At 49.6% G+C, this 120,618-nt stretch overlaps 9 protein-coding genes, 1 long non-coding RNA gene and 2 other non-coding genes across 24 annotated transcripts; 5 read left to right on the top strand and 7 right to left on the bottom strand.

Annotated features, from left to right (window-relative positions):
* Window positions 1-683: 683 nt before the first annotated feature.
* On the bottom strand, window positions 684-4,246 carry PRRT1 (proline rich transmembrane protein 1). The gene is made up of 4 exons (XM_012436737.3): window positions 4,104-4,246; window positions 2,660-3,198; window positions 1,839-2,024; window positions 684-1,726 (listed from the first exon to the last, which is right to left on the bottom strand). The coding sequence occupies exons 1-4, from the start codon at window positions 4,120-4,122 to the stop codon at window positions 1,550-1,552; spliced, it is 921 nt and encodes a 306-aa protein (XP_012292160.3). The 5' UTR covers window positions 4,123-4,246; the 3' UTR covers window positions 684-1,549.
* A 2,218-nt stretch (window positions 4,247-6,464) lies between these two features.
* On the top strand, window positions 6,465-16,326 carry PPT2 (palmitoyl-protein thioesterase 2). The gene is made up of 9 exons (XM_012436739.2): window positions 6,465-6,546; window positions 6,881-7,071; window positions 7,324-7,477; window positions 7,941-8,036; window positions 8,124-8,231; window positions 9,917-10,000; window positions 10,120-10,204; window positions 15,248-15,302; window positions 15,486-16,326. Exons 2-9 carry the CDS (start codon window positions 6,889-6,891, stop codon window positions 15,627-15,629), a joined length of 909 nt encoding a protein of 302 aa, XP_012292162.2. The 5' UTR covers window positions 6,465-6,546; window positions 6,881-6,888; the 3' UTR covers window positions 15,630-16,326.
* An 83-nt stretch (window positions 16,327-16,409) lies between these two features.
* EGFL8 (EGF like domain multiple 8) lies at window positions 16,410-20,052 on the top strand. 2 transcript variants are annotated; one of them, XM_012436740.2, is made up of 9 exons: window positions 16,410-17,291; window positions 17,870-17,998; window positions 18,225-18,347; window positions 18,428-18,537; window positions 18,631-18,726; window positions 18,833-19,003; window positions 19,096-19,175; window positions 19,249-19,402; window positions 19,660-20,052. In XM_012436740.2, the coding sequence occupies exons 2-9, from the start codon at window positions 17,898-17,900 to the stop codon at window positions 19,704-19,706; spliced, it is 882 nt and encodes a 293-aa protein (XP_012292163.2). In that variant the 5' UTR covers window positions 16,410-17,291; window positions 17,870-17,897; the 3' UTR covers window positions 19,707-20,052. The 2 variants fall into 2 exon arrangements, with proteins under 2 accessions (XP_012292163.2, XP_012292164.1); XM_012436741.2 differs by lacking the exon at window positions 18,225-18,347 and having other exon boundaries at window positions 16,410-17,998.
* Window positions 19,963-29,071, bottom strand: AGPAT1 (1-acylglycerol-3-phosphate O-acyltransferase 1). Of its 5 annotated transcripts, none has more exons than XM_012436745.2 (7): window positions 28,961-29,071; window positions 23,038-23,240; window positions 22,668-22,801; window positions 22,170-22,345; window positions 21,910-22,005; window positions 21,711-21,783; window positions 19,963-21,196 (listed from the first exon to the last, which is right to left on the bottom strand). In XM_012436745.2, the coding sequence occupies exons 2-7, from the start codon at window positions 23,229-23,231 to the stop codon at window positions 21,012-21,014; spliced, it is 858 nt and encodes a 285-aa protein (XP_012292168.1). In that variant the 5' UTR covers window positions 23,232-23,240; window positions 28,961-29,071; the 3' UTR covers window positions 19,963-21,011. The 5 variants fall into 5 exon arrangements, with proteins under 5 accessions (XP_012292168.1, XP_012292166.1, XP_012292169.1 ...); XM_012436743.3 differs by lacking the exon at window positions 28,961-29,071 and adding an exon at window positions 28,286-28,848; XM_012436746.3 differs by lacking the exon at window positions 28,961-29,071 and adding an exon at window positions 28,282-28,829.
* Window positions 29,072-30,127: 1,056 nt separating this feature from the next.
* RNF5 (ring finger protein 5) lies at window positions 30,128-32,546 on the top strand. Of its 3 annotated transcripts, none has more exons than XM_012436749.3 (6): window positions 30,128-30,375; window positions 31,306-31,324; window positions 31,416-31,528; window positions 31,642-31,696; window positions 31,774-31,891; window positions 31,994-32,546. In XM_012436749.3, exons 1-6 carry the CDS (start codon window positions 30,236-30,238, stop codon window positions 32,089-32,091), a joined length of 543 nt encoding a protein of 180 aa, XP_012292172.2. In that variant the 5' UTR covers window positions 30,128-30,235; the 3' UTR covers window positions 32,092-32,546. The 3 variants fall into 3 exon arrangements, with proteins under 3 accessions (XP_012292172.2, XP_012292173.1, XP_064217279.1); XM_064361209.1 differs by lacking the exon at window positions 30,128-30,375 and adding an exon at window positions 30,446-31,204; XM_012436750.3 differs by lacking the exon at window positions 31,306-31,324 and having other exon boundaries at window positions 30,296-30,375.
* A 199-nt stretch (window positions 32,547-32,745) lies between these two features.
* Window positions 32,746-35,960, bottom strand: AGER (advanced glycosylation end-product specific receptor). Of its 3 annotated transcripts, none has more exons than XM_012436754.3 (11): window positions 35,894-35,960; window positions 35,603-35,709; window positions 35,279-35,471; window positions 35,048-35,112; window positions 34,838-34,925; window positions 34,565-34,747; window positions 34,292-34,422; window positions 33,971-34,112; window positions 33,356-33,382; window positions 33,101-33,227; window positions 32,746-32,989 (listed from the first exon to the last, which is right to left on the bottom strand). In XM_012436754.3, the coding sequence occupies exons 1-11, from the start codon at window positions 35,943-35,945 to the stop codon at window positions 32,893-32,895; spliced, it is 1,212 nt and encodes a 403-aa protein (XP_012292177.2). In that variant the 5' UTR covers window positions 35,946-35,960; the 3' UTR covers window positions 32,746-32,892. The 3 variants fall into 3 exon arrangements, with proteins under 3 accessions (XP_012292177.2, XP_012292176.2, XP_064217282.1); XM_012436753.3 differs by having other exon boundaries at window positions 32,751-32,989; window positions 34,988-35,112; XM_064361212.1 differs by lacking the exon at window positions 33,971-34,112 and having other exon boundaries at window positions 32,751-32,989; window positions 34,263-34,422; window positions 35,279-35,429.
* A 490-nt stretch (window positions 35,961-36,450) lies between these two features.
* PBX2 (PBX homeobox 2) lies at window positions 36,451-42,425 on the bottom strand. Its single transcript, XM_012436748.3, has 9 exons — window positions 41,434-42,425; window positions 40,470-40,543; window positions 40,003-40,250; window positions 39,712-39,902; window positions 39,394-39,529; window positions 38,995-39,148; window positions 38,532-38,620; window positions 38,324-38,410; window positions 36,451-38,194 (listed from the first exon to the last, which is right to left on the bottom strand). The coding sequence occupies exons 1-9, from the start codon at window positions 41,652-41,654 to the stop codon at window positions 38,102-38,104; spliced, it is 1,293 nt and encodes a 430-aa protein (XP_012292171.2). The 5' UTR covers window positions 41,655-42,425; the 3' UTR covers window positions 36,451-38,101.
* On the top strand, window positions 40,599-52,744 carry LOC110567482 (uncharacterized). 2 transcript variants are annotated; one of them, XR_010336748.1, is made up of 5 exons: window positions 40,599-40,764; window positions 41,297-41,400; window positions 50,571-50,729; window positions 51,047-51,347; window positions 52,425-52,744. It is a non-coding gene; the product is annotated as an uncharacterized LOC110567482 (long non-coding RNA). The 2 variants fall into 2 exon arrangements; XR_010336747.1 differs by lacking the exons at window positions 40,599-40,764; window positions 41,297-41,400 and having other exon boundaries at window positions 48,621-50,729.
* On the bottom strand, window positions 42,506-44,671 carry GPSM3 (G protein signaling modulator 3). 3 transcript variants are annotated; one of them, XM_021667098.2, is made up of 5 exons: window positions 44,630-44,671; window positions 44,212-44,256; window positions 43,896-43,998; window positions 43,458-43,657; window positions 42,506-43,247 (listed from the first exon to the last, which is right to left on the bottom strand). In XM_021667098.2, the coding sequence occupies exons 2-5, from the start codon at window positions 44,251-44,253 to the stop codon at window positions 43,110-43,112; spliced, it is 483 nt and encodes a 160-aa protein (XP_021522773.2). In that variant the 5' UTR covers window positions 44,254-44,256; window positions 44,630-44,671; the 3' UTR covers window positions 42,506-43,109. The 3 variants fall into 3 exon arrangements, with proteins under 3 accessions (XP_021522773.2, XP_021522772.2, XP_064217280.1); XM_021667097.2 differs by having other exon boundaries at window positions 44,212-44,270; window positions 44,630-44,664; XM_064361210.1 differs by having other exon boundaries at window positions 44,212-44,339; window positions 44,630-44,647.
* On the bottom strand, window positions 46,575-75,583 carry NOTCH4 (notch receptor 4). The gene is made up of 31 exons (XM_064361211.1): window positions 75,396-75,583; window positions 74,751-74,993; window positions 73,899-73,980; window positions 73,404-73,699; window positions 71,804-72,151; window positions 71,581-71,703; window positions 71,230-71,466; window positions 70,954-71,109; window positions 70,417-70,611; window positions 68,807-68,920; window positions 67,965-68,078; window positions 67,757-67,879; window positions 66,300-66,459; window positions 65,234-65,379; window positions 64,840-64,992; window positions 64,257-64,374; window positions 63,947-64,034; window positions 63,597-63,750; window positions 61,951-62,135; window positions 56,443-56,695; window positions 56,078-56,190; window positions 54,078-54,601; window positions 53,125-53,508; window positions 52,838-53,013; window positions 51,088-51,307; window positions 50,813-50,894; window positions 50,585-50,723; window positions 49,780-50,075; window positions 49,412-49,559; window positions 48,812-48,909; window positions 46,575-48,632 (listed from the first exon to the last, which is right to left on the bottom strand). The coding sequence occupies exons 2-31, from the start codon at window positions 74,815-74,817 to the stop codon at window positions 47,919-47,921; spliced, it is 6,006 nt and encodes a 2,001-aa protein (XP_064217281.1). The 5' UTR covers window positions 74,818-74,993; window positions 75,396-75,583; the 3' UTR covers window positions 46,575-47,918.
* On the top strand, window positions 57,503-57,643 carry LOC135268435 (U4 spliceosomal RNA). Its single transcript, XR_010336764.1, has one exon. It is a non-coding gene; the product is annotated as a U4 spliceosomal RNA (small nuclear RNA).
* A 31,431-nt stretch (window positions 75,584-107,014) lies between the features above and the next one.
* LOC135268442 (U4 spliceosomal RNA) lies at window positions 107,015-107,154 on the bottom strand. Its single transcript, XR_010336770.1, has one exon. It is a non-coding gene; the product is annotated as a U4 spliceosomal RNA (small nuclear RNA).
* Between the last annotated feature and the right edge of the window lie 13,464 nt (window positions 107,155-120,618).

The following is a 120,618-nucleotide window of genomic DNA, read 5'->3' as shown; positions in this document are numbered from 1 at the left end:
CATGAGGTCAGGGGTCACACCTGCTGTCTGGATGGATGTCTCACCAGTATCCAGTATGGAGTCTGCCTGTTGCATAAATGCATAAATTTAGGACAGGACCACCAAAGACCCAAGCCCACTGCTGGTGCCATCCGCTAATCACCACTCCCCTCTCAAAAGAGGCCTCTTGGTTGACCTCTTTTGGATAGGAGAGGGCAGCTAGTTCCAGGGAGACTTGAGAGGCCATTGACCTCCTCCCTGGGCTCCCAATCTGCTCTTTTTGCCTTTCCTATACCCCGTACAGTCCAGCTTGTGGGGCTCTAATCCAAGTTGTCTGCCACCCTCCAGCCCAGTCAGGAACAGCTATGGGCAGCTGGCATCTTTTTCTGCATCACTCTATCCTTGACCAGCTTCTTCACCATGGTCTGCCCTCTTCTGTCCTCTTGCCTTCCTGGAGTTCTGGGGATAGCAGGGAATGGAAAAGGGGTACTGGGGAAATAAAGCCTCACTGAGAAAATAAAGCCTCACTGAGAATGGACCCCCAAGGTCTTCTCTGGTGGATTCCCAGGGAGCTTCCCTCCGTCTCCCATATTCGCGTGTCTCTCTGGCGATCTGGGAATCTGTCTCCCTCACGTTAGTCTCTGTCGGATTTTCTTTTTTCTTTTCTTTTTTTTTTTTGCGAGGCCGTAGTCTTTGGAATTGCGGGCGATAAATCAACTAAGTCTCTTTAATACCGTCTTTCAGAAGTTCACACACACGCACACACAGATCAGAACAAGGCGGGGGCCGCCGAGGGGAGCGGGGAGCGGGGACTTGGGAGGTCCATAGCCTGGATTCCTTTCTGCCCAGCTGCCCAGGGGCTGGGAGAGGTGGAAGGGAGTATTTACAGAGCTTTTACAGGCATGTTTCTTATCCCAGGGAGAAGGGTCCTACACCAGGAACTTCCCAAATGTCCTTCCAAAAACAAAAGGAGAGGTTCCGGGATTAGCAAGAAAATAGGCTGAAATCTGCGTGGAGGAGGGACGAAAATGTACTTGCAAAAAACGGGAGGTGGGGGCGTGGCTACCCCAGGGCTCGGTCCTTTGGCCGGAGGAAAGGGAGGAGTCTGTCCGTCTGTAGGCGAGGCCTGGAGCCACAAACCCAATCACTGGACTGAATCACCCCGCGGAGAAAAAAGAAGGCGGAGCCTGCCGACCTGGAGGCGGGGTTTTGTCAGAGCTGGGGAGGAGCTTATAGAGGAGGCGGGGTTTTAGGGACCAAACCGAGATTGCTCGGCTGAGGGCGCTACGTTTTGAGGGTGAGGGAGCCTGGAGCGACTGAGGGTCCGGCGTTTGGCCGGGATCCCGTAAAGCGGCGTCCCTTGGGGTGTGGGTTTTGGAGGGGTTCCTGAGGAACTGGATTCGGAGCTTGCTCCCAAGGCGAGACGTTCCGTGGAGGCGGAGTTTACGATGTATTGAAGTCTGATGGCCCCAGAAGCGGGTGTGCAGGGTGCCCACTGGGTCCGCGGCATGACTGCAGAATGAGCCTGGGGGGTCGAGGGGCGCAGAGTGGGGCCGGACCGGGGGCGTTTTTAGGGATCCCAGTAGTTCTCGTGGTGCTGCGCGGCGATGATGATGACTACGGTGAGGATGGTACAGAGCACCATGGCCGCGATGCCCACGGCCAGGGAGATGAAGGAGAAGTTCCGGGCCTCGCGTGAAGCGATCTCGGCCGACACCATGTCTCCGCGGGCCAAGGCCGTGCGCACCTACGGAGGAGAAGTGGGGAAAGGAGGTCAGAGAGCTGCAGCCTTTCTCTACGATGGTCCCCGCACTCCTAGAACTGCCCATTCCCCAAACCGAGTATGCTCCTGCCCCTACCTGCACTGCCTTGAAGATGGCAATGATGCCCGTAGGCCAGAAGCAGCAGATGGTGGTCAGCACCGCGATGGGCATGTAGTCGTGTGGCGGGCGCCTCGGCTCCAGTAGGGCCAGCCCTGGGCCCTGGGGCGGCGGGGGGAGAGTGGAGGTCACTCCTGTACCCCCCGGGGTCCCGCCTGCATATGGCTGTGGAAGGAAAGTTGGGGGGAAGGGGCATCACTCCGACCCTCTCTCAGCCTACCAGCATTGGGCGGCCGGCAGAGTGGCTTTAAAAGCACAATTCTTAACTATGGTTTCTCAAAATAAACCACCCAGTATCCTTCCAGGACACCCATAAATTCCACCTAGGCCCCTCTTCTCCCTTCCTTGCTTCATTAAACACCATTCTTGTGTTCTCTACATTCTCTCCCACAAGGTATGGCCCCACAGGGGCTGCCCTGGCCTCACTTCAGACCTTGTTTCTTCCTTCCAGACACCTACCAGGCCTCCCCTACCACTTACTCTCAGGCTTTTTCCATCTTCCCCTGGGTTCCCAGCTTCCATTTTTTCCCCTCCAGACGGTTTCTTACTTTCAGACCTCTGAACCTCTAGGCTCCGCTCCCTCTCCCAGGCCCTGACTTTGGGCACCAATAGACTCCTACTCCAGGGTCTCTCCCTAGTCCCTCACGTCTCAGACTCTCTTCTTTCTAGGGCTTGTCCCGGGAACACTACCTGTTCCCTGCCCTTGTTCCTCTATCCTACCAGCCCCCAGCGTATCCCCAATTTCAAGTCCTGTATCGCATCCCCCTCTTCTCCCATGCCCCTGTCTGCCCGGCACTCACCGTGCCCACCGGGTAGACCGGCACGTAAGCAGTGCAGGGCTGCAGCTGCAGGGGGTATCCGGGCGCTACGTAGCCCCCCAGCGGCAGCGTGCCCACAGTCCCCGCGTGCGTGGGCACCACGAAGCCGGGGGCCTGGGCAGTCTGGGCGGGCGCCGGTGGGGGCGGGGCGGCGGCGGCGGGCGGCGGCGGGGGAAGTGGGCCCTCGAAGCGAGTCTCCTGCAGGTAAGGGTCGGGTGGCATGCGGGGCAAGGTAGCGCAGCCGGGTGGGGGTGCCCCGGCAGCAGAGCCGGGAGGGGCGTGGTGGGGGGGCCTCGGCAGTGTGGCGGAGGCGGAGGGACCGCGCTGAGCGGTGGCCGCGGAAGAGGCCAGGCCCCCTGCCCCTAAGCGCGGGAGGGTGGCGGTGCCAGACTGATGGTAATGGTGGTGGTGGTGATGGTGTGAGGAAGGGGCTGCCTGTGGCGGTGGGGCTGGGGGTTCGGCTGGAGGCTGAGGGGCATTGTAGGGCGGTGGAGAAGTGTGAGGGACTGAGTCTGGGAGTCCTGGAGGAGGTGAGTGGAGGAAAGGATAAGGGGAAAGATAACACAGACAGTGAGTGATGAGGAGGGGTAAGGGGAAACACAGCGAGTCATGGATGGAAAAGATAATAGGAGAGACACATAGAAAGAGACGAGTGAGAAACCATCTCTAATTTGAGGGGCAAGACAGGGGCTATATCTAGGCCATCTGCCCCCCTCCTTCTTCCTTCCAATCTAGTTTTGAGGTCACAACTCTCGTCTGCTTCTTTTCTGTCTTTTTCATCGCCACGCACCCAGCTCTCACCTGCAGACCCCAATCCCCTCTCCTTTGCTATAGCCTCCTTTGGGCTGGCCTATCCGAGCTAGTCCTGTATGTGCATATGTGTAGACATGCAACCCTGTGTTATCTATGTTCGATTCAACAGTTGTATAAACACATGTGGGATGACATGTGCTCCACTCTGCTGTTTCTTCAGTGGGGGGAGGAGTGCCCCAGCCTCTATGAGAATCTCAGGACCTCTTTGAGGGCAGATTAAGAAGAGCCCTCTGGATTTTACTCCCTTGACAACCCATATCTGGTTTTGTCTCCATGTTTCCCTACAGGATGTCTCCATGCCAGCCAGGGATTGTCCATCTGTCACTCCCAATGATGCTATTCTTGCAGAACCTGGCTGTACTTCCTTCATCCTCTCAACCTACCCCCCTCTGCCCCTGCTGTTGGCAAGGGGCAGAGGCTTCGACTGGAAGGAGGAAAGGAAGAAAAAGGGGGAGACAGAAAGAGGAGGGGAATTAGCGGAGTGTTGAGAGCTGGAGAGAAGGGGAATGAAATAGAACCACCGCTAGGGAGGGGTGAAGAAGGGGGTTGGGGCAAGGGGGAGGGAGAGTCAGAAGACAGTGGAGGGGGTGGGAGGTTTTGTTATTGTTTTTACCTGACTTTTCGGATGACATGCCTGCGGTCTCACTGGGACAGGGTCCCTGCAGCTGGAGTGGGGGGTCCTCGGCCGGTGTTGGAGTCTGGGTGCTGGATGGCGCAGCCGGCAGCAGCGCAGAGATGGAGAGATGAAGGCAGCGGCGGGGGGCGGAGGGAGAACAGGGAGGGGGGGAGCTTAAAGGGACCGTGGCAAGGGAGGGGGAGCAGTTCAGCCGTCCCCCACTAGGTCTCTCTTTCTGCTCTTGAACCACCTCTCCCCTCCTCTCACCCCAGCATTCAAGCCCCCAGTTTAGGCTCCTTTGGAGTTGTCATGGAAACACGGAGGCTAGACCAGGCTAGGCGGGTGAGACTAAGGGAAGGAAGGACGGAGAGAGAACTCTCTGGAGTCTCCCCCTCCAAGACTCACTGTAGTGATTATGTTGTGGGAGGAAGTGAACACGTTCTCAGTGGAGTTAATAACCCAGGTACCTCCAGAGGCAGCTCCTCCCCCGACTTAGCTCCCTGCAATGTGCCAGAGTCTTCCCTGAAAGGTGCCAGGGTCTTCTCCCAAATCCTTGGCCCGTTTTCTCCTCTTTAGAAGAGATAAATACTTGTGTGTGAGACAGAATTGTGCAGAGTTCAGAACTGCGATGGTCTGAAAAGTTCCCAGGGTACGATGGACCTGCCAACTTGACAGTAAAGAGGGAGGCGCAGGTCTGTAATTCGGGGGAAGCTGGGCCTGGGGGGGGTGGGAAGGGAGAGAGTTTGTGTGGTGTGCATACATTCCTTCTTTGTTCAGGACTGAGGAGCTGAAGCTCTTTTGGAGAGGGTGGGGGGGGGGTTATGACTTAATTGCTCATTTCTAGCAGCTCCTGTTGGAAATGTGTGCTTGTTCCCCCACTCTCTCTTTGCTTGCTGAGGCTGCTTAGAGTCTCTGAGCCGGTCAATGTTTGGATCCATTCCCTAAACCCCTCTACTCCCACCCACCACCTCTCACCAAGAGGCATCTCCACCTCCTGAGTCGACCTGCAGCACAGCGTTATTAGTCTTTTTATTTGCTTATTGTATCTTGGGAGCGCGTGGGTGGGTGCAGGGAGCGAGGATAGGCAGTCTAAGGAGAGTTACACCAGTTGGGTTTTTTTTTTTTTTTAACAAAAACACAGCCAGAGAATCATTATGCTCCTTACGTCCCCCAGCCCCCGCTTAAGGCCGTTGCTTTCCCGGCTGGGTCCCTTTTTGTCCATATCCTAGTGGAGACTACAGAGCAGTACAGAGGCTCTCGCTGAAACCAGTTCCAGGCTCCAGAGAGTCAGATCAAGGCTTCACACCAGTCGTTATGGTCACTTAGGCGTTCGCGTGAACCCCCAACCCCTTACCGCCACCCCGTCGTCACACTACACCATTCCGAGCGCAAAGTGGTTTGACTGAGACGAATTTAGACCAAGCAATGACCTTCTAAACAGAGAGAGGGGCTCAGACACGCTGAGAAAGCGTTCTCTCAAGAGAAACGTCTTTAAATGCTAAGTAAAAGCCCTGAGGCACTAGGGTGTGGGGTAGGGGGTCACCGGCGGAGAGGTGGGGCGCCTGGGGGTCTCGGTAGGGAGCCACCCACAGAGAGCTCAGAAAGCCAGATTGTGGGGGTCGCTCAGGTTGAAAGACTGGTCGAAATTACGCGGGCGTGAGTCAGCGCTTACCTTTGGGCCCTCCGCCCCTTCGGGGTGGGTCGCTTATGGGGAGGGGAGTAGAGTAGGGCAGGAGAAACTGGGCCAGGCTGCACTTAACTCAAGGGGCCTCGAGGACTCTCCGCGTCTCTGGAGACAAGGGCACTACATGCACTTCAGAATGAAGAGTTGTAAGATGCTGACCTGGGGAGGGCTGGAGGAGGATGGGGGTGCGTGTTGAGGGGTAAGCCCGCGCTGGCATCAGCCCTCCAGGTCACCGTGCCACTCACCCAGCACAAGGCAAAATGTGGAGGGCTATCTTTCCCTGGTCCACCCTCCGACTGCCCCTTGGGGAAAGAAAACTTCGTGTTCTGCTGCGGAGCCGGACGCCTGTATTGGGAAGTGGGGAGAATCGAGGCGGGGAAGTCGGAACTTTGGGTCGCTGGGGCCAACGAAGCCTGGAGAGGCCTTCTTTCCATTCCCAGAATATGTTTGCTGCTTTTTCCTCTCCCCACTGGCCTAAATGGATCGCTCCGCCTATTTACTCCCCGGCACCTAGGGCGCAATGGAATATTCCATTGCCCCTCCGGTCCCGGCTCTGAGTTGCGGGGGACGCTCGCGCGGTTGCCAGAGAAAGCCCCGGACGTGACGGATTTGCGCGACCCCAAGCAGCCCGCCCTTCCCCCCTCCCATCCGTCATTCTCCTGCGCTCCCTTTCCTCCCCCTTCCCCCTCCCCCGTGGGTTCCAGATTTGGGAGAAGCAAGCAGCGGGCGGGAGCGAGTCCTACGGACTCAGGCCAGGTGGGAGTTTGCACTCTCCAGGGGGTCTGGGCTGCTGCTCCGGGGTATTACAGAACTCCGCGTTGTTCATGGCTGGGGAGGTGCATTAGGCTGGGCCTAGGGAAGAGGTTCCCCGAGCGATGAGTTCGGGGCGGGACTTCGGGTGCGCGTTAGTGCGTCAACGTGGTAGGGGGGTGTGTTTGTAGGGAGAGGGCTCGAGTAAGTTAAAAGTAGGCTATTTTGTGACAAGGACCTGGTGTGGGAGCGAGAGGAGGCGGCTTGATTGCCGTGCGTTTGTTCCGAGGGAGGAGGGTGTTGCCATCTCCCTCACAGGCCCTTATCGCCCCTTTCTCAGGCAGGAGCATGCTGGGGCTCTGGGGGCAGCGGCTCCCCGCGGCGTGGGTCCTGCTCCTGTTGCCTTGCCTGCCGCTGCTGTTGCCTGCAGCCCCCGCGCCCCACCGCGCGTCCTACAAGCCGGTCATCGTGGTGCATGGGCTCTTCGACAGCTCGTACAGCTTCCGCCACCTGCTGGAATACATCAATGAGGTCTGGCACGGGACACCGGGTGCCGGGCGTTAGAGGCTCTACTGTGGCAGGGGGAGGGAAAGCGGGAAACTGAAAGCCACCCCTCTGGGCCTGCCCAGTTCCTCAGGGAGCTGATGCTGGCATGGGGGGAGAGTTGGGGGACGGGATCCCTGGTTGTAGCAGGGCACAATAGGCCTGTGGACGTGGGCCAGGGGGTGGCGTGTGGGAGCTTCTTAGCCTATCCCCGGTGGCTGCATTGCCCCCTTCCCACAGACACACCCCGGGACTGTGGTGACAGTGCTCGATCTCTTCGATGGGAGAGAGAGCTTGCGACCCCTGTGGGAACAGGTGCAAGGGTTCCGAGAGGCTGTGGTCCCCATCATGGCAAAGGCCCCTCAAGGGGTGCATCTCATCTGCTACTCGCAGGGTAGGCGACTCCCCTGCCCCTAACTCCTAAGCCCTCTGAGGCTTGATCCTTATCTGAGGGACACCTCCTAGTGTCCCTTTTTCTGAACCACATTGCTCCAGGTGCAGCCCTGGCACCTGAGCCCTTCCTTTCTGACTTCCCTCAGCATCTGGGTCTCATCTCTGTCTTGAATGGGAGGGAGGCTCCCTACATTGCTGCTCCTATTATCCATGGTTCTTGGACATAAGGGCTAATGGGGCAGGTAAAAACACCCTAGAATTAGAGGCAGGAGGCCTAGCATCTAATTTGGGCTTGGTCACTTATATGATGTGTGACCTTTTGGCACAGGGTGTGCCTGCCTTCTGGAAGCCTCAGTTTCCTTTATGTACAGTGTGTTGGGGGGCAGTGTGTGTTTGTGGGGGTAGAGGGTGCTGCTGGCTTTGCTGTCCTTAAGTCCCTGCCAAATGTGGTGTTCTGCCTACAGGGGGCCTTGTGTGCCGGGCTCTGCTTTCTGTCATGGATGATCACAATGTGGATTCTTTCATCTCCCTCTCCTCTCCACAGATGGGACAGTATGGAGGTGAGTGGGCACTGGACCTCACAGAATACCCTGAGTTTTGGGGGCACAGAGGTTTATGGTCACTTAGCACTGCCATTCTCTTGCCAGACACGGACTACCTGAAGTGGCTGTTCCCCACCTCCATGCGATCTAACCTCTATCGGATCTGCTATAGCCCCTGGGGCCAGGAATTCTCTATCTGCAACTACTGGCATGGTGAGTGGGGATGCTGACCTGGGGCTTCCATGGAGAGGGCACTGTGGAGGGTCTGGTCAGTTGCTTCCACCTCTGCTACAACTGATAGCAGTAATGACAAGAAAAATAACTTACATTTATCGAGCATTTACTATTTGAACAGGCACTGTTGAGATTTTTTTTTTTTTTTTGAGAGAGAGTCTCGCTCTATTTCCCAGTCTGGAGTGCAGTGGCACAATCTCAGCTCACTGCAACCTCCACCTCCCAGGTTTAAGCGATACTCCTGCCTCAGCCCCCCTAGTAGCTGGGATTACAGGTACATGCTACCATGCCTGGCTAATTTTTGTATTTTTAGTAGAGACGGAGTTTCACCATGTTGGCCAGGCTAGTCTCGAACTCCTGACCTCAGGTGATCCACCCGCCTTGGCCCCCCAAAGTGCTGGGATTACAGGTGTGAGCCACCGCACCTGGCCCAGAATGTTTTAAGTGTGTCACCTTATTGCCTCAGCAGGTATAGTCTGATGCAGGAGTCAGCAAACCTTTTCTATAAAGGGCCAGAGAGTAAATATCTCTGGCTTTATAGGACACATAGTCTGTTTAACAACTACTCAATTCTGCTGTTATAGTGTGAAAGCAGCCATGTACTATATGTGAATGAATGTATCTGTGTTCCAATAAAACTTTAATTACAAAAACAAGTAGCAGGCTGGATTTGGCCCATTGGTCACAGTTTGCCAACCTCTAGACCAGACCATGGGGCCAGAATACTTGGGTTTGAATCTTGACCCTACTGGATGATTTTGGGCAAGTTACTTAACCGTTCTGTCAATGCAGTTTTCCTTATCTGTAAAATAATAAGATAGAATACTTCACCAGGTGGTTTGAAGGATTAAATAAATTAATGAATGCAATGTACTTTGAACAGTACCTGGCTCATAGTAAGTGCTAGGTAAAAGTACTTGCTATTGCCAGATATGGTGGCTTACCTGTAATTCCAGCACTTTGGGAGGCGGGCGGATCACTTGAGGTCAGGAGTGTGAGACCAGCCTGGCCAACATGGTGAAACCTTGTCTCTACTAAAAAATACAAAAAAATTAGCTGGATGTGGGCACATGCCTGTAATATGAGCTACTCGGGAGGCTGAGGCAGAAGAATTGCTTGAAACCGGGAGGCGGAGGTTGCAATGAGCCGAGATTGTGCCACTGCGCTTCAGCCTGGGCAACAGAGTGAGATTCCATCTCAGAAAAAAAGTACTTGTGATCATGTTTACAATTATTATCACTACTATTATTATTTTTTTGAGATGGAGTCTCACTGTGTTGCCCAGGATGGAATGCAGTGGCACAATCTCGACTCACTGCAACCTCCACCTTCTGGGTTCAAGTGATTCTTGTGCCTCAGCCTCCCCAGTAGCTGGGATTACAGGCATGCACCACAACGCCTGGCTAACTTTTCTATTTTTAGTAGAGACAGGGTTTCACCATGTTGACCAGGCTGGTCTCGAACTCCTGACCCCAAGTGATCCACTTGCCTTGGCCTCCCAAAGTGCTGGGACTACAGGCGTGAGCCACTGCACCTGGCCCATATTATCACTACTGTTTTACTGTTACCCATCTTGACTATTGCTGCAGTCTCCTTATTGGGCTTCTCACCACCTGTCTTGCCTCCCTTTTCTGCTTCCTTTTTTACCTGCTGCTTGTACCCAGATCCCCACCATGATGACTTATACCTCAATGCTAGCAGCTTCCTGGCCCTGATCAATGGGGAAAGAGACCATCCCAATGCCACAGGTGAGAATCCAGGCTCCTACCTGTGTCCCCTTTTCTGCTTCTTTGACTCCCTGTGTCTCCCTCTCCAACCAGGCCTGACCCCTGTGGCTGACTCAGCCTCTCTTATTTCCATCCTACAGAATGGCGAAAGAACTTTCTTCGTGTGGGCCACCTGGTGCTGATTGGGGGCCCTGATGATGGTGTTATTACTCCCTGGCAGTCCAGGTAATAAGGGATTGTGTGGCCTAAAGATTGGCTAAAGACATCCCCTAACCCTGATAGGTCTTTATCTCATGCCTAAAACTGGCCTGCTCCTTCCACTGTTCAGTTAGTGCTCCTCCCCGCATTCATCCTGTCACCCAAGACAAAACCTGGGGGTCATATCCCAACCCCTTGCATCAAGCCAGTCACTAAGTCCTGCTGACTCTCCTCCTCTCTATGCCTATCACCCCTCTCCCCAACTTTGTAAAAACTTTTAATTTTGAAATTCTTATGGATTCATAGGAAGTTTCAAAGACAATATAGAGAGGCCCTTCACCCAGCTTCCCCCAGTGGTTGCATCCTACATAATTATAGCACAGTATCAAAATCAGGAAATTCACATTGTTACAATGTGTGTGGTTCTATGCCATTTTATTACATTTCCTACCACCTCTTTACTATTGTAACAGCCTCCAGCTTTGTCTCCTCCATCCTATTCCTGAGAAAAAAATCCATGGCTCCATAGCACTATGTGCTTGCCTCTGTTATAGGTCACCATGAGTGATCTGTAATGTCACCTGAGCTACTTGAGTCACTCAACAAATACTTATTGAACATTATGGGTGCAGGCTTGTTCTGTGCCCTGAGGATGCAGTGGAAAATAAAAGAGAAGTCCCTAATGTTTATGTAGCTTATATTCTAGTTAGAGAGACAGCTAATACATGTAAATATATATATATATATATATATATATATATCACAAAGGATTAGAAGATGACCAGGGTCTGGTTTCAATAGTAGGTGAAAAAGTCCCCTGGAAGAGTTACCATTCAATTAGAGACTGAAAGAAGTGAAGGAGAGAGTTGTGCTCTGGGGGGGAAGAATCCCCAGAGAGAAGGCGTGGCACCTGCAAAGGCCCTGAGGCTTATGTGAAGAATAAGGCCAGTGTGGCTAGTGCACAATGAGCTGGGAGCTTGGCTCACTGCAACCTCTGCCTCCTGGGTTCAAGCCATTCTCCTGCCTCAGCATTCTGAGTAGCTGGGACTATAGGCATCTGTTACCATGCTCAGCTAATTTTTATATTTTTAGTAGAGATGGGGTTTCACCAGGTTGGTCAGGCTGGTCTCGAACTCCTGACCTCAGGTGATCCACCTACCTTAGCCTCCCAAAGTGCTGGGATTACAGGTCTGAGCCACCGAGCCTGGCCACCAAGTCACTGTTTTTTATATATTAGCTCATTTAATCCTCACAACACCCTCTGGGATAATTACTGTTATCTTCACTTGACATATAAGGAAACTTAGGTGTGAAGACATTAAATAACATGTCTACATTCATAGAGATAGTGGTGAGGTCATATTCTACCTGATGATGGTAAGCTAAAAAAAAAAAGAAAAAAAGAAATGAAAAAAAAAAAAAAGACGGTGGCTCAAGCCTGTAATCCCAGCACTTTGGGAGGCCGAGGCGGGTGGATCACGAGGTCAAGAGACTGAGACCATCCTGGTCAACATGGTGAAACCCCGTCTCTACTAATACAAAAAATTAGCTGGGCATGGTGGCGCGTGCCTGTAATCCCAGCTACTCAGGAGGCTGAGGCAGGAGAATTGCCTGAACCCAGGAGGCGGAGGTTGCGGTGAGCTGAGATCGTGCCATTGCACTCCGGCCTGGGTAACGAGCGAAACTCCGTCTCAAAAAAAAAAAAGAAAAAAAAAAAAAAAAAAAAAAAAAAAAAAAGAGATAGTGGTGAGGTCAGGCTATCTGGCTTTTAACCACAATGTTTTACTTCTTCTCTTGAAGGAAGTATTCTTTCTTTTTGTTTTTGTTTGTTTTTTGAGACTCACTCTGTCTCCCAGGCTGGAGTGCAGTGGTGTGATCTCGGCTCACTGCAACTTCCACTTCCCAGGTTCAAGCAATCCTCCTGCCTCAACCTCCTGAGTAGCTGGGATTACAGGCACCTGCCACCATGCCCAGCTAATTTTCATATTTTAATAGAGATAGGATTTCACCATACTGGTCAGGCTGGTCTCCTGACCTCAGGTGATCCACCCGCTTTGGCCTCCCAAAGTGCTGGGATTGCAGGCATGAGCGCATGGCCAGGAAGTATTCTTACATAGGACAGTGAGGATAAGCAGCATCTTAAACACACAGTGGGGAGTGTGGCAGAGCGGGGGTTCAAATTCAGGTCTGTGTGCCCCTACTGCTTCTCTACACCTTCTGAAATCCATCCATCAACATGGCCTCCAACCCCACTCTCCAGTGCACCCAGCTGCACCTCACCTCTGTGTCTTTGCTCTTGCTGTTCCCTTTGCCTGGGATAGCTTTCCTTGGTCCAGGTTCATTGCTGGGAAGCTTTTGTTGATGCTCTAATACTAGGATGGTGGCCTTTCTTTTTTGCTCCCATAATCCACTGGATTTAACAATATTAGCATTTATTCAGCTGGAATAAGCACTGAATAAATATGCTTATTCCAGGGTCCACTGAGTGCCCATGCCAATTAAATATTTTTTAATTAAAAGATTTTAACTCCACCTGGCTGAGCGCAGTGGCTAACGCCTATAATCCCAGCACTTTGGGAGGCTGAGGCAGGTGGATCACCTGAGGTCAGGAGTTTGAGACCAGCTGGCTAACATGGAGAAACCTGTCTCTACTAAAAATACAAAAATGAGCTGGGTCTGGTTGCGCTCGCCTGTAGTTCCAGCTACTCGGGAGGCTGAGGCAGGAGAATCGCTTGAACCTGGGAGGCAGAGGTTGCAGTGAGCCAAGATCGCACTACTGCACTCTAGCCTGGCGACAGAGCGAGACTCCATGTCAAAAAAAAAAAAGTTACCAAAATAGCAAAAAGCATTAATCTTTACTCCTCACCTAGATTTCCCAAATGTTAACATTTTGTCATGTTTACATTAATATCTTTTTTCTCTAAATATGTAAATATGTATACATTTATATATGTTAATATATTTAAACATAAACATAGATTCAAATTTTCCTGAATAGGTGCTCACAGATACAGTATTCTTATTCAAATTTTCCCAGTGTCCTTACAGAAAAAAATATCCAGGCTGGGTGCTTTTCCAATGTCCTTTTAAAATATCCAGGCCAGGCCTGGTGGCTCACATCTGTAATCCCAGCACTTTGGAAGGCCGAGGTGGGTGGATCACGAGGTCAGGAGTTCAAGACCAGCCTAGCCAATATGGTGAAACCCTGTCTCTACTAATAATACAAAAAATTAGCCAGCCTGGGCAACAGAGCAAGACTCCATCTCAAAAAAAAAAAAAAAAAAAGATCCAGTGGAAGATCCAAATCAGGATCCCAGGTTGCATTTAGTTGTCATATCTCTTTAGCATTTTTTTTTTTTTTGAGATGGAGTTTTGATCTTGTTGCCCAGGTTGGAGTGCAATGGCACACAGTGTCGGCTCACTGTAACCTCCACCTACCTTGTTCAAGGGATTCTCCTGCCTCAGCCTACCAAGTAGCTGGGATTATAGGAGCCTGCCACCATGCCCAGCCCTCCCAAAGTGCTGGGATTACAGGCATGAGCCACCGTGCCAGGCCTTTTTTTTTAAGACGAAGTCTCACTTGCCCAGGCTGGAGTGCAGTGGTGTGATCTCAGCTTACTGCAACCTCTGCCTCCCAAGTTCAAGTGTGCCTCAGCCTCCCAAGTAGCTGGGATTATAGGAACTCACCACCACACCTGGCTAATTTTTGTATTTTTAGTAGAGATGGGGTTTCACCGTGTTGGCCAAGCTGGTCTCGAACTCTTGACCTCAGGTGATCTGCCCCCCTTGGCCTCCCAAAGTGCTGGGATTACAGGCGTGTGCCACTGCTCCAGGCCTCTTAAGTATCTTTGTTTTTGACAGGGAGCTCGCTCTGTCACCAGGCTGGAGTGCAGTGGCGTGATCTCAGCTCACTGCAACCTCTGCTTCCCGGGTTCAAGTGATTCTCCTACCTCAGCTTCCAGAGTAGCACGCGCCACCACAACCAGCTAATTTTTGTAGTTTTAGTAGAGATGGGGTTTTCCCATATTGGCCAGGTTGGTCTCGATCTCTTGACCTTGTGATCCGCCCGCCTCGGCCTCCCAAAGTGGTGAGATTACAGGCATGGGCCACCTCACCTGGCCTTAGTATCTTTTAATCTGGAATAGTTTTTCAGTCTTTGTCCATGACATTGATATTCTTGAAACACATAGACCAGCTGTTTTGTAGAATTTCCCTCAGTTTGGGTTTGTTGGTTATTTTCTCATGCTTAGGTAATACTTTTTTTGTTTTGAGATGGAGTCTCACTCTTTCCCAGGCGGGAGTGCAGTGGCACGATCCTGACTCATTGCAACCTCTACCTTCCGGGTTCAAGCAATTCTTCTGCCTCAGCCTTCGCCCCAGCCTTCGGAGTAGCTGGGATTATAGGCGCCTGTGACCACGCCTGGATAATTTCGTATTTTTAGTAGAGATGGGGTTTCGCCATGTTGGCCAGGCTGGTCTCGAACTCCTGACCTCAGGTGATCTGTTGGCCTCGGCCTCCCAAAGTGCTGGAATTACAGGTGTGAGCCACCTCGCCCAGCCGGTAATACATTTTGATGGGGTTTCTACAGAAGTGAGGCCATATCTTCAGTGTATCACCTTATGAGGTACATTATATCCAGTTAGAGATTTTTGAGTGTCCTCCCTGCTGCCTGTCTCCGCAATAGGCCTTCCATTCCTTTAGGACGTCAGCCCACCTTGATTTTCTTTCCTTTGTTTTCTGAGACAGAGCCCTGCTCTGTTGCCCAAGCTGGAGTGCAGTGGCACAATCTCGGCTTACTGCAACCTCTGCCTCCAGGGTTCAGGTGATTCTCTTGCCCCAGCTTCTTGGGTAGCTGGGATTACAGGCACCTGCCACCATGCCCAGCCAATTTTTGTATTTTTAGTAGAGATGGGGTTTCACCATGTTGGCCAGGCTGGTCTTGAACTCCTGCCCTCAGGTGATCCACCCATGTCAGCCTCCCAAAGTGCTGGGATTACAGGCATGAACCATTGTGCCCAGCCAGATTTTCTCCAGCTCTCCTGATAACCTTCCCCCAAATCTCTTTGTAGCTTCTTTGGTTTCTATGATGCAAATGAGACGGTCTTGGAGATGGAGGAGCAACTGGTGAGCCCCCCTGGGATTACTTCCCCTTCCATCCACTGTCCCATCTCATTCTGGAGTCCTCTCTGGACTCCTGAGCTGAAGGGTTTACCCTGTGGGGAGGAGGTTTACATGCCAGCAGTAACTCACTTTGTCTCTCCTTGTGTCTTTCTTCCATGCTTCCACGCCCCTTGGACCACCTTGAAGGTTTATCTGCGAGATTCTTTTGGGTTGAAGACTCTATTGGCCCGGGGGGCCATAGTGAGGTGTCCAATGGCCGGGATCTCCCACACAGCCTGGCACTCCAATCGTACCCTTTATGAGACCTGCATTGAACCTTGGCTCTCCTGAGGATATATTCAGGGGTCCCCAGGAAATCCCTAGTCCAGAGACCAAATGGTGGCCTTGGAAAGCAGATGTCAGGCTCTGGTGTGCCTGTGACCACCTCATTGCTCCACACTACCCCCACCACCCTGGACTCCCAGAACCCCTCTCCTCTGCTCCTCCGTGAATGACAAGTTCTGGCCTCCCCTACCTCATGTCCTCTCATTTTGGGGGTTGCTCCATGCTCTCCCTTTCTCTCAAGGCCGAAGTTGGGAAGTGAGAAACCATGTTTTTAACTTGTGGCTGCTTTTGCTGCTGCTGCTTCTCTGTATCTGGCTGTATGGGAGGAGAACCCATCCCCTGCCTACCACAGGGGTCTCTTTCCAGGCCACTCAGGACATTTTTAGCTTCTATTCTTCCCATATTCCCTTTTTTCTCTGAAGTCCTCTATCATCAGCCCTCCCAACCCCTAAGAGGGACTACCCATGAGAGTGGGGTTCTGAGGCTCCCCTATGGGGACAGTTCCGTTCCTGAAGTGTCAGTGTTGGGGAATATCTGTGGCCTGTGAGGCCCATCTCAGGTTTGGGGATCCCCCAGTCCCTATGATCAGTGTTGGAGTAGCTCCTGGGAGCCTAGTTTCTTTGAGGCCCCAGGCCCTCTTTTAACTTCCCTTGAATGGGTGTTAACCCTGTATTTATAGAAATAAAGTTCCATTTCCTCCGTGTGACTTGGCTCATTTCCAGGTGGAGGGGACCTGGCTCCCTAAGGAGGGTGTGGATGGAGAGCTGAGGCCTGGGTGCCCAGATTCCTGGTCTAGGGTGGGGACCCCCTTGGTGTTTCCGCTCTCTCTCAATGCCCATTCTTTGTGGGTTCCTGATCCTCTGTGGGTTCTTTCCTGCTGAAGACAATTCTCTTCCTCTCCCAGTCCCCAAGACTGGGGGCTAAGCTCAGGGCTCCAGTGGTTTGGGCCTCAGCCTCATGGGTGGAATGCGCCTGCCACCCCCAGGCTAGACGAGGGGGCTGAGGGTCAGGGTGGGCATTTGTTGTGCCCCTTTTGAGCTTTGTGGGCCAGAGCTGGGTATAGGGCTGGACAATGAGCCTTCTCTTCTTGAAAGAAGAAATTTTGGCTGAGACAATAGGGCCCTGTCTGCTCTGGCATGGGGGATGGTGGCTGACTCAATTCTGTTCCCCCTAAGCCCTAACAAATGTCATCAAGAGAGGGGGACAGTTTCCCCCTTGGTGCCCTGGGCTGCCCTCCTGCCCCTTTGTGACGACTTGCCCTTCTGTCTTTCCTCAGCTGATCTTGCTTCTCCCATGACCTGACCTGCTTTGTTCCTTGCAGCTGTTTCTCTCCCTGCCCCCTAACTCTCCCCTAGTCTGTGTAGTGTTAAAGGGGGTACTGGTGGTGTTACAGAGCTTGTATCTTCTGATTTGGGGAGTCCAGAAGTGGGCCTCACAGGGTTGGAAAGACACTTCTAGGGGGCTCTTTGTTGGGGTGGAGATGAGGGTAGAGGGACTTGACCCTACTAAGCCGACCCGGCTGGAGCTGAGGAGGAGGCTTGTGGAAGGGGGCAGGAATGGGAGGACTCTGGCCCAGCCCCTCCTCTCCTTCTTAGCCGCCTACCCACCAGTCTGAGCTGCTTCTGCTGAGGCTGCTCTGCCTGAAGCCTCCTAGGAGAAAGAAGCCAGGTGGGAATGGAGAGAGAGGAAGGGCAGGTGGGGAGAGAATTTCAATTGGGAAAGAGTGGGGTTTACTCAGAGACTTAGTGGGGCACGAGTTGAGGGGTGTTTTGTTGGACCAAGGGATGTGCATTTAGGGTGTATGTGATGGTGTGTGAGGGGAGTAGCAGTGTGTGTAAGGTGTGGTTTCCAGGTGCTTGGTTTGTGTGTATGGTGTGAGGGTGTATATCTAGCGTTTTGAAGGTATGAAGTTATAAGAGAGCATGTTAAAGACAGGAGTGCCATAAGGGGAGGGTTGACTGTTCCTCCAGATTGTGCAGAGGGGATTAGAAGTAAATAGGTTAGAGGGGAGGTGGAGGGGGTGTGCTGGGGTGTGAGTTTTATGATGCTGAATGATCATGATATGCTAAGGATAGGATAGTGTTGGGTGTACACACAGGTGTAGTAGGCAATCCTGGTGGCTAGTATGTAAAAGTGAATGTCCTGACTCCCTTAGAGGGCACCAGCAGAGTGCCCTTGGAGGGGCTAGTGCTGGAGAAATTAATAGGAGAGGGGATGGGCATCCATTAACCTTTTCTTTTCTGCAGCTCAAAGGGTCCAGAGTCAAAGAGAATCATGGGGTCCAGGGCTGAGCTGTGCACTCTATTAGGCGGACTCTCATTCCTCCTGCTACTGATGTCAGGCAACGGGGCCAAGGGTGGATCACTCAGAGAGAGGTGACAACAGTAGGGGTGGGGCCTGGGGTGACCTCTTCTCTTGAGCCTTGTGTTGGGGGTGGGACTTCACAGGCAAAACACAACTGAAAGTTTAGAAGTGGGGTGAGAGGCTGCCATCTGGAGGGGGAGTGGGGCCTCAGTAGCCCCTTGAGGGAAGTGGGACTCCTGGCTCCCCAGGGCCTGGCCTACTCAGTCTCTCCCACCTCATCCTCTGGCATGGACGCAGTCCGGGAGTCTGCTCCAAGCAGACAGTGGTGGTCCCGTTCCACTACAACGAGTCCTACAGCCAACCAGTGTACAAACCCTACCTGACCTTGTGTGCTGGAAGGCGCATCTGCAGCACTTACAGGTGAGGGATGGGGAGATGGGACCCCAAGAACCGCGACCAGGACCCGTCCTCAGGGTCCTGAGCCGGGCGCTGTGTTCCAGGACCACCTACCGTGTTACGTGGCGGGAGGTGAGGCGGGAGGTGCAGCAGACCCATACAGTGTGCTGCCAGGGCTGGAAGAAGCGGCACCCGGGGGCGCTCACCTGTGAAGGTGAGTCTGGGTCTTCCAGGCCCTGCGGGAGGCGCGCTCCACGGAGCTGGGGACTATCGGTTCGAGTCTGAACCCCACTTCCTCTGTCCGCAGCCATCTGCGCCAAGCCTTGCCTGAACGGAGGTGTCTGCGTTCGGCCCGACCGGTGCGAGTGCGCCCCCGGCTGGGGAGGGAAGCACTGTCATGTGGGTGAGTTGGCTCAGCCTTGCCCCAGCGAGGGCTTCCTGACCTCCCCACCTACCCAGGCGCTTGCCCCCGCCCCCTCTCTCAGCCCCTTCCTCTTTTCGGTAACTAGACGTGGATGAATGTAGGACCAGCGTCACCCTCTGCTCGCACCGTTGTCTTAACACGGCCGGCAGCTTCACCTGCAGCTGCCCCGACGACCTAGTGCTAGGCCTGGACGGGCGCACCTGCAAGGAGGGGTCCCCAGAGCCCCCAACCAGTGCCAGCATACTCAGCGTGGCCGGTGAGCGGGCAGGAGTACGGGCCACCGCGGCGACCCGGGACAGGCATCCGGGCTTGGGCAGCAGTCACGCTCTTGGTCTCCTTTGTCCCTAGTTCGGGAGGCGGAAAACGACGAGCTCGCTCTGAAGCGGGAGATTCGTGAGCTGCGAGGGCGCCTGGAGCAGCTGGAGCAGGTGAGCCAAGCCTGCGGGGTGGGGCGAGGCCAGACCTCACTTTCAATACCCTGAGGCAACTCTTCCTTTGTAGTGGGCCGGTCAGGCTGGGGCCTGGGTCCGAGCGGTGCTGCCCGTGCCGCCTGAAGAGCTGCAGCCAGAACAGGTGGCTGAGCTATGGGGCCGGGGTGACCGGATCGAATCTCTCAGCGACCAGGTGCTGCTGCTGGAGGAGAGGCTGGGTGCCTGTGAGTCCTCATGCTCCTTCCCGCCTTGACCTATATTCCCCAACTTTCCCCAAGACCCCTCCCATTCAAGCATGCCCTCTTTTCTCCACGCCCCTCTCCAACATTCACTATCATACCTTCCCAGGATCTCTCTACTTCCCCATCCTTTTCTTCTGAAATCCTGTCTCCAGCCCAATAGTTCCACTTACTGTTTGGTGAGTGGCAATGCAGTCCACTCCAGGCTGACCACAGCCAGTGTCTGTCATGTCATTAACCAGGCTCCTGTGAGGACAACAGCCTGGGCCCTGGCCTCAATCATCGATAAGGAGCCTCTACAGCGCCCCTGCCCCCTAATTTATACAGAAACTAGACTCACAAATCCTCTGGGCTTGGCCGACTATAAGCTGCAGATAAGGCTATCAGCCACCAAAGAGCAATGAGCAATGGAAACTTCAGAGAGCTGAAGGAAGGCGGAGGCCGGTGTTCTTGGCCCACCCCTGAGTCTTCTGGCTGGGGGCAGATTGCCTGGGCAAGAACTGCTTCTTCAATTCCTTAACAAATGTAACCATCAAGCACCCAGATCTCTCTCTCTCTCTTTATTTTCAGTTTTTTGCTGTTATCCAGATAATAAAAACCATCCACGCAAAACTGGGTCCCACCCTCTCCTTTTGCTCCCAGCCTACCTCCCCAGTTGTGGGAACAGGTCTGGAGTGAGAGGCAGGGAGTGGTTAATGCCACCGGGAAGAAATAAAAACTGGCTCAGAGAGGGGGAAGCCTCAACAGAAAAAGAAATAAATTAAAAGCCCTCCTATCCCCTCCAGCCAGGGTTCAGTTCCTTTCCCCAACTCCCTAGGGAGCAGAAGTGAGTGCAGCACCTGATGTCTGCCTCTTCCCCTTGTGAGGGTGAGATGGTGCAGCAGGGCTGCAGGGGGTTGGGTGGGGACAGGACCACTGAAGAATGGTACCATGGGGATAGAGAAAAGCAGAAATGTGGAGACCAAACTGGTATCCTGGAGTGTGCACGACCCTGGCATCTGGGCAAGGGCAAGCATGAGACCTCTGAATTAGAAGAGTCCAGCCCCGACTGACAGGAGGCTCCACTGGGAGGGAAGGTGAAGGTGCTGAGGAAAGCTCCCAGGTTGAGCCTGGGAGGAGTGTTCCAGGTATCAGCTTCTAGTCACAGGGCGAGAAGTCCTCCTCACAAACAGATGTGTCCATTGAATCCATGGACTTAGGAGTAGGTGAGAATTGTTCCACAGAATGGATGAGTCCACTGGCCAATGTGAGGTGGAAAGAAAGAGAAGACCACAAAGGAAGAGACTCCACTGGGGATGGAATGTTTCCCACCCTTGTGTAGGCTGAGCCACTGGAGATGAGGGGGAGGCAACTGTGCCACAGAGAAGATGGCAGGAGGTGGGGGTCAGAGTGGAGACTGCACCGAGGCAAGAGTCCATGTGGGGCCAAGAGGGGGCAGGAGTAGCACTGTATCCACAATCGCTTCAGAAGTTGAAGATTCCAAAGAGGAGAATAAGTGGGGAGAGGGGAGACAAGGAAGAGGGCTTGGCCTTGCTTCAGGGCCCACTGGGTAGGTAGGCATGGGTAAGAAGATGGGGACAGATGGGAGGAGAGCTCAGAGCCGGGGTTCACCCACCCCCCCAGGCTTCTTCAGATAGTCACCACCACCCCGGCCATCAGTGGAGATTTCCCGGAAAACAGTGAGCATGGAGTGCCGGACTCTGTCAGCCAGAGCTGGGACGTCATCTGGTGTCAGCCCTTCTGTGGGCACTGGGGGCAGCACCCGCACCTGACATCGTCCTGGGGCAAGGGGAGCACCATCATGGCCTGTCCACCCAGGTCTTTGCCCACAGGTGGGGCCCAGCTTCTGAGCAATACTCTCTTCCTCAACCTTTCAGTTCTCTTCCCCCACCCCTGGACAACCATCCCTGGGACTGTCGGCTGCCACCAGTTTTCTGAGGTTCTTCTGTACAAAGCCTTCTCCAATCCCCAGTCTAGACATCTCCTCAGCACCCTTCCAGCCCTTCATCTGGGCTTGGCATTTACTGCTGAATGAGTGTTATTCATTACAGCTTTGTGCACACAGGCCTTACCTTTCCTGCTAGATTAGTAACAGCCTCTCTTGGGACCAAGCGCTACCTATCTGGCAGGGTATGGTTGTGCTTGGTAAAGACTTATTGACTGATGTGGGGTCAGGCTAGGTGACTGTGTGGACATCTCATGGCTCTGACACTGAATGATCCCCCTGCCTCACAGAGATGTCCTCCCAGCCTCTCCAGACACACCCTATCCCAGACCTGTTCAAAGCCCTCACCCGAGGTGAAGCGGCGCTCCTTCTTGCAGTAGAAGTCTTGGTAGGAGGACATGACTATGGGGACAATGGGAACCTGGGGAAGGGGTAAAGCAGATCAGTTCACAGCTCTCTTCTGAGACTCCTACAATAAGCCCCTTCCCAGAGATGAGGGAATGGTGGGGGTGGGCGGCTGAGTAGCAGAAGGGACAGCAGTAATCACCTGGGCCTGCACTGCAAGATGGAAGGCGCCACGTTTGAAGGGCAGCATGGAGCCGTTGTGGTTTCTTGTTCCCTCAGGAAATACCCAGACCCTGACCTGGGGGAGAAAGAGGGTCAAGGAAGACAAATACATATGGAGGAGTCAGAGTAGGTGTGATGTTATAATGGGACCCCTGAGGCCCATTGGCCCTGCATATCAGTTTATTTACAACTCTTCTACTCTCTATCCCTCCAATCCCCCATTTCCCCAGGATGACTCACGTCCTGGGTGAGCAGGGTCTGGGCGACCTCAGACATGACACTGATGGCATCCCCCGTGCGCTTCCGGTCGATGAAGATGACTCCTGCCAACCAGCAGGCCAGCCCAGCAGAGCCAGCCCACAGTAGCTCACGCTTGGCAATGGGCACACAGCGGCCTGGCAGTACTTCCATCATCCCTTGGGCAGGGCGGGGGTGGGTGAGGATCAGGGTGTCACAGAAGGCAACCCACCTCACCCAGATCATCACCCACTCTGGTAGGGACTGGAGATGAAGGAGACTAGGCAGGGCGAGCCCCAAGTGAAGGAAAGGGTGACCAAAGGTATATGTACCCTGCTTATGAGAGCAGTTCTATCCCAGGGAATGAAGGCCTGAGAGGGAGGCAAGGGGGCAATGTCCCAGCGGAAGGGGAATTGAGGATCTCTAGGAGAGGAGATTCTAGGGAAGGTTCCAGCAGGGGAGGTATGGCTGGGGGAGGTGTGCCCTGTGGTGGGATCTCACCAAGCAGGTCGAGAGAGCTCTGGTGGTTGGAGACAACAACATAGGGCTGCGAGGGAGGGAAGTGGTGAGCCCCTCGCACCTCCACTCGGATCCCGTACAGGTATTTGATGTGGAGCAGCATTAGACGCAAGATCCTGTGGGGTCATGGCAAGGGGTCCCAGTGGGATCCATTGATGTCCATCTGCATGCCTCAGCTCCCCCCACCCTACTGTCTTTCTGACCATCTTTGCAGTCCTCTCCCCATTCTGACCACCTTTGCAGTCCTCTGGTCTCTTAGTCTCTTCCACACACACCGCGCCCCCTTCCCCCACTCCACTACTCACTTCGTACCCTTAGGTTCCCTCATCGCCCAGCACCCCTTGCCTCTCACTTCATGTTCTCGACGTTGCGTCCTCGCACAGCACACACAGGGATGGCGAGCACAGCCAGGAAGAGGATCCAGCCATTGTAGAAGGCCATCTTGAAGAAGTACTTGGCACTGGGGCTGCAGAACCACAGAGTGGGCAGCAGGAAGAGCAACAGCAGGAAGAGCAGCAGCATCCATACCCCTGGCCACAACTCCATTCTGGCCACCTGCAGGGGATGGGGCAGGGGACAATCAGCCTGGTTTCTGGAGGAGAGTGGGATAGGCAAGGCACATTAGCAGGGTTGGGGGTTGGTGCTATGAGGACAAGGGCCAGAGACACAGCCTGGGGCAGAGTTCCACTGAAACCTTCCCAGTAAGCTCTCTAGGATGACGGTGGTATACAGGGAGCTCAGGAATGTTCTCCCACCCCTCTTCCCAAAAGCTCCTTATGTATTCAGACAAGAGGCCCAAGACATGGACATCTACAACTCACAGGTATCTGATAATAAATGACAATAAGAATGATAGCTCAGCTGGGCGCAGTGGCTCACACCTATAATCCCAGCACTTTGGGAGGTCGAGGCAGGCGGATCACCTGAGGTCAAGAGTTTGAGAACAGCCTGGCCAACATGGTAAAACCCTGTTTCTACTAAAAATACAAAAAATTAGCCGGGTGTGATGGCATGCGCCTGTAATCCCGGCTACTAGGGAAGCTGAGGCAGGAGAATTGCTTGAACCTGGGAGGCAGAGGTTGCAGTGAGCCAACATCATGCCATTATACTCCAGCTTGGGCAACAAGAGAGAAACTCCACCTCAAAGAAAAAAAAAAAAAAAAAAAGAATGATAGCTAATGCTTGTAGCTGGTAAGGTCTTATAATGGTCTATACTTGTGCTGCCGAAGAAGGTAGCCACCACCTACACGTGGCTACTGAGCACTTGAAATGCAGCTAGTCTGAACTGAGATGTGCTAGGAATGTAAAACGCACATCAGATTTCAAAGACAGAATAAAAAACCAAATGTAAGATATCCCATTATTAATCTTTTATACTGACTACATTTTTATAATGTTTTAGATGTATCAGATTCCAGAAAATATATTATTAAAATTAATTTCAATCTTTTTGCCTTTTAAAAATGTGGCGACCAGAAAAAAAATTACACATGTGGCTTGCATTATATTTCTGTAGAACAGCACTGGTCTATACATTAAGTTAAACTCTTAAAATGATCCATACAATAGTCTTGAAAGTATTATTACTTACATTTTATAGTTAATAGGCCCAGAGAGGCTAAATAACTTACTTGAGGTCATACAGCTCCTAAACAGCAGTTTCTAGGTTAAATCTAAGCTGCCTGTGTTCCTAATTACTTGGTTACGCTGACACCGGTAGGTACTGCACGTATATATACCAACACAGCACACAGCAGATATGGCGATAGTGACAAAGCACCCACAGCCATATACCCAGAGGCCAAATGGCAAGATTAAAGGTTTGTGTCACTAATGCCAACACACAGTCATACAAGGATTAACATGTTCACACACAGACACAAATTTATAATTACGCCCAGTGACAGATAAAGGAATGTAAATGTATAACTAGAAAAATCCCTCTCCACCCAGGCAGCTGCCCCATTCCTAGGTAAACTCATGGACATACCTGGAATAGCTACAAGACCAATCCTACCTCCAGACAGGAAAACAAATCCTACTACCCTTTCCCTTCCTTCTAGTGACACTTTGCGTGGGCAGGTACAGTGTGTACAGTCTCACCAAGTGAGGAGAGCAGGGAGTAAAGGGGACATAACAGCACCTGCCCTGGCAGAGGAAACGGCTCAAGAGGAAGAGGGGCAGGAACACAGAACCTGTGTTCTAGGTTCTTCCTCCTTCCTCCACTCTGCCCCACTGTTGGGGGCAGGGTAACAATTCACAAAAAGGGTGTTCAGGCAAATACCTGTCATTCCTACTGAGGCGACAGGCACTCTCTTCCCATGATGGGAAGGGCTGTGCTCAAAGGTAAGCCCATTGCCAAGTGAGAAGGTAACAGGCAATAGAGGAAACAGGAGACCCTGCCAGCTGGAATACTGTAGGCTTTCTGAGCTGCTCCATCCCACTGCCCTTACAAGTTCAGAACAGCATCATTTCTCCCCCGAATTATGTGCAGTAGGCTCCTAACTCCCTCCAATCCATCTTCCACGTAGCAGCCACAGAGATTTTTCTGTTAACACAGAAAAAAATCTTAACACAAAGTTTTTTCTGTTAACACAAAGTTTTCTGAAACACAGAACATTTCCCTGTCTTGCCTAAAGGCTCTTCTTGACAAGTTGACTTCTGCTTACATCTTCGACCACATCCTCACAAAACTTTTTCTTTTTGTTCCAGTCAAACTGATTCACTTCAGTTCCTCAGACACCATGATATTTAATGCTTCTGCACCTTGAACATGCTGTTCCCTTTGGCTAGAATGCCCACCTCTTCTCCTGCCTCCCACAGTTCAGTATCATCTTTTGGAGGTCTTCCTGAAACCCTGCAGGCCTGTGCTTTCATTACACTTTTATTTTGATCAGTGGGTCCTGAAGTGTAGAAATGCAAATTATTAGACTTCATCCCGGATCCACTGAATCAGAAATTATGGGCATTAGGCCCAGCAATCTATTTTTCTTTTTCTCACTCTGTCACTCAGGTTGGTCTTGAACTCCTGGCCTCAAGTGATCCTCCAGCCTCAGCCTTCTGAAGTGTTGGGATTACAGGTATGAACCATCATGGCTGGCTAGCAATCTGTATTTTAACAAGCCCTCGGTGAGTCTGATGTGCGCTTGAATTTAAGAACCACTGATCTTGACAACACACTATGTGCTGACATTTTTGTTTCCCTCCTTAGGCTGTAAGCAGCTTAAGGACAGGGGCTCTTTCCTATCTCCGATGCCAAGACAATAGGAGATAGAGTAGGTGGTCAGTAAACACTTGCTGAACAGATTTTAAGGCTGCATACACACCCACAGACCTACAATTAATGAGATGGCGGTTCTAATCACAAATCAGATAGTTAACCTCCTGAGTAGTACTGACTACTAAAAGTCACTGAGACAGTAACGAACACACTAAGCCTAATGGTAACCTAATGGTAACCGACTCTGAATAGATCATGCAATACATGGCCATAATGAAGGCAGAGTGACAATAATCAGGAAGAGGTCATCTCACAAGAGAAATGTACAGAATGGGATCAACATGCCACAGGGAAAGATGCTGCTCTCATCAAATGTGCCAACAGTGCAAAGAATGGAGGATAATGTCCATAAATAAATACCAATGATGGGGTTCACAGCGGGGTTAACCCTGTGACATGCAGGGAGCTCGTGGACACAGACTGTACACAACCACCGGAAAGACAATGTTTGTGTAGAGAGGCGCAGGCTAGGGAGGTCACTGAGGTAAGGAATGCAGGGATGGTTCTTTGCAGACCTGGAGACCCAGTTACCTTCTTCTTTAACACTTGATATTAAGTGACCTTCTTTGGAGAACAAAAGTTCAAGGATTTAGAAATGCAATGGAGGACCAAATTTAAAGAGCATATGGCTCACAAAAGATACTGATGATAAATTTATAGCACACATTCTATGGTCCTGTTACATCAGTGTATCATGCAAAGGGGCATGCAAATGTGTGATGTGAACCGTGACTGGGAAAACATAGCAAACAGGCCAATTCAATCAAACATGAGAGTGTGGGCTATTCAGCCAAGCCATGGGATCCTACACATGAAGACTAGTGCATGTGGTAGGATCATGGACATGTCAGCCAAAGCAAAATAAGGTCTATAACCTTCACATGCTGAAATAAACATGCAAAAACATAAAACATGCAAGTAACATGAAACCATAGATCAGGTGCGATACATGAAAACTCACACTCATGTGGTACTTGAACATGTCAAAACTGGATGTGAGACATGGACACAAGAATGGAGAATGGGCAATTCTGATAGAAAATAACACATAATTTCTACATAGCCTATGGATAGCATAGGGACAACCTAGTTGCACACAAGCCATTAAACATGTCAAAGGCACACAGACTCAATGTAGAAAACATGGCTCCCATAAGGCATTTATGTGTCGGTAAGGGTCTAGCAGTGTGGAAGGACACTGAGAAACAAGAGGTCCTGTGCCTACATGGAAACAGAGGCGCCTAGGGGTATTTTTAAGAGGCAAATTCTGCTGGCCTTCTCCCCTCATGACCCCTCAAGAGTCATGTGGGGTCAAAGGGCAAGAAAAGGAATTGAGGAAGGTGTGGAGAATTCCCACTCCAGGATTCCCTGTGCACACTCCCAGCCCCAAATTCACAAGGGCTTCCATTTCTCCTCCCTCCCGTGTCTCTTCCATCCTTCTTCCCTCTCAGGTCCCCTCTCCTTTCCCCAGCAACCCTCTTCCCAGGCGGCCCCTCTCCTTTCCCCAGCAATCCTCTCCCTTAGTCGGCCCTCCCAGACCCAATCTCTCCCCTTCCCCTCATCCTAGTCCCTTTCAGCACCCTCCTCCCTCCTCCTCCCATCCCTTTCCCGCCCACACCTCAGTGGGGTGGGGGGCCTGGGGGGCTGGCCCCCTCCCCAACCAGGCTGCGGCAGCGGTGGTGGCGGATGGCTGTGTCTCTGTCTCTGTCGGTGCCAAGGGGGCGACGGGATTTGGGGGTGTCCTAGCCCCGGCCGATGGAGGGGAGGTGGGAGTGGGAGGTTGGGCCCATAGCGGTAGGAATGGTGGGGGGTTGTCCCCCCAGCACCCTCCCTCCCTCCCTCCCTTTCTGCTGTCTCTCTGAAGGCTGGAGCTGCTGCTGCCGCTATTCCCCCCCAACCCCTCCCCAACGCCTCCTGATTTCCGGGGCCGGCCAGGAAGTGGAGGGCGGTGATGGGCAGCCCGTTTTGCCAATCGTTTCCCAGAAACTCAGGTCCCTCCTCCCCACCGCTACCACCAATATCCTCTTGCGAGCCCCGCCCCAGGACAGCTCAGCTGGGCTTTGCCTCTGTGCTCTTCTTTGGCTCCAGCTGCATCTTTTTTTCTCTAACCCCCTTTCAGCTCTGGATCCCTTGGTGCCGTATTCCTCCTTCGGCACATTCCTTCCTTTATTCTCCATCAGCTCTCTTTTTACTGCCACTTTTACTTGGTCTCTTTTTTTCTCAACTCCGGTTATCTGCTGCTTATTCCCCTCAACTATTCTCAAGGACCCCTTTTCCCGTCCCCCATTCAATTCTAAATATTTATCAAGCACCTACCTACCATTGCCAAGCATTAAGTTCACCTCTCTTTTTTTTCTCTCCAGGGCTCCATCTCACCTCACCTCACTCTCCAGTCTTCTGGTCTGGTTTCTTTGCCCTTTGTCCCCCGCTATCTCCCAGCAGTCCATCTCCCTCCTCCACCTACCCTCTCTGACCTTTAAAGAGATCTCTTTGGCCTTATCCCTTACCCTTTCCTTTCCATGCTCTTTTACCTCTGTACTTTTTCTTTCCTACTTCTTTCCTATCAGTCCTTTACTTGCCCAAGCTGAGACAGCCCCTTCTCACAACATACAATATGGGTACATCTTTTCTTCCAATGGAAATTGGGCTTTAGGGCTGCTTTCTAGAAAAAAAAAAATGAGGAAGAATGATGATTCCTCGGTAGCCATGTATCTAGTTTTTCACCCCCTCTTCTCTTCCTCCACTCCCATTATCCCTTTACTAGGATCATTCCTTCACTTCCCTCTTCATTTCCACCTTTCCCTCTCAATATCTTTCTTCCTAAACCTTGTTTCCACTTGCTCCAGTCCTTCTTTACGCAACTGCTAACTTCTCACCTTTCCTTACTCTTGAGTCACATGGGACCTTTTATCAAGGTCCCGCCTCTAGGCCACACTTTTACCCTTCGTAAGTTACATGCCCTCGGGAAGAGGACTGGTAGTGGGAGGGCTGTTACCTAGTTCTGCTCCTTAAGCCACAGAGAGGGTCAGTGATTATAGGAAAGGCCCAAACTCCCAGGGGTCCAGCCCTAGAAGAAGACTATTTCTGCTGGGCAAATTATAAGGAGGAAGGGGCAGGTTTAACCCCCGCGGGTGTCCCTAAAAGGGGCGGGCCTTGCCCCTTCTGCACCACTCACAAAGAGGGTGAGGCAAGAGCTTTTCTGCTCTGAAGGTTTAAAGCAGAGGTGAAGTCAATCCTGTTCTACTGTGTGTGCCACATTAAGAAACGGTTGGGGCTTTAGTTTAGTTTTGCTCTGTAAATCACCTAAAGTGGGGAGGGCTGAGTCGTCCAGCCGAATGAGTTGGGTTAACACCAGCGCCGCAGATCGATGTTTGCACTATCCAAACGTCGGGCTTATCCCAGTTCGGCTCCCTTCACTAAAAGGAAGGGGCAGACCCAAGCTCTGCTCTCTACGTCACCCAAGAAGGCTGAAGCCATTTTGAACCCTGCGACCCTAGCGTTTCCCTTTTTCCCTAGCTCTTCGCCGTCTTTCCCAATGCCGGCCAATCAGGGGCGAAGGAAAAGGTCCAATCAGCAGAAAGTCCACAGCTGAAGGACCCGGATGAAACGAGCCGAAGACTTTGAACTGCGAACTTCGCCAATTGTAGAGCAGTCACCATGGCGACAGATAGGGGTGAAGGGGTGGGACAAGAGAAGGTTCAACCTTCACAAGACTGGCCCACCCCCGTCTCGCCGCGTGCTGCGCCGGCGCGTTTTACTTAACCATCGTTTTCCGTCAAGTTCTAGCCAATGAGTTGCTTTGGAGCCATACGCTCCAAAGTCCAACAGGAATCCGGACATTCTCTAAAAGGGGAAGCGAAGGAAAGAAAGGGGCTGAGAGTGGGTGAGGTCTATAGGTAGTCCCAAGCAAATTGCTTCTGGCTTTAGTTATGACTGGCAACTACTCAGACGAATAAAGCCCTCCCTGGCCAGGCGACAAGGTGTAGCGAGTTATTACCAATCCCTTGGCACTGCACATTGACATCGACGGAATCAGCCAATAGCCATTGGACGAAGGCAGGACCGCACTAACCTTTTCCCGCCCCCTACCCTTTGGGCCAATCCTTTCTTTTGAATTCTTTGTGACTGGCAGGCACTCGTACCAATAGTGATTAGGGAACCTTGAAGCCTGCCCAACGATCGTGGGCAGGAGGTGGTTTCTGGTTTGTTGGGGCGTGTGTTTGTGTATTTGGGGGGACTGAAGGGTACGTGGGGCGAAACAAAACCGGCAATGGCAGCAGCGGAGGAGGAGGACGGGGGCCCCGAAGGGCCAAATCGCGAGCGGGGCGGGGCGGGCGCGACCTTCGAATGTAATATATGTTTGGAGACTGCCCGGGAAGCTGTGGTCAGTGTGTGTGGCCACCTGTACTGGTGAGAATCGACCGGGGGCGGCGGGGGGCGGGGGGGGGCGGAAGGCGATGGATATCACATATACTGGGGAGGCTAGGAGCGAGGAATCATACATTCATACAGATAATCGGAGGGCAGGTCCCATAGGTGACGCCCGACAGGAGACAGACATACGACTTTGCTGGTATGTTTTGGGTGGGAGGATAACGTCTGTACGGTCGAGATCTGTGGAAAGGAAGGTCTTAGGAATCAGGAGCCTGGGGCATGTGATGTGCTGAGAAGAGGAGGTGGAGCGGGGAGTGGCGGGACAGTGAGAGACCCGAGCCACCTTACCCCACAGAACTGAAGGTTCTTAGGTGTGCGGGTGGAAACAGATGAGACGCAAAAGTTAGGGGAGACACGTATCAATTGAGTTGGGGACAACCAGGGAATATGGATCACATTCAGATGAGATCTGGGAGGGGGCTGGTATGACAAACCTGGGGACAAGGGCCCTGTGGAGGGGCAGACTTGAGAGGTTAAAGGGTTATAAAGATAGGGACATTATTGAGCTTGAAAGTGAGGAAAAGGAGTAATGGGGGAATGTGCTAGTAAAGGAGTTTGGTTTGGAGTGATGGGGTTGGGGTTGAAAAAAGGAGACCTGGAAAGAAATGGCTGAAGGGATTAGAAATTAACTTGAAAGGCAGAAAAGAGAGGGCACAAAAATTTGTGTGTGTTTGTTGGGGAGAGGAGAAAAGAGAGAGTTTTGTTGAGGAGGGACAGAGCTTTAGGTGTTAGAAGATCAGACTAGCAGGAAGGCCAAGTTGGCTGGCATGGTAGAGGTTGCAGAAAATCTGAAAAGCAACAGCAGGTAATGCCTGGGAAGAGGGGTGAGATCGGATTATGCAAAGTCTGGGGTCTGTGTCTCTCTTTTCTGTAGCTAGTTTAACCTTTTTTTTTTCCCCCATCCAGTTGGCCATGTCTTCATCAGGTGGGTACTCAGGATATGAAGAGGGACATGGGGAGGTCTGAGGAGCTGGAAGACTCTCTTGGGTGCTGGAAACCACTTTTTTTCTCCCCAGTGGCTGGAGACACGGCCAGAGCGGCAAGAGTGTCCAGTGTGTAAAGCTGGGATCAGCAGAGAGAACGTTGTCCCGCTTTATGGGCGAGGGAGCCAGAAGCCCCAGGATCCCAGGTGAGAGACTGGAGGTGTTGCTTAGGGATGATTGAAGGTTTTTGCCCTTGGTAAATAGTGTGGAAGAGGAGAGGAGAAAATTCCCTGTTAACCTCCTCTCTCCTCTTCCTCAGATTAAAAACTCCACCCCGTCCCCAGGGCCAGAGACCAGCTCCAGAGAGCAGAGGGGTGAGTCCTCTTGTCCAGTTGTGTCTCTTTCTTGACAAATTTGCCTGCTTCCCCTCTGACTTTTTCCACCTCCCTAGGGATTCCAGCCATTTGGTGATACCGGGGGCTTCCACTTCTCATTTGGTGTTGGTGCTTTTCCCTTTGGCTTTTTCACCACTGTCTTCAATACCCATGAGCCTTTCCGCCGTGGTACAGGTAAGAGTCACACTCAGCTCCCATCAGGGAGCCCTGTCAGTTCCCTCAGGCCCCCTCCCAGCCTAGGAGCATATGCTTCCACAGCTTTCCTCTCTCCCACAGGTGTGGATCTGGGACAGGGTCACCCGGCCTCCAGCTGGCAGGATTCCCTCTTCCTGTTTCTCGCCATCTTCTTCTTTTTTTGGCTGCTCAGTATTTGAGCTATGACTCCTTCCTGCCCACCTCCAGCCAGAGGAGAATCAGTATTGGGGGTCCCTGCTGACCCTTCCTTACTCCTGGATCCCCTTGACCCCTCTATTTTTGTTGGCTAAGGCCAGCCCCGGCCATTCTGCAGGTCGGCTTAGGGACGTCTCGACATAGGATGGGAGAGTCTTCTGCTCAGAGGCTCACTCAGTAATATTGTAATTCTCTGCCCTGGGGGAGGAGGATGGACTGAGAGAATGTCTTTCTCCTCTTCTGAGTCTTTGCTTTACCTGATTTCTTGATCTGATCTTGAAAGGTGGGCAAGACTCCCTCTGACTCTCCCCGACTCCCCATCTTACTGATTTAATTTAATTTTTCACACCCCAGAGTCTAATATGGATTCTGACTCTTAAGTGCTTCCTCTTCCTCACTACCTCCTTTAATACAAATTCAATAAAAAAGGTGAAATGTATTGATGGGATCTCTTCCCAAGTTCGCCCTCCCTCCCTCCCTTCCTCCTTCCCTCCCTCAACAGAAGCATCTCCTCCCCAGTTTGAGTAGATGTTTGGTGTAGTACGGGGAAGTGTGGGGGTGAGTCCCTTTCCTTCAGGGCCCTCAAGGGTGTAGGGGTGAGGTTGTGTCTCACACACACATACACAGACACACAAGGGCAAGATGTGTCAGGTGTTTACTCATCATTGTGGGGGGCTCTGGTGGGGTTATACAGGAGAGATAATACAGGAGAGTTGGTCTGGGGCTAGAACGGTTCCAGGGAAAAAGAAAAGGGAGCTGATGGATGGGACCTGTCTGTGGGCCCCTCAAGGTCCCCCAGAACCACTCTCGCCTGCTTCAGGTTCCTCCGACTGATTCAGCTCTGCATGCTCCTCCTCTTCCTCCTGGTTTTCTGGGGCCTTCCTGAGGAGGAAGATTGGGGAGAATGCTGCACGTTGTCATTCCACCCCCCAACCCCCCTTCGCTTGATGCCTGGAAGCCCTAGGTCTGAGGGGTCTAGCTTTCTCCACTCACCTCTCCTCTCCTCGGCGTCTCCGCCTTTGCCACAAGATGACCCCAATGAGCAGGGCGGCTGTCGCCAGGCCTCCCAGGATCCCCAGGACCAGGGCTAGAGTTCCCAGCCCTGATCCTCCCACAGAGCCTGTAGAGAGATGGGGAAAATTGAGAGCACAGCCCCCACCACTCACCATTCCTGTCTTGTTGACCATCCCCTCAGTCACATGTGTTGGGGGCTATCTTCTGCTTCCTTGACTTGATCGAACCCCTCACCTGCAGTTGGCCCCTCCTCGCCTGGTTCTGGAAGACAAAGTTAGATCCAGTCAGAGAGAGGGTTATTTAGTGGGAGCCCCAGTGGAGTCTTTCTCTTTCATTTTTTGTTTATTTTTGAGACGGAGGTTTACTCTTGTCACCCAGGTTGTAGTGCAGTGGCACAATTTCAACTCACTGCAAACTCTGCCTCCTAGGTTCAAGTGGTTCTCTTGCCTCAGCCTCCTGAGTAGCTGGGATTACAGGCGTCCACCAACATGCCCAGCTAATTTTTGTAGTTTTGGTAGAGACGAGGTTTCATCATGTTGGCCAGGCTGGTCTTGAACTCCTGACCTCAGGTGATCTGCCCGCCTTGGCCTCCCGAAATGCTAGGATTACAGGTGTGAGCCACTACACCTGGCCAAGTCTTTCCCTTTCTTTAGTTCAGAGGAAAGAAGGGAGAGGCTTGGCTGCTCTCTTGGAAGAATCTGGGTGGGGCAGGGGAGGCCTGAGTGTGGGTACATGGAGGGAGAAGTGGGGTGGCTCTTGGGGATAAGGCCAGAATGGGGCAGGAAATTAGAACCTGTGCTGTCCCTCACCCTAGCCCCCGGGTCCCTAGAGCTTGGGGAGAGTTCTCACCGATGATGCTGATGCTGACAGCACGGCTTTCCTGGGGCCCGTGGCTGGGATGGGTGGCCACACAGCTGTAGGTTCCCTGGTCCTGAGGCCCTGTCTCGGGGAGGATCAGCACAGGGCTGGAGGGAAGGGACAAGGGCACACCCTGGTGGGGGAATGGGAGAGGAGACTATTTCAAAATGCTTGTCTTTTTGTCTCCACGTCTGCAGATACCCTCTCATCCTCCTCAGCTCCTAGCCTGCCTTTCCCTCGTTAGCCCTCTTCCCTCCCTGTTGCTGGTTGTGGTTCACCCTACCTCCCAGCCCGTCTCTCCAGGTCACTCACATCCTTCATCCATTGGATTTGAGGAGAGGTCTGGGCAGGGACATCACAGGTCAGGGTTACGGTCCCGCCAGGAGCTACTGCACCACCTTCTGGCTCCACCACCAATTGGATCTCCTCTGGAGGCACAGGCTCTGGGAGTTGGAAGGGTTATGAGGTGGAGAGTTATACCTGTGAGTGATCCCAGTGACCATGGGCTTGACTCCCTCTTTCCCTGAGGGCCAGACTTCCAGAATGTGCTCATGTGAGCTTGGAGCCCTCCCCACCTCTGCTCACCCCAGACACGGGACTGGATGGGGGCTGTGTGCAAGGCCCGGCGTCGGGGAAGGCCTGGGATGAAGCTACAGGAGAAGGTGAGATGGGCAGCTCCTCCCCGGGCTGGGGTCACCATTAGCTCTGACTGCAGTGTGAAGAGCCCTGTCTCAGAGTGTCTCCTGGTCTGTTCCTTCACAGATACTCCTATGGTGGGAAGATAAGACAAGTTATCCCAGGGTGGTTGTAGGAGCGAGAACAGGGAGAAGGCAGCTTGGGGGGCACCTTAGGACTCACCCTTCTCATTAGGCACCAGGGGTTTCCCATCCAAGTGCCAGCTAAGAGTCCCTGCAGGGTAGCTTCCCTCTGACACACATGTCCCCACCTGGGGAAAGAGTGGTGACCTCAGAGTCCTTTGAAAATGAGAGATGCCACACACCCACACACACGCCCACTCCCCTCCTGTTCACAGGACCGGTTTCTACTTCTTGTGCTTCCTTCCACTACCTTATTGGGAACACCAGCCGTAAGTTCAGAGGCAGGATCTATAATTTCTGGCTTCCCAGGAATCTCTGAAGGAGAAAAAATCCAATCAGAGGCTGTAACTGTGAAGGTTCTCAAACTGTGTATGTGGGAATGGGGCCAGCGGAAGTCAGAGGCCCTCGTGGGCCAAGGCTGGGGTTGAAGGCTTTTTCTTAGATAAGATGGGGGCCTTGGATAAGGCCCTGGAATCCTTACGGTAGACACGGACTCGGTAGTTGGACTTGGTCTCCTTTCCATTCCTGTTCATTGCCCGGCACCGGAAAATCCCCTCATCCTGAATCCCAACAGCTGGAAGGAAGAGGGAGCTGTTGGGAAGGACACGAGCCACACTATCCCAGGGGCCTCCCTGGGGAGACAGGACCTTCCAAGCTTCTGTTCGGCCTGTGTTCTGGAAGCAGAGAAGAGGGGCCTAAACAGTGCAAGGCCTTCAGGAAAGGACTGTGAGGCAGGGCGACGGGGATGCAAATCATTGCTGGTATCCCTGGAAGTTGGGAGGCTGCAGCAGGAGCCCAGGCTTACCAGTTTCCATTCCAGCTGCTGGGGTGGTTTCTTGGGGGCCCCCTTACACTTCAGCACCAGTGGCTCGCCAATCCGGGCTGTGATGTTTTGAGCACCTACTACTGCTCCTGGGAGACAGCACCATGGTAGAGGGGCAGGAAGGGAGATGAGGGCTAATGAAATTTGGACAGGGTGGGTGAGGGACCTTGAAAAGCAGTTCCTCAGGTTCTGGGAAAAGTTCTAGGGCAATTGGGGCATGGAGTTAAAGTGCTTTCTGCAGGGAGGGTCAGTGGGATTGGGGGAGTGGCTCACCCCACAGACTGAGGACCAGCACCCAGGCTCCAACTGCTGCTCCTGCTGCCATCCTGCTTCTTTCCAGGCTCCTGGCTCTGTCTGTCCCTCTGCCTGCTGTGGCCACCGCCCTAGGTGGGGCCTACACCCTCTCTCCAGCCCCCATCTTTCAGTCTTGTCACAGGGAATGCTAGGAATTCATGCCTTTGGGACAAGAGTCCTTCAGGTACTCAAGAAATAATTATCACCCCACCCCTGGGCACTACCAGCCTCTGGGCACAGCCACTTCCCTGGGGGATGGGAAGTGTACCCTCTAGGCTCTCATTCTCTCAGAGCCCCCCATCATATTTATTCCGTCAGTCCCTCAGGGCTGCCTGGTGACGCACTGAAGCTGCCTCTTGACTGGGCAAGGTTGCATCAATAGGGTTCAGGCCAGGCTGTTGTTTGCAACGGTGCAATGGGGCCTGCATAGTGAAGGCAAGGCTGGGGGATGGAGAGAAACCTGTCTGGAGCTTTGTGAAAGAAAATCATTTTTTTTCTGGGCTTTCTCATTTTTTTGAAAAAAATTCTCAACTAAACCCAGGGAAAAAAGAAATTTCTTTATTTAAAACTGCATTTTGTTTTTTTTCTGTGAAACTACACAAGTTTACAAGTGAGGAGAGAACTGCCCCCGGCCCATGCCTCCCGCCTCCCACCCATCACACTTCCAGCCTGTCCCCAGTCCTGCCCGGATCTTTAATGGGAGGGGTGCCCCACTCTTGACAGTCTTGTAAAATCCTGAGAATGTCTGAGGGGATCAGGTGGTAGGGTTCAGGGCTGAGGATGAGACAGTGTTGACTTTACTTTCCCCCACACCTGGCTTTCTGCAACCTCTTCCCTCTCCCTACCCCTTGATTTTGGTGTGACAAAAAGATACCTCATTTCTGGGGAAACTGAGGAAGATACATACACAATCACCCCAACCCATATTTAACATATTTGGCAATAACTCCCTTCCCATTCTTCCCCTTCCAATCTTCAAATAGTCGTTTTTTTAAAAATTAAAGACATGTCACTCACAGGGGAAGATTGCATCTTCAATTTCCTCAAAATTATTGAGTCCAGCCCTGCCCAAGGGTTGTGGGAAGAAGGGGGATGGGAGGCCAGCAGGCAAGTCCTTCGCTGCCTCCACACCAAATGTGGCAGAAACCTGCCTGTGTGAGTAAACGACACCTAAGTGATTTTAGGGGGCAAAGCTTGGTGCCCTGTAAAATTTACTTCCTGATGGACAGGGCTGGAGCCAGGGGGCCTCCTGACCAGTTCTGTTTGTCCCCCTTTCTCTTACCAGGACCCCTTTGGCTATCACCCCTAATATGGGAAAGCAAGATAGATAAAAAAAAAAAGACAAGAAATCAACATATTTATAAAAAAAAAAAACTACTTCCCCAAACTAAATTAAAAATTAAGAACCACCACCACCACCACCACCACCACCACCATCAACAACAAAAAACAACAGCAACAACAACAAAAAAACCAGATGGATCCCAGGGTTTCTTTTTCTTTCTTTAAAAAAAAAGTTCAACCCCAAAGCCCAGTCAACAATTCCCTAAAGTAGCAGAAACTCCCTCCGAGGTAGATATCTGAGTCAGACACTCTTGTCCACCGAGCGATTCTATTGGTTTAAGATGAGCTGCGTATGAGGTAAGTAAGCCGTCTGGAGGGGTGGGGGTGGGGATACACGGGGGCGTGGCCCATGTCCTCTGTCCAGAAGTCATGTCCCCATTTTTGGCATCTCTGGTTGGGCAGGGCTGGCGTCTCCACGGATTCCAGAGCATACAAGTGGGGTGGGGAAGGGAAAGTGGGGAAGCCCAGATAGAAACAGAATAGTTGCAAGTGGGAGTATGTGTGTGGCTGAGGTGTGGGGGAGGAAGAGAGAGAGGGAAAGAGGAGAAAAAGGGGTCTGAGAAATAGGTTTCTGGGTATGTGTGTGTTTCTGTGTAATAAAGGGGGAGAGGTAAAAGATGGAAAAAAGGGGGAGACAGACCCCACATTCCCCTTAGGGGTCCCATTCTTCCTGCCATGTAATTAGCACCCCCAGCACAGAGTCTAGTTAGGGAGGGGATGACCCCATTGGCCCTCCTCTGTCTTGTGCTTGTTCTGTATTTGGGGTTTGTCCTCTGGATGCCTGCGTCCTCTTCAAGAGTCGCCTTGTGAGAGCCCCCACCCCTGTGACCCTGAGGGGCAAGATCAGTTGGAAGTGTCAGAGTGAACACTCCCTGGTCCCTCTGTTGCAGATGTCACTGAAGAGGGGGTCACAGCCTCCTGCCAGCTGCCATTTGCCTGGAAGAAGGGAGAGACAGAGTATAGAAAACAGACAAGGCCTTGGGGAACCCTGTGTGGGCATACTACCAGGGAAAATGCCCCTGTCCTGCGAGAACTGGACAGAGAGGGGCTTCAGGATCCACTCACCCTCATTTCCCGAGGACTGTACATCTGGCCTCCCCCGAGGTTATCCCCATAGCCCCCGGGCCCCATCGAGTGTCGGAGTGATTCCACCTGCAGGGAGCAGAGAAAGGTATGACAGTGAAGAGACGCCTCAGAGGACAGAGGTCTTGTATCCAAAAGTAGGGAAATGGAACTGGGGAAAGCCCTATTCAAGAGGAGATGGGCGTCTGACCTGGGAAGCAGAATAGGAATCTCCGTTGAGCCCAGGCATCCCCAGAAACATGTCTCCAGATCCTGAGAGATTGAAAGAGCCGCCAGAGCCTTGGGGGAACAAAGAGGGAAGAGTGTAATAGAGCCGGTGATGGTAGAAAGGGGATGACCCACAACTCTCAGTTAGCAGAAAGCCCTCATACTAGCTCTGTGGGGACATGCTACTATACTCCAATTATCCACAAAGCAACATTCCAACACGCAGAAAGAGCAGGCTGTTCCTTGGCCTCCCTTGGCCACCCGTGGGAAGAAAAGTAGAACTAACTTCACAGAGTGGCCTCTGCCCCCTGACATCTCCAGCCTGTCTCAGCTTGGTCCCTCTCACCAGAAAGGCCCCCTTTCTGCTATCATCTTGCCTAGACAGGAAGTGGGAACAAACACAGGAAATGTGCACAACAGTCAGCCAGGGTAACAGTGGGATCCACCTGCAGAGGAAGGGGGTGTCGGGGAGCTGGTACGGCTGTGGCCCCCCTGAGTAACTGACACGGCGGTCTTGACAGCGTAGATGTTTGCTTCCTCTTGGAACTTTCCGATGTTTTTCTTATATCGAATCCTCTTGTTGCCAAACCAGTTGGAGACCTGTGGGGCAGAAAGGAGGGTCAGGTAGAAACCTTTGCCTCTGAAGTCCTTCACTCAGTAAGATGTGAGTGACAGCGTTTTTTTTTTCTTCCTGGTCTCACTATGTTGTTGCCCAGGCTGGTCTCCAACTCAAGTAATCCTCCCACTTCAGCCTCCCTACTAGCTGCGATTACAGAACACACCACTACACCTGGCTGAGATGAGTGCATTTTGCCTGAAAACTGCTCCCCAAGCCCCCATAATACCTGAGAGACAGTGATGCCACACTTCTTGGCAAGCTCCTCCTTGGCCTCCTCACTGGGATATGGGTTACTCAGGTGTGAGTAGAAATACTCATTTAGGACCTCAGTGGCCTGTTTGCTAAAGTTACGGCGCTTTCGTCTACAGAGGAGGGAGAAGAGCTGTGAGGAGGATGTTGGCGTCCTGGCAGTGCTGCTGCATGGCACGACCCCAGAGTCACCATTGTCATGGAGTACCATGTTGTGCAACATGGCAGCTCAGGGGCTTGGAGAGGAATGGGAAGGAGCCCAGTGTTGGGGGCCAGCCTGGGTCCCTGCGCTCACCTGGCATCCAGGAAACGGGAACGCAGGATCATGACGGCCTCGCAGGTGCTCTGCTTGAGCTGCATCTGGATGGCGCTGAACTTTCGATGGATGATGCTCACCATGCGTTCCATCTCTTTAGGGGCCACGGGCCTGGTGCGGCTCTGCTCCCTCAGCAGGTTCATGACATGGGTCGTGAACTCATTACATGCCTGTAGTGGGGGCCCGTGGGCTGGTGAGGAGGTGCCCCTTGGGCATGGGATTCCTCTGCAAGAGCCCTTCCCTCCACCCACCCTAGCCTGCTCTCCTCACCTGCTCATACTTCTCCAGCTCCGAGTGGTATATGTGACGGATCTGGGCAAGTTTGCTGCGATAGTCCGAGTGTTCGATGGAGTTGTCAGGGGACACGCCACCCCCAGAGGCTGCAGCGGCTGCAGCTGCTGCTGCTGAGCCACCCCCTTTCTCGGGCCCAGCCACACCCTCTGCCAGAAGCATGTTGTCCAAGCGCATCAGCTGTGGGTCCACTGGCTCCTCCTCCTGGGAGCTTCGAATGCTGAGGCCTAGCATGCAGGCAGTGGACTTAGGGACCCAGGGACCCCACACCCAGTGCTTAGTCCTCCTGGTGCCTCCTGGAGAGCCAAGTTCCCAGGCTTTGGCTCCTTCCCAGTCCCCCTGACTCCTCACTTTCCTCAGGGCCCCAAGTTGTCACACTCTAGCCCTATAGCGAACAGGGTTCTGTCCCCAGAGTTAAGCAATCGGGGGGGGGGGGAACCACATACCGGTTTTCTCCTTGATTTCACACAGGACGCTAAAGAGAGCAGGCTTCATTCGGTGGCAGTTTAGGGCGTGTTTCCTTGGGAGGAGTGGGAGTGAGGAAAGAGAAAAGTTGAGGAGCCAGAGAAACAGAGCAGGGGGCCTGAGAACAAGCAGGGAGGAGGGTCAATCTGTGGAGGAAGCGGATTGGGGGTGGAATGGCTTTGGGGAGGGGAGTTCATGGGAAAAGATCAGCTCCCAGAGCGGGGGAAGCTGCTTGGCTTCAGGGAGGCACAGGCAAAATGCAGCAGCAGGCAAAAGGTACCGCTGGTAGGCTGGGGGCTTTGGGAAACGGTTAGAAACGTATGCAGAGAAATGTGGGAGTGAATGGGGAAAGGAAGGTGACCTGGTAGTTTCAGAGGTAGAGAGACAGAGGCTGGGGTTGAGAAGAGTCAGAGTTTGAGGTGGCAGAGTGGGGCTGGGGCTGCCGGAACTGACTGGGGAGATCCTGTGTGTGAAGGGGTCCTGGGGCTGAGCAGGTGGGGGGCTTTGATGCACCTAGTGTCTGGCTGAGCCGTAGAGAGGAGCTTTAGGGGCCCTGGAGAGGGGTGTGGAGGTCTCTACATCTGGAGAGAATGAGGGGGCTGGGTGGAGAGTTAGAGGAGAAGATAACATAGCCCAAGAACAGTTTCTTAGTCTGGGAGCCAGAGGGGGCTCCGGAGATGGGGCTGTTCCAGGGGAGTGTGGGGGTCAGCAAAAGGTTAGGAGGGGGAGCGGGGCCACTTGGGGTTCTCTCTGTGAAGGTTTCAGGGCCTGGGGGTGAAGGGAGGTTTGAGAGGGATCACTTTTCTAGGGGCTCCCAGGAGTAAAGAGAGAAGAGAGCTGTTGGATCCTGAAGAAGGCCCTGGAGTTGGGGGGCTCCCAGAAGATTCCGAGCATGTGAATGGGGTTTGCTGGGTCCGTGTGGGGTCCCGGGGTGGGGGCACTCACTTGGCCTGGGCCTCGTCCAGGCTCTGGTCGGTGATGGTCATTATCTGCTGCAGAATGTCCCCGATGTCTTGCTTCCCTCGGCCTCCCGGGACCCCCCCGCTACCCCCACCGGGGTCTCCGCCACCGGGAGGCTCGCCAGGGCCCCCAGGCTCCCCACCCACCAATCCCAGGCCCCCCCGGCCCCCGCCTGGAGGGGGTGGCCCCAGTAGCCTCTCGTCCATAGCTGGGGGGGGGCCTTGAGGCCCCCTCCCTGCTCTGTCCCAACCCCCGCCTGGTTACTCCCCCCCAAACTCGCTGGGGCCGCTGCTCCCTCCGCCCCAACCCCCGCCCGTCTGCCCCCCGGCTCCCGGCTCCCCCGGGGGTTCACCCCGGCACTGAAGGGAGACCTGGGGTACCGGCTGGGCCCCCCACAGGAGACCCCGGCCCCCGGCGGCGGAGAAAATGGAGCCGGAGAGAGAGAGGAGGCCCAAGCGGGGGTGTGTGTGAGCGAGAGGGAGGAGGGAGGAGGGAGAAGGGGGGGGAGCGAGGGAGGGAGGCTGGGGGAGGGGAGCCGGGGAGGAAGAGGAGGGGAGAAGAGAGGAGGAACAGGGAGGAGCTGGGGGCGGAGAGAGAGACACAGAAACAGAGGAACTGAGATCAAGTGGAGGAGGGGAGAGGGAAGAGGGGACGAGGGGAGGAGACAGGCCATGTGAAAAATATGGGAAGGCTCCCTGGCTGGACTTCGCGGCCTGGGAGTGGGGGCGTGGTGGCGGCTAGGGTGGGGTCTGCCACCTGGGTTCTGAATCAGGGATCTAGGTGATGTGGACTCAGATCGCTGGAATGCCTGGGTTCACAGACAGCTCAGTTCAGATTTCTTGTTCTAACGATTCCCCTCCCTGTTCTACTTAATTAAAACCAGGAGAGGGGGGCTGGGGGAGATAATTAGGGAGGTCTCCAGCCGCTGCTTAATGAGCCAGTAATTAACCAGCCAGGGAGGGGAGCTGGCCTCTGGCCAGACTGGGGAGAGAGGCGGCCTCTGGCCTCACCTTTCTACCCTTCACCCCGCCCGGGCCCCCCAGACACCAGTCTTCAGTCCAGAGGGGAATTAAATTTATTCACGCAATCAAAACATTAGACAGACTCAGAGCAGCAGTGGGAGGGAGGGTGGGCAGGGCTAAAGGTCCATTCACAGCCTGTAAACCCCTCAGTCTCAGGGATGGGGGCTGCTGGTGGTGGGACTGGGAGAATAGTCTTAATAGGCTTCATCGCTCAGGTGCCCATTTACCTTCCATTCTTACTAGTGGGGGAGGGTGAAGCTGTCTCTCAGGTTATAACCTCTCAGGTGGAGGCCTGAGCCCTCAGACCCTGCCTAGTAGCTTGACGAATAGGAGGTGTCCCCACAAGTCAGGGAAGACTCCCAGCCACTCCTTGAGATGGGTGCCTGGGATCCCCCTTCCTGCCTCAAGCTCCCAAGGACTTGGGGAGGGAGTTAAATCACCATTCCACCTTGCCTGTTCTAGAGTTTGAGGACTTTCACCCAGTCCAGTTCCCAGGGAAGGTAATGTGGGCGATGAATATTGAGATTTGTGCTGGGTCTTTCAGTCTCTGGCACCCCTGCCACGTAAGAGTTGAGGGCATGCAATGGTCTGCCCAGCTTTGAGCCCAGGGGTGAGGAAGGGCTGGCTGGGACTCAAGTCTCAGCAGGTGTGTGTCGGGAGCTGGGACCTTTGCTCCTCCATTCGACCCCCACCCTGAACTCTCAGCAGCAACTCCAGGAGCTCCTGCCCCCCTGGGGGGAGGGGAGGCTCTGACCGCTGGGCTTCCATCCGCTGGCACTGGAGGAGTGGAGGGAGAAGGGAGAGCTTTGGTGAGGGTCTGAGGGGAGGAGACCCTTGGGAACCCGGGTTGGTATAGGGAGGCATATAGGAAATTTCCTGTGAAGGTGATTCGGCAGGTGCCTAGGGAGAAACAGGAGTAGAGCTCAAAAGACAACAGGGGCCAAGAGACCAGGAGGCCTGGGTTTGCCTCCTGGGGGGATGTCTTACCTGGTGACTGAGGATGGTGCTGTAGAGCTGTTCTCTGTCCTCAAGAGGACGGGGTGGGGCAGGGGCTAGGACTGGGGGGTTTTGGGGGACGTGGAAGGTGGCCCTCTGCTCCTCTAGGCGGCGGGACTGAACTTCAGCTACTAGGTCCAGAAGGAGCTCAGTCTGCAGGGAGAGCAGGGAGGCCGAGCGGGGTCCCAGGGCTGGGGAGAGGCGGGTGGAGGGCTCAGAGACCCAGAGAGGTTGGCAGACAGGAGCCGTGGGGGAGTGTGGATAGGGTGACATGATTAGGGACTTTGGATCAGAGGAGGGGGGTGCAATAGGGAATCCCAGGGGGAGACCGGAGGAGGTGGGGAGAGGGCCCACAACGGAGTGGACCTTGGTAATGGAGTCAGGATGTGGGCACCAGGGTCGGGGCTCTCTCTGGGTAGGTGGGGGTACCTGTGTTATGGGTCCGTGGAGGAGGAGGGGATGGAGGAGCAGATCGCCAAGGCCGAGTGGTGGAATTTGGAGGGGGCCAGCCTTGCTCATCCTGAGGGGGATCCTGATGCCAAAATATGTCCATTCCAGTCAAGCAGTGGTGGTTGAAGCAGGTGGAGTGGACAGGGGGCTAGGCCAGTGGCCCGTTTCCTTTCTGTGTGTCTCTGTTCCTGCCTCAGTTTGCCCAAGGCTTTCAAGGCCCCTACATCTCTGCCCCAGGTCCTCTCACCTCCCTTCTTTCCCAGTGTCAGCCTTCCCCACCCTGTGCCCAGCTCACCTGCTCACCATCCTCTTCTTCCTGTGGTCTCTCAGCCTCCATTCCCTGGAGGGGAGAAACTGGTGGGGGAGGGGTGGCTGGGATTTGGGAGGAGGGCTGGAACCTTGAGTTCCTGAGGGGAGTGGGGGCTGGAAGGGGTGGGGGTGAGCTGGGGGCTGGATGCCTGGGTACTGAGCAGGAAGCTGGGTTCCTGGTCAGCCCCCCTACGGGCCCCGCCCATCCCTGTCAACTTCCTCCATTCTCTTTTCCCACCCAAACAGCTTGTTCAGTCTCTCTCACCCCAGGGGAGCACAGAGACTGGGAAAAACTCGTCCAGCTGCAGGAGTGGAGGGGGCTTATGATGGGGAAGACTCCTGGCTATCTCATCTCCAGAGCCTCAGTAGCCCCCTAATCCCTGGCTCTGCTCCCTCCACCCTACCTCCTCTTCTGCTCTTTCTGTCAACACAGGAACTAGCTACACAGGAAGTGGTTTCACTCCTCAGAATCCCCCTCCCCCCAACCAGGTCCCTTCCCTCCCTAAGATAGACCCTGATGTCGGATTTGGCCCTCCTGACCTTTTCTCTTACTTACTGGGACTGGGAGGGGCATGGTTGCAGTGGGAAGTAGAGGATTCAGACCCAGGGATGTGGAGGTCTCAAATATATACATATAACCCGAGCACTGGGTCCAACACATAGTAAGTATCCAATACATATGTATTGAGTAATCATCCCTGACCTTTAGTTGTTTGCAGTCTATTCAGGAGATGGCTGGGCGCAGTGGTTCACGCCTATAATCCTAGTACTTTGGGAGGCTGAGACGGGCGGGTGGGTGGGCGGGCGGATTGCCCGAGTTCAGGAGTTTGAGACCAGCTTGGCCAACACAGTGAAACTCTGTTTGTACTAAAATACAAAAATTAGCTGGGCGTGGCAGCCTGTGCCTGTAATCCCAGCTACTGGGGAGGTTGAGGCAGGAGAATTGCTTGAACCTGGGAGGCAGAGGTTACAGTGGCGAGATTGAGCCACTGCACTCTAGCCTGTGTGACAGAGCGAGACTCCGTATCAAAAAAAAAAAAAACAACAGTCTATTCAGGAGACAAGATGTGCACCAAATGTGAGAGTACAGGGCAGGGTTCATTTTGGAAACTTAAGAGTTTAGTGCAGACAAGGGACAGGGGAAGGCTTTATTTTGGTCACAGATAAGAGCTATAGATATGGAAAAACCAGAGGTTGAGGTGGGAAGATTGCTTGAGCCTAGGAGGTTGTGGCTGCAGTAAGCCGTTTGTGTCACTGCACTATAGCCTGGGCAACAGACAAGACCCTGTTTCAGAAAAAGAAATAAATGAAATGGAAAAGGGAGAGGACCACCTTTCTGGCTTGGTCATTGATCAATGCTAGTCAGACTGGTTGGCATCAAGGAGGGAGCAGGACAGACAACCATTTGGTATCTCTAAATGGAAACTTGTCATGTTAGGAAGTTTATAGCTGACTGATTTAGAACATGAAATGTGATGAAGAGATATTGGCTGGGTGTGGTGGCTCACGCCTGTAATCCTAGCACTTTTGGAGGCCTAGGTGGGTGGATCACCTGAGGTCAGGAGTTCAAAACCAACCTGGCCATCATGGTGAAACCCCATCTTAAAAAAAAAAAAAAAAAAGAGAGATCCTGCCACTTACTCCCTTGCAATCTTGGGCAGATCTCTGTACCTCAATTTCTGCAAGAGTGAAATAGGGTTTTAATAGCACCTACTTCATAGAGTTGATGTATTAAATATAATAAAGAATTGACGCATAGTATTTGTTTTTTGGTTTTGTTTTTTTGAGACGGGGTCTCGCTCTGTAGCCCAGTCTGGAGTGCAGTGGCATGATCTCGGCTCACCGCAGCCTCCGCTTTCTGGGTTCTGGTTCAAGCAATTCTCCTGCCTCAGCCTCCCGAGTAGCTGGGATTACAGGCGTGCATCACCATGCCCAGCTAATTTTTGCATTTTTAGTAGAGACTCGGTTTCACCATGTTGGCCAGGCTGGTCTTGAACTCCTGACATCGTGATCTGCCCGCCTTGACCTCCCAAAGTGCTGGGACTACAGGCATGAGCCACTGCGCCCGGCCGATGCATAGTGAATACTCTATAAATTGTAGATATTATTGCCTTTCAAAATGCCTCATGACTCCATGTTTCAAACCTAGCAACATATTGCTGCAAGGTGGATGAAGTTTCTTTTTTCTTTTTTTTTGAGACTGAGTCTTGCACTGTGACCCATCCTGTAGTGCAGTAGTGTGATCTTGGCTCACTGCAATCTCCACCTCCTGGGTTCAAGCAGTTCTCCTGCCTCAGCCTCCCAAGTAGCTGGGACTACAGGCGTGTGCCACCATGCCCAGCTAATTTTTTTGTATTTTTAGTAGAGATGGGTTTCCATGTTGGCCAGGATGGTCTCCATCTCCTGATCTCGTGATCCGCCCGCTTCAGCCTCCCAAAGTGCTGAGATTCCAGGTGTGAGCCACCACACCAGGCAAACAAAGTTTTTTTAAGACACACTCTTGAGGCCTTAGGAATCTCCTAAGTGGCCATAACTAAAAGCCCTAGGATGAGGAAGAAAGTGTTCATCATCTAGTGCAGCAGTCTGCTACTTTTTTGGCACCAGGGAAGAGTTTTGTGGTAGACAATTATTCCATGGTCTGTGGGGATGGGGGGGCTGGTTTCAGATGGAACTGTTTCACCTCAGATCATTAGGCATTAGATTCTCCTAAGAAATGAGAATGATGGATCCCTCGTATGTGCAGTTCACAATAGGGTTCGAGCTCCTATGAGAATCTACTGCTTATGCTGATCTGACAGGAGGTGGCGCTCAGGCGGTAATGCTCGCTCACCTGCTGTGTGGCCAAGTTCCCAAGAGGCCATGGACCAGTACCAGTCTGCGGCTCAGGGGTTGGGGACCCGCGGCCTAGCATGTGTGTAAGTTCTCTAGACTCTTGCTTTCAGGTAGTACCCTAAATTTTCATAGGGCCCCTAAATATTCTTGCTTTTAAACTATACTTACAGCCTTCATCCAATCCAAATGTTGAGCCTAAAGCACAAAAATGCTGACACTATGCAGTCACTCCCATCTTTTTTCCCATTCTTCTCCCCAACTCCTCCAAAAAAAGGTAACACTTCAAATTGGCTTTATTACGGATGACAGATTTAGGGTTCTTAAATAGCGATTGCAGTGGCTAGAAGCGCTTCATCCCTGCAGTGGAGTTTCTTTGTTGTGAAGGGGGGGAATGCAAGGAGTCATAAGCTGGGCTGGCCCTTGGCCACTTTTCAGCATCTACAGTGCCTGGCACATAGTAGATGCCCAATAAATATAAGCCATTTGTGGGCAGTGGGGACAATGGATGATAGAGGCTCCCTTTGGAAACCATATGTAGGAAAGAACATCTTACATCTTATCTGCCTCCAGTTTTTGGTTCCAGTTTAGGGTTATTTCCCCTCCACTCTGCCCTCCTGTGGCCTCTCTTATTTTCTGGAGGAGGACTGGGCCTGCCTTATCCTAGCATATTAAAGCTTCTTTCCAGAGCTGCAGCTTCATGTGGAAAATGCCTGCTCTGGTGGAGGAATAAATTCATTTAAGGAGAGAAACTAAACTCATAACCCTTCATTTTTTGGGGCTCCATCTTAAAACCAGGAGGGCCTTCCAGACTGCCTTTTAATGGGTAACAATTTTTGGAATTCTTCCCTACCATGTATCCTTCTATTTTTTACCCTCTCCTCCTGGGTTTATGGGCATTTCCTGGTGGGCTGGGGGACCGCAGTCAACTTGAGGGGATCCCCGCTCCGGGGACGGAGTGAGGCAAGGAGGCGGGATCGGAATGTTGGAGGCGGAACCGCAAGGTCTCAGGGCCACCCAATCACAGGGCCAGTCATCCGCTGAGACCCTGCCTCCGCGCCCGGCAGCCACTCCGAGTCTTCCTCGTATTATCGCTGGGTTGGGCCGAGGCCTGCGCATGCCTGCAGAAAACCTACGGCCGCGAGGGGGCGGGCCTCCTCCTGCTCCTCCTCCCGAAAGGCTCCGGCATTGAGAATAGGCCCCGCCCCCCCGCGCAGCTAAGTCCACGGACCAAGTTCGAGCCTGCAGACAAGCTCCGCCCCGACGCTGGCCCGCTCCCGCAGACAGCGTCCGGCAGCGCGGCAGAGCCCCGCCCCCATGCGGGGGCACGCTTCCTGACGCCGTTCGTGCGCGCGGGGAGGGCCCGGCCTCGCGGGCCGGCGTGGCTTTGTGACGCGCCTCTAGTGGCCCCGCCCCTTCCAGCAGCGTCAGCAGATCCCAGTGGTTACGTTGGCGAGCGACGTCCGCGGGCGCTAACCCAGCCTGGTCCCGCAGCTCTCGGGCTGCCCCCAGCCCCAGCAGGAGCTGGGCTACTTCCACCGCTCCTTCGCGTGCCGCCAGGAATAGCGGCGTCTGCTCCTGCACAGGAGAAAAGAGCCAGGGGCGAGATCAGGGAAGGCCGGGCCCAGAGGACTGGGCCTTTCTGTCTTCACCTACGGGACCACTGGCCCCTTTCCCTTCAGGCTTTGTGTGGTTACTGCACTTTGCATCTCTTCTGCTCCCGACCGTTTTGTGGGAAGCCCGCTGTCCCATCTAACCCTGCTGTCCTGGGCGTCTTTATCGGCTCCGGCCTGGAGAAGCGAGCGGGCGGCTCGGGCGTTGTTCACGGCAGCAGCCCAGTGCAGCGCAGTTTTCCCTAGGGGACGACGTGGGAGGTTGTTACCGCGGTTGGGGGCCAGACGCCACGGTTCCGGTTTCCCACGGGTTCTGGCCTTGGGGGAAGGGCTCTTTGGGCCGGCTGGTCCCTCAAAGGGGGGAAGCGTTGCCTTGGGGACCGTCGGCCTGCAGGAAGTGGTGCCTTGGTGACGTCACCAGCGCGCGGGCGGGACAATGGGGCATTGTTCTGGGGTCGGTGAGACCGGGAGACTGACTCCCCCCCACGAGATTCCGCCCCCTTCTCACAGACACTCTCTTCCATGCCAGTTCCCTAGTAAGCTGGAGCAGAGGGCGAGTGTGTCGTTGAGGGTGGGAGATGGGGGGGAAACTCGCGGCCCGTACTAACACCGCTTCGCAGATTGAACACCATAACAGCAGGATGAGAGGGAATGCCCCTCCGCTGCACCTATATTTTGCACGCCATCTCACACCCTATCTGTTCAACTTCTCTATAGCACAACATCACCCCTTCCTCTACATACCCCATTTATCTCTGGCCCCTACGTCTGCTTGGGCTGCAATGAGTTCTTCAACTAGGTCTTCCACCGCCAGTCTGGCAGCCAGCATCAAGGGTGTGGTCCCGTCCTCTGTGCGAGCGTCCACTGCAGTTTGTCTGCTGCGGAGCAGAAGCTGGGGAGACAGAGGGCCAGTGACCCCTGGGGTGCCCTGGACTGCCAACTCAAGTTCCTTTCAACCCCACTCGCAATCCATATTCAGCCGTTCTCCGCTGTTTTCCTTTTAGGTTCCCAATCACACCAATTTCTTCTTTGTCAAACCCTAGGGGATGCTTCTGCCCAGCTTGACTTGTAGGCTCGTCCCATTCCCTGTAGCGACCTTAGTGTGTGCTAACCTGGCAGACCTCCCGAGCATCAGCAGCCACAGCAGCATGAAGGGGTGTGCGCCCTGCCCGGTCTGGCTGGTTGGGATTGGCTCCAGCCTCAAGGAGGCGGCGGGCAGCGGTTGGCCGGGAGAATCGGGCAGCCAGGTGCAGGGGGGTCTCCCCAGTGCCCACTGTGTGAGCCTGGGGACAGGCCCCTCCATCCAGCAGAGGTTCCCAGGGCTCAGGACATCCCAACCATGCCCCTTGGAAGGTCCTGGACTCTACTTCGCCACAGCAAACTGCTGACATCAGGAGTGTCACCCCATCTGTGGGCAAGACGTGAGTAATGGGTCAATCTAAAGGTCCCAACAAGGGGGAGGGGACATCATGGAAGCTCAGAGAGAATCAAAACCTGAGGTGCCAGGAAGCTAAGTTCTAGCTCTTTGTGAGGCTTTAATCAAGTGATTTTTCTACTTTTCTCTGATTTCAGTTTCTTCCTCTGTAAAAGGAACCTGCAGCTTAATGATCTGACATTCCAGGGCAGTGGTTTTCTTAAACGAGTCTGGATCGGATTCACCGGAAGGGCTTATTGAAACAGATTAACATCTTGAATTCCTGAGTCAGTAGCTCTATAGTGGACCCCAATAATTTGCATTTCTAACAAATTCCCAGGTGATGCTGATTCTGCTGTCTGAGGACCACACTTTGAGAATCACTGTTCTAAAGCACTCAGTCTAAAATTAGTTCCTCTAGTTCTGATATTAAAGGACTCTGATTTTAAGAGGGTCAAAGGCCTTTTTTTTTTTTTTGTCTTGGTCTAGGTCGACTCACATACCAGGTCCACGGGTGTCCAGGTCAGGGGCTTCCATCTCCGATTCCTGGGGAGGAGTTAGCATGGCTGCCTGAGGGAGCTCCCCACAGCCACCACTCAGAGGCCAGAGCTGGCACTTGGAGGATGGGCCTGTTTCTTCAGCCTTGGGGTAAGAGCAAGGATCAGTGAAGGTTCATTTGCCCTTTCATCCCTTCCATCACCTTCAGACGATTCTTGCCCCAGCCCTTTCACCTGGCCCACCTCCTCTCCCTCCTCAGGGCCTGAGCACATCACAACTCCATCCTCGTCAACTTCTGCCTCTGGCTTCAGCGCCCTGGAAGGGAATGGATGGGTAGAAGTTACATGGAATTATGACCATCAGGGTCTCCAAGATTTCCAGCAGGCTTCCCACCCCTCTCTCCTTCCCCTATTTTTGACTTCCGCAGTAGTATTTCTTAGCTCTTCTGATTGTAAATCTCGCCATAGGAGAGACTCCCCTTCCTGAACCTGTTTCTCCTCATTCTCACTTGAGACCAATGCTGTCCTCGCCCAGTGGGGGCCGGCGTCGGTGGGGAGCTGACTGAGTCCGAGGCCGTCGAGTGAAACCCGGGGGCAGCCAGAGAGCTCCATGCTCTCGGCGTCGACGCCGGATGAGCTGGAGGACGAGAAGAGCCCCTAGGGCCAGGAGAAGCACCCCAGCCACTGGGGAGCACAGCACAGGCCAGGGAAGCTGGTTGGCAGGGGTCGCTGGTGGAAGAGACAGAGTCACAAAGAGAGGCCACTCCTGGTGAGACTGATTACTATTGGGAGACCTTTTAACAAGCCTTGGTTTCCTTATCTGCAAAATGGGGATGATAATATAGGTTGAGGCTGGGCATGGTGGCTCATGCCTATAATCCCAGCACTTTGGGAGGCTGAGGTAGGTGGATCATATGAGGCCAGGAGTTCGAGACCAGCCTGGCCAAAGTGGCGAAACCCTGTCTGGACTAAAAACACAACAAAAATTAGCAGGGTATGGTGGCATGCCCCTGTAATTCCAGCTACTTGGGAGTCTGAGGCATGAGAATCACTTAAATCCAGGAGGTGGAGGTTGCAGTGAGCCGAGATGGTGCCACTGTTCTCCAGCGTGGGTGACAGAGTGAGACTGTCTCAACAAACTAACACACAGAAAACCAGGTTGAATATCCATAATCCCAATCCCAAATTATTATTATTATTATTATTTAAAGATGGGGTTTCACCATGATGGCCAGGCTGGTTTTGAACTCCTGACCTCAGGTGATCCACCCACCTCAGCCTCCCAAAGTGCTCGGATTACAGGCATGGGCCACCATGCCCGGCCCAATCCCAAATTTGAAATGTTTCAAAGTCTGAAACTTTTAGAGCACCAATATGACGCTCAAAGGAAATGCTCATTGTACATTTGGATGTTGTATTAAGGATGCTGATCTGGTAAATATAATGCAAATATTCCAAAATAAACAAGTCCAAAATCTGAAACACTTTTGTTCCCAAGCATTTCAGATAAGGGATACTCAACCAGTAGAATGTCCCTAATGGGGTTGTGGGGAGGATTAAATGAGGTAACAATGTAAAATGCTTGGAGTAAGGCACAGAGTAAGTACGATATAACAGTTATTATTCTTTCATGTAGTATGACTTATCCGATACAAAGACGAGTAGATATTCTCAGTCTGGTAGAGAAGATAAAGCAGCCTTTTGTTGGAGGGCTATAACAGAGGTTAGGATAATGTACATAGACTGTAGAATAAATGGGCCAGCGGGAGATTCAGTTAGAGAAAGTGAGGTTGGGGAAAGTAAGTCCCTACAAAGAACATTTTCTTTCTTTTTTTTTTTTTTTTAGAGACGGGGTCTCACTATGTTGCCCAAGCTGGAGTGCAGTGGCTATTCACAGGCGCGATCCCACTACTGATCGGCATGGGAGTTTTGACCTGCTCCGTTTCCGACCTGGGCCGGTTCAGCCCTCCTTAGGCAACCTGGTGGCTCCCCGCTCCCGGGAGGTCACCATATTGATGTCAAACTTAGTGCGGACACCCGATCAGCATAGCGTACTACAGCCCAGAACTCCTGGGCTCAAGCGATCCTCCAGCCTCAGCCTCCCAAGTAGCTGGGGCTACAGGCATGCGCCACTGCACCTGGCTACAAAGAACATTTTCAATTTCAGCTGTCCTGTTTCATTCAGCCTCCATTGCCTGTTGCTAGCATGAGAGCTGGCCTGGGAACAGACGTCAGAGAAAGTGGCAAGGGGTCACCTACTGGTACCTTCATGAGGGTGGGCAGCCAGCAGGGGTCCAGGCAGCAGGGGCTCCAGGGCTCCCACTGCAGCCATCGCAGCAAGGAAGCGGAGTAGAAGCCCAGGGTCCCAGGGACAGTGGGATGCCGGGTGGTCAGGGCCACAGCGGGATAAATCCACTCCCATTACCACCACAAACCTGTAGGACAGGCACCTCAGAAACCCCTGTGTTGGTCCCTGGCTCCCTTCCCTCCCTCTGCCCTCTTAATCAAAACTGGTGTCTGGCCCTTCCCTCCACCCAGCTTCTTACCCAGCACTGAGAGAGTCGGTCTCCTTGCCCAGGGGCTGCATTTGAGGGGCTGCTCTCTCCTGATTGGAGGGGTCTCGAGTTCCTCCTAGTGCCTCTTCAGCTCGGGCCCCAGGATAGGGGTACACCATGTCCCTGCCATCATGATCCTTCCTCACCCAGAGCCCCACCCTCAGAGTCAGGGACAGCCCCCGGGCCAGGGCAAACAGTTGCTGGTCTAGGGCTGGGGGGCTCAGTACCACCAGCAGGGCCAGGGAAGGCCCCCACTCTGGGTCCCCATCTTCAGGCCTGCAGTCACCTCCATCCCAGCCACACGCTGCAGTGTTGCAGCCTTTCTCACAGTGTCCGTTGTGGAAGTGATCATGGCAGTACTGATCATAGGCTGGACTGTGGAGTGAGGAGAGGGGGACTCAGGACCTCCCTAAAACCTGACTCTTCTTCACCCTAGAGAGAATTCCCCATATTTTGTGGCCTCTAGGGCTTTGGTTGGTAAGTGGGGGCAGCTGTGGAGCAATGAACTTAGCCAAGTCCTGGACAGTAGTCCAGACACCCCAATGTCTGCTAATACCCCTGTCTTCCCATACTGTCTCCTCTCTGTCCCCTCCCAAGCTCTCTTCTGTTTCTGAAGGGGAGTCCAAGGCCCGTTTCCTCTGTTGGATGCTGACTGCTAGGGGAAATACTCCATGGCAGCAAGGCTTAGAGAGGGAGGCTTGAGGCCTGAGTTCCCACAACTCTCAGAGAGGAGCCCAAAGGCCACGCCCCACATTAAATATTGATGCCACCCCATTACCCTAGGTTGGAGTCCAGAGTCTTCGACCCCTATTTAGCAATGGTTATTAGGGTGGAAACTCCCTGGAGCCTGAGCTGTGGCCACACTAACTCAGAGCCATCTATGTCCTTCCTCCTCCTCTCACCCACCCCTCTCCTTCCCTGGCTCCAGTGGGTTTCAGGCTCACGTGCAGGCTGGAGGAGTCTCACAGTCGTAGCCATCAAACAGACACTCTTCAGAGTCACACTGTGGGTGGCACTGCCCATCCCGGAAGAGAAGCCAGCACCGAGAGTGGGAGGGGCAGCCCTTCCAGGGGTCTGGGACCCCTAGAGAGCAGTCCCCTCCATCCCAGTTTCCTCCTGGGCCACTGCAGCCAGCATCACAGGCCCCATCTCCACTTCTGCCCTCACACCCCTTGGCTCCAGGCTTCTGACACCGGGGCCCTGGAGAGCTGTGAGGGCAGGAGCATCGAAAGCCTGGGCCCCCCAAGCCCGTGGTCTCTGTGCAGCTGCCATTGTATAGGCATGGGGAGGGAGGGCCACAGCCTTTAGGAGCTGGTGGGGTCAGGCAGTCAGGACCCCCATAGCCACTGAGGCAGGCACAGCGTGGTGGGAAGCCTGGCTTAGGGGAGGGCAGACACAGGCCTCCGTGGTGGCAGTGATGGAGGCCGCAGGAAGGGGCCCTGTGGCTGCAGGTGGGGCCTTCAAAACCCTGTGGAGGGGAGGGGAGATATTGGAGAAGGAACTCGCATTATTCTTCCCACTCCCCATCAAGCAAACTCTTGGGTTAAGACCCAAGAGGGTCTTAGATTCTCATGTCTAAAAGGGGCCTCAGAGAGTATGAAGTTAAACATTTTGTAGATGTTGAAACCATGTCCCATGGTAATTTCATGCAATGACATATTACATTGTAGTGAAAATGGATGAACTGCAACTGTGTGCAACAACTTGATGGACTGTGGCATCATAGTGCAAGTCCTAGAAGACTAAACAATTAATAGAATGCTATATTATTATTATTATTATTTGAGACGGAGTTTTGCTCTTGTGGCCCAGGCTGGAGTGCAGTGGTGCAATCTCAGCTCACCACAACCTCTGCCTCCCGGGTTCAAGTGATTCTCCTGCCTCAGCCTCCCAAGCAGCTGGGATTACAGGCATGCACCACCATGCCTGGCTAATTTTGTATTTTTAGTAGATGGGGTTTCACCATGTTGGGCAGGCTGGTCTTGAACTCCTGACCTCAGGTGATCTGCTGGACTTGGCCTCCCAAAGTGCTGGGATTACAGGCATGAGCCACTGCTCCAGGCCGGCTATGATATTATTATCTTACTCCTTAGAAATAGGATTATATGCCTTCCTCTTCCTTTGGAGAGGGAACAGGATAGAGGAGGAGGACATAAGTAGATGTAAGTTATTATTATTATTGTTATTATTATTTTTTGAGTCGGAGTTTCGCTCTTATTACCCAGGCTGGAGTGCAATGGCACGATCTCGGCTCACCGCAACCTCCGTCTCCTGGGTTCAAGCAATTCTCCTGCCTCAGCCTCCTGAGTAGCTGGGACTACAGGTGTGCGCCACCATGCCCAGCTAATTTTTGCATTTTTAGTAGAGACGGGATTTCACCATGTTGACCAGGATGGTCTCGATCTCTTGACCTCGTGATCCACCCATCTCGGCCTCCCAAAGTACTGGGATTATAGGCGTGAGCTACCGCGCCCGGCCTGTAAGTTATTATTAATATCGAAATTCTTGGGTTAGGTTCATGGGTATTACATTGTTAGAACAATACAAGAAAAGACAACCAGGCATAAACCAATGTCAGCATATCATGAACTAAAGCTTAGGATTAGTCTAATTCCATGCATCTGAGGTCCATAAATACACACACATACACATACATAAAAGAAACTATGTGAGGCCACCCACCATGCAGCTTGATCTTGGGGAGCTCCTGACCTTCCCTTAGGCAACACCTTTGATTTCTGAAAATTCCATTCATGCTATCAACTGATCCTGCCTTTCCTCTGACTGCTTCTGAGAGACACTTGCCACTGTGAACTTGACTGGCTTTTTCCAATAATTTCTACATCGGTGCACCCCTACAGTCCCTTCTGGGATTCTAATGGAGGTATTCTTGCTTTTTGTTAGTATAGGGGTTAATAGAGAAGGCGGATTTGTGGTCACTTGCCTTGGGGCATTGGCATATGAAACCTAGGGGTGATCCTGCTGTGGCCTCACAGGTCCCTCCGTGAAAGCAGGGCTGGCTGTGGCAGGGGTCTATCTCCACTTCACACCACTGGCCTGTAATTAGAGGGGAGATTAGATGTGACACACTGCATCAGTCACTGCCTCTGTCCTAGCTCATTCCTGGATGTTGGCCCAGCGCTAGATATGCAGGCAAAGGGATCCTGGAGCATCTTCTCTGGGTGGGGGTGGGCGTGGAGGCAGGGGACGGACCAGTGATGGCTGCCACATGGGTGGAGACTATCTGGCTCTCCATCGTCTGCTTGGCTGTGCTCCAGACATGCTTGTGTCCCTGTCTCGGGGCCTCACCTGTGTGTCCAGGCAGACACTGGCAGTAGAAGGCATTAGCCAGAGAGTGGCAGGCTGCAGTGCCTGTGGGGTGGCAGGGCTGGTCCAGACACTCGTCTATGTCTCCCTCACAGCGTAGCCCAACAAAGCCTGGAGGGCAGGCACAGTGGAAGCCTCCAGGTTTGGGGGTGCAGGTACCATGGTTGTGACAGGGTTGGGACTGACAAGCATCGGGTTCCTTTGAGCAGTTCTGTCCCTTGTAGCCTGGGGCGCACTGCAGGCAAAGAGGGTCAGACAGGGAACCAGTGGATGAGCCCAACCCAGCACTACAAGGGACCAGCTCAAGATAGTCTGTCCAGTCCCCCACCTTCCAGCTCAACAGCATCACTCAGCTCACCATCCATCATGGCCACGTGTCACAACCCTTCTATCTCAACTCCACATGAGACACAATTGCTCAGTGACACACAACTTAACCTTTCCCAGTCCCAAACAATCTCTGGGACACACTGCCACCAAACGCAGCACATTTTTGGTAAAACCTTCCTTCCCTACCAAATACCCACCAGGCTCTCTAATACTTTATTAGTCCATAAGCATCTGCTGGATGCCTCCTTTGTGACAGGCACCGTTTTAGGCACTAGGAATACAAAGAAAATTAGAACCCATTCCTATTTCCCTGAAGCTCTCAGTCAACCAGAGGAAAGAAATGACTAGCATTTATTGCATGATTTATATACATAACCTAAAAAACCCTCTAACAACCCTTTATATGAGTTATCTCGTTTGATTTTTACTTTGCACATAAGGAAGCTGAATCTCTGAAAGGTTATGTGACCTGCATAAGTCAAATAGCTATAGGTGGCAGAGCTGGGAATCAGTGAAGGTCTGTGGCTCCATAACCAACGCTCTCAACCATTTTCTGCTTCCTCATGCCACTCAGCTGGTAAGAGAAGGGTCACTGACAAGATCTGTACCACATGCTGGGTTCTTGCAAGAGGAAGGAGAGTGTGCAAGAGTAGAGTGCCAGGAAGGAATGCTTCAAAGAGACAGAGAAAAGGGAATTCAAAAGAATCCAAGGAGCTTTGCGCAGTGGCAGTATCGTAGCCAATGAGGTTTATCCGAGGCGCGATTATTGCTAATTGAAAACGATTCCCAGTACCCTGCCATGATGACTTGAAATATAGTTGGCATTGGCAATTTTTGACAGTCTCTATGGAGACTGAATAATAAAAAAAAAGAATCCAAGGACTGGTCAAGAGAGCTGGAAGGAACAGCAGGGAGCTTCATGAAAGAAGAAGTAAAGCTGAGTAATGGGTGCATAGAGATTTACTTCTGATCAGTATACTGCTTTTGTTTATGTTATAAATGTTCACAATAAAAGGTTAAAAATAAAATTAAAAATTGAAAAAAAAGGATAAATTAAGGGTTATGCCTCAAGCCTTCTATCAAAAGTTGTGGTTCTGGCCAGGCGTGGTGGCTCATGCCTGTAATCCCAGTAGTTTGGGAGGTCAAGGTGGGTAGATTACTTGAGGTCAGGAGTTTGAGACCAGCCTGGCCAACATGGTGAAACCCCATCTCTACTAAATACACACACAAAAACGTTAGCTCAGTATGGTCGCAGGCACCTGTAATCCCAGCTACTGGGGAGGCTGAGGCAGGAGAATTGCTTGAACTCGGGAGGTGAAAGTTGCAGTAAGCTGAGATTGCGCCACTGCACTCCAGCCTGGGTTACAGAGAAAGACTCTGTCTCAAAAAAAGAAAAAAAAAATGTGTGGTTCTATATCTCAAAATATTAAAGGCCACATATAACAAACTCACAGCTAACATCATATTGAATGGGGAAAAAGTTGAAAGCCTTTCCTCTAAGATCTGGAACAAGGCAAAGATGCTCACTTTCACTATTTTTATTCAACATAATACTGGAGGTCCTGGCCAGAGCAATTAGGCAAGAGAAAGAAATAAAGGGCATTCAAATTGCAAAGGAAGAAATCAAATTACCCATGTCCACAGATGACATAATCCTAGATTTAGAAAAACCTAAAGACAACACTGGCTCTGAGCAAATTCAGTAAAGCTGTAGGATACAAAATCAATGTAGAAAAAGTAGTAGCATTTCTATACACTAACAGCAAACAATCTGAAAAGAAATCAAAAAAGCAATCCCATTTATAATAGTTATAAAACATAAAAAAATGAATAAATTGAACCAAAGAAGTTAAACAGCACTGCAATGACAACTATAAAACACTGATGAAATACATTGAAGGGAGCACAAAAAAATGGAAAGATATCCTGTGATCATGGATTGGAAGAATGAATACTGTTAAAATGTCTGTGCTTACCAAAGTGATCTACAGAGTCATGCAATCCCTATCAAAATACCAATGATATTCTTTACAGAAATAGAAAAAACAACCCTAAAATTTATCTGAACTGTAAAAGACCCAAATAGCCAAAGGAATCTTCAGCAAAAAGAAGAAAGCTAGAGGCACCACACTATCTAACTTCAAAATATGTTATAAAGTTACAATAACCAAAATAGCATGGTGCTGGCATAAAAAACAGACACACAGACCAATGGAATGGAATAGAGAGCCCAGAAATAAGTCCACACATTAACAGCCAACTTACTTTCAACAAAGGCACCAAGTACATACATTGGGGAAAAGAAGAGTCTCTTCAATAAATGGTGCTGGAAAAACTGGATATCCATATGCAGGAGAAACTAAACCTCTATCTTCATATACAAAATGGATTAAAGCCTTACATGTACAACTGGAAACTATGAAACCACTAAAAAAAAATCATTGGGGAAATGCTTTAAGACACTGATCTGGGCAAAAATTTTTTTGATAAGACCTCAACAGTACAGGCAACAAAAGAAGAATAGACAAATGGGATTATATCAAGCTAAAAAGTGTCTATACAGCAAAGGAAACAATCAACAGAGTGAAGAGGAAACCTACAGAATAGAAGAAGATATTTACAAACTATGTATCTGATGGGATGAATAATCAGAGTATATAAAGAACTCAATAGCAAACACCACCACTACCACCACCAACAAATAATATGGTTTAAAAAATGGGTAAATGCTCTGAACAGACATTTCTCAAAAGAAGACATACAAATGGCCAACAGATATATGGATGCAAATCAGGGAAATGCAAATCAAAACCACAATGGGATATCATCTCACACCAGTTAAAATGGCTGTTATTGAAAAGGCAAGGGCTGGGTGCTGTGGCTCATGCCTGTAATCTCAGCACTTTCAGAGGCTGAGGTGGGAGGATCACTTGAAGTCAGGAGTTTAAGCCTATCCTGGCCAACGTGGTGAAACCCTATCTCTACTAAAAATATAAAACATTAGCCGAGCGTGGTAGCCCACGCCTGTGATCCCAGCTACTTGGGAGGCTGAGGCATGAGAATCGCTTGAACCTGGGAGGCAGAGGTTGCAGTGAGCTGAGATCACGTCACGGCGCTCCAGCCAGGGCAACAGAACAACACTCTGTCTCAAAAAAGGAAAAGAAAATTAAAAAGAAAAGACAAAAAATAACAGATGCTGGCAAGGATGCAGAGAAAGGGGAACCTTCAGACGCTGTTGGTGGGAATGTAAACTAACATAGCCAGTATGAAGAAAAGCATGGAAGTTTCTCAAAAACTAAAAATAGATCTAATATGATCTAGCAATCTACTGTTGACTGTATATCCAAAGGAAATCAGTATCTTGAAGAGATATCTGCATCCCCATGTTTATTGCAGCACTGTTCACAATAGCTAACATATGGAATCAACCTAAGTGCCCATCAACGAATGAATGGAAAAAGAAACTGTGGTATATACACACAATGGAATATTCTTCAGCCAGAAAAAGAATGAAATTCTATCATTTTCAGTAACATGGATGAAACTGAAGGACATTATGTTAAGTCAAATAAACCAGGCACGGAAAGACAAATACCGTGTTTCTCACTTTTACCTTTGTCCCACTGCCTTAGTTAGCCCTGAACTTTCTTGTGTCCCAGGTAGAGATACTTGCATCAGCCTCCTATTGTATGTCTGATATTGCTCCTCACTCATATGTGGGAGCTAAAAAAGTTAATCTCATGGAAGTAGATTAGAATAATGGTTACCAGAGGCTAGAAAGGTTAGCAGGGAGTGGGAGATGAAGAGAGGTTGGTTAATGGATACAAAATTACCGTCAGATAGAAGGAATAAGTTCTGGTGTTAGATAGCAGAGTAGGATGATGATAGTTAACAACTTATATTTCAAAATAACTAGAAGAGATTTAGATTTAGAATGTTCTCAACACAAAGAAATGATAAATGTTTGAGATGATATTCTAATTACCCTGATTTGATCATGACACATTGTATACATGTATCAAAATACCACGTGTGGCCAGGTGCGGTGGCTCATGCCTATAGTCCCAGCACTTTGGGAGGCCAAGGTGGGCAGTTCACCTGAGGTCAAGAGTTCGAGACCAGCCTGGCCAACATGGCAAAACCCTGTCTCTACTGAAAATACAAAAATTAGCCAGGCATGGTGGTGTGTGCCTGTAATCCCAGCTACTTGGGAGGCTGAGGCAGGAGAATCTCTTGAACAGCGAGGCAGGGGTTGCAATGAACCAAGATTGTACCACTGCACTCCAGCCAGGAGGATAGAGCGACTGACTCTGTCTCCAAAAAAGAAAAAAATCACATGTACCCCATAGATATGTATGATTACTATGTGTCAATAACAAAAGAAAATAAAATGGCAACCATGTACACCAAAAAGTTGTGGTTCTGAGCATACGAATCAGGTTGCTTAGACTTGAATGCCAGCTTTGCCTCTCCTGGCTTAGTGACCTGGACCACGAAGAAGAGGCCCTAACCCAGCCTGGGGAGAAGTTAGGGACATCTTCCTGAGGAAGGTGCCTCCTGAGCACCAGCCCATGGAAGAGGGGCTGGGAAGGCTGTTCCAGGTAGTGTCAATAGCAGGAATAAAGGCTGAGAGGCAAGAATCAGTATGGGGTATGTGGGAAAGTCAGCAGCAGTTTTGTGTTGCTGGAGCAGAGAGCAGGTTGGTGGGACGGGGAGAGCTGAGGCCTGAGAGGCAGGCAGGGCTGGGTCATGCAGGCCGTGGACTTTATTCTGAAAGAGGTGGGCAGCTGCTGAAGGTTCAGCAGGGGAGTGATGGGTCAGCTGGTCATTTTCAGTAGAGTATCCTGGCAGCAGGATAAAGGCTGAACCTATGGAAGGACCAGTGTGGTGGCAGGGACCGTAGTTAGGAGGCGAATGCAAGTATCTACCCGGAATGCAACAAAGGTCAGGATGCAGGCGGTGGGACAAAGGGCGGAGGTGAAAGCACAGACTTGAGAAAAGTTCAGGAGATAAGGTGGCATGACTCTGTGGTTAGTTGGGTATGTGGGGTAAAGGGAAAGGGAGGAGAAATGGATACACTGGGTCTTCCCCCATCACTACTGTCTCTCCCATCCAGCCCACCCTTGTCTTCCCTCCCCCTTCTCCTCCAGACCCTCTCACCTGACAGAGATACCCATTGGGCTGCGCCATGCAGGTGGCCCCATGCTGGCAAGGCCTGGACTCACATGGGTTCACATGATCCTGGCACAGGCTGCCTTGGAATCCAGGGGGACAGTGGCAGAAATAAGAGGGGCCACTGTCGACACAGAGGCCTCCATTCTGGCAAAGGGAAGAGACGTCTATGCCTGGGGACAGAGAAAAACAGGGATATATAAAGATAAGTAGGGATGCGGCTGGGCGTGGTGGCTCACGCCTGTAATCCCAGCACTCTGGGAGGCTGAGATGGGTGGATCACTGAGGTCAGGAGTTCAAGACCAGTCTGGCCAACATGGTGAAAACCCGTCTTACTAAAAAAAAAAAAAAAAAAAATTTAGCTGGGCATAGTGGTACACGAATCTCAGCTACTCAGGAGGCTGAGGCAGGAGAATTACTTGAACCTAGGAGGTGGAGGTTGCAGTGGCCAAGATCGTGCCACTGCACTCCAGCCTGAGTGACAGAGTGGAACTCCATCTCAAACAAAAAAAAAAAATAATTAGGGAGGAAGGGTGTATTCAGAAGGATGTATTCAGGGCCCAGATTCTGGGTGTAGAGGCTTCTACTAACATTCCTGGGTGGAGACCACTCTGAGCCCAAGGAGTTAACAACTCCTGGCACTGAAGAAATTAGAACACCGAGTTTTACTTCTCACCTCACACTTTCTGCCAGGATATGGGAGACATACCTCTAAAGCTTATCAGTGTTAAAGCAACTGCTTTCTTGGCTTAAAACAAGGCTTGAGCAAGATAGAATTTTTTTTTTTTTTTTTTTGAGACAGAGTCTTTCTCTTTCACCAGGCTGGAGTGCAGTGGCATGATCTCAGCTCACTGCAACCTCTGTCTCCTGGATTCAAGCGATTCCCCTGCCTCAGCCTCCTGAGTAGCTGGGACTACAGGCGTGCGCCACCATGCCTGGCTAATTTTTTGTATTTTAGTAGAGACGGGGTTTCACCATGGCAAGGATGGTCTTGATATCCTGACCTCATGATCCTCCCACCTTGGCCTCCCAAAGTACTGAGATTACAGGCGTGAGCCACTGTGCCCAGCCGAGCAAGAAAGAATTTAAGGGATGCCTCAGGTGAGGACATGTGACTTAAGTCTGTTCCCTGAGTTTCGCATTCCTCTGATGTTCTTTCCCTGTGATTCCCATCAGCTATCCCCTAACTCCATCATAGTCTCTTTCCCAAGCTCTTCTCATATCGAAGCTTAGTATTCTTTTACAAAGAGTCTGGTGTAACACGGAAGTGAGTGGGATGGGTGAATCGTGTTGAGTGTAGCTGGATTAAGTGTGGCCCACTCTACTTGGGTTACGATGATCAGGACAGAGTTGAGTTGCCCCACGTTGAGTCATGTCCCTCAAGGTCGAGTTAAACTGGAATCCTGTGGACTGGGCTGGCTGGTGTTGCTAGAATTGTGTTAAATGTGATAACAGGAATGTGTTAGGCTTCTCTGGATGTTGAACTGTACAATCAAGAACTGATTTGTCTGTGTGGTTTTGATTCTCCAGGTGGTTGTTTTGACCGAAGGCTGTGTGGATGCCCTTGGGAACGGGGCAGGGGAGAACACCCATTTTTTCTTCATCTGCTCTCCAGTCAGTGCTGGGGTTGGTACCTTGGCTCAGTGCAGCCTTCTGGCAGGAGGACAGTGGAAGGTTGCAGAGAGGCCCGGTCCATCCCTGGAGGCACAGGCAGTAGAAGGAAGGCCCAGTCTGGAGGCAGTGGGAATTGCGTGGACAGGGCTTCTGGGCACATAAGTCCATCAGAGTCTGAAGGGTGGGAGGGAGCATGAGGCAGGACACAGCACCAGATTCCCAGCCCAGAGATGGTCCTCTGCCCACTCCAGCCCCTCAAAATCCCTTACTTCCAAAATTCTCTCCTGCATGGCCTGGGAGCAGGTGACCCTCCCTGGTTTCCCTCCCAGCCACTTCCCTCCTCAGCACACCTGGCTTCAATGGTCCTCACCTGGCAGCTGCCTCCGGTGTAGCCAGTGGGGCAGAGGCAGCGGGGACCCTGAGGGCTGTCCTGGCAGGTCGCCCTATTCCTACAGGGGCTGAACAAAACAGAGACAGGGCAGGATAGGGAGAAGTTCAGGATAGGGAGAAGGTAGTGTGTGATGTGGTTGGGAGGCAACCACTGGGAGATGGCGAGCCAGGAGGGAAGGCAGAACGAGGGGTGTGGGGTGGGAGGCAGCTGGAGCCCGAGGAGAGACGAGAGGAGGGGTGGGAAGGCCGAGGGGCCTTCTCCCTTCTGGGGGTCTTTGTGCCTTGCTCACCTGTCTGCACAGCTGGGGCGGATCCTTCCCTCACAGCGCAGGCCCTGGAAGCCCACGGCACAGACACAGGAGAAGGTGCCAGGCCTGTTCACACAGGTACCCCCATTGAAGCACGGGGCTGGAGAGAGGAGGCTGTGAGGGTTTGGGTTCCTTGCCTGTAACCTGGCCTGTGACTTCAGTCACACTGCCCACGGGACATACGCCACCCCCCCATCAAAATGCCAGCTCACTGCCATCCAATTAATTTGTGTTTATTTATATGATATATACATATAACGCAATAGAGTCTTGCTCTGTTACCCAGGCAGTAGTGCCATCACAGCTCACTGCAGCCTCAACCTTCTGGGATCAAGCCATCCTCCCACCTCAGCCTCCCGAGTATCTGGGACTACAGGCCTTAGCCACTGTGCCCAGCTAATTAAAAAACATTAAAAACAAATATTTTTTCTTTAGAGATGGAGTTTCTTTATGTTGCCCAGGCTGGTCTGTCCAATTAAATTAAAAAAAATATGGTACAAGAATGCCCTCCCCAGTTCCTCCGTACTCCTGTGGCCCCCAGCTTCGCGGCACTGTGAGCACTCACCAGACACGCAGTAGTCGGTGCTGCTTTGGCACTGGGGCCCTGTGTGGCTTGGAGGGCAGGTGCAGTAGTAGCCTCCAGGGCTGGGGTTGCAGGAACCACCATTGAGACATGGCCCTGAGTGGCAAGCTGTTATCTCCTCACTACAGGTGGGCCCTGAAGGAAACAGGTGAGGGCTGAGAAAGGGTGTCCTCCTTCCCTCCCTCCACTCTCCTCCTCTTTCCTTTTCCTTCCCTTCCTCATCCCTAACCCTATTATTCTCTCCCATCAACCTCCTTTCTCACCACCTCCCACACATCACCTGTGTCCCCTGCAGCCCAGTTCTCCTTAGTGGTGACTAAGACACAGGGCCCATGGTCACCTGCTCAGAGTGTGTATGGTTTAGGGAGGGTCTCACCTGTGTAGTCTGCAGGGCAGGTACAGTTGTAGCCAGAGAGCTGGGAGTAGCAGGTCCCCCCATGGGCACAGGGTGCGGAAACACAGCCCCCTAGCTCTGTCTCACATCCTGGCCCCGTCCATCCCACGTCACACACACATGAGGATCTGGTTGTAAAGAGCAAGGGGAGGGTTTTTCTCTTCTCCTACTGCATCTGTTCCCCTCCCCACTGCCTGGACCCCTGTGACTTCCTCTTCTTTTGGCCCTGAGATTCTGGCTTCTTTCTTCAGTGACTTTGCTCTCAGCACCACCCACTTCCTCCCCGACACCTGCTCATTTTCTCCAGCTAGATATGCACATATAAATACACATTATTTCTGTCACTTGCTTATTTTCTTTCTTCATTAGAATGAAAGCTCCATGAGAGCAGCTGCTTTGTCTCTTTTGCTTTGTGCTGTTCCCCCAGGGCCTGGAACAGTAGCCACACAAAGTAGGTGCTCAGCAGACGTTTTTTTTTTTTTTTCCGAGACAGAGTCTTGCTTTGTCGTCCAGGCTGGAGTGCAGTGGCACGATCTTGACTCACGGTAACGTCTGCCTCTCGGGTTCAAGCGATCCTTCCGCTTCAGCCTCCCAAGTAGCTGGGGTTACAGGGTGCACCACCATGCTCAGCTAATTTTGGATTTTTAATAGCTATGAGGTTTCACCCTGTTTGCCAGGCTGGTCTTGAACTGTTGATCTCAGGTGATCCACCCGCCTCGGCCTCCCAAAGTGCTGGGCTTACAGGGGTGAGCCCATAATCAGCACTGTGCTTGGCCTCAGCAGATACAATGAATGATGAATTGGTCCTGGGATTTAATGCTCTTCTTTCTGCTCTGACCCCTGGTCCTTTGTTTCTCCCATTTCTTGTGGACTCTCTTCTCCTCGGATAACACCTACTCCCCCTGCCTCGCCCTAAGAACTTTGCCATCTCCTTCCTTTTTCCCATTGGTCATTTCTCACAGACCTACACCTCACTGGCTGTCTTCTCCTCTCCTAGTGAGGGGAGCCCAGAGGAGGGGGCAGATGGAGAGGGCCTGGAAGATGTTACCTCTGGCAGTGCCCATGGTGGCAGGTGCAGTTGTCCTCAGGTGGGGCACAGCCAGGGCTTCCATCAGCACAGAGGCAGTTGGCCTGGTCTTTCTGTTCATTACATATCTGGTTGGGCTGGCACAGGTTGGGAGCACACAGCGGAACCTCGCAGAGCTGGCCTAGGGTGGGAAGATGGGTCAAAAAGAAAACAGCTCCTCCACATTCTTAATGGGTCAAAGGCCACTTCTTATGCATGCCTTGCTCAATCCCCATGAGCCTGTCCTTCCATGACTCCCTATTGCCTTTAAGATACTGTTTAATTTCCTAGAATGATGTACGGAGTCCTGCAGGACATGACTTTTGTACAACTGCTGCGTTTCTCAGCTTTGCCTTGCTGCACCCTTTGCTCTGGCTCTCTTACAGTTCCTTAAATGGGATGTGCTTTTCTTGCGCTATCTGGCACTGTATTTAGACAAACTTGCTCATCTTTTTTTTTCTTTTTTTTTTTTTGAGACGGAGTCTTGCTCTGTCACCCAGGCTAGAGTGCTGTGTGGTGCAATCTCTGCTCACTGCAACCTCCGCTCCCCGGGCTCAAGGGATTCTTCTGTCTCAGCCTCCTGAGTAGCTGAGATTACAGGTGTGCGCCACCACACATGGCTAACTTTTGTATTTTTAATAGAGACAGAGTTTCACCATTTTGGCCAGGCTGGTCTTGAACTCCTGATTTCAGGTGATCCACCTGCCTCGGCCTCCCAAAGTGCTGGGATTATAGGCATGAGCCACCATGCCTGGCCTCCGCTCATCTTTCAAGACTCATCTCAGCCATCACCTCCTCCATCTTTATTCTGGGTTGTCTGGTCCTTTGTGCTCCTGTAACATCCTGCACATTTTTCTCTCAGAGCACCTCCATGGGCTATAATCAACAGGAGACTTGTTGGTCTTTCTGTATTAGACTTAAAGTCACATGAGATGGCAACTCTCTTACTCAAATTTGCCTCTGCATCTGGCATAGTAGGCAGTTAGTAAGTGCTTGCTAAATAAGCAAGTGAATGCTTTCGCTTTGAGTCTCGTCCTCTGCTCCTGAGCCCCAATCACATCGTTTATATTGGGCCCATGTGGGTCCTATGGTAACCCCTGCCCTTGTCCTCATGATTGTACAATTGTGCAGGTTTTACACCAAATCACTTTAATTAATTAATTAATTAATTAATTTTTTTTTTTTTTTGAGACAGGGTTTCACCATGTTGGTCAGGCTGGTCTTGAACTCCCGACCTCAGGTGATCTGCCCACCTCGGCCTCCCAAAGTCCTGGGATTATAGGCGTGAGCCATCATGCCCGGCCACTAAATCACTTTAAAGTTTACCATTCTCATTCTATTCTCACATTTCAACCATCGAACACCCACCAATGAACTCTGCCTCAATCCAAATGGATTAAAATATTGTGCCAGTTCTTTCCAATGCCTTCCCTGCTAACCTGTGAAACCAGAGGGGCAGAGGCAAAAGAAGGCTCCGGGGAGGTCAAGGCAGCTGGCTCCAACGGGGCATGGGTCACTCAGACACTCATTCACCTCTGTTTGACAGCGTGGCCCTTCAAAGCCTGTGGCACAGCAGGAAGGTCAGGGACCTGCATGGACATCTGCCTCCCGCCCCCATCATCCCCCACAATGTGCGCCCCAGTTTACCTGGGAGACACTTGCAGTGGAAGGCTCCAGGGTGGTCCTGGCACTGCCCACCATTGGCACAAGGAGAGCTTCTGCACTCATCGATATCCTCCTCACACTGGGTGCCGGTGAATCCTGGTGGGGCAGAGTGGGTGGGGAGAGGAGACCAAGGTCACCGAGGGAGGCACAGCACGGCACTTTCCCTCACCAGGAAAGGTGAACTTGCAGAGCTTCCCAGACACCTGGGGCAGGTGGGTGTGGGGCGACAGAGAGTGATGCAGAAAAGGCGAAGCTCAGCCACCTGCCAGCTGTGTGACTTTGGGCAAGCTGGGCAACCCTCTAGGCCTCAGTTTCCTGTTCTGTGTAAAAGAGGAATAATAATGGAACCTACCTCATGGTTCTGTTAAAAAGATTGAATGACATAACGCCTGAAAAGTACACAGCCTAATGGCTAGCCTGGAGTAAGTGGTGAATAAATATAGTTGTTATCATAGTAGGGGAAAGAGGGGTGTCCGGTGAGGCTGGAGAAGAAAGGCTTGGAGCACCTTTCCCTGGGTTTATGATGAGAGAGCCAAGACCAGCCTGGGACCTCAGCATGTGGGGAGAGAACACAGAGCTGTGCAGGAAGGCAGGAGAGGAGGGACCTTTGGGTGATCTGGCAGGACAGAGATGAGAATGGGTGAGTCAGCAAGGGAAGATTTGGGGATGTAACAGAAGAGGTTTTGGGGAGCAAAGATGGATTTGGAGGACTCCTTGGCTAGCGTAGAGAGGGCTTCAAGAGCCCTTGGGTGATTGCCGGGCCTGAACTCTGCAAGTTCAGAGGCCGGGGGTCTGAGGGTGGCCGGAGCAGCATCTGTACTCACCAGGCGGGCAGATGCACTGGAAGCCGTTGAGTAGGTCGTGACATTCCGCGTTGTTCAGGCAGGGAGCTGAGGCACACTCGTTGGTCTCCACCTCGCAGAGCTGCCCTTCTAAGCCTGGGGACATGGGTATCATGAGGGATGCGGCTCAGAACAGGTCTGCCTGGGAGACCTGTGTTCTAGAATCAGCCCTGCTCCCAACTTGCCCGGCTCAGGCGGTCCTCTGCCGAGGTGCTGTCTGCATGGGGTTGAACAAGGTGAACCCTGAGGCCCTGATGCTTCACGGTGTGTGGCCCTGCTCTTTCCCAGGTGTGAAAGGCCAGAGAACAGGGTGCCTACTGGGGACCTGCAGGAGGACTGCAAGGCTTTTTGGGGGTCATTCCTGTGTACACAGAAGGCAGGGCTCACCGGGGCGGGCTGATCAGCCTGGAGGACTTCGAGGTACAAATAGGACAAATGAGCATCAGCTTGGAGGACGATTCCTGCCTCTTTTTCTGCCTGGGCAGGCCTCTATGCCAGGGAGAATGGAGATCCCAAAGTGCTTGAATTTGAAGGGCATCTGGGAAGCTGTGTTGCTCCCATGTTTATCCGGTTGCTTTGGGTTCATCCTGGTCTCCACTGTCTCATCCTGAACTGAGGTGGGATCAAACTCTGGACCCTGGCTTCCTCTCTTTTCTTGTCTGGGGAGTCTGTTCTGAAGCTCCTTGATATCTACAACTTTGTCCCTTGGATTACCGAACAGTTTTCTCTTATTTTTCTATGCTTGCCTGTGGGGTGGCCTGAGCTGATATCTTTGGGTGCCACTCAGTTTAGAGAGCCATATGGAGTCGTGGTTATAATTATTGAAGCCCTTGGTTTGAATTTCAGCTCTGCCACTTGCTAGCTGGGTGACCTTGGGCAAGTCACTTAACCTCTCTGTGCCTCAGTTTCTTCAGTTATAAAATGGGCATTGCAGCAGTGCTGACTTCATGGGGTTATTGTGACGAGTAGATGAGATAATGCCTGTAAGAAGCTCAGGCAGTACCTGGCATAAAGTCAGCTATTATTTTTCTGATTTCATTCAACTCCTAGATGTTGGCTCTGTCCCTCTCTCCCTGGGACGACTCTTCCCCCTTAAAACTAGCCTGGAAGTGGGTGCAGTATTGCAGCAATTTTTTTCTTGTTGTACCAAATTTTTCCTGCTGTATCACAGGACTTTTGGGATTTTAAGGGATTACCTTCAATCTCTACATGGGAGAGTTTCTACGATTAGGAGGAACATGTGGGTTGACCTGAGCAGGCTGCAGCATGGAGTTTATGAACTACTCTTCTGCTCTCTCTTGCTGGGCTGTTGTGCACAGTGGACCAGGTTGTGCAGTCTCTATGATGACTATGGAATGAATGGCAGGCCCTTCAGAGTAGAGAAATGCATAACCTCACTACCATCTGTGGCAAGCCTTCTCCGAGGGGTCATGGGTGTCCCTAAATTTTCATCTTGGGGTAGAGATAGAAGCACCTGTGATAACTTACCCCAGCCAGCCTGAGGCTGTCCCTACTCTGGGGGGCGGGTGGCTCCTAGTGGGTTCAGGACTACTTCCCTGTTTCCCCCACCCAAGGCCCCATCCAGCTGGTACCTGGTGGGCAGAGGCAGTGGAAGGTGGCAAGTAGGTCCAGACAGGTGCTCCCTGGGTGGCAGGGCTGGGAGAGGCACTCATTGTAATCAGTCTCGCAACGGGAGCCCGTGTAGCCAGGTGGACAGAGGCAGTTGAAGGAGCCAGGAGTGTTGAGACAGGAGCCTCCATGTTCACAGGGACTTGGGCCTTCCTGAGCTGGGAGTAGAGAAGAGCTGAGAGTCCACAGGGGCCAGGGCGGGAAGGGCAAAAAGGTCAGACTGTCAGGGAAGACATGGGGGCCTGTGTGTGGAAGACGAGACCAAATTGGGGAAGAGGCTTGTGTCTTTACAATGGAGAGGAAATAAGGGCCCAGATTCATGGAGACTGAGGGGCTGAGCATTGGAGAGAGGGTCATGTAGGCAAGAGATGCCAAATCTGGGCAAATTCAAGGAAAAAGATGTTTGCTTTTTTATTTTGAAAGGCAATCTGCCCTTTTCTGTTTCCAGTGCAGAGGCCTGTCTGAGGCTCAGAGAGGCTCTGAAGCGGGAGTGGCCTCACCCATCAGACACTCGTCCAGGTCCTGGTGGCAGGTGGGCCCTGAGTAGCCGGGCTGACACAGGCAGAGTGTGGAGCCTGTGAGCGGGTTGGTGCTGCACTGGGCTTCCCCATGGCATGGCTGGCTCAGACACATGTCTTCCAAGTGGCATAGCAGTCCTGGAGGGGCAAGAGGGCGTGAGGCTCTCAGAGGCCACTTGAAGCTCCTAGCAGCCCTCCTAGTATTTTTCTCACCCTCCATCTCTACCTCCCACCTCCTGATACCCTCTGCCTCCATACCCGTGCGTCCAGGTGGGCAGAGGCAGGAGAAGGAGCCCACACGGTCAATGCAGGTGGATCCTGGGGCACAGGTGGCGGCAATACAGTCATCCAGGTTCTCCTCGCAGCCTGTGCCCCCCCAGCCACTCACACACACGCAGTGAAAGCTGCCAGCAGAGTTCTGGCAGGTGCCCCCGTTTCTGCAGCGAGGGGAACCCTGGGCCTCACACTCGTCCACATCTTCGGAGCAATCCCAGCCTGCAGGGGGTTGGGGAGGGGCCAAGGGCTAAAGCTGGGAGCCCTGTGAGTAGGGGAGGCCAGGGGCTGACTCACTGGGCCACGGGTGCCATGAACGTGGCTTAAACAACTCACCTGTCCAGGTTTCTGGGCAGAGGCAGGTGTAGGTGTCCAGCCCATCCTGGCAAGTGCCTCCATTCTGACACTGGTGGCTGACACAGTTGTCTGGATTCACCTCACAGTCCAGGCCTATGAAACCTGACAGGGTCATGGGATCAGTTGGGGGAGGAGGCTCCAAGGGAGACATCGTGCCCTGCCCAGAGAGAGGGGCGGCAGGAGAGCCCCTGTGAGGACACACCTGGGGGGCAGAGGCACAGGTGAAAGGCGGAGTCTTTCCCTGGCATCAGCTGGCAAGTGCCTCCGTTCAAACAGCCCCTGGGAGGGCAGGGTCCTGCCCGGAGCTCACAGCGTGGACCCTCCCGTCCCATAGGGCAGAGGCACTGGAAGGAGCCCAGTGTGTTATGGCAGGAGGTGCCGTTGGGGCAGGGTCCTGGGTCCTGGAAGCACTCGTTGACATCACGTTCACAGGCATGGCCCTCGAAGCCAGGTGGGCAGCGGCACTGGATCTGGGGGTACGTGGCCAGACACACCCCTCCATTAATGCATGGGTTGGCTGAGCAGAAGTCTCGAAGCTGGCACTGTTCACCTGAGGCAGAGGACAGAGGGAGCTGTTTCAAGCACTGTACAAATTCTAGCCCATCTGAGATGACCCAGTGCTCACTCTGGATTCTCTCTGGGTCTAGTTTTCATATTTCCTTCCCTTTATTACCAGACTCTCTTTGCCCTGTTCCATTACCCCTGATCTCCGTGTTGCCCTGCCTTGGGAGGGTTTATCTGGAGTGACCACATCTTCTAAAGCAATGATGGGAGTATTGCAAATTGGCCTTGCCTGAGAAAATCTGGGACGAGGGTGATCTTGGGGGAAGTGAAAGCACCCCGCGTCTGCAGGCAGGAGACTCAGGTGGCACCTTGCTGTGCCACAACTGGTTGTGTACCCTTGGGTGAGTCACTTTGCCTTTCTGATCTGGATTTCCTAATCTTTAAGTGGGTCGAGGCACCTGGAGACTCACTTCACAGCCCATGTGCACCAGTGGTAATGGCGGGCAGTGGAGGTGCCGGGTGCTGAGCTGAGCAAGCACTTCCTGAGCATCGGCCCCTCGTGTCCTCTCAGCAACCGTATGAAGTGTGAACATTACTCTCCCTGTTTGTCAGCTGACAGCTGAGCACCAGACAGCTAAAATATCTTATCCCAGGTCACATAGCTGGTCAGTGGCAGGGCTGGCATTTGGACCCAGGTCACGTAGCTGGTCAGTGGCAGGGCTGGCATTTGGATCCAGGGGCTGCCGCAGAGCCCCTAGTCTGAAGCATGAAGCTTGCTCCGGGGTTACACCCCTCCTCCTGGGGTGGCCCCCACTTCACTCTCTGGGTCACATTCCTCTCTCCCCTGTGCCCTTCCCACCACTGCAATCTTTCCTGGTGATATTATGGGCTCCCTCCACTCAGAATGGGAGCCATTCAGCTGCTCAGAATGCAAAAGCCTGGAGGCCCCTGGTACGCCAGGCAATGACTGTTAAGCTGCTAGGCAGTGGGGAGACCAAGGGGGCTAGGATGGGAATCAGGATGGTGCACAAAGGGACCCTTAATTTGGCAATATTAATTTGGAACCCATAATTTGGCACCCTTAATTTGGAAATATTTTAGCATTTTAGCAGTCAGTACAATCATGCTGGTGAATGTCAGTCATGGGTAAGTGGATTGCCAAGAATTGGCATGTTGATTCTCATGGCTTCTGTCTTCAAAGGGCTTGCAGTTTCTCAGGCTCCAGTTCCATCTTTCCCACCCACAGCCTAGCCCATTGCTCCTGCCTGTCCCCTCCTGGCCTCCCCAGCAGCGCTTACCTGTCCATCCAGGCATGCAGGAGCACTGTGGGCGGCCCGAGGCCTGGATGTGGCAACGGCCCCTTTTGGAACAGAAGGAGGGAGGACAAGGTTCTTCAAGCCGGGCCTGGCATCTCTCACCAGTGAAGCCAGGGAGGCAAGCACACAAGAAGCTGGGTGCCAATGGAGTGGGAGGGCTGGGGGGCCCTAGGGGAGCGGGAAGCAGGGCTTGGCAGCTGCCTCCATTCTGGCAGAGCTGGGTGTTCTGGCAGGGGTCAGGAAACTGGCACGTCTCACCCAGGAAGCCAGGGGCACACCTGGACAGGGGAGAAGAGGGAAACTCACATCAGGAGACCCTCTTCCCATCCTCGCCCACCTCCCTCCTCTGCCTTCATTTGTTTCCCTTCATCTCCTTCACTTCCTCCCTTTCTTCTTTGGTCTCACTTCCTCACCTCTCCCATTTTGCTCTCCCTCCCCCTTTCTCTCCAGTCTCCCACTTTTGCAAGGCACACTCACCGGCAGGTCCCTTGTCCCTCAGACAGGCTCAGGCAGGTGCCTCCATTGGCACAGGGTTCTGGGAGACTCCCACACTGCAGCCCTGGGGATGGAGAGGGAGGTGTGATGGAGGCGCTGGGTGCTCTGCCTCCACCCTCCCTTCTCTAGGTGCTCCTGAGAGACCTGCCCACAGCAGCTCCCACAGGTGCTCTAAACCACCTCTTCTTCATATCTGTCCCCACTCTCCACATGGTACCCAGCCCCAGCCCCGGCGCCCTTCATCCCAGTTACTAATCCCCACCTCCCTTTCCTGTTTATTCTCCGGCCTCCCAAGTGCAGCCTCAGACTCCATCCCTCGGAAGCAAGACAACAGGGGTCAGAAGGGGGGTGGAGGGGGCTCCTGGGAGGTGAATGGCTGAGACTTCGAAGAGATTTCCTCCCGGAAAGGCCCAGCATTGAGCCGTCCGGGGGGTGGGGACAGCTGGACTAAGAAAGGGACTCAGTGGGCCTGACCATTCATGTCCCCATCTCCTGCTTCCCTCTCATCTCTTCCCCAAGCAGGTGGTCAATGTGGTCCCTCTTCCCCTCTTCCATATGGTTGCAAGAGTCCTCTCAGTGCCAGTGCTGACGAGGTTCTTCCTGGGATTGGGCACCCTCTCACCCATCCCCCGGCAGTCACCACCCCTGGCACCAGGCCCAGAGCAGCTCCAGGGGCAGAGTCATCTCTCCCTGTAGGCCGTCACTATTTGGGCAGTGAGAATCTCCTTCATCCAGCATCCCTCACACAGCCTGGGGCTTGGCCCTCTTCCCCCACCCCACTGGACATCCTCCTAAGGGAGGTGGGTCCCCTACCTCTCCCATGCCATGCCTCACCTCTGGTTATGACCACTGAGAAACACAGAAGCAGCAGCAGCAGCAGCAGCAGTGAAGGGGACTGCATTCCAGAGTCCCTTCCCCAAGTCCCGGTCCCTGTCCCTCTTCACGCAGGGACCCTCAGAGCCCTCACTGAGGCAGGAGCCACCTCCTCTGCTCCCACTGCCCCTTCTTCCTCCTCCTTGGCCTGCTGCAAGCCTCACGTCTGAGCTGCTTCCTGAGTCACACAATGTCCTGGACACCCTAGTAATGGGGGGGCGGAGGAAGAGTGGAGGAACACTAGCGGGGATGAAGGAGGGGCCTTCTGTCCTGACAACCCCTGGGGAAGTAGGGGGAAGTAGGACAGTGCGCCTGGAGGGCAGGTGATAGGAGGGAGAAGGACTCTTGGAACCCCCGGGGCAGTCCTAGCCCTGCTGTTTGTTGATCCGGTCTCTCCTTTCTAGGGATGGGAATTACAAGGTGGCTGCCCCTGTGCCCCAGGAGGGGCAGGACCTGGAAACAGATGCGGGGTGGTTAGAAAGTTCCGTATTCCTCCTCCCAGGACAGGATGCTTAAACCACTAGGTTAAGCAGGTTTTTTTCCTTCCAGGTTATTACAGATGCTTCTCAGAGAACCTGCAACTTGTCATAATTTGAAACCACTCACCTTGGGAAAAGGAACTCAGGGGGCTTCTGGGTCTTATCTTGGCTCTTGCCAGGACATGTTTTTCTCCTTCTGGGGAATGGGTAAGATGCTGGCCGGTTTTGGGGAAACCTTGGTCTTCCTGTTGTAAGGGAATGTTAAGAGTGTCATTATCAGTGATAAATGAACGTGGTCTACCCTAAATTTTGCAGTCTGGATTATCTGTAACAAACACTCAGTTTGGGTAGTTTTCACCTCATCTCTGCCTCCCTCCACTGTAGAGGGCCTTGGGATGCAGAGAATGCCAGTCAGAATGCAAAACTGGAGTAAATAAAATCGCAAAAGAGAATTCATTGCCTCAGAATCCTCATCCTACCTTTTGAGTCAACCCAGGGCAACTTTGAGGTCAACCACACAGCAAGTTCCTCTAGTAGCACAGGGAACTGAGAGTCCAGGGCGGCAGAAGGTGGGACTGGCAGCTGTGCTCTCCCTGGTGCTGAGCACTCATGGCTGCCGCCGCTGCACCTGAGCACCTTACCCCACCGGGGAGGACACTTCGCCAGCACTGCCTTCTTCCTTCTTTTAGCTTTTTGTTTTGAAATACTTTTAAACTCATAGAAAAGGGGCAAGAATACTAAAAAGAATTCCAGGATATCCTTCACTCAGATTCATACACTAAAATAATTCGACCACATTTACTTCATCATTATTTCTCTATAAATACACATTTGTATTTTTTTCTGAACCATTTGAGAGTAAGTTGCATACAAAGTACCCCTTTACCCTTAAACCCATCAGTGCAAATGTTCTAAGAACAAAAAAATTCTTTTACATAACATAGTACAATTATCCAAATCAGGAAACTTAGACTGATGTAATATCATGATCTAATCGACAGTCCTAATTCAGGTTCTGCCAGTTGCCCCATAATGTCCTTCATGACAAATTTTTCCCTTGGTACAGATTCTCATCTGGCATCCTGCATTGGATTTAGTTGTCGATTCTTTTTAGTTTCCTTTAATATGAGTACAGTTCCTTCAATGTACTTTGCTTTTCATTATATTGACTTTTTTTTTTTTTTTTTTTTCTGAGACAGAGTCTTGCTCTGTCACCCAGGCTGGAATGCAGTGGCACGATCTTGGCTCACTGCAACCTCCATCTCCCAGGTTCAAGCAATTCTCCTGCCTCAGCCTCTTGAGTAGCTGGGATCATAGGCATGTGCCTGGCTAATTTTTGTATTTTTAGTAGAGATGGGATTTCACCATATTGTCCAGGCTAGTCTCGAACTCCTGACCTCAGGTGACTTGCCCATCTCGGCCTCCCAAAGTGCTGGGATTACAGGTGTGAGCCACCATGCTCAGACCTTCGGTACATATTCTTGAACTTACATATTTGCATGGCTGTCTAATTATTTCCTTAGGTGAAATTCTAGAAGTGAAACCACTGAGTGAAAGGGTGAAGGCGTAGACTTGTTTTAAAGGTCTTGTCCCTAAGTGTTGCCCAGCCATTCTCCAGGATGCAGCGCAGGCCTTTTTACTCCAGTTAGTAGCGTCTGCCTCTGTCCTTACTCTTGCTAACACTCTGCATTAGAATCCTCACCACTTTGATAGACGAGATGGTCTCTTATCGTTGCTCTAAACTGCACATTTGTTGCTAAGTGTCGACGTTCTTTTTAACTGTCTAATGACTATTGGTGTTTCCTGTCCATGCTTTTGTGAGTTTCCTGTCCGTGCTTTTGGTCCATTGTCCTACTGGTGTCACTGTCATTTTTCCATGACTTTCCTTAGTTGAGGAGGCAACTGTGGGTATGGGGAAGAGGAGCCCTGGTGTAAAATTCCCTGCTTTTGTACTCTATGGTTTGCTGACTGGGATTTGGTGTTGGTGAGGAGTGAAAGGAAAATAGGAAGAGACGGCAGGTTTCTTGTGGAACCACGAAGACCTTGGTGGGAAGAACTGGACTCCCCGTATCTGCAGTGTTGCCAATCTCACACCATTGTGGAAAAGGAGGCTGGGGCTTCAGGCTAGAGCTTGAGAGAAAGAAGAAATTGCAACGGAGACAGAGAAGAAGTGGTTAGGTGGAAGGGGAACCAGGAGTGCGGTGGGGCAGAAGCTGAGCTTAAAGACAGTGCTAGGAAGCTGCCTGCCCACTTCTTGCTTTATCCTGTCTAAGGCAAGGCGGTGTACAACTGCTCAGGCTTTATGAGCTATGCTGCCCTGGCCTCTAGGACCTTACAGCCCAAAACAGTGTTGATACTCCCCCAAGAGCTTGTTTCTCCTTCCCAATGCTTCCCAAGGGTTGATGCTGACCAGGGTGATACCTTCATCACTACAGCGAGCTGCAACATGCCAGGGACACAGACAGTTTTCTCTGGTGGGAAATGACCCTTTTTCCTACAGTATTTCATCAAATAGAGGTTCATTTTGTTAAAGGGATTTTCTTTCATTGTATACTCCCTGAGAAGGATAAATCTGTCAGTCATTCACACTTTAGTCATAGGGACTTGTGACCTTAAGAGGTTAACTCCGAGGTTGGCCCTGATAATATGTCCAAACGCAAAGAATGCAACAGGCCATTGTAGCCATAGAGATGAGCAAGAGTACCGGGCGCAGCAGTGGCCGATGCCTGTACTCCCAGCACTTTGGGAGGCCCCGGTGGGAGAATCACTCGAGCCCAGGAGTTCAAGACCAGCCTGGGTAACACAGGGAAACCCCATCTCTACGAAAATACAAAAATTAGCTGGCTGTGGTGATGTGCACCTGTTGCCCCAGCTACTCGGGAGGCTAGGGTGGGAGGATCACTTAAGCCCAGGAGGCTGAGAGGCTGCAATGAGCCATAATCATGCTACTGCACTCCAGTCAGGGTGACAGAGTAAGACCAGAGTGAGGAAAAAAAAAAAAGAAAGAAAAGAAATAGTCCTGGCATGGTGGTTCATGACTGTAATCCCAGCACTTTGGGAGGCTGAGGCCAGTGGATTGCCTGAGGTCGGAAGTTTGAGAACAGCTTGACCAACATGGAGAAACCGCGTCTCTATTAAAAATACAAAATTAGCTTGGCGTGGTGGCACACACCTGTAATCTCAGCTACTTGGGAGGCTGAGTTAGGAGAATCGCTTGAACCTGGGAGGCGGAGGTTGTAGTGAGCTGAGATGGCTCCACTGTACACTAGCCTGGGCAACAAGAGTGAAACTCTGTCTCAGGAAAAAAAAAAAAAAGAAATAAGAGTAATCCACTGTTAGAGATTATTTGTTAATATATGGTTCGGGAGATGTGGAGCCCCCTGTTGCCCCAGGCCCCTCTCTGCCTCCCTGTTGATTACTCTTCATCTCCCCAGCCTCTTACCATTGTAGTGTCTGTGGTCATTCCCTGGGCCTCTTCTATTTTCTCCCTCCCTAGGTGATCTCATCCAGTCTGTGGCTCTCTACCAGATTCAGATACCATCTATGAAGACCACCTTTGCGCTGATGCCTCTCAAATGTATACCTCTAGATCATACACTTCCCGGAACTCCAGACTCGTACTTCCAAGTACAAGTATCACAGACTCAACGTGTCCAGATGTCCAGAACTGACCTGATCTTCTCCCCGAACTGTCTCTTCCTTCCTGGCAGAATTGAAGTTTGCAGTTCTATTCTTTCCGTTGTTCAAATCCTTGAAGATACTGCTGCCTCCTCTCTTTTTTCATATTCCACATCCAAACTGTCTTTAAATTCCATGGACTTTACCTTCAAAATATGTATGTTCGGAATCTGAGCACTTCTCTTCTCTTCTCATCCCCTCTGCCTGTACCCTAGTCCAAGCCAATGTCATCTCTTGCATCTCCTAACTTGTCTTCCTGCTGCTGTCCTTGCTCTCCTTGTCCATGTCTCTACACAGCAGCCAAAGTGAGTTTGTTAAAATACAAGTTAGACCACCTCACTCCTCTGCTTAAAACTCTCCAGTCACTTCTCCACTGGCTCAGAGTAAAGCTAGCTTCCTTACAGGGCCTGCAAGGCCCTACACAAGGCCCTTCCCTCTCTAACCTCATCTTTGATTACTTCTCACCATCCAGCCCCACTGACTTCCTGCTGTTCTTGAAACCTGCACATTCACACCTGAGGGCCTTGCACTTGCTCTTCTCACTGCATGAACTGCTTCCTTCCCCAGCTATCTTCGTGGCTCTGTCCCTCATCTCAAAAGGCACCCAACTGAGGCCTTCCCTGGCTACCTCATTGCAAAACTGGAAGCCCTCTCCTGTGTTCCTCATCCCTGTTGGCTTTTCTCATTATTTCTCACCATCTAACTAACATATATTTCATTTATATTTCTTATTTACTGACTGCCAATTCCACAAAGGCAAGTATTTTTTTTTTATTAGTATTTCTGAAGGTTTAATATCCAAAAGTGGCATTTCTGGGTCATTGGTTACAAACATACAATTTTATTGATATTGTCAAATAATGCTCAAACAGCCTGTATCAGTTTATACTACTGTCAAAGTGTAGAAAACGGCCTGTTTCGAATGGGTGCAGTGGCTCACGCCTGTAATCCCAGCATTTTGGGAGGCAGAGGCTGGTGGATCACTTGAGGTCAGGAGTTTGAGACCAGCCTGGCCAACATGGTGAAACTCGGTGTCTACTAAAAGTACAAAAACTTAGCCAGGTGTGGTGGCAGACACCTGTAATCCCAGCTACTCAGGAGGCTGAGGCAGGAGAATTGCTTGAACCCAGGAGGCAGAGGTTGCACTGAGTAGAGATCACACCACTGCACTCCAGAAAGGCAAGGATTTTTGTCTTTTTCATTTACTTGTTTTTGGACTTGACCATGCCTCAGTATGTAGAGCAGAACCTCAACTCACCATGCACCATCTCAGTTAAAATACCCCCAGGATGAGGATGCCATTACCTCCACCCACAGTGAGATGCGGAGCTCAGAAAAGTTGAGTAACTTGCGCAAGGTCATATAGCTATTAAATGTGTTTCAGATGTGAGTTATTCACATCCAAACTCATATTCTTTCTACCCCGAAGTGCCATCTGTCTTAGTAGGATTTATTTTTTGTCATTTAAAAAAAATGTGGTCATGGCTGGGAAACAAGTTTCTGCCGCGGATTACATCAGAAACTATAGATCCAGACATTCTCTTATGCCTTTACTTACCGCAGTGCAGCATTCAGTAAGTACTGATGCATGTCATTTGCTTATTTACTGATCCATTCATTTACACAGTATTTATTGAGCACATGCTTTGTACCCCACACTATTTTAGGCCCTGAATTTATGGCCATGAACAAAATAGATTGATAGCAAGTAAATATAAAACATAATATCAGATAGTGATAGTGATAAGGAGTATGAGATGATATAAGGCAGGGTGAGGAGAGACAGAAGAACTTGGGGACTATTTTAGATTGGGAGGTTGGTCGGGTACGGTGGCTCATGCCTGTAATCCCAGCACTTTGGGAGGTGGAGGTGGGATCATCTGAGGTCAGGAGCTCGAGATCAGCTTGGCCAACCTGGTAAAACCGTGTCTGTACTAAAAATACAAAAATCAGCCAGACGTAGTGGCGCACGCCTGTAGTCCCAGCTACTCCAGAAGCTGAGGCAGAAGAATCGCTTGAACCTGGGAGGTGGAGGTTGCAGTGAGCCAAGATTGCACCATTGTGCTCCAGCCTGGAAAAAAAAAAAAGATTGGGAGGTCAATAAGAGATGGCAACTCTAGTTTCAAAATAAGTACCAAATTAGACTGCTTGTCACCACACCCCCCCATCTCTAATTAGGAGTATTGCAATAGCATCCTACCTGGCTCCTTTGCTTCCAACTTGTCCCCAACTCCTGGCCCAGGCCATTCTCAATGTGGTGACCAGTGAGAGATGATTGGGGCATGGTGAGAAGCAGTCTGATTTGGAATATATTTAAAACCAGAGTGGTCATAGTTTGACTGACTAAGGAGTACACAGGTTGGGTCTCCAGGAAGCAGACGTTGAGATTTAATCTGGAGCTGGGATGGCCCTTCAGAGCCGTCCCGAACTGGGGCAAGTGGGGCAAGGAAGCTGGGTTTTAACCCCCGACATTAATCAGTCATGGAAGTGGCTTGCCCCTAGAGAGTGTGACCTTGGGGAGGCAGTTATCCACAGTCCACAAAGAGGGCTAACAGGTAAGGGCTGTCTTTGAGCAGAAGACTTGAGTAACACTATCGACTAACTAAATCTAATGGACATCTACAAAACACTATACTAAACAATAGCAGGATTTGCCATCTTTCTGAAGTGTACACGGAACATTCTCCAGGATAGGCCATATGCCAGGCCATAAAATACATCTCAATAATTTTAAAAGGACAAATCATACAGAGATGTTCTCTGATCACAATAGAATTAAATTAGAAATCAACAACAACAGGACATTTGAGGAAATCGCAGTGTGTGAAAATTAAGCAGCATGCCTCCAACCAACGAATGGGTCAAAGAAGGAATCACAAAGAAAATTAGAAAATATTTTGAGCTGAATGAAAAGTGAAACAGAACATATCAGAATTTTTGAGACATAGCTAAAGCTATGCTTAGAGGGGATTTATAGCTTGTAATTCCTATATTACCTTATACCATACACAAAAAACTACTCAAAATTGATTATAGACCTGAATGTTAGAGCAAAACTATAAAACTATTAGAAAAAGGCCTAAAAGTAGATATTCATGATGTTGGGATAGGCAATGATTTCTTGCACATGACACTTTCTTACATATGCACAAGCAATAAAATAATATTTTCTTTTTGGAGACAGGGTCCCGATCTATCACCCAGGCTGGAGTGCCATGGTGCAATCATAGCTCACTGCAGTCTTGAACTTCTGGGCTCAAGTGATCCTCTGGCCTCAGCGTCTTGAATAGCTGGGATTACAGGTGCATATAACCATGGTTGGTTAATTGTTAATTTTTTTTTTTTGGTGTGAAGACAGGGTCTCACTATATTGCCCATGCTTCAGATAAAATATTGATAACTGAATTACATCAAAATTGAAAATTTTGTGCTCTAAAGGCACCATCGAGAAAGTGAAGACTGGGTGTGGTGGCTCACACCTGTAATCCTAGCACTTTGGGAGGCCAAGGCAGGTAGATCACTTGGGGTCAAGAGTTCGAGACCAGTCTGGCCAACATGGTGAAACCCCCGTCTCTAAAAAATACAAAAATTAGTTGGGCGTGGTGGTGCAAGCGTGTAGTCCCAGCTACTTGGGAGGCTCAGGCATGAGAATTTCTTGAACCCGGGAGACGGAGGTTGTGGTGAGCCAAGATTGTGCCACTGTACTCCAGCCTGGGTGATAGAGCAAGACTCTGTCAAAAAAAAAAAAAAAAAAAAAAAGAAAGAAAGTGAAAAGATCTGGAAATTGCATCCATTAAGGAAATACCAAACAAAAACAGCAGCAACCATAAGAAAGTGAAAAGATAAAAGCAATAGAATGAGATCAAATATTTGCAAATCATTTATCAGATAAGGGACTTGTATCCAGAATATCAGAATATAAAAAGAACTCGTATAACTCAATAATAACAATAAAAAACGGACAAAAGATAGACATTTTGCCAAAGAAGATATATAAATAGCCATCAAATACATGAAAACATACTGTTTGGGGTTCACTTAGCTTCTTGAATCAAGTTAATATCTTTTGCCAAATTTGGGAGTTTTTCAGGCGTTATTTCTTTGAGTACATTTTCTTGCTCCATCCTCTCTTTCTTCGTAAACACTGATGACATGAATTTAGTCAGCTGTTTTGTTACAGTCCCATAAATGAACCTCTGCTCTTTTCTTTCAGTCTATTTTTCTCCATTGTTCAGATTGAGTAATTTCTCCTCTACTTTTAAGTTCATTGAATTTTTCCTCTGTCCTCTCCAATCTGCTGTTAAGCCAATTTATTGAGTTTTCAATTTTCATAATTACATGTCTAAGTTCTAAAATTTCTATTTGATTCTTCTTTATATCTTCCACTCCTTTGCCAAAATTTCTGGTTTTCATTTGTTTCAAGAGAGTTTGTAATTGCTTGTTAAAGTCTTTTTTTTTTTTTTTTTAATTTTTATTTTTGAGACAAGGTCTCACTCTACTCCCAGGCTGAAGTGTAGTGGTGCAATCTCGGCTCACTGCAACCTCTGTCTCCTGGGTTCAAGTGGTTCTTCTGCCTCAGCCTCTGGAACAGCTGGGATTATAGGCATATGCCACCAGGTCTGACTAGTTTTTGTATTTTTGTAGAGATGAGGTTTTGTCATGTCGGCCAGGCTGGTTTCAAACTCCTGACCTCAAGTGATCTGCCCGCCTTGGCCTCCCAAAGTGCTGGGATTACAGGTGTGAGCCAATGTGCCTGGCTTGCAAAGCATTTTTTTTTTTTTTTTTTTTGAGATGGAGTCTTACTCTGTTGCTCAGGCTGGAGTGCAGTGGCGAGATCTCAGTTCACGACAATCTCTGTCTCCGGGTTCAAGTGGTTCTCCTGCCTCAGCGTCCTGAGCAGCTGGGATCACAGACATGCACCACCATGCCCAGCTAATTTTTGTATATTTAGTAGATATGGGTTCCGTCATGTTGGTCAGGCTGGTCTTGAACTCCTGACCTTGAATGATCTACCCACCTTGGTTTCCCAAAGTGCTGGGATTACAGGTGTGAGTCAATGTGCCTGGCCTGTAAAGTATTTTTAATACTTGTTTTAAAATACTTGCTTGCTTTAAATATGCGTCAGGTGATTCCAACATCTAAGTCATCTTGGGTGTTCATGTCTTTTTTTTGTTGTTGAGACGGAGTCTCACTCTGTCACCCAGACTGGAGTGCAGGAGTGCCGTCTCAGCTCACTGCAACCTCTGCCTCCCAGGTTTAAGCGATTCTCCTGTCTCAGCCTCCTGAATAGCTGGAGCTACAGGAACACGACACCATGCCCAGCTAATTTTTGTGATTTTAGTAGAGATGGGATTTCGCCATATTCAGTCTGGTCTTGAACTCCTGATCTCAGGTGATCCACCGGCCTGGGCCTCCCAAAGTGGTGGGATTATAGGTGGGAGCCACCATGCCCGACCAATGTCTGTTAATTGCCTTTTCTTATTCAAGATTTTCCTGATTCTTGGTATGACAAGTGATTTTTACTTGGATTCTGCACATTTCGGATAGTATGTTATGAGAATTTGGACCTTATTCAAATCTGTTTTAGTGGGTATCCTTTGACACTGCACTAGTGGAGGAAAGAGGGTGCTGACTCACTGCTGTCAAGTTGGGGAGAGCCCCAGGTTCCTCACTTGGCCTCTGTGGACACTTTCGGGGGCCATGCTCCTTGTTATTGCTAGGTGTGGATGGGGGTTCAGGCTTTCTACTAAGTCTCTGCTGACACACACTGGCTGAGAGAGTAAGGAGCACCTCATTCCTGTTCCCCACGGGGTCTCCAGTGACATTGGTTGTGATGATGGGGGATTTCATAACACCAGGTGGGGGTGAAAGTCCCAGCTTCCTACTTGGTGGGGAGGGGTAGCTCAGCTGGGTGGGATCTGATGTCTAAACTCCCCACTCAACCTTTGTTGGCAGATGTGGAGATGAGAGTGTTTTTTTGCCTGAAATAGAGCAGTCATTGTCTAGAGGTTTTGTCTTTCCAGGCCAGGATGTCCCTTTCTTGGTCCTTTGGCTAGAGACTTTTCGGGATATTTTTCATCTTCCTGTTGGAGTTTCCTGGTTGCTGGCTCTTCTAGCACCCAGTCTTGTATATATGAGGCAAATGCCAAACCCAGGGAACTTACCACTGTATATTTTTTTTGGGTCTTGAGATTCTTAGCCAATCTGCCTTCTCTCCATCTTTCAGGATCTTCTTATATTTGTTTTATATATGCCATCCAGGGTCGTAGCTGTATTTAGCAGTAGGAATCGGAAGTGCATCTGCGTCATCTTGGGAGCTTGAAGGCAGCTGGGTAAGTCCTTAAAACAGTCAACATAGATTTTCCATATGACTCAGCAATTCTGTTCCTAGGTGTCTACCTAAGAAAAATGAACACCTATATCCACACAGATATTTGTATAAGAATTCATAGCAGTGTTATTCACAATAGCTATGAAGTAAAAACAACCAAATATCCATCAATCGGTGAACTGGTGAACAAAATATGGTGTGTCCCTTTGGGAGGCCAAGGCAGGTGGATCACCTGAGGTCAGGAGTTCGAGATCAGCCTGGCCAACATGATGAAACCCCATCTCTACTAAAAATACAAAAAAATTAGCCAGGCATGGTGGTGCACGCCTGTAATCCCAGCTACTTGGGAGGCTGAGGCAGGAAAATCACTTGAACCTGGGAGGCGGAGGTTGCAGTAAGCCGAGATTGTGCCACTGCACTCCAGCCTGGGTGACAGAATGAGACTCCATCTCAAAAAAAAAAAAAAAAAAAAAAAATGTTGTGTCCATACAACGGAATACTATTCTGCAATAAAAAGGAATGAAATAGAGATACATGCTACAAAAGGAATGAACCTCAAAAACGTTCTGCTAAGTGAGAGAAGCTAGACTCAAAAGGCTGTAGGAATCCACTTACATGAAATGCCCATAATAGGCAAATCCATGGAGACAGAAAGACGAGTGATTGCCTAGGGCTCAGGTTTGGAACAGGGGCTAAGTGCAAAGGAACATGAAGTTTATTTTTGGTGTGATGGACACGCTCTAAAATTAGATTGTGGTGATAGTTTTACAACTCTATAAATATACTAAAATCATTGACTTGTACACTTAAAATGGATGATTTTTTTTTGTTTTTTGAGATGGAGTCTCACTGTCACCCAGGCTGGAGTGCAGTGGCACCATCTCGGCTCACTGCAACCTCCACCTCCTGGGGTCAAGCAATTCTCCTGCCTCAGCCTCCCGAGTAGCTGGGATTACAGGCACCTGATATCACACCTGGCTAATTTTTGTATTTTTAGTAGAGATGGGATTTCACCATATTGGCCAGGCTGGTCTCAAACTCCTAACCTTAAGTGATCCGCCACCTCGGCCTCCCAAAGTGCTGGGATTACAGGTGTGAGCCACTGTGCATGGCCAAAATGGATGAATTTTATGATATGTAAATTATACCTCAATAAATCTGTGAGAGGAGAGAAGGTAGATACATTTTGCGTTGTAGAATTTCTTAAGGAATTTTGTTGTTATGAGTTGCAGAGAAAAGATGTCTAGCAAGACAGCATATGAGGTAACGAGAAATTTTTAAACTAATTATTCCAGAAAATTCATACACATAAATAGAGATAATTAAGAAGAACTCCCATATAGCCATGACTTAGATGCAATAATAATTAATTCAGGACCATTCGTGCCTGTAATCCCAGCACTTTGGGAGGCTGAGGCAGGTGGATCACCTGAGGTCAGGAGTTCAAGACCAGCCTGACCAACATGGTGAAACCGTGTCTCTACTAAAAAATACAAAAATTAGCTGGGCATGATGACACACACCTGTAATTCCAGCTACTAGGGTGGCTAAGGCAGGAGAATTGCTTGAACCCAAGAGGTGGAGGTTGCAGTGAGCCAAGATGGTGCCATTGCACTCTGGCCTGGGCAACAGAGTGAGACCCCGTCTCAAGAAGAAAAAAAAAAATTCAGGACCACTCTGGTTTCATCTCTACTCCCATCCTCCACACCAGATTATTTTAGAACAAATCCTAGATATGGCATGATATATCCTGAATTAATGATTATTGCATCTAAATCATGGCTATATGGGAGTTCTTTTTCATTATCTCTATTTATGTGATATGATATATCATATCATATCATTTCTATCATAAATAGTTCAGCATCCTAAAAGATAAGGACTCTTAAATAACATAACCATTATGTTAGTACTTATGTTAATTTCTTAATATTATCAAATATACAATGTTCAGTTTTCCCAAATTTTCCGTTAAAATATATGTGCAGTTTGTTTGAATCAATTTCAAAACAGTATCTGTGCATTGCATTCAGTTGATATGTGTTTAAGTCTCTCTTTCTCTTCCTTGAAGTGGAATTTGTGTTTTAGAACAGTTTTAGATTTATAGAGAAACCGAGAGGATAGTACAGAGCATTCCCATGTCACCTGCCTGCATTCAGTGTCCCCTATGAATAACATCTTACATGAGTGTGGTATATGTGTTATCATTAATGAATCAATATTGATAAATTGGCCTGGCGTGGTGGCTCATACCTGTAATCCCAGCACTTCAGGAGGCTGAGGTGGGCAGATCAGAGGGGCCAGGAGCTTGAGACTAGCCTAGTCAACATGGTGAAACCCCGTTTCTACTAAAAATACAAAAATTAGCCAGGCATGGTGGCGTGCGCCTGTAATCCTACCTACTTGGGAGGCTGAGGCAGGAGAATTACTTGAACCTGGGAGGTGGAGGCTGCCAGTAAGCCGAGATCATGCCACTGCACTCCAGCCTGGGCAGCAGAGTGAGACTCCATCTCAAAAAAAAAAAAAAAAAAGATAAATTATCATTGAAGTCCATACTTTATTCATTCAGATTGTCTTAGTTTTCACCTGGTGTCTGTTTGTCTGTTCCAGGTATTCCTTCCAAGATACCATATTTCATGTATTTGTCACATCTCTTTGGGCTCTTGTTGGCTGTGACAGTTTTCCATGTTCCTTGTTTTTGATGACCTTGATGGTTTTGAGGTGTACTAGTCAGGTGTTATGCAGGCCGTTCATCTTTTGGAATCTGGTGATTTTCTCATGGTTAGACTTGGAGCTTAAGTCTCTTTTAATCTTTTTTTACCCCCTTGACATTAATTTGTTGAAGAAATGGCTTGTTTCCTATAGAAATTTTCGAATTCTGAATTTCATTAATTGAATCACTGTACTATTTACCATGTTCTTCTCCCTTTCCCATTTTTTTCTTAAACTGGTAGTTAGATTTAAAGACTTGATATGATTCATGATCTATTTTCTGGCAAGACTACGTCATAGGTGTTGTGCTGTGCTTCCACCAGGGGGCCTAGAATTATAGTTGGCAGCTATGATGAGCATTGCCAGATGCATTATTTCCTTAGGGATTGTAAATGTGAATATTCTAATTATATAATTCTATCTAAATTTATTTCATTTATACAGTCTATGTTCCATCTGCTATTTTGACACAGTTTATTTTGGAAAGCCAGATCAATGTCATTCTTTCCCCTTTGTTTAGCAGCTTTTAGAATAATGAGTTTGTTCTCCAGCATCTGCCAAAGGTAACCAATGACTATTTAGTATCACTGTGAGTCAATTGATTTTAATGTGTTTTAATCCCTTGCAGTTATTATTTTAACTGAGGCTCCATTTATCCCATTTCAGTTTCAAAGGGGTAGGAGGTCTGGAGAGTAAACACATTGTTCGGTCTTTGGAGGTGGGCACTGGAGGGAATGATCTGCAAGGACAGGAAGTGGGATACTTAAAACTGAGACTGTGGAGAGGCCGCAGGCGAGGTAATGACAAGGTCTAGGTATGACTGTGGAATGCGTGGTTGCAGTAGGGGGAGGACAAGATCACTGGAGGCAAGAAGGTCAAAAGGTCAAGGTGAGAGGGCACTGGGTGGATTGTCTTGGTTGATAGAGAAGCCACAAAGCATGGTAGCAGGAGTGGGATGAAGAGAAAGACAGTGACCAAGGGACTGAACATTTTAATGAATTGTGAAGAGTGAGGAGTGACAGGAGAGCTGCTAAATGCTGGCAACAAGAGCAGCTGAGGGTGATGTCGGAGGCCACATGTACTGCAGAGTAGCTAAGGCCCTGCATTACTCTTGACCACCAGAGAAGAAGTTCATGTATTCATTCATTTATTCAAGCAGTAAGTCAACCAAAATGTGCTTAGCAAAACCCTCCCTGCCCTCACAGAATGCACATATATTCATACAAAATTGTCCTTATAAAGTCAGGACATCTTCAGGACACTTCCAGTTAATCAGACACCCCTGTCAATCCTTCTGGTTAACTGACTTTTGTTTGTTTAGCAGTGAATTTTAATGAAGAAAACCTCTGGGATTAAAATTCTTTTTGTTTTTCCTTTCTTGACTTTCTTGAGACAGTCTTACTGTGTTGCTCAGGCTGGAGTGCAGTGGTGTGATCTTGGCTCACTGCAACCTCTGCCTTCCAGGTTCAAGGATTCTCCTGCCTCAGCCTCCCAAGTAGCTGGGATCATAGGTGCACACCATCACACCCGACTAATTTTTGTATTTTTAGTAAAGATGGAGTTTCACCATGTTTGCCGGGCTGGTCTCGAACATCTGACCTCAAGTGGTTAGCCTGTCTCAGCCTCCCAAAGTGCTGGGATTACAGTCATGAGCCGCTGTGCCCAGCTGGATTAAAACTCTTGTGTAATAAATTCGCAGATATGAAAATCTTTCATTTTTCACAAAGAAACTCCATCTTGTGTGGACACCAGGTGACCTCGTCACAACAGGTCAAGGTGAAAGTGCTCTCAGTGTGGTGAGAGAGGCGGTGACGTAAGAATCACCTGTGGAAGTGAAAGGACTTGGAGTTGAAAGGATCTTAGGGATGGTCTTGGCTCTGGCTTTTAAACTTTTCCTTTTCATCCCATGAAATGTAGAGGAACTTTGTCCATCAAACTCATACCTAGGGTCCTAAAATAGAGAAGAGATATAAGATCAGGGCTCTGGCTGAGACTTTCCCCTCCTGAGACCCCACCCCTACCCAGAGTGCCCATTGGAGGTTGCCATGGATGTAGGATTCTGGAGAACACAGCCTGGAACCGTTCACTTGGTCCCATTTCTTCTTTTACTGAGGCCCGGAGAGGAGAAGTGACCTGCCCAAGGTGACACAGGCCTGGGACCCATGCCCAGTGTCCTGCTCGCTGGTCAGGAGCAACTGAGGAAAGCAGAGCAGGGATGAGGGGTGGAGGAGAGGGCAGGGCCGCACTGCCTTGGTTCTGGAGCCCTCACTGATGGCCTTGGGACTTTTTTTTACTTGTTTTTCTAACTTTGGGGACAAAAGATTTTCTCTTTCTTTCTTTCTTTCTCTTTTTTCTCTTTCTTTCTTCTTCTTCTTTCTTTCTTTCCTCCTCCTCCTCCTCTTCCTCTTCCTCTTCTTCTTCATAACCAAGGCAGGATAAGAAATTTTTTTGTGGGTAGAGAAGGTTATTCCTCTTCTTCTTCTTTACAACCAAGGCAGGATAAGAAATTTTTTGGTGGGTAGAGAAGGTTATACAATAGTGGAAAAACACTTAGCTTCGGAGTTTGATACACTGTGATGCTGGTCTGACTAGCTAACTTCTCTGAGCCTCACTCAGTTCCTTCATCTGTAAAGAAACAGGTTGCAGGCTGGTGTGGGTGCATGAGTGGGTGCTGGACAAAGATGGAAGGAGATGGGAGGGAGGCACCTGGCAGACTTAGCCAGTGTCAGCTGCTGTCCTAGGAGACCCTGGGCTGGGGCAGCATTACAGGTTATGCTTTTCCTGGGGAGACTGGCAATGCTAGAAACAGTCTTTAAAATGTTTACTGGACACATATAATCATGGATTACCCCATTTGCTGTATTCTGTTATAGCAGTATAGAATGAATTAAGACTGGCTGGAAATCTGGGAATCGCTCTTCTCTTTGTCTCACACTTTATACCCAATTCACCTGTCTGCTCATGGGGAGACTTCTGGGGTTGAAGGAAACCAAAATATGCCTTTATAAAATCCTGGGGATTGTTAGGCTGAAGAGTTTAAAATTCAGGGGAGCACTTTGCCCGTGTCTCTCCTTGCATGATGTCAAGACAGTGATTTGTGAAGACAAAGGTCTCTCTGCCCTCCCCTCTGCTTTTTTTTCCATCTAAAAACAGTCCCCTTACAGGTTCTCATATCGGCTCAGAGACAGCGGCACTGAGGATCTAGGAGCAGACTTTACTCTTCCCATAAATTTACCTTCCCACATTTCCCCCCTTTTGGAAGCCTGAAGATGCTCTCTTGTCTTGTCACTATACAATTTTTTTTTTTTTTTTTTGAGATAGGATCTCACTCTGTCTCCCAGGCTGGAGTGCAGTGGTGTGGAGAAGATCTTGGCTAACTGCAACCTCTGCCCTTTGGGCTTAAGTGATTCTCCCACCTCAATCTCCCAAGTAGCTGGGACCACAGACGCGTACCACCACGCCCGGCTGTTATTTTGTATTTTTAGTAGAGATGTGGTCTCACCATGTTGCCCAGGCTGGTCTCCAATTCCTGAGCTCAAGCAATCCAACCATCTCAGCCTCCCAAAGTGCTAAGATTACAGGTGTGAGCCACACCCAGCCTTGTCACTATAGGATTTATGGCTCTTTGTTAAAATACTATTTAAGCAATGTCCCTAAGCCACTGCCTTGAGAGAAATACTTTTGAACTGAGGATCTACCACAGGTACAGTACATGTTAATAAATTTCTGCTATCTTTTTTCTTGTTAATCTGACTTTTGTTTTCTATTTATTTATTTATTTATTGTATTTGGGCTCTGGGGTACATGTGCACGTCCTGTATCCTGCAGGATTGTTGCATAGGTACATACATGCCATGGTGGTTTGCTGCCTCCATCCCCCTACCCCCGTCACCTACATCAGGCATTTCTCCTGGTGTTATCCCTCCCCATCCTCCCTGGCCCCCCTGCTATCCCTCCCTTCTCCTCCGCCACCCCACCTAGCCCTGTGAGTGTTGCTCCCTTCCCTGTGCCCAAGTGTTCTCATTGTTCGTCACCCGCCTATGAGTGAAAACATTTAGTGTTTGGTTTTCTGTTCTTGTGTCAGTTTGCTGAGAATGATGGTTTCCAGGCTCATCCATGTCTCTACAAAGGACATGAACTCATTGTTTTTTTTATGACTGCATAGTATTCCATGGTGTATATGTGCCACATTTTTTTTTGTCCAGTCTATCATTGATGGGCATTTGGGTTGGTTCCAGGTCTTTGCTAGCGTAAACAGTGCCACAACGAACATAACATGTGCATGTGTCTTTATGATAGAACGATTTATAATCCTTTGGGTATATACCCAGTAATGGGATTGCTGGGTCGAATGGAATTTCTATTTTTAGATCCTTGAGGAATCGCCACACTGTCTTCCATAATGGTTGAACTAATTTACACTCAGTATAAATTACACCCACCAACAGTGTATAAGTGTTCCTTTTTCTCCACATCCTCTCCAGCATCTGTTGTCTCCAGATTTTTTAATGATCACCATTCTAACTGGCGTGAGATGGTATCTCAATGTGATTTTGATTTGCATTTCTCTAATAATCAATGACGATGAGCATTTTTTCATATGTTTGTTGGCTGCATATTTGTCTTCTTTTGAAAAGTGTCTGTTCATATCCTTTGCCCACTTTTGAATGGGTTTGTTTGTTTTTTTCTTGTAAATCTGCTTTAGTTCTTTGTAGATTCTGGATATTAGCCCTTTGTCAGATGGGCAGATTGCAAAAATTTTTTCCCATTCTGTTGGTTGCCTGTTTACTCTAATGATTGTTTCTTTTGCTGTGCAGAGGCTCTTAAGTTTAATTAGGTCCCATTTGTCTATTTTGGCTTTTGTTGCTATTGCTTTTGGTGTTTTAGTCATGAAGTCCTTTCCTGCGCCTACGTCCTGAATGGTTTTGCCTAGGTTTTCTTCTAGGGTTTTTATGGTGTTAGTTCTTATGTTTAAATCTTTAATCCATCTGGAGTTAATTTTTGTATAAGGTTTAAAGAAGGGGTCCAGTTTCAGCTTCCTGAATATGGCTAGACAGTTTTCCCAACACCATTTATTAAACAGGGAATCCTTTCCCCATTGCTTGTTTTTGACCAGTTTGTCAAAGATCAGATGGTTGTAGATGTGTGGTGTTGTTTCTGAGGCCTCTGTTCTGTTCCATTGGTCTATATCTCTGTTTTGGTACCAGTACCATACTGTTCCCTTTTGATTACTGTAGCCTTGTAGTATAGTTTGAAGTCAGGTAGCTTGATGCGTCCAGCTTTGTTCTTTTTGCTTAGGATTGTCTTGGCTATGTGGGCTCTCTTTTGGTTCCATGTGAAGTTTAATGTGTTTTTTTCCAGTTCTGTGAAGAAGGTCAATGGTAGCTTGATGGGGATAGCATTGAATCTATAAATTACTTTGAGCAGTATGGCCATTTTCACAATATTGATTCTTCCTAACCATGAGCATGGAATGTTTTTCCGTTTGTTTGTGTCCTCTCTTATTTCCTTGATCAGTGGTTTGTAGTTCTCCTTGAAGAGATCTTTTACCTCCTTTGTTAGTTGTATTCCTAGGTATTTTATTCTCTTTGTAGCAATTGTAAATGGGAGTTCACTCGTGATTTGGCTCTCTGTCTGTTATTGGTGTGTAGGAATGCTTGTGATTTTTGCACATTGATTTTGTATCCTGAGACTTTGCTGAAGCTGCTTATCAGCTTAAGGAGGTTTTGGGCTGAGATGATGGGGTCTTCTAAATATACGATTATGTTGTCTGCAAATAGGGACAATTTGACTCCTTCTTTTCCTAATTGAATACCCTTTGTTTCTTTTTCTTGTCTGATTGTTCTGGCTAGAACTTCCAGTACTATATTGAACAGGAGTGGTGAGAGAGGGCATCCTTGTCTAGTGCCCAATTTCAAAGGGAATGCTTCCAGTTTTTGCCCATTCAGTATGATATTGGCTGTTGGTTTGTCGTAAATAGCTTTTATTATTTTGAGGTACGTTCCGTCGATACCTAGTTTATTGAGAGTTTTTAGCATAAAGGGCTGTAGAATTTTGTCAAAGGCCTTCTCTGCATCTATGGAGATAATCATGTGGTTTTTGTCTTTGGTTCTGTTTATGTGGTGAATTACATTTATAGACTTGCGTATGCTGAACTAGCCTTGCATCCCTGGGATGAAGCCTACTTGATTGTGGTGGATAAGCTTTTTGATGTGCTGTTGGATTCGGTTTGCCAGTATTTTATTAAAGATTTTTGCATCAATGTTCATCATGGATATTGGACTGTAGTTTTCTTTTTTAGTTGTGTCTCTGCCAGATTTGGGTTTCAGGATGATGTTAGTCTCATAGAAAGAGTTAGGGAGGATTGCCTCTTTTTGTGTTGTTTGCAATAGTTTCAACAGGAATGGTACCAGCTCCTCTTTGTGTATCTGGTAGAATTCGGCTGTGAACCTGTCTGGACCTGGACTTTTTTTTGGTTGGTCAGCTATTAATTGCCTCGACTTCAGACCTTGTTATTGGTCTATTCCGGGTTTCAATTTCTTCTTGGCTTAGTCTTGGGAGTGTGCGAGTGTCCAGGAATTTATCCATTTATTCCAGATTTACTGTTTTATGTGCATAGAGTTTGTATTAATCTTTGATGGTAGTTTGTGTTTCTGAGGAATTTGTGGTGATCTGCCCTTTATCATTTTTTATTGCATCTATTTGATTCTTCTCTCTTATCTTTTTAATTTCAGTGCCCTATCAGTCCCACAGAAGTGAACCCGGCACCTTGTTTGGGATCGTGAAGTCCTCTAGCCCTCTGCGTCTCATTCACTGGGAGCTGCATTCCGGTGTTGTCTTCTCCCAGCTATCTTGGTGAACCCCCCACTGACTTTTGTTTCCATGAGACTGCTTCAACTAAGAACCTATTTGGGAAAGAAAAGAAATTATATTTTCTCCCCGACAGGGTGCGCATGCATAGAACCCACACCTCAGGGCTGTCTTATTACCTGCTGGGAGGCCCCCACCCTCCTAACCAGGAAGTTTCCCTACCTCCCCGGAAGCTCAGTTGGCAGAATAGGAGGAAGAGGCTGTGCTGGCCCTACAGGGTGGGCACCCTTTGTCTTTGGACTTGGAGATATCAAGGGCTCTTCTCTTAAGACAAAGCCCAGGGATTTTCTTTCATACTGTCTCCTTCTCAACTGCCTGGGACTGCTCATCCACCTTTCCCACCTCCATGTGCCCTTCATCCCCACTCACTGGCCTTGTGCCTGGGATGGTCATTGGTGTCCTCATCTTTGTGGGTGGAGGTTGTCACTTGGCAGTAATGATAATTGACTAACCTTGGGAGGTGTTAGAGAGAGATCAGGGTGGGAGTTTTCACATGAGTACAACTGCCCAGTGAGTTCTTCTCGCCCACTGCCCAGATACAGCCAATTTATGAAGACAGGGAAGTTGCAATAGAGAAAGAGTTAAATACATGCAAAGTCAGGTATCTGGGAGACTGGAGTTTTTATTCTTACTCAAATCAGCTTCCTTGACAATTCAGAGGCTAGGGTTTTTTAAAAAGCTGGTTTGGTGGGCAGGGGGCTAGGGAATGGGTACTGCTGATTGGTTGGGGATGCAATGAGGGGTGTGGAAAATGGTCCTCTTGCACAGAGTCCACTTCTGGGTGGGGCCACAGAGGAATCACTGGTCCAAGTGGGGCCATTCTGTTGTCAGAAATGCAAAAGCCTGAGAAGACATTTTAAAAGGCCAATCTTAGGTTCTGGTAATTAGGGAGCTTGCAAATCTTGCAACTGCTGGAATAGTGGCTGGTAATCGTTTAACTGTGCCTACATCTCAGCAGAATTCAATTCCCTCTCAGCTGCCTAACTTGTGATCTTTCATTAGTTTTACAAATGTGGTTCAGTTTTGGGAAGGGCTATTATTTAAATTATAAGCTAAATTTCTCTCATGGTTAGGTTGGCACATGCCAAGGAATGACCAAGAGCAGTTTGGAGGTTAAAGATGGATTTGGTGTGGTCAGATCTCTTTTGCTGTTCTAATAATTTTCTCACTTTTATAATTTTTGCAAAGGCAGTTTTATTAGCCTCCCCACAACTGCTCCAGGCTCCGACCTCATCCTTTTTTGTGTTGGCTTGTCTGTCTGTGCCCTCACCCCATCCATTTTCCATCCTTTCTTTCCTCACTTTGTGACCTGGGAGACCCTCCTCTATGGACAGATCACACGGGGTGTCGGGGGTGGTGGGCGTTGCTGGTGGCTTCTCAGTGAGTGGGTTTGGTCAATGGGAGGCACTAGAGGGAGAACAGCAGTGGAAGGAGAGGGGATGGGGTGTTTCTCCTGCACTCCCTTCTAGGACTGCAGCCTCATCCTGGCCTCTTCTCCTCTTGCCCCATCATGTGCAGTGGGGAGGGGGAACAATGGTCCCTGCTGCCTCAGAATCCCTCAAAAATCCCTCTACCCACCCTCACCCGGTACTCAGTCTCTTAATTACAGCTCTGTTGTCAAACCTTCTCAGTGGCCTTCAGCTTCCCGCTGGGATCCTCCACCTTTCATTCCTTTCTCCTCACTCCAGCCCTGGGGGGTGCTAGCTAGGCAAGGGCTGAATTTCCCAAGGGGTGGGGAACATGCTCGCCTCACTCAGGACTGTGCTGTTTCTCAGCAGAGACCTCAGGGCAGTGTCCTCAGCTTCATTTTCATCTCCCACCTCCTGGCATTCGCCTGTAGCTCCCCCTTGCACCTTTGAACCTCTGCTTTCAACTCCCTCAGAGTTAGTGTCTCCTCAGCAAGGAAGATGTCATCTCAGTGAAGAAGACATCATCTCAGAGAGGTCAGGCACCAACCAGCTTCGTTCCAGGGAATTCAGAGTTTCCCCAGGGTCAAAGCTGGGGAGCTGAGGGCCTGTCTCTAGCTCCTCTGCTCAGGACAGGAGCTCCGCCTCTCCCTCCCCATGGTTTTGGGGCCTGTGTTTCTTGTCCATGTTCTTTGTGATTTCTCCACTTCAGCGTTTGGAGCCAGTCTGTCCTGTCAGCCTGTCGGATTGTGAGGCTGCTCAGGGCAGGAGATTTTTCTGTTGTTTCCCCTAGATGCATGCAGCTGGCTGTCAATAAATGCTCACTAAACAAGGGCATGTAGGAGTTGTGTCCTATAATCTCTAGAGGCACTGTGGGGGTGAAAGGGAGGGGGGCTGGGAGGAGAAAAGCTCTTGGCCTAGGGGAAATGGCTTGGGCCTTTTGCCAAGACAGAAATGCAGTGGTGTGCGTTGTGTGTGTTAGGGGGAGTGTCCCCCCTCTGTTCTCAGGGGAGCAGTGAGACTGGGGCAATGTGGGACAGGTAAGTGTGTTTGGGTAGAGACACTCACATCGTCCTTCTACTTCCCTCTGAGGAAACTCAGTTTTCTCGACAAATGAATAAGAACAAAATCTAATTAAAAGTACAGTGTGTAATAAGTGAATAATTATAAGTGGATTAAGTCATGTAATCTGCTCAAGAGCCATTTGAGGTTGGCAGGCAGAGCACCTGTATTTACAGGTGGGAGCAGAGGCCCAGAGCAGGAAGGACTGTGCCAGGTCCTTGACTACTAAGTGGGAAGCAGGATTCCCACCAGGTGGTCCCACTCCTGAGTGTGTGCTCCCACCACAGTGACCTCCAGCTTCCAGCCCCATCAGCCTTTTGAGTTTGAAAACTTTTTTTTGGTTCAAATTGAGCTATAGCTTACGCAGAATAAAAGGCACCAATCTTCAGTGTCCTGAGCAATGAATTTTCACCAATGCATGCACCCAAGTAACCGCCCCCAGATCGAAAGATGGAGGATGCACCTCCCCACCCTCCCCCCCACCACCCTGTGTCCCTTCCTGTCTTCACTACCCAGTCAGCCTGCCAGGAACTGCTCTCGGACTTCTGCCACCAAGGACTCGTTTTGCTTGTTTGCTTTTTATTTTTTTTTTGAGAGGGAGTCTCGCTTTGTTGCTCAGAGTGGAGTGCAGTGGCAGGATCGCTACTCCTGCAACTTCCACTTCCTGGATTCAAGCGATTTCTGGCTAATTTTTGTATTTTATTTTATTTTATTTTATTTTTTGAGGCAGAGTTTCACTCTTGTTGCCCAGGCTAGAGTGCAATGGTGTGATCTCGGCTCACTGCGACCTCCGCCTCCCGGGTTCAAGTGATTCCCTTGCCTCAGTCTCCTGAGTAGCTGGGATTACAGGCATGCACCACCACGCCAGGCTAATTTTGTATTTTTAGTAGAGACGGGGGTTTCTCCACGTTGATCAGGCTGGTCTAGAACTTGTGACCTCAGGTGATCCGCCCTTATCGGCCTTCCAAAGTACTAGGATTACAGGTGTGAGTCACCACACCGTGAGTGAACGGCCTCGTTTTGCTATTCTTCAGCTTCACGTGTTTGGAATGCTATAGCTTGGGGTTTGTGTCTGGTTTCCTTTGCTCCCTTCTGCATCCTCTGTACCCCTCGCTCCGTGTCTTCCTGCCGGAACTGCTCTTTCTGTCTGCCACGTTATGGCCAGAAGAGGGCAGCAGAGGCTGAGGAAAATCTGTTGAGATCAGCTGGGTGGCCTTTCCCAGGCCCACAAGTTGCTCCCTCTCCCCCCAGCACCCTTTGTCTGGATACCTCCCAGGCAGTTGCTGCTTCTTGGTCCTGCTTTCTTCTCTGGACTCGCTGCTTTAGGGAAGATTTCTGGAGCAGAGGTCTGGAGCAAGGATCTCCAAACTGTTTTGATCACACGCTCCATTCAGTAATGTGTTTAGAACGTGCAGCTAACAGACGTGTAAACTTTATGAAGGTTAAAAGAACAAACGCAAATCACATTAAAAGGGGGTAAGATTAAAGATTCTATGATAGCTCTAATGTGTTCTCTGCCTTCTCTCCTGTCTCCCTAGATCCCTGGAGGACCGCTAGGGCTGGTGCCCCTAATCTGGTGGCCCCCTGTTTAGAGCTTCACTGAGCTTTGCTGTAGACCTGGCCCCGTCAGGGTTTGACCACATGACCTGTGACCCTGGGGAGGTTTCCTCAGAGCATTGAGCCCCTGTCTCTCAGCTGTGAAGTGACGACAGTAAGGACCACCTCACGGTATTATGCTAAAACCTTCAGGGAAATGATGTGTAAAGTTCAGAGTAAGATGCCACCCAGTGAACGGCAGCCAGTATTTGGCGGTGGTCATTAGAGAGCAGAGGCGCTGGCCTCAGGGTTAAGCCCACAGCTCTGCCTGTGGAGAGGAGACTCAGTGACAGGAGAGAAAAGAGTGTCCGGCATCCTGGGGACTGAGAATCTGCCTCTCAGGGAGGGACAGGTAGGGCCTCTTCTGCCTCCAGTGCCCCATGCCTCTCTCCTCTGATTCTAACAGGGATGGAGGCCAAGGTTGGAGACCTCTAGGCCTTTTCCCATAGCTTGGTTCTCAAATTCCTCCCACTAGGACTTGCGTGTCCCTAGCCATGAGTGCAGAGAGCATGGAGCTGAGGTGGTTCTGCAGCAAGTTCTTAGAAGTGGTGTTCATCTATCAGAACCAACGGGGGCAGACGAGGAGCAGAGGCCAGGGTGCAGGCGGACCTCGCTGCTGAGACTTCCTCAGCTGGGGAAGGCTGCCTACACTCCCACAGGCCCAGGTTTATGACAATGGGTGGCACACCTGCCTCTTCAGAAGGGGAGGCTTCTATGAAGAGGCGACTTTGGAACTGAAGGTGGCAGGTTAGTGACTGGATTTGTATTCCAGAGTCCCATAGTACTAGAATTGGAAGGAACTTCAGGGACCTCTAATTCAGCCCTTCGTGCTATAGATTAGGACAATTATGCCATTTATTTATTCCATACAAATGCCATTTATTTAGTTATTTATTTCATACCAATATATAGAGCCCCTAATATGTGCCAGGCCTTGTTCTGGGCTCCCAGAATACATCAATGTGGAGTTTATGTTTTAGGCACTGATAGAAACATCACAATAAATATATTTGTGGTTGTAGATGCTGTTAGAAGGTGATAAGTGCTTGGGATAAGAAGCCAGGTAGAGCAATGGGGGGAGATCAGGATGTGGGGTCACAGGGGTGAGGGCACGCTGCAGCATTACACAGGGGCTCAGGCCTTGTGACAGGACCTTATGGATGCTCCGAGCAAAGGCTCAAAGGAAGTAGCTGTGTGGATATGCGAGAAATGAGAGTTCCAAGTAGAGAGAGCACCCAGTGTGAAAGCCTCGTGGAAAGAGCATGGCTGGTGTGTGCGGGGCGCCCTGGCAGGTTGTTGGGTTGGTGGGAAGAGTCAAGGGAAGGGTGGCAGGAGGTAACAATACTGGAATAAAGAGTGTTCCAGGCACATGAGCTCACCAGATGAGGCTCTGCGAGCCCCTGAGCTGGATGGACTGGAACGTGAAAAGGCAGCAGCATACACAGCCTGGTGACTGGGGCTGTTAGCAGTTAACCAAATAGTCCTTGGGGTGGAGAGTGTGGGCCCTCAAGGGCACAGATGGTGGCGTTGGTGGAGGCAGGGAGGAAGAGAGCCGGGTTGGAGAGGAAGGCAGTCTCTGGGTTGGTGGTGGCTTTGTGTGATGTGTAATGGAGTTTGGACGCAGGGCTGAGGAGGTTGTAAGCAGAGCTTTGCTGGGAATGCTCACTTTGGTGGCTGTGAGAAGGATGAATGGAAGGCGAGTGAGGCTGGAGGCATGGGGTGCAGCGCTGAGGCAGAGAGGATGACTGACCTCAGGCAGCGGCAAGGGGCAGATATCAGAGAGGCTACAAATCAGACTTAACCGAGTAAATAGAGCTGGGGACAGAGAGAGTTTGGAGGGGCAAGAGGGGATCGCAGAGACTCCCAGAGGTTTGCTTTGGCTTCCTGTTGTTTTGTATAGGAGGATGGCTAATTGTGCAGTTACCTGTTGCTGTAATGATGCTGTGTAATGAACAGTCATAAAATCTCAGTGGCATATGGTAATAAATATTTATTTAATTTGGGTATTAAGGGAGTTCAACTGATCTGGACTAGATTTGGCTAATTTCTTCTTCTTTTTTTACTTATTGAAATGGATTCTTGCTCTGTCGCCCAGGCTAGAGCACAGTGGCACAATCTCAACCTCACTGCAACCTTCGCCTCCCAGGTTCAAGCAATTCTTGTGCGTCAGCCTCCCAAGTAACTGGGATGACAGGTGTGTGCCACCTCACTTGGCTAATTTTTGTATTTTTAGCAGATGCAGGATTTCACTATATTCGCCAGGCTGGTCTCGAACTCCTGACCTCAGGTGATCCTCCCGCTTCGGCCTCCCAAAGAGCTGGGATTACAGGCGTGAGCCACTGCGCCCGGCCCACTTATACATCTTTGTGGACCACGTGGACTGTGGCTGGGTTTATTCACATTCTGGTGGTCAACTGGCTGTTGGCTGACCTAGGACAGCTTCAGCTGAAAGTCTGTGGTGACCAGTGAGGCTTCTTGGGCCTCATGCTCCAGTGGCTCGCCCAGGAACAGCCTTCCCGTGGACTTGCAAACGGCAAAACCAATGCTGTATGCGCCTTTTAAACTTCTGCTTAGTCACATTTGGTCGTCTCTCACCTGCCAAATCAAGTTGCACGACTGAGCCCGGAGGCAGAGTGTGAAGTCCTGAAAACATATGTCACAGAGGGTGAGCTAGGTATAAAGAACAGTGACAAACTGGGGACATTATGATAATCAGTTTACCACAGCTGGGACAATGATGAAGTCAGGTGTGGAATTTCGGGTTTGAAGTGATGTGAGAAATCGGGGTAGACAGATAGCCCGTAGAGGTGTGGTTGTAAGGAAAGGAAGTTTGGGGGGCAGGGCTGTCAATCAGTATAATTTTGGAAGTGATTTACTAAGACAAGCAGAGGGCACGAGAAAAGATGCCCAGGAGAGTGTGTGAGGTCAGGAGTGGGGGTGCTAGATGGGATGCTGGGACCAGATTCTTCCCGTTTCTTCTGGGCCTCAGACGTTTCGCCTTAGTGGTTGGGGAGAATCATCCCTGGCCTTTGTGCCCCTCTATATGTCCCTGTGCTGCTTTTTTTTTTTTTTTCCTTTTCTTTTTTGAGACAGAGTCTTACTCTGTCGCCCAGGCTAGAGTGCAATGGCGTGATCTCGGCTCACCACAACCTCCACCTCCTGGGTTCAAGTGATTCTCTTGCCTCAGCCTCCAGAGTAGCTGGGATTACAAGCATGCAACACCACGTCCAGCTATTTTTTTGTTTTTAGCAGAGATGGGGTTGCACCGTGTTGGCCAGGCTGGTCTCGAATTCCTAACCTTGTGATCCACCTGCCTCGGCCTCCCAAAGTGCTGGGTTTACAGGCGTGAACCACTGTGCCCGGCCCCCTGTGCTTCTTTCTTCTGTTCCCGTGGCAGGGCTTCTATCTTCCCCCTCCAGGGGCTGGCCTTCCCATAGGAGCCTCAGAAAGCAATGTGGATGGCTCTCCTAGGAGTTGGACAACACATAGGCACTGCTGGAGTCCCAGGGCCCAAGGGGACCTTCCTGGGCTCCACACCTTCCCTCCTGCAGGGGTGGGCTCTGCCCTCAAGTGCGCACTGAAGGGCCAGAAGAGAATGGGATCCATGTGGTGCGTACGGTTTTGGGGTGGTTCCTGAAGCCCCAGGTGCAGTGGAGGAACGTCAGTGGAGAGACAGCAGCAGAGAGAAGTTCCTGGAATTCTCTGAGGCCCATGTCCAAGACACTGAAGGGCTGTTCAGTGTGGGGGCCGCTCTGGTGGTGACAGACAGCTCTGTGAGGAATGTAACCTGCTCCATCCTCAACCCTATCCTGGGCTGGGAGAAGGCAATGGCCGTTTTCATCCCAGGTCAATACTGCTCCTCCCACCCAGCAGGGCCGGAAGGAGGGGCTGGTATCCCTGGGTGTGCTGGGCAGGCTGTCCTGGGTGTGCCCCTGCCCCTGATTGGGTCTCTGCCTGGGCCACAAGCTATGCTTCCCTCAGCTCTCTCCATGAGAGAGCTCAGCTTTCGCTGAGTCTGATCATACTGGGGCTCCTCCTCTTTGGGGCTGGCTATTTTATCATGGGAGAACATTCCACAAAGTTGCAGGAGCAGCTGGAACAAGAGAATCTGTGCCAGGTAAGGAGGAGGGACAAAGGAGGAGGCTCTGAAGGCCAGCGGTAAGGCTGGGCCGAGGCTGGCAAGTACAGCAGCTGAGGCTGAGAGTCTGTGGGGCCAGCTGGCTGGGGAGATCCAGGGCCTGGGGCCCAGAGCAGGTGGCTGAGAGGATCCAGACGAGACCATTGGAGCCATGGAGGCTCTGCTAGGTCCAGGGTTAGAACTTCCTCTTAGACACAGAAAAGTACTTTTTTGTGGGGTTTCTAGGCATAGTCTTTCCTTTTCTTAGGGATGGGCGTTCACGTTTTTCACTGTCTTTCAGATGAACTCAAGGCAGATCTCGGTAAGTTCCGCTTTCACTCTTGGGTTCTCTGTGCCCCCTTGTAGGAGCTGTTCTGGTTCTTAGCTCACCAGTTTCCTGTGTGTTGCCTTTCAGACTGGAGGAAGGCAGCTCACCTGGCTGGTGAGTGACTCTCCAGATGTCCCTTGGTCTCTTGTCCCACCTATGCCCAGGTGTCCTCTCTCCTTCTTTCTGTCTAGGTTCAGACACGTGGACCCCCTTCCCTGGGGACAGAAATGGAAGCTGGTGGGAGGCAGACCCTGCTCCATGGGCTTTCCCACATCTGGGAGCTGTTTCCCACCCAGTGCTTGGGACCTGGGTGTGATGGTGACTGACCTCTGGAGTCTGTTATGCATCATGCATCTTAGTCCAACCCTGTGCTGTCTCCCATGTTGTTCACTTTTTAGCTTTCTTTTATTTTTTATTTTTTTTTAATTTTGAGACAGAGTCTTGCACTGTCACCCAGGCTGTAGTGCAGTGGCATGATCTCGGCTCACTGCAATCTCTGCCTCCTGGGTTCAAGCAACTCTCCTGCCTCAGCCTCCCGAGTAGCTGGGATTACAGGTGTGTGCCACCACACCCAGCTATTTTTTTTTTTTTCAGTAGAGACTGGGTTTCACCATGTTGGCCAGGATGGTCTCAATCTCCTGACCTTGTGATCCGCCTGCCTCGGCCTCCCAAAGTGCTGGGATTACAGGCATGAACCATTGTGCCTAGCCCCATTTTTTAGCTTTCAATGCATCTAACTCTCGGTCTGCACCTGGTAGCTATAAGACAGATGCTCTGATGTTTTATGAAATGAGCTATATGAATAAATTGAGCTTTATAAATAAGTGAACTATATAAAGAAATACGTTCAAGAGTGTGACCTCCCCTCCTGACCCCACGATGCCATCCAGGGAGTCTTTTCTCTCCCATTCCTGAAGGTGCTGAACAAAAAGTGCTGGGGAAAGGACCGGACTGCTGACCGGACATGGGAGTGCGATGGGGTGAGCTGAGGCTCCTCAGGATAGCGGTGCTTATCTTTAGAAATGTTTCATCTGTTAAAGGTTGGCCACTTTTACCCCAGAACTGACCTCACATCCATGTCCTTAAATCACTCTTCCTTTCCAGTAATTTCCCAAATATAGCTCTACTAGAAAAAGCCATAATAATGCTTTCTTACAATTATGGAATAGTTATAACTTTATTCCCTAAAATATTTTCACATATAGTATAAGTTTAATTCTTAGAAGCAAAACTGAATGAAGATAGAATAGGAAGTTTGAGGTTTCTGAGGCACAGACAGCCATTTGACAGCCAAAGGTCATTCGGTGGCCGGACGGCGGTGGGACTCAGCCTGTAATGCAGGCTTCCTGCCCTGTGTCAGGGAATTCCCCATAGCAGCCTTCTGCCCAGCGTCTCTCCTCCTACGGACAGTCTCACCATTCAAACAGAGAGGAGGCCAGGCCCGGTAGAATCACGCTGAGCAGGCTCGCTCTGGGTGAGGTCTCACCAGGGCATGTTCCCTTTCAGCCTGGAGGAAGGCCCAGCTGCACGTGGGTAAGTGACTGATGTTTCCTCTAGTGGGTAATGACTGATGTTTCTTCTGGTGGGTAAGTGACTGACGTTTCCTCTGGTGGGTAAGTGACTGACGTTTCCTGTGGTGGGTAAGTGACTGACATTTCCTCTGGTGGGTAACTGACTGATGTTTCCTCTGGTGGGTAACTGACTGATGTTTCCTCTGGTGGGTGACTGACATTTCCTCTGGTGGGTAACTGACTGATGTTTCCTCTGGTGGGTAAGTGACTGATGTTTCCTCTGGTGGGTAAGTGACTGATGTTTCCTGCGGTGGGTAAGTGACTGATGTTTCCTCTGGTGGGTAAGTGACTGACATTTCCTGTGGTGGGTAAGTGACTGACATTTCCTCTGGTGGATAACTGACTGATATTTCCTCTGGTGGGTAACTGACTGACATTTCCTGCAGTGGGTAAGTGACCAATGTTTCCTCTGGTGGGTAACTGACTGATGTTTCCTCTGGTGGGTAACTGACTGACGTTTCCTCTGGTGGGTAAGTGACTTACGTTTGCTCTGGTGGGTAAGTGACTGACGTTTCCTGTGGTGGGTAAGTGACTGACGTTTCCTGTGGTGGGTAAGTGACTGACATTTCCTGTGGTGGGTAAATGACTGACCTTTCCTCTGGTGGGTAACTGACTGATGTTTCCTCTGGTGGGTAAGTGACTGACGTTCCCTCTGGTCTTACCTCCCCCAGCCTCTGTCCTGTCCTCATCTCTGTCAGTGATCCCCACCCTAGAATGGGGTTGGTGTCCCTGCTCTCTTCGTCACTCTTGTAGCCTCTGTTGGAAGGCTGCAGGGACTCCTCCTTGGGAACACAGATCAGCCACTATTCTCGGCCCTTCCTCTACTGCAGGTCACTGTTAGGGTTAGCGGCACCCTCTGAAAACACCTGTTCTGCTGATACTTCTCGCTGGCTTAGTGGCAAGGGAGAGCTCAGCTGCGGGGAATCAGGAGCAGGGCCATGACTGTGTGGATCAGGAATTCATGGTCTCAAGATTTTAGAAATCAGTTTGCATTTTTAGGGATCAGATTTTCCTTTGGGAGTCCTTGGTTCTGTACCCCTCTTACCCCAGAGTTCCTACACTTTCCAATCCAGTTTTGGTTTTCTTGTTTTTCCCTGGTCTTCTGCCTCTAGGGTGCTGGTTTCCTCTGTGCTTCCTCATGCTCTGACTCGCTGTCCAAGCTGAGCTTCTTCCTCTAAGATTCCTTGGTGGCTGACAAATTAGTTGCTTTAGAACAAATGTTCTGAATCTGGAGTCTAGAACCTCCAGGATGTTTATGGTCCTGGGATGGGGTCCGTGAACCACCTGAAATTACATGCGATTTCTGTGTGTATGTTTATATTATGGAAATAAAAATGCAACTTATAATTATTCACAACCTTCCGGGCATGGTGGCTCACACCTGTAATCCTAGCACTGTGGGAGGCTGAGGTGAGCAGATCACTCAAAGTTCAAGACCAGCCTGGCCAACATGGCGAAATCCCATCTTTACCTAAAATGTAAAACTTAGCTGGGCATGGTGGCACGCACCTGTAATTCCAGCTACTCGGGAGGCTGGGGCAGGAGAATCACTTGAACCTGGGAGGTGGAGGCTGTGGTGAGCTGAGATCGAGCCATAACACTCCAGCCTGGGCGACAGAACGAAACTCCCTCTAAAAAAAGAAAATTATTCTCAACCATTTTCTCTCATTTTAAGAGAATTCTGTTTTGCCCAGTGGGCTTGGTGCTTGGTTGGGTTTTTTAGGAGTAATGTGTGAAGACTGTAAAAGGAGAAACCCAGAGCGGTTAACACCGTTTACCTGAGAAAGGGTGGGGGTGGGGGGGCGCAAATCAAGGAGAAGATTAGGTGGGGAAGAGAGGAGATGTGTAGGACGATGGAGTTCCCAGCGTTCACTTTGTAGAGATTCTGGATGGCCTGGAGTGGTGGAAGAGTGGCTGAAAATCATAGCCAGGGTGCTTTGAGCAGGGAAGTGTGACGAGGGTTTGCAGGTTATTTGGGTGCATGAAACGTAACCACCTCTGTGATACCTCTTGAAGAGGTTTCAGTAAAGACATCTAATTTTTATTTATGTCTTTATTTCTTTATTTAAATTCAGTCTCCATAGAGACTGTCAAAAATTGCCAATGCTGACTATATTTCAGGTAGTCATGGCGGGTATTGGGAAAAGTTTTCAATTAGCAATAATCGCGCTTTGGATAAACCTCACTGGCTAAGATACTGCCACTGCGCAAAGCTAAGACGTTTCTAATTTTAAGTAATTTTTAAGTAAACATTTAACTGAGTTTGCTTTGATAATGAGACCATCTCACCCTTCCAGCAGCGGTCAGAGCAGGGGTATAGGAGGAGGGGTCCTAATGCAATGAAGGGTTACCCAGAGGACCCTTTAACACGGGGTGGCTTTGGGATCTGTGCCTCCGAGCCTGTGCGACATGACCTTCCCCTGCTCTGGATGCTGCTGCTCATGGTCAGGAATAGAGACAGAGGGACAGAGAGGAGCGAGCAATGGGATGAAGGAGGCCTGGGGATCAGAAGCATGAGGAACATGGCTAAGGACTTTGGTTCTCTCATAAAAAAAAAATGAAGAACAGTTTTCTTTTACCATCTCCCCTTCTCTGCTGCATAAAAGTCTATGTGTTTTAATGTATATATAGCCTATGTTTTTTATTATTATTGCTTTTATTTTTTTGGAGCTAGAATCTCGCTCTGTCGCCCAGGCTGGAGTGCAGTGGTGTGATCTCGGCTCACTGCAACCTCCACCTCCTGGGTTCAAACAATTCTCCTCCCTCAGCCTCCCGAGTAGCTGGGACTACAAGTGCTCGCCACCACTCCTGAGTGGTTTTTTGTATTTTTAATAGAGATAGGGTTTTGCCATGTTGGTCAATCTGGTCTCAAATTCCTGAGCACGGGCAATCCACCTGCCTCTGCCTCCCAAAGTGCTGGGATTACAGGTGTGAGCCATTGCGCCTGGTCTATATTGCATATGTTTTAATTTTACTACGTTTACCATTACACTGAAGTCAAAATTTTCATACTGATAGATTCATAGTGTGAGGTAGATAAATATCTGATCTCACCTTATTCATAAAATTAGAACAATAATTTGTAACCAAAAGATGTGCTGTTGAAATTAAGTGAAGAATGCATTAGAGCGTGTAGCATAGCACTTCATACACTGGAGTCTCAAAATTAAATCCCAGTTCTCTTTTCTCCTCTCCTCCCTCTCTTTTTCTTCTTCTACCTCCTTCTGCTCTTTCTTCTTCTTCTTTGATATTCTCTAGTGTTATGATATAGAAATTTATAGTTAAATATCAACTTATGTCTTTGTGAGCAACAAGTAAATTAAAGTTCACTTTTCCCAAAGGGTCGTCTGGATCGTGCAGCCGTTCTGTGTGATTCTGTTTCCATCAGGCAAATAAGCAAAGGTAGAAATGCCGGTTGATCTGACTGAACCTGCATAAGTGGCAGTGGTAGTCACAAAGTCCCACCCAAATGTGCAAGGTAAATGTTTCTTTAATTATTCTAGTCTAGTTCCTGAGGCTTCACCCTGTGGGAGTCAAAAGCTTTCCAACTGAAGACATTTTGGGGTCTTGTGACATACACGGGCTTTGCTTTGGTCAGTGACCTTCCTTTCTTCTTCCCAAAAGGGAGTATAGAGGTTGGAGGAGATTATATGTGCTTAGAACAGGTGGGGAGAAGGGGCCCTGTGCTCCCCTCTTAGTCATTTTAGGTCTTCACCCTGGGGAGGCCGCTAGGAGGATCTGGTCCTTAAGGTCCTTGAGGACCTGTCTGCTGAGAATGGGCAGGTCCCATTTGGCTGTTGGAGGATATGGTTAGTTCTTCCTCCCTTGACCCAAAGATGAAGTTCCTGGTCTGGGCAACTTGTCTCTGGATGCAAAATTGATATGGCTTCTTGCACTGACCCCAGGCCTTCCCTGGTCCACCGGCTCTCGGGGCACCTCTCTGCCTCTCCACTTTCCAGCAGAACATGTGAGATTTTCTGGGTCCTCAGCTTTCCATGTGCAGATGATAGGAGCTTCCTTCTCTCTCCTGACACCTTTCTCTGCCAGTGCCTTGTTCCATGTTAGAGATGACACCTACCTATGTGAGTTGATTCATTTTCTATCTGCTGCCATAACAAATTGCCACAGACTTAGTGGCTTAAACCACCAGATTCTTACAGCTCTGTAGATCTTACAGCTCTGTAGGTCAGAAGTCCAATAAGATGTAGACAAGGCTGAGTTCCTTTCTGGAGCCTCTGGTCTTTTCCAGCTTCTAGAGACCATCTGCTTTCTTTGATTTGTGGGTCCATTCTTCAAAACCAGCAACACGGCATGTCTGTGGCCCTGCGTCTGTGAATACATCTATTTCTCTGACCACAGCCTAGAAAAGTCTCTGCTTTCTAGGGTTCATGTGATCAGGTTGAACCCACCTGCATAATCCAGGACAATCTCTCCATCTCAGGCTTCCTAATCTTCATCACACTGATAAAGTCCCCCTTGCCATGTATGTAACATATTCACACATCCTGGGGCTAGGACCTGGACATTTTTGGAGGCCTATCGCAAGGGGATTTTCCTCTGGAAGTTTTCTATCCTTTGAGCAATTCTTGGAGGGGGCAGATGACTAGATCTAATATTTTTTAATTCTCCCATATCTGTAGGAATGTTTTTGCTCCCACTAGTCTGTGAAAAGAGGGAGAGATGTCACTGGCATGTGACCTCTCACTGGATGTATATGTTCCTGCTTTGAACTTCTCTGTCTCCCATCATAGAAACCTCTCCATTGCTTTCTAATCAGGCAAGATTTCTCTTATTCTGTATCCTGTGTTCTCTTTATGTATGGTTTACAGTCATGCTCCAAGTTCCGCTCAGCCAGATGTAATTCTCTCTCTGCCTGTGGCTTAGAGGCAGCCTACAAGTTCATCTAGTCACTTTTTCATAAGTAAAGGAAGGTCTTAGAAATTTCAATCTCGTGGCTCACACCGGTAATAGGCAGAAGTTGCAGTGAGCCAAGATCACCCCACTGAACTCCAGCCTGGGCAACAGAGTGAGATTCCATCTCAAAAAAAAAAAAAAAAAGAAAAAGAAAAGAAATGTCAATCTCCCCAGTTCTTTCTAAAAAAACCCAAACAACTTTTCTGGATGGTTGCATGGCTAGGGACTTGAAAAGCATAATTTTACAGTTAACTCTGGGCAATGAATTTTCTGTCTAGGTCGGTATCCAGCTTCTCAATACCTGAGTGTTAAACTTTATGGCTTAGCCATCATGGAAGGCTGCAGTGTGATTGATGTGCGTGTGTGTGTGTGTGCACACGTGTGCATGAGAAAGAAAAAAATACATCAGTGGAATGTTTTCAAACACATTTTCCCCTATAACTTCTGCATCACTGCTTCAAAAGATTAGGTGCTGACTGTAATGTGTACAGTCTCTGCAGATTCCGCATATGAAATATGCGGTTCTCTTGTAGACTGGCAGAAAGAACAGTTCCAGGCCCGTGAGTGACGTGGTGTTCTTTCTGGGTGCTCCTCCTGCTGTCCCCTTGGCTTCCGGCTCCCCCTTCAGTTCTCTGTGATGATGCAGATGCTGGCGCTATCAATAAGGATGGGGTGGGTGGTAGAGGTGACAGTCATAAAGCTAGGGCTGGTCCCCAAGGAGCCTGTGACATTTCCCCAAATCAGCCTTTTGGTTTCTTTTTCTGCTTGAAGAGCATGGGCTTGAGTCACAAAGTGCTTATCTCAGGGGACTTAGACCTCCTCCAGGCAGCTAAGTGGCTTGAAGGGGGTGTTTTCCACCCTTGTTATGGGGCAGGGGAGGGCCTTGCGTGATTGGTACCTGCCTCTGCAGGGTCTGTCACTCTGGATCCAGGCTCTGCCCATCCCACCCTTGCCACCTCTCATGAAAAAAGAGTGTGTCCTGGAAGGACACCTTCAGGGGCTCAGATGGCACCTATAGCATGTTGGGCCTTGAGGGCATCACGCCGGGGCGATGTTACTGGGAGGTGGAGGTCAAGCATGGAGACAGCAGTGAGTGGACTCTGGGGATCTGTAGAGAAGATGTGAAAAGGACAGATCGGTACAAAGAGTCCCCAGATAAGGGGTTCTGGGTTGTGGGGTGATAGGACAATGGATACTGTACCTGCACTGAACCTAATACTTTGCTATATCTTAGGTGGATTCCCTACAAGGTGGGAGTTTTCCTGGACTACAGCGAAGGGGATGGCTCCCTCTATAACATAATTGATGGGTCTCACATTTTCTCCTTACCTCCGACTTTCTTCTGTGGAGCCGTCTTTCCATACTTCATGTTAAGGTCAGAAGATGTGTCCTTGACCGTCTGCTCTGTGGTAAGTGAGCTTGAGGGGCTCCCTGTGCCCCCTAACAATTCTTCTTTGGAGAAGCCAGTGAGCTCCCCAGGGGAAGGGTTCAGCTCAGGCTCAGGTGTTGCTGGTGCTCCCCCAGGGGTCGAATCTCCATTACTCCCCTGGAACCCTGAGGCTGTGCCCCCATAGGGCCTTATCATTGCCCCTACCCTTTGCTTTGGCTCTCCTAGGAGCTGCAGACTTCTTGTGGCCATAGCCTCTGAGAAAAGTCTTGGATGGCCCTAGGAGCTTTGTCCTCCTGTTCTGGATTCAGACTCCCGGGCTGTGTGGTTATGAGAATAGTCACCTCATGCCTTGTGTTCAGAAAGCAGAAGATGAGAGTTGACTGTTGTTTGAATTGATCTGGGGTAGGCTGAAGTTAACTGTAAAACTCATTTTTGTTTTGGTATTAAAAAATATTTCATGGGGCTGGGTATGGTGGCTCATGCCTGTAATCTCAGCACTTTGGGAGGCCAAGGTGGGTGGATCACTTGAGGCCAGGAGTTTGAAACCAGCCTGGCCAACATGGTGAAACCCTGTCTCTACTAAAAATAAAAATAAAATTAGCCAGACATGGTGCTCCTCGCTGTATGCCAGCCTTGGTGACAGAGCAAGACACCGTCTCAAAAAAAAAAAAAAAAAGTCATGAGATTTTTATACTGTTTGGACATGAAAAGGGCCTGAGGGCTGAATTATTCTGCAGAACAAAGAGGAGTTTATCCAGTTTGAGTTTGCTCAGGGGGATCCAGAGATTGAGAATAATCTCCAGCTCTATTTTGTGGGGTTCTGACTATCTGACCAGAAAAGTTGGTCATCCAAAAATATGCAGGGAAATGGTGGCTATGGACTTGTAAGATGAGAGGAATTGAAATGCAATACTGTACTTTTTTTGCTTTTTCTTTGTTTTGGAGACAAGGTCTCTGTTACTTAGGTCAGAATGCAGGGCTCAAACAATCTTCCCACCTCAGCTTCTCAACTAGCTGGGAACACAGGCACGTGCCACCATGCCTGGCTATTTTTTTTTCTTTTTTCTTTTTTTTAGTGGAGAGAAGGTCTCACTATGTTGCCCTGGCTGGTCTTGAACTCCTGGGCTCATGTGATCCTCCCATCTTGGCTTCTCAGAGTGCTGGGATTACAGGTGCGGGCCACTGTGCCCAGCCTAATATTGTACTTTATACATTTCTTCTTCTGGGATGAATGAAACAAATCTTTCCAAGTCTCAGTAAGTTTCTGCCACCTGTGATAAAACTGTGCTGTGTTAACTCAGGGAATTAAGAGTAAGACATAAATGAAGTAGGGCCTTTTCATGAACAAGGTGAATTGCAGAAAGCTTTAAACATGAGCATGGTTCCTGTTAATCAATGTATTAGCACTTCCAAGTCCAATGATAAGGGCTAATGGAAACCACAGCAAACAAAAAGAGGCAGGATTATTGAGGACCTAGACCCATCAGGAATGAAGGAGTGTTCACTCTAACAGGTAAGGAACTCTGACCAGCTGTGGTTCTGGCTCAACTGAAGGTGAGAAGGGACGGAATGGAACTGAAGGAAGGAAGTCATAAATGTCAGTTCTAGCCTTGTGACCAGCTACAGAAACAAGGATGTAATAGCTTCACGTATTTTCTCTTTGCTTCTCATGTGTATGTGTTTATTTGTATATATCAACACTTTTCTTTCTCTCTCTTCTTCTTACACTTATGATTTTATATAGAAGTTGTTGGAAGTTATGTTATAATATAGTCCTTTTGGTGAAAGTATATATAGTCAAGGAAACTGTGACTGAATTTGAAGAGTAAATAATACAGCTCTATATTGAGCTATATAATGACTAGGACTCTCTCTTCATTTTGGGGACAGTGTGAGAACTTCGTCACTTATAAGGTGGCTTTGTCTTGATTGGTGAAAATAGATGATTTCATTGTTTTATAAAAGTTTAGGGTGGGTGCAGTGGCTTATGGTTGTAATCCCAGCATCTTGGGAGGCCAAGGCAGTCAGATCATCTGAGGTCAGGAGTTCCAGACCAGTCTGGCCAACATGATGAAACCCCATTTCTACTAAAAATATAAAAAATTATCTGGGTGTGATGGCGGGTGCCTGTAATCTCAACTACTTGGGAGGCTGAGGCAGGAGAATTGCTTGAACCCAGGAGGCAGAGGTTGCAGTGATCTGAGATCACGCCACTGCACTTTGGCCTGGATGACAGAGCAAGAATCCATCTCAAAAAAAAAAAAAGTTTAAATATGTGTAATATGAAAACTGTGCAGCCAAAGGTGTGAATGGTGCTCAATATTATTTTATCACATCTTTGTTCCAAATCCACTCCATCTTTGTCCTGCCTCGTGGTTCATTTCTTCTTTGCCATCTGGCACAATGTTAGATTTTGACAGGAAATTGCACTGGAAGGAACACTGCAAGACATAGCTGAGAAAGCAGCTTCATTCTAGTTCTGGCACTTTTTTTTTTATTTTTGAGACAGAGTCTCACTCTGTCACCCAGTCTGGAGTGCAGTGGTACAATCGCAGCTCACTGCAATCTCTGCCTCCTAGGTTCGAGTGATTCTCCTGCCTCAGCCTCCTGAGTAGCTGGGATTACAGGTGCATGCCACCATTCCTGGCTAATTTTGTATTTTTAGTAGAAACAGGGTTTCACCATGTTGGTCAGGCTGGTCTCGAACTTCTGACCTCAGGTAATCCGCCCACCTCGGCCTCCCAAAGTGCTAGGATTACAGGCGTGAGCCATTGCGCCTGGCCTGCCAGACTTTCTTCATATGCCCTACCACCATGAAATTTATATTCTGGAGGAGATTGAGACAGAGGCCAATGGGGGCAAGTTTGAGTCTTTCCAGGTCGATACTTGGGCACTGAGCAGAGTGACTAGTGTCAGTGTTTTGACATGTTTATATAACTCTGGCTGGAATGGGAAATGTTAATTTAGTTCCCCCACACAGCCTGTTGGGCTGCCTCTTGCAAACTGGGAGGCTTTTGCCTGTGGTTCCATGAAAAGAAAAGGAATGATTTTCTTTTGTAATGTGGCTTGGCCCCCACAGCTATGGTGCAGCAAGCAGGGTCATCAAAAGCCACTCTTCTCTTCTGGAAGCAGCAGAGAAAGGGAGGCCAGAAACCTGACAAGCTGGTAAAAACCTAATTTCTTACCAGCTAGCCTCTGGCCTTTCTCTCTCTCTGCAAATGAGTTAAGTGAACAATAAAAATCACTGTTTGTCTCCTCTGCAAAGTTTTGATTAATAGGGAAGAAGATTTGCATGACTAGTCTTAGGCTGTAGTGAATCTTGTGTACTTTTGGTACTTTGAACTATAAATATTCATGTTGTTTAGCCCCTCCTCAGAAATCACCTTTTTTTTTTTTGCCACCTTCCTTTGTCTCTACCTTTTTGTGTCATTCTGTCATGGAGAAGGGTACCATAGACTAGAATACGGGCCTAGGGTCCCTATAAGCCTGCTTTTCAAGCCAGCCCTGCAGACTGGTCGGTTACAAACTTTGCTGCAGGTCCCTGAAACAAAAACTGGATGAGATTTCCCTCTTGTCTTGTTTTATGTGGTTGAGAGCTTGACTTTGCAACCATGTGGGGGTACTCTCTCTCTTGATCTCTGCCAACTGGAGGGTGGGAATTTTTGGGTTCAAGTCAGGTGGCTGGTCCGAAAGGATTGGGAGTCTGAGACACAATAGCACACTCTTCATCCTGAATGTGTCAAGCCCTTGGGTGAGTTTTTTCCTAAAAGGTCCCAAGGTCCCATCTCTGCTGGTTGGATTTATTGGAACAACAACAACAACAAAAACCAGTCCTATTTCTATAGACTTTTGTTGTATTCTGCTATCTTAAACCCATTTCTGAGAGGGAATACTTGGGGATGCCTCCTTTATACACTTTCTAGGAATACATCTTGTTTATATGGCAAAAACCTGGAAAATTACCATCTAGGATTTAACAAAGGCTTTTAATTTGAGTCTCTATAGGAAGTAAGCACATACACCATTGAAAGAAATAGGATTTTAGAGATCTCTTATCCAAAACAATTGAAGAAAGGTTAAATAATAGTGTCATGGCTAGCCTTAAAAATTCTCTTGAGCAGTTAAAATCATTTGCAAGCTTGAAAATGACTGCTCTAGATTCCTTCTGGGAAGAGCACTGGCAACCACCCTATGCTTTAGCTCAGTACCTAAGTCTCTGCCCTTTTTACCATGGTGGTCTGGGATCACTTCCCAGCTCAGGGAATGAGTCCTTTCTGGCTTGGTATTTGTGGGACTTTTTGCTGTTTATTGATAGAAAGCTTCTGATTTCCTGTCTTGAATTTTCTTTCCTCTGAGCTACCTTTGGGGTGCAAAGATCCTAGATCTTGCAAAAACTGTTTGCTATCGCTTTGGAGATATGCATCTGTGGTTGTCATAACCTTAGTTAAGACTCATTGGTTTCAGATGGGAGGTTATCCTTGGTAGAGTTCAAAAGCCAGAAATATCAGCTGTTTTTCTCAGCTAAAAACTGGTAATAAGAGATCTGAAAGAACTTTCTTGAAGAGCTCTGTAGTTAAAGTCAAATTAATTAAAACTTATTTAGGATATATGTGTACAGATATTGTTTTAAAGCCTCTGCTCTCTCTGTAAAAACTTCCTAATCAACTGAATTCTGTTGACTAGCTAGGAGAGAAATATACTTTTAGAGATGGCCATTGCTAGTTGTTTACAGTGAGTAGTTATTACTACAGGGTGGTACTGCTTGTTTTTGCACAATTAGATAAGGTATGGAATGAGGGATAAGACTCCCATGGAGGATTGGGTGATTACTGAATAGACTGATTGCCATTGGGTTGCCCACCAGCCTCAGGGGAATGTCCTTGCAGTGAAGTGCACTGTAAAAGCATTGCACTGTCTTGTCCCATGGTGGTCTCCTCTTTTGAGGACCCAGGATTCAGTGTAAAAGTGGGATCCTTAACTTTGGGAGATCTGTTTTGCCTTCCAGCTGTGCCTGCTTATTATGCCCTAGGAACTGTGTGCTTTCCTGGCCCTGTTCCTTAAAGAGTTCCACCCTAAAGCTAGTAATTCAATGAAGAAACTAACATCTTTAAAAAAATTTCAACTTTGGGAGGCCGAGGCGGGTGGATCACGAGGTCATGAGATCGAGACCATCCCGGTCAACATGGTGAAACCCCGTCTCTAATAAAAATACAAAAAATTAGCTGGGCACGGTGGTGCGTGTCTGTAATCCCAGCTACTCAGGAGGCTGAGGCAGGAGAATTGCCTGAACCCAGGAGGCGGAGGTTGCGGTGAGCCGAGATCGCGCCATTGCACTCCAGCCTGGGTAACAAGAGCGAAACTCTGTCTCAAAAAACAAAAAAACAAACAAACAAACAAACAAAAAATTTCAGTGGGTGTATTTTTCCTAACCATCTGTTTTCTTTTTCTTTTTTTGAGACAGAGTCTTGTGCTGTCACCCAGGCTGGAATGGAGTGGCGAGAACATAGCTTACTACAGCCTTGAGCTCCCGGCTCAAGCAATCTTCCCATCTCAGCTTCCTCAGCAGCTGAGACCACAGACTATGCCACTATGCCAGCTAATTTTTGTATTTTTTTGTAGAGACAGGGTCTTGCCATGTTGCCCAGGCTGGTCTTGAGTTCTTAGGCTCAAGCAGTCCTCCTGCCTTGACCTCCCTAAGTGCTAGGATTATAGGTATGAGCTGTCACACACAGTTTTCTGGCCATCTTAACGGAACTTTTACTCATATCATTTTTCCTTGGTTTAAGTAAAATATGAATTCCCTATTTCATTTCACCTAAGAATTGTCCCTTTAGAAATGAAGATTTGGAGTGGCATAGCTGATGATTATTTAGGGCAGGGAACAGGTAATCAAGACACTATCCAAAATGAGGAAGAGAAGCTTTAAAAACTGGCACATGAGAAATCTTACAAATCTATAAAATCTGCTTCTGTTTGTATGTCTGTGTGTTTGTGATATTTTCACTACCAAAATATACAAAAATACTGTAATTGGCCTATAGAAAAATAAGCACTCAAATATTTTATCAGATAAATAGAAATTTTAATGCCTTTTAGTTCATGCAACTTCAGTGATCTTTGGTAAAGACAGTTTTAAAGATTATTAATAAAATCAAATAACATCTTCAAAACATGCGTTTGGCCTAAATTAGTCAAAGGTTTCGCAAGACTAGACAAAATCAAGGAGGCAGGCATATTATTGGGGCGAAGCCATGGCATGGAAGATATGGCCCAGGTAGAGAGTCAGAGTGAAAGGACAACAGGTCAGAACCTTGGGAACATCATCACTTAAGGAAGAGAAGCTTCCCAGGGACAATGAGGACCATTACATGGGGAGGCGGGAGGCTTTAAGGCACAGGATAGTTTGAATCATAAAAGGCTTCCTACCTCTGGGAAAAGGCAAGAGCAGTGTGGTTAAGATTTAGATTTACTTTGCACTGCATTTAATAAAAAATAAAGAGGGAAGAAGCTGTATTTTGTTAGTCCTATATCATCTGTGCTGTGGTTAGAAAGATACAAAATAATAATGTTTTTTTCAAGAAGTGGGAGGATTGCCCTAATTTCAGCAGGCCATAAGACATGTAGTGTGTTCTAGAACTAGTAAAAGAAGGCCAACCAGCATCAAGAAAAATAAGCACCTTGTTTACTGGGTTTAGTATCTGAGTCGTTTTGATGCTTTAGTTGGAATGGAAATCAAATTGCAAAGTGCGACGGATAGTGAGGAAGTAAAGGGCATGTACCTGATTCCTCCGAAAATCTTGGTTATAAAGAAAATGTGCGCATGATAGGATGATATATTCTGAATATTCTGAAAGGTTTTTTTTTTTTTTTTAAAGATTGGAGAGTCTTAACTGTGTTTGTATGTGTTTGAAGGGCAAGTAAGGTATGGGCATGGGAAACAGGACAGAGGCTGAAGATGAAGCAAGGGTTTCTGGGAGACAGGAGATGACGGAATCTAGAACAGGATACTCAAAGGATGTTACCCACAAATGGGTAGCACTGGCATCACCTGGAAGCTTGTTAGTAATACAAAATAGTTAGACTTCATCCCAGATGCAGTGAATTAGAATCTGTGGGACTGGGGCTTTAGCAATGCACCAGGTGATTTGGATGCATGCTTAAGTTTGAAAATCATTTGGCGAGAGCACTTCCACTGAGATATGAGAGGAGGATGTGAGGACAGATCTCTGGGGCAATTGATAAAGTTGTGAGTTATGAATTTTCTCCCTGTGTAAGAAATAGTCAAAATAATAATGTCTTTTTAAGAGGTAGGGAGAAGGCCATAATTTCAGCAGGCCATAAGACAGATAGTGTCTTCTAGAAATAGGGAAATAATTAAGGCCAATAGCATCAAAGAAAAATAAGCACCTTGTTTATTTGGTTTAGTACCTGAGTCGTAGTACAAAATTGTTAGACTTTATCCCAGATATAGTGAATTAGAATCTGTGAGAGTTGGGCTTTAGCAATGTCGCAGGTGATTGTAATGCATGCTCAAGTTTGAGACTCACCTGGCCAGAGCACAGGTGAAGGGAGAAAATCTGTATGGAAAATGCGTATGGAAGGAGGAACGCCACTTCCACTGAGATATGAGAGAAGGATGTAAGGATGTAAGGCATGATCCTCTGCTAAGAATGAGGACTAGAAAGTGGTTTAAGAATATGCCTGAAGGTCTGCAAAAGCTGCCTTGGTCAATAGAAGAAGGACATGCTTAAGTGAGCATGTTGGAGGCTCAGAGGAACGTGGACATGAATTGGGAGTCTAACACACAGGCTTTTTAATCTTCCGACAACTGAGAGGGCAGAGTTAATCTGATCCAGTGAGGGGATGTTTGCATTGTGGGTGCAACTGAATTGACTGATCATGGTTTAGGCCAGAAAGTTTCAGGTAATGCAGTCAGTAAGGGAAGGAAGCTGACTGGACACAAAAGGGTGAAGTGCCTGAAGGTACTAGTGAGGTCAAAGAAGAAAGGAAGTGGGAACTCTACAGCACTAGAGCTGCAAAGATGTTGTTTTGGTTGGAGAGTGAGATGCTGATTTCAGAAGGGACCTCTAAGTCTGATTAAAATGCAAAGAAAGTATACAATAACAAAGGCAGAGTTCAAAATATGGAAGAACTTGAAGAACAGAGACAATTCAGAAGAAACTTTAAAAAACAACCATAATCAATGTCTTCAAAGAAATAAAAGCAGGTTTCACATCTACGAAGAACAAGATACTTAAACAAGAATTAAAAAATAAGTAAAGAGCTCCTAGAAACTTAAAATACGAGCACTCAGAATTAAGTATTTAATAAAGGTTTGGGGAGGAAAAGGAAAATAAATATCCCAGCAAGTATAACAAAAAGATGAAAACATAGGCAATAGGAAATAAAAAATGTGAAAATAGAGGATTGAGTTTATATCAGCTGCTTCATTAAACTTTCCTATTATTTATAGTAATTTGTTTTTAGATTCATTTGTCTTTAGATTCTATGGTGTAATCATATCCTCTGTAAATGTTGACAGTTCTGTCTTCCTTTCCAATCTTTTGGTTTCTTTTTCTTATCTCATTATGCTGGTAATGACCAAAATACAATGTTGAATAAAAGTGATGATAGTAGTCTCCTCATCTTCTTCATAATTTTAATGAGAATGCATCCCAAGTTTCTCTTTTTGGAAGAAGTGTTTTAGAATAAAAAAAATAGATACCTTTTATCAGGTTAAAGAAGTTCCCTTCTATTCCTGGTTTGTTGGTTAATTAATTAATTTATTTTGAGACGGAGTTTCATTCTTTTTGCCCAGGCTGGAGTGCAATGGCATCGTCTCAGCTCACTGCAACCTCCACCTTCAGGGTTCAAGTGATTCTCCTGCCTCAGCCTCCTGAGTAGTAGCTGGGATTACAGGCAGGCATCACCATTTTGTATTTTTAGTAGAGACAGCTAATTTTGTATTTTTAGTAGAGATGGGGTTTCACCATGTTGGCCAGGCTGGTGTCGAACTCCTGACCACAGGTGATCCGCCCATCTCGGCCTCCCTAAGTGCTGGGTTTGCAGGAGTGAGTCACTGTGCCCGACTTTATTCCTGGTTTATTCATAGTTTTACTCTTTAAGCCAGGGATGGGCAAACTACCACTCAATGGGCCAAATCCAGTCTGCCACTTGTTTTTGTATGGCCCATGAGCTAAGAATGACTTTTACATTTCATGTAAAATGTCACATAATATTTTGCGATGTGTGAAAATTACATGAAATTTGAATTTAAGTGTCCATAAATAAAGCTTTATTGGAACATAGCCATGTTCTTCATTCATTTATGTATTATTGTCTATGGCTGCTTTTGTGCTATAAGGCAGAGTTGAG

The sequence above is a fragment of the Aotus nancymaae genome, unplaced genomic scaffold, assembly GCF_030222135.1.
Source record: "Aotus nancymaae isolate 86718 unplaced genomic scaffold, 86718_ANA_hifiasm-v0.15.2.pri h1tg000040l, whole genome shotgun sequence".
NCBI classification, from domain to species: Eukaryota; Metazoa; Chordata; class Mammalia; order Primates; family Aotidae; genus Aotus; species Aotus nancymaae.
The sequence above is the reverse complement of the archived record's forward strand: the minus strand, read 5'-3'. Positions and strand labels throughout refer to the sequence as shown.

Excerpts from the sequence above, each read along its gene's own strand:
- GPSM3 (XM_021667098.2), bottom strand. The coding sequence starts at position 44,253 with ATGGAGGCTGAGAGACCACAGGAAGAAGAGGATGGTGAGCAG. Across the intron at positions 43,999-44,211 it reads AAGAAGAGGATGGTGAGCAG|GATCCCCCTCAGGATGAGCA; the intron begins GTGAGCTGGGCA and ends TTTTGGCATCAG. Across the intron at positions 43,658-43,895 it reads TCCACGGACCCATAACACAG|CCCTGGGACCCCGCTCGGCC; the intron begins GTACCCCCACCT and ends GCCTCTCCCCAG.
- PPT2 (XM_012436739.2), top strand. The coding sequence starts at position 6,889 with ATGCTGGGGCTCTGGGGGCAGCGGCTCCCCGCGGCGTGGGTCCTGCTC. Across the intron at positions 10,205-15,247 it reads ATTACTCCCTGGCAGTCCAG|CTTCTTTGGTTTCTATGATG; the intron begins GTAATAAGGGAT and ends ATCTCTTTGTAG. Across the intron at positions 15,303-15,485 it reads TGGAGATGGAGGAGCAACTG|GTTTATCTGCGAGATTCTTT; the intron begins GTGAGCCCCCCT and ends ACCACCTTGAAG.
- PRRT1 (XM_012436737.3), bottom strand. Across the intron at positions 2,025-2,659 it reads CGGTCTACCCGGTGGGCACG|CCATATGCAGGCGGGACCCC; the intron begins GTGAGTGCCGGG and ends TTCCTTCCACAG. Across the intron at positions 1,727-1,838 it reads CCATCTTCAAGGCAGTGCAG|GTGCGCACGGCCTTGGCCCG; the intron begins GTAGGGGCAGGA and ends TCTCCTCCGTAG.
- NOTCH4 (XM_064361211.1), bottom strand. The coding sequence starts at position 74,817 with ATGCAGTCCCCTTCACTGCTGCTGCTGCTGCTGCTGCTTCTGTGTTTC. Across the intron at positions 64,993-65,233 it reads CTGCCCTGCAGACTACACAG|GGCCCACCTGTAGTGAGGAG; the intron begins GTGAGACCCTCC and ends TGTTTCCTTCAG. Across the intron at positions 50,076-50,584 it reads CCTGGACACCCGTGGACCTG|ATGGGGTGACACTCCTGATG; the intron begins GTATGTGAGTCG and ends TCTTGCCCACAG.
- AGPAT1 (XM_012436743.3), bottom strand. Across the intron at positions 22,006-22,169 it reads AGACCCTGCTCACCCAGGAC|GTCAGGGTCTGGGTATTTCC; the intron begins GTGAGTCATCCT and ends TTTCTCCCCCAG. Across the intron at positions 21,197-21,710 it reads GGAGCGCCGCTTCACCTCGG|GACGATGTCAGGTGCGGGTG; the intron begins GTGAGGGCTTTG and ends CCCTTGCCCCAG.
- RNF5 (XM_012436749.3), top strand. The coding sequence starts at position 30,236 with ATGGCAGCAGCGGAGGAGGAGGACGGGGGCCCCGAAGGGCCAAATCGC. Across the intron at positions 31,529-31,641 it reads CAGAAGCCCCAGGATCCCAG|ATTAAAAACTCCACCCCGTC; the intron begins GTGAGAGACTGG and ends CCTCTTCCTCAG. Across the intron at positions 31,892-31,993 it reads GCCTTTCCGCCGTGGTACAG|GTGTGGATCTGGGACAGGGT; the intron begins GTAAGAGTCACA and ends TCTCTCCCACAG.
- EGFL8 (XM_012436740.2), top strand. The coding sequence starts at position 17,898 with ATGGGGTCCAGGGCTGAGCTGTGCACTCTATTAGGCGGACTCTCATTC. Across the intron at positions 18,348-18,427 it reads CGCATCTGCAGCACTTACAG|GACCACCTACCGTGTTACGT; the intron begins GTGAGGGATGGG and ends GCTGTGTTCCAG. Across the intron at positions 19,176-19,248 it reads GCCTGGAGCAGCTGGAGCAG|TGGGCCGGTCAGGCTGGGGC; the intron begins GTGAGCCAAGCC and ends CTTCCTTTGTAG.
- AGER (XM_012436753.3), bottom strand. The coding sequence starts at position 35,945 with ATGGCAGCAGGAGCAGCAGTTGGAGCCTGGGTGCTGGTCCTCAGTCTG. Across the intron at positions 34,113-34,291 it reads AAATCCAATGGATGAAGGAT|GGTGTGCCCTTGTCCCTTCC; the intron begins GTGAGTGACCTG and ends TTCCCCCACCAG. Across the intron at positions 32,990-33,100 it reads AGACGCCGAGGAGAGGAGAG|GAAGGCCCCAGAAAACCAGG; the intron begins GTGAGTGGAGAA and ends CTTCCTCCTCAG.
- PBX2 (XM_012436748.3), bottom strand. The coding sequence starts at position 41,654 with ATGGACGAGAGGCTACTGGGGCCACCCCCTCCAGGCGGGGGCCGGGGG. Across the intron at positions 39,903-40,002 it reads AGCTGGAGAAGTATGAGCAG|GCATGTAATGAGTTCACGAC; the intron begins GTGAGGAGAGCA and ends CCCCCACTACAG. Across the intron at positions 39,530-39,711 it reads TCCCGTTTCCTGGATGCCAG|ACGAAAGCGCCGTAACTTTA; the intron begins GTGAGCGCAGGG and ends CCTCCTCTGTAG.